The sequence below is a fragment of the Pistacia vera genome, unplaced genomic scaffold (genome assembly GCF_008641045.1).
Source record: "Pistacia vera cultivar Batoury unplaced genomic scaffold, PisVer_v2 Contig688, whole genome shotgun sequence".
In the NCBI taxonomy this organism is placed as follows: domain Eukaryota; kingdom Viridiplantae; phylum Streptophyta; class Magnoliopsida; order Sapindales; family Anacardiaceae; genus Pistacia; species Pistacia vera.
The window spans coordinates 276,381-420,559 of record NW_022196543.1 but is presented as its reverse complement, the minus strand read 5'-3'; the positions used below and the strand labels follow the sequence as shown (position 1 = coordinate 420,559).

The 144,179-nt window shown below is 35.5% G+C and overlaps 10 protein-coding genes and 1 long non-coding RNA gene across 12 annotated transcripts; 5 read left to right on the top strand and 6 right to left on the bottom strand.

Annotated features, from left to right (window-relative positions):
* The first annotated feature begins 13,839 nt into the window (after positions 1-13,839).
* On the top strand, positions 13,840-15,662 carry LOC116113692 (threonine synthase 1, chloroplastic). The gene is given in 2 exon segments (XM_031399851.1): positions 13,840-15,150; positions 15,153-15,662. Coding segments are annotated over 2 exon segments (1,593 nt in total). The 5' UTR covers positions 13,840-13,895; the 3' UTR covers positions 15,491-15,662.
* Positions 15,663-16,548: 886 nt separating this feature from the next.
* On the bottom strand, positions 16,549-19,425 carry LOC116113693 (WD repeat-containing protein VIP3). The gene is made up of 2 exons (XM_031399852.1): positions 19,011-19,425; positions 16,549-17,418 (listed from the first exon to the last, which is right to left on the bottom strand). Exons 1-2 carry the CDS (start codon positions 19,347-19,349, stop codon positions 16,792-16,794), a joined length of 966 nt encoding a protein of 321 aa, XP_031255712.1. The 5' UTR covers positions 19,350-19,425; the 3' UTR covers positions 16,549-16,791.
* A 667-nt stretch (positions 19,426-20,092) lies between these two features.
* Positions 20,093-22,481, bottom strand: LOC116113661 (serine/arginine repetitive matrix protein 1). The gene has a single exon (XM_031399819.1). It carries the CDS (start codon positions 22,372-22,374, stop codon positions 20,593-20,595), a length of 1,782 nt encoding a protein of 593 aa, XP_031255679.1. The 5' UTR covers positions 22,375-22,481; the 3' UTR covers positions 20,093-20,592.
* Positions 22,482-55,586: 33,105 nt separating this feature from the next.
* On the top strand, positions 55,587-59,722 carry LOC116113660 (UBP1-associated proteins 1C-like). The gene is made up of 6 exons (XM_031399818.1): positions 55,587-55,741; positions 55,895-55,969; positions 56,382-56,512; positions 58,439-58,949; positions 59,129-59,242; positions 59,388-59,722. The coding sequence occupies exons 1-6, from the start codon at positions 55,655-55,657 to the stop codon at positions 59,448-59,450; spliced, it is 981 nt and encodes a 326-aa protein (XP_031255678.1). The 5' UTR covers positions 55,587-55,654; the 3' UTR covers positions 59,451-59,722.
* Positions 59,723-60,947: 1,225 nt separating this feature from the next.
* Positions 60,948-64,734, bottom strand: LOC116113697. Its single transcript, XM_031399856.1, has 6 exons — positions 64,559-64,734; positions 63,562-63,636; positions 62,715-62,831; positions 61,920-62,046; positions 61,729-61,846; positions 60,948-61,498 (listed from the first exon to the last, which is right to left on the bottom strand). The coding sequence occupies exons 2-6, from the start codon at positions 63,569-63,571 to the stop codon at positions 61,445-61,447; spliced, it is 426 nt and encodes a 141-aa protein (XP_031255716.1). The 5' UTR covers positions 63,572-63,636; positions 64,559-64,734; the 3' UTR covers positions 60,948-61,444.
* Positions 64,735-66,254: 1,520 nt separating this feature from the next.
* On the top strand, positions 66,255-69,638 carry LOC116113690 (pre-mRNA cleavage factor Im 25 kDa subunit 1). Its single transcript, XM_031399849.1, has 7 exons — positions 66,255-66,591; positions 66,697-66,742; positions 67,903-67,996; positions 68,109-68,182; positions 68,263-68,349; positions 68,434-68,544; positions 69,244-69,638. Exons 1-7 carry the CDS (start codon positions 66,428-66,430, stop codon positions 69,313-69,315), a joined length of 648 nt encoding a protein of 215 aa, XP_031255709.1. The 5' UTR covers positions 66,255-66,427; the 3' UTR covers positions 69,316-69,638.
* A 3,289-nt stretch (positions 69,639-72,927) lies between these two features.
* On the top strand, positions 72,928-78,243 carry LOC116113689 (mitogen-activated protein kinase kinase 2). Of its 2 annotated transcripts, XR_004125460.1 has the most exons (9): positions 72,928-72,990; positions 73,155-73,311; positions 73,401-73,485; positions 73,924-74,058; positions 75,543-75,767; positions 75,863-76,045; positions 76,180-76,403; positions 76,996-77,269; positions 77,938-78,243. XR_004125460.1 is itself a non-coding variant. In XM_031399848.1 (8 exons), the coding sequence occupies exons 1-8, from the start codon at positions 73,226-73,228 to the stop codon at positions 77,257-77,259; spliced, it is 1,074 nt and encodes a 357-aa protein (XP_031255708.1). In that variant the 5' UTR covers positions 73,109-73,225; the 3' UTR covers positions 77,260-77,266. The 2 variants fall into 2 exon arrangements, 1 of the variants encoding a protein (XP_031255708.1); XM_031399848.1 differs by lacking the exons at positions 72,928-72,990; positions 77,938-78,243 and having other exon boundaries at positions 73,109-73,311; positions 76,996-77,041; positions 77,170-77,266.
* A 360-nt stretch (positions 78,244-78,603) lies between these two features.
* Positions 78,604-81,160, bottom strand: LOC116113688 (protein phosphatase 2C 77-like). Its single transcript, XM_031399846.1, has 4 exons — positions 79,664-81,160; positions 79,252-79,581; positions 79,064-79,169; positions 78,604-78,967 (listed from the first exon to the last, which is right to left on the bottom strand). The coding sequence occupies exons 1-4, from the start codon at positions 80,432-80,434 to the stop codon at positions 78,630-78,632; spliced, it is 1,545 nt and encodes a 514-aa protein (XP_031255706.1). The 5' UTR covers positions 80,435-81,160; the 3' UTR covers positions 78,604-78,629.
* A 32,054-nt stretch (positions 81,161-113,214) lies between these two features.
* Positions 113,215-142,556, bottom strand: LOC116113673. Its single transcript, XM_031399830.1, has 2 exons — positions 142,465-142,556; positions 113,215-113,883 (listed from the first exon to the last, which is right to left on the bottom strand). Exon 2 carries the CDS (start codon positions 113,876-113,878, stop codon positions 113,330-113,332), a length of 549 nt encoding a protein of 182 aa, XP_031255690.1. The 5' UTR covers positions 113,879-113,883; positions 142,465-142,556; the 3' UTR covers positions 113,215-113,329.
* LOC116113674 lies at positions 114,648-115,773 on the top strand. Its single transcript, XR_004125459.1, has 2 exons — positions 114,648-114,799; positions 115,468-115,773. It is a non-coding gene; the product is annotated as an uncharacterized LOC116113674 (long non-coding RNA).
* LOC116113672 (protein phosphatase 2C 77-like) lies at positions 116,134-118,690 on the bottom strand. The gene is made up of 4 exons (XM_031399829.1): positions 117,194-118,690; positions 116,782-117,111; positions 116,594-116,699; positions 116,134-116,497 (listed from the first exon to the last, which is right to left on the bottom strand). The coding sequence occupies exons 1-4, from the start codon at positions 117,962-117,964 to the stop codon at positions 116,160-116,162; spliced, it is 1,545 nt and encodes a 514-aa protein (XP_031255689.1). The 5' UTR covers positions 117,965-118,690; the 3' UTR covers positions 116,134-116,159.
* Positions 142,557-144,179: the final 1,623 nt, after the last annotated feature.

Genomic DNA, 144,179 nt, shown 5'->3' with positions numbered 1-144,179 from the left:
ACAAACGAAGCGGCCCAAGCTGCGATCGATGGGCTAATCAACCAACTCCTTGACCATATCAGCGTTGGGCCACAATGGCCAAGGATTACGTCATCCCGTGAACATTCGCGACCGTCAGGGACTCGTACCAGTAGTTTGCACCCCTTTTTCTTTTGCATGCTATTCTTGCTTCTTGTTGATTCTTCATCTTCTCTTTTTAGGTTTCCATGGTGAGCAGACTTCTGTACGAGGAATGCAATGACACTTTAGAGGCAAACCATCAGAAATGGCAGGCTACGGAGATGGTGAAGAAGGACTCTCTGGCTAGGGTCGTAGCTTGCAAAGAAGGAGAAAGAGGCCTGGCGTGCTAAGCTCGAGCAGCTCAGGGGGGAAGTCGCGACCTTCCAAGTCAAGGAAAGGGAATTCCTTGACAAGCTGAAAGCGAGCGAGGGTGCTCGGGCTAAGGCGAAAGCTAAGGCAGTAGAGGTCGCAAAGACTTTGGCACAACAATGGGGTGCCAACAATAAACTGAACTCTGAGCTATCCTCGGCTCAGAAGGCTGCACGAGTTGGGAGGCCAAGTCGAAACAATCTTTGCTCGACCTTGGCTAGGAGGTGGCGGGTCACCAAGAGGTCGAAGTTGAGGCTAAACAGCTCAAGCTTTAGATTGACGAGCTGAACGAGGCCATTATTACTCCGGTTTGGGAAACATCTGTCTTCGTTGTCCAAAAATTATGGGAAGCCCATCATTCAATCGAGTTCTCTTTCCTTCCCCAACCTTATCGGAAAGAAGTCAAAAGGATGAGGGTCAAAGCTCGGCGGGAGACCTATGTTTACTCAGATGAGTTCGAGGAAGAGGGTGAGGATCAAGGGGAGGTCAAAGGAGGCGAGAAGGAGGCCAAGCTCCAGCTCCGGGTCAAAGATCCAACTCCCTTGACCATAATTCCATCAACTGAGGTTCTTGACCTTGGAGAGGAAGTCACCATTCCTCCTGTTGACGAGCCATCTTTTCCTCTCAGTGACAACCTTCCTAGATAGGTTGAGGATGAAGCTCCTGCTCCCCCACCCACCTGAAGAGTCATTTTCTCTTTTTTTTTTGTTATTGCCTCTATAATTAAACTCAATCAATGAAAGAAACTTTTATCGTTTCCAAGTCGAGCAGTATTTATTATACTTCTACGAAGTTGATTTGTCATCCTAGTAGGACTTGTAACACTAAAATCTGAATTTGCTTAAAGTTACGCGTAGCTCGCTTCTTAGTAAGCTTTTTCGGATTTGTACGATGAAATCTTATGCGCCTTTCAACTTCGATTTCAGACTTTATTTCCCTTTTCAAGTTTTTTGGGAGCCATCTTACAACTAATTTCTTTCGACGTCTTTTTCCTTGAAAAAATAATTTCAAGTTTAACTTCATCAATTTGGGGATGTTTCACCCTCGAAGAATTAGATTTTGGCGTGGCTTGTTTGGGATAAGCTGCCTTTTCAAGACTCTTGACTCCGAGTTTTTTTTAAGAATATCATTACTTAGGTCGCAATTTAGTAAAATGCTAACAATCTTAAGATGTTAACAATGAATCATAGAAAATAATAAATAGTATCTTGTTTATTGATCAAGTATTTTGGCCGTGAATGGCCTTACAACAAACGCGAATGCAGAACTTAAAACAAGTGAAACCTGAGCTGCTTATTGGTAATACCTTCGCAAGTGTTCGGCGTTCCAAGCTTGTATTATTGCTTGAGGCGTTCTAGGTGAAAGGATCCTGGTGCGGCTTTTCAGGTATCCTAAAAAGACCCTCCCATTTGGGCCCAAGTGCCCCCAAGTTCGGGTTTTGAGTATCCTGGATGACCTTTCTGAAGACCAAATCGCCCATTCAAAGTCTCTGTTTTTGACCTTGGTATTAAAATATCACTTGGCTCGTTGTTGATACGAGGTGAGCCTTAGCTGAGATTTGGCCCGATGTTCTTCGATCGAGTCTAGCCTCAGGCGAAGAATGTCTTTGTTTGCTTCTTCGTTAAAGACTTCTCTTCGGAACGAATTGATTCATACTTCAACCAGAACCATCGTCTCACATCCATAAGATAAAGAAAATGGGGTTTTGCTTGTCGAGCTCTTGGCAGTCGTTCTGTAGGCAGTCGTTCTGTAGGACCATAAAGCTTCTGCCAACTCGTCAACCCACCTGTCTTTAAGGTCATTGAGCTTCATCTTTATGGTGTGCTTGATTACTTTGTTCACAGCCTCTACTTGTCCATTGACCTAAGGTCGATAGACGGTAGCGAAACTCTTCTTGAGGCCGAGTCGATCGTAGAATGTTTTAAAATCTTCGCTATCGAACTGCTTTCCATTGTTAGTTATTATTGTGTGAGGAATCCCAAACTGACAAATTATGTTCTTATAGACAAAATCCTTCAGCTTGCTTGACGTTATTATTGTCAGTGGTTTGGCTTCAGCCCACTTGGTGAAATAATCCATAGCAACTACCGCAAATTTAACGTCTCTTTTTCCCTACGGCAAGGGACCTATAAGGTCGATGCCCCAGATTGCGAATGGCCATGGGCTTGTCAGAGTGGTCAATTCTTGCGGTGAAGCTCGCAAAATATCTGTAAATCTCTAGCATCTGTCACATCTGCGGACATAGTCTGCTGTATCATCATAAACTGTTGGCCAATAATATCCCTGGCGGAGCACCTTATAAGCTAAAGATCTGCCCCCTACGTGGTTTTTGCAAATTCCCTCATGTATTTCTCACAAAACATAATTTGCATCCTTGTGGTCAATACATCGCAACAATGGTACATTGAACCCATGCTTGTACAATCTATCATTGATGAGCATATACCGAGCTGCCTTTGTGCGGAGTGTTCTAACTTCAGTTCTGTCCTTTGACAGTGTGTCGTTCTTAAAGTAGGTGGTGATTGCATCCATCCAACTGTACCTTTGACTTGTGGTTAACATTGGTTCTCGTAGAGTAGAGATGCTTGGTTTCGAGAGAAATTTAACTGGGATCAAATCAGCCTTCTCATTGTTCATTGCAGAGGCCAGGCGAGCCAATGCATCTGCCTACGAGTTTTTCTCCCTTGGGATCTAATGAATGGTAAAGGATCTAAACTATCCGAGCTTAGTCTCTATTTGCTGAAGATACAATGTCATCCTATCTTCCTTTGTCTGGTATTCCTCGGTAATTTGATGGATCACGAGCTGTAAGACACTATAGATCTTGATGGACTCTACCCCTATTTCCCTGGCGAAATGGATACCTGTGAGCAATGCTTCATATTCAGCTTCGATATTGGAGGCGTTGAACCCAAATCTTATTGCGGCTTTGATTGGGTCTCCTTTTGGACTTTCGAGCAAGAGGCCCACTCTTGCTCCATTTTCATTCAAGGAGCTATCTACATACAGAGCCCATAGCCATAAGTCATCACCCTTAGGTTTATGTTGCTCGATCTCTCCCAAGGTACCTGTCTCTGGCGGGCTTGACTCGGCCTCTAGTTGATATGAAAACTTAGATATCAAATCTACCACGACCTGACCTGACCTGACCTTTGACCGATGTCCTTGGGATATACTTAATGTTGTCCTGACTCATCTCCATTGTCCACTGGATCAGTCTACCTGATGCTTCGGACTTCTGCATTATCTTCTTCAAGGGGTAGTTCGTCAGCACATGGATGGAGTGTGCCCAAAAATAGGGTCTAGCTTCCTGGTAGCGACAACAAAGGTGTAGGCGAGCTTTTCCATCTCCGAGTACCTCGTCTCCGCGTCGAGCAGTCTCTTGCTCACATAGTACACTGGCCATTGCATTCCTTGCTCTTCGTGTACCAACGCCGCACTGACAGCGGACTTTGATACCGACAAATGTAGTAGTAATGACTCACCCTGGATAGGCCTTGATAGTAGGGGAGGTTGTCCGAGGTGTTTTTTCAGCTCCTAGAAGGCTCTTTTGTACTCTTCTATCTATTTGAAACCCTTCTTCCTCTTCAGGGTCTCAAAAAATGGTAAACACATGTCCGTAGCTCAGGAAACGAACCTACTGAGTGTGGCCACACGTCCAGTCAGACTTTGTACCTACTTTATACCAGTCAGGCTTTTCATGTTAAACAGGGCCTAAATTTTCTCTAGGTTAGCCTCTATACCTCGTTGGTTCACAAGGAAGCCTAGGAATTTTCCAGAGCTTACCCCGAAAGCACATTTCAGCAGATTGAGCTTCATTTGGTACTTTCTGAGGATGTTGAACATTTCCCCCAGGTGCTCAATGTGACTTTTGGCGACCTTTGACTTGATGAGCATGTCGTCGTTATACACTTCCATGGATCAACCGATTTGGTTGGCAATCATTTTGTTCACCAAGCGTTAGTAGGTCGCCCCAGCGTTCTTGAGGCCAAATGACATAACCCTGTAACAATAGATTTCACGGTTAATAATAAAAGAAGTATGTTCTTCATCTGGCTGGTACATCAAGATCTGGTTATATCTCGAGTATACATCCATAAAGCTAAGTAATGTGTTTCCCACTGTTGCATCTACTAGCTGGTCAATCCGTGGTAGTGAAAAACTGTCTTTTGGACAAGCCTTATTCAGATTTGTGAAGTCGACGCAAGTCTGCCACTTGCCATTCAACTTCTTGACTAGGACTGGATTGGTGAGCCAGTCGGGATACTTGACTTCCCTGATAAAGTTGATTTCCAAGAGTTTATCGACTTCATCCTTGAGCACTTGAGAGCGCTCTGCATTTATGGCCCTTTTTTCTGCCTAATGGGTCGAACCTGTGGGTCGAGGTTCAACCTGTGGCACATCACCTCGGGGTTGATCCCAACCATATCTGCGTGCACCCACGCGAATATATCGAGGTTCCTCTTCAGGAACCCGACCAGATTGTCGGCCATTTCTCTGGTCAAACTGTTGTCGATTTTCAGCACGAGAGTTGGATCTTCCTCGCTAACTCTTATTTCTAGCAGCTCTTCGGTTAGCCCCGCTGCGAGCTCTTCTTTGTAGATGCGAGGATCTATAGTGTTCTCTAGCGGCTCGGGGTTCGGCTTGGATTCTGCAATGATCATTGTCTTTGGGTGCAACCATTTTTGTGCGGCATTTATAACCCGATTATAACATTCTCGAGATTTTTTGGTACAGTTTCTGATCGTCGCGACTCCCTCGGAAGTAAAAAATCTCATCGCTTGGCAGTGCATTGATGTGACTGTGCTTAAATCATCTAGGATTGGCCTTCCAAGGATGATGATGTACGTGGTCGGGCAATCCACCACTAAGAATTCGGCCATCATTGTTCTGACCTTTGGTTCTGCCCTTAAAGTTATAGAAATGTCGATAGTACCTTTGGGAACTAGGTTGTCCCTGGTGAACTCATAGAGCGACGAGGGGAATGCTTGCAGGTTCCTTTCTGTGAATCATATTCCTCGGAAGGCTCTCAAGAATATGATGTTTGTCGCGCTCCCGTTGTCGACCATGACCTTTAACACTCTTGCATTGCTGATCTTGGCTGCGATTACAATCACGTCATGATTATGACGTGGGGATGTTTCGTACTTGTCAACTGTGAACCCCACTACCTCGTTTTCCTGTTTGGGCCGCTTGGGTGGCTTTCTCTCATAGCTCAATGTTCGAGGGACCGAGTCCATCCTCGCTTCCTGAGCATACTATTGGCGAGTCTTGAGCTCCCCGCTATGTCGGGCCCTTCATAGATTATGTTCACGAAGACTTTGTTGGGATTTGGTTGAGCTTGTTTAGCTAGAACCTGAACCTGTCCTGGGTAGGGATGTATACGAGCTACGCCGAGTATCTCGGTACTCGAGCTCAACTCGTGATGAGCAGTACCGAGCTCGAGAGTGTGAAGGGGTACTCGAGCTCGAGCTCGAGCTCAGTTAACCGAGCACAAACGAGCTCGAGACAGACTGCAACTGTAATCTCAAGATTTAAAATTATAGTACTTTTCACAAAATAAAAATATTTAATATAAATCAATATTTTATTTAATTTTTCTCTCTTCTCTCTCTTCTTTTTCATTATATAAATGTATATTTTATTAATTTTTTTCTCTCCTTTCTCTTATCTTTCATTCTCGTTCTTTTCAAAACTCTCTTTCTTCTCTTATTTCTCTTTGTTTTCTCCACTTCTCTCTTTTCTCCTCACTTCTCTTATTTTCTCTTCTCAAAACTTTGTTGACCACAGTTGGCCGCCGTGTGGGGACCTTGAGGCAACCAGATCTGGTTGCCGCAAGGCCCTCACATGGCAGCCAAGCAACAGATAGGAAGAAATGAGGAGACAAGATCTGCTTCACAACCCCAAATAAAGAGATCCACCCTGCCCACAAAAAAAAAAAAACCCCTCAAATCCAAACAAAACCGTAACAACCAATAAACAATTTATAAACCAAAACACCTAGAAACCATTTCCAAGATCTGCAACTAAACCCCAAATGGCCACACAAATCTGATGCCAAAAAAAAAAAATTTGAAATTGATGATAAAATTTGTACAAATGGAACCTTTTTTTAACATACCCCTGAAAATTCTTGAATGTTTGGTTGATTTACAGCAAATGGCAGCGAAGATTTAGGACTTAGGGTTAATGAAAAATCGCAAATGGGTTTTTTGTTTCAACTTTGATTGAAAAATTGAAATGGGTTCTGCACTTCTGCGTTTTTGTCTATATGGGTGCTATTTGCAATTTTAACAACCTTAAAATAAAAAAAGTTTTGAAATCTTGTAAATTGCCCCTTAAGCTCGTGAGCTTGACGAGCCGAGCTCAGCCCGAATCGAACTCGGCTCATCACTATTCACGAGCTGCTCGAGCTCGAGCTCGACTTAACTAATTTCGAGTCGAGCTCGAGCTTGGGACGAGCCGAACTAGAGTAGCTCGCGAGCTACTCGGCTCGCGGCTCATCGCTAGTCCTGGGGATAAGAGCTTGAATGTATATATTTTGTTAGTGATTTAATTGGATTATTTGTGGAATTGGAATTAATTATTTCATAAATACCTTTTACGGGATCACGGGTGTATTTTGAGTATTTTCAGGTTCAAACCAATATTTGAAGGAAAAATAATGATGTCGATGGAATTTGTGACAAGTAGGAACAAACGGTGCAAGAATCCGAGTTGAAACAAGAAAGTTGTGATGCATCAAAGATACAACGTAAAATCTGGAAATCCTTCAAGATGAGCATGCTTCAATGTTTAGATCATAACTTGAGCTGCAGAAATCAGAATTTGACGATTCTTATGGCGTTGGAAATATTATTTAGAGAGCTACAAAGTTTGTGTTGATGACTTTATCAAATTCTGAAGATCAAGGACTCGTGGGACAGAAAGAACGATCATTGCAGCGATCGTTTCTTATCGCCGCAACGATGGGTCATGGGCCTGTTTGGATTGTTGCATTCTCCTAGTCCAAATTTGAATGGGTTAAGGCATTTAATTCTTTCCTAAGTAACCTCCAAACCCTAGCACTATAAATAAGGGTCTTTAATTAGTTTTTAGGGAGAGAAAGAGAAAGGACGACTACTATTTTGGAGATCGAAATTCTTGCAGTTCTCGTTCGCCAATTGAGAAGTTTTTATATTTTTCTTTCTTGAACTCATGTTATTGAATATAATGATGGTTTTTATTATTGCAATTATGAACTAAATCCCTTTTCTAGGGCTAAAGATGTAGCCCAATTTATGAATATGTGTTGACTTTATTGTTGTTAATTCTCAATGAGCATTAATTCTAAGTTTTATTATTGTGTATAATGCTTTCGATTCTTAAGGATCTGAGAGTTGAATGATATCATGGGTTGGGTTGAGATTAAGAGATGAAACCTGATTTGTTTAAGGTAATAAAACCATAGATTGAGCGAACGCTAGAGATAAGTTACCGCAATCTATGAGGCTTTGGTAAATTTCATAGAACTTAATGATCTCTTAGCTCCTAAATCCAACTTAGAGATATTTTGGGTTGTTGCTTAAGGGTTAATTCGCTAATTATTCGAGAGAAAGTTAGTGGAATATCAGGGAGTTTGACCTTTAGAATAAGCTTAATTAGGTTAGCAATAATTGTCAATGTATAGCATTAAATTGGTGTGAAATCAGTGCCTTAGGTTTAGTCATATTGATCTGTTTACCAAAGTATTAATAAAATTCTGCTTTTGTTTAGTTTTTAGTTTGTTTTCTTTTTCATTAAATTCATTCTTAAAATTCTATTTCATCAAATAGCAATAAAATAGACTAGTTTGGTACTTGGTAGGTAGTTCTCTTGGGATTCAACATTCATTTACTCGAGATTTATTACTTGCACGATTTCGTACACTTGCGAATAGCGTGTCAGACTACTTTGTTCACCAAGGTTTTCACGAGCTGGTTTTGTCTTAACAAATTCTTTTAAGAGGCCTCTTCTTACCAAGTCTTCGATGACGTCTTTCAAGGCTCGACAATCATTCGTGTTATGCCTGACATCTTTGTGGTACCAATAATATTTCTGTCGGTCTCTTCTGCGTAGAGCCTCTCTCATCCTTTCTGGAGTGGGCAGTCTCTTCGCCTCTTGGGATACTTCGTAGATGTGGGCGATGTCTTGAGTGAGGAGGGGTATATTCTGCAGACCGCGTGAAAGGTTACATGTCATTGCGGTTATCTATTCTATGTTTCTTTTGGGACCTGTTGCGATCCCTGTCGTTGTGATCTTGAACCCCACGCTTATCTGAGGGCAATCTTATCTCCTGTCTGGGACCCTTCGCGTTAAGCTTTTGGCTAGCGCTACCAGCGAGCTCTCTACTCATTGGTATTTCGCAGCCATCTGGTAGAATTTAGCCAAGCTTACATGATCTTCACTTTAGAGCTCTTTCCACAGCTCCGTGTTAGGTCTGACCCCTACGATCAGCCAAGTTCGAGTGGATTCTTTGGGGACGTCAACGATTTTTACTTGCTTGTTCTGGAACCTCGTTAAATTCGAGGTCAGTTATTCATCTCGCTCTTGGCAAATGTTGCTCAAGTAGCTAAGCGACATCACGAATTTCCTGCTTGCCTGAAATTGTTGTAAGTACAGCAAGGGGAATTGTTGCTAGGAGTTGATGGAGTTCACCTTGAGTCTCTATACCACCTCTTTGCATCTCCGACTAATGTGATTGCAAAACACCAATATTTCGCTAAGTCACTAACCTGGTGTAGCTCCATCAAGTCATTGAAGTTGTCGAGGTGGTCTCTAGAGTCCTCTCGCCCATCAAACTTGTTTTTCGGCGCCTTGAACCCTTGTGGAAGCAGGGCCTGACGAAATTCCTCTGTAAAGGGAGAACTTATTACTTCCTCCATAATGCGTGGTTTCATAAACATGCAAATGTAGCAAGTATACTAGTCGCAAAAAGTAATAAAGTGATGAGTGAGTATCGTTCCCACGAAGATAGTGTTACTAAGTACCGATTTCTCTAGTTTAAGTCATAATTGAAGCAACAATCAATTGGATTGATGGAAAATTAACAAACTAAATACAAATTAACAAAATATAAATTAATGATAATGAAATTAAAGCAAAACCCAACAACTTAACTAATTAAACAATGCTAAAAATGCTAGGGTGTTGATTTCACCTAGATACGCTAACCCAATTCATAGAATCTATTACCCAAGTTCTAATTCTTTGATTGAAAATCGAATTCCCTAAGTTGTAAAACATACCTTCTCAGGCTACATTTCCCTACTTATCTCTATTAAGCTTTCACACCCAACAAAATGAAGATTAATAGTTCAAAGTCTTTTACGCTTTATGGAATTCTATCTAGATTTCATAGATTGCTAAACCTATCTCTAGCGTTTGCTTAATCTACGGTATTTATCCCAAGAGGCACAATCACAAATCACTTCTCAGTCTTGTTGTGAATAACACACATTTGAATAGTGATCAAGCATCCAAAAGTCATTAAGCAAAGAGATAAACACTCAATCATGAAATTAAAACTCAAAGTAAATCAATTCATATAAATTTGAATCATTGTATCAAGGTTACATCAAACCCTAGCTAAACAACTCAGTTCATACTCAAAAACGAAATAAAATAACAAAAACAAACTGAATCAAGATTCATCATTGAAAAACAAGCAAAAGATGGAGAAATCTTCTCTAATATTGAAGCCCAAATCTTCAATACTCTTCTCCTTCCAAGAGCTGCCTTCCAAATGACGAACCAAGACCCCTTTCCTCTTCCTTTTTGCTCTAATTTATACCTCTCTCACTTAAGGATGAAGCCCTAGCAGCCAAAACGCGTCGTTTTATTTTTACAGCTGATGCAGCTTTCGCCGCGGTGAAGCTTTTTCCTTGCCGCGGTGAGGAATTTCGGGCCAAATTTGAGCATGTTAAACATATTAATTGTATACCTTTCAATTATATTTCTACTAGTTCAAGAATCAGCACAATCAGAGGTCTAAAGCTCAAGTTATGGCAGAAATACTGAAGCACGTCCAAAGACGTTTTTTCTTTAGTTCCCAGCGTATTTTTCACGACTTCAAGCCAAGTTTTCACCCTTGTCCAGTCAGAATTAGGAAAAACCCAAAACATGAAAGTTGTAGCTATTCTTCTTGGCTTTCCAAAGCTTCTAAATTCAGGTCATTCCGAGTTTTCAAGCTCAAGTTACACAATTTACACTCAGAACTGTCATTTATGCTCAAAATCATCGTTTAGGCCTGTAAAGACAAATTATTAGAATTAGGTAGCAATTATTACCCAAAATGTATGAAAATTATCCTAAATCCTATCAAAATTCAATGCAAAATCATAGTGTAAAATATGATTATCACTCCACCAGGTTGTTCTGGCGAGCTCTTAGATCGTCAAGCATCCTCTGCATTTGATCTAAGTCTTCATTTTGGTTGCCCTGGCTGGTACTATTAAGCCTTACCTCGAGCAAATGAGTCTCCAAGTCTGTTTCTTGCAAAGCTCATCTGGCGTGCGCGTTGATGCGTGAGGTCGAGTCATGATGGTTGGGTTGATATGTGCTATCATACTCGTCAGTGCATTGCTTGCAACATTGGTCATAACCGAAACGTCAGTCATTGCCAGATTGATGCACATGACTCGCTTCGCGAGCCTATGAAGATCAATCTTGTCTTGGGCGTGGGTTAAAATCAGCACGCTAATGCTAGGGATATCGCCGAGCTACTCGGTGGTGTCCGTCGCCTTCGCTTTCCCTCAGCGGTTGCTTCCCCAACTGTCTCTCGAGGTTTGTTTGCCCGCGGGACTCACGCTCGTGCGTGGAGTGTTGCCTGCAAGATTGGAAGTGTTGATCGCCCCTTGGCGGTGGCGAAACAAACTGTCCACCTACAGAATTCATACCTGTTAGGATTGCATTGGCGAAATGCTGCTGGTCATGGTTCTAAGCAACTAGTTGTTGGTTCCTTAGCTTAGCCACGTTATGTTGCACCACCTGTGCAACCATTGTCCTGATCATCTCCATCAACTGGCCGTTCTCATGGTTTGGCGGGGCCCTCCTTCTAGCGCCAAAATGTTGGTACATAATTTTGCACCAACCAACGAGATCTGATCAACCTTGATGGGATTGGAACCGATGTGTGCATGATTAGTGATAATCAGCGATGAATATGAATGAAATGAACTAAAGACAAAGAGATTTTTAAAGTGATTCAGCCATGTTAACGGCCTACGTCCACTGTATTTTTGTATTTGTTGCGAGAGCTAACAATGCAATACTTATCTAAAATTCGTGACCCCCTTGAATTGTTCACGACTAGCTTAAATAATATTGGGTGCTCTAATTGCACAATGATCACCGTTGATCCAGTCATTCCTGCAATATCTGGGATCTGAATTAATCTAGGGATTGATTGAATGATTTCTTGAATTGTTCGCGACTAACTTATGCTAGGTCGAGCTATAGCTGGATGAGCTTATGCTGGATCGATCAATAGTAGTTGTCGAGCTCATTCTAGATCGAGCTATATCCTCAAGTTGGCCCAAGCTTGATGGAAAAACCACACATAACATTATGTTATTGTCTTTTATAACTATTACCATTAATCTGACCACAATTTTAATTATTAGAAACGTACAACCACCATCATAATTCACATATGGGACAGCTTCATTAGTTAAACCTACAAAGAATATAAAAAAAAAAAACGCATACATGAGTTAGAAAATCATATTAATATTATTTAATTTTTTTTTAATTTGATAATGAAAACCATTATTTATATATGATTTTATTCATTTGTAATTTTAATGCTAATGATTTAAATCTTGAATTTGTAACATTGTCAAAAGAAAATTGTTAGGCCGGCATAGGTAAATACCTTTGTCAAAATAGTATTGAGTTAGTAACATATTTATCCTACAAGTTTGATGTGGTATAACTTGGTGCTCATGTTTTAAAAAGCGACCTTTTTTTACCAAAACATTTCAAAATAATGACAATTGCACCTTCCATTAATTACTAAAATTAAACGAAACAATGTAAAAGACTAAAATGCCCTGATTCGACCCAAAACTAGATGAAATCACTCAACCCTCCTTTATATGGCAAAATAAGCAAACAAACAAAATTACATATAACCCATTTATCACCGCAAATTCAACCCCAAACGGAAGCCATAAATGATGGTGAGGGTGAGGTATCTTTGACCTTCAAATGTGATTTAACAATTTCGCCTTCCATCTTTTAGCTTTTTACGTGACGTTTGTTGGCTACTTGGCTTTGGGTGAATTAGTGAATTACTATGTTGAATATTTAGGAAGAAAACGGCACTTTTTAGAATTTGGGGGCCAAATTGATTTTACTAAACTTGAAGGGTAAAGTTTTTTTAAAACCAATCACTGCATCTCATATTTATCACAAACAGGGCAAAATGTAGCCACAATAGTTTTTTAAATAATTTATTATTATTTAAAGACAAGAATAAATATGACAAGTCTTTCATCAATAAAATGTACCTTTTAATTATATCTAAGATTCTTATTTCTCTAAAAAAAAAAAAAAAAAATAGTTTGCAATATGTTGATGTGTATTTCACTCTCTTCCTATTTCTTAATTGTTTTAATAAGAAAAACTTCTTGGGAGTGTATTACAAACTACAAAGAGGATTAAAGGAGAGGAAGTAGAAGTAAAACTATACTTCCCCAACAATCTGATCGACAGGGAGTATAGCCCAGTAAGGCCCTCAGCCCAGACTGGTTAAACCTTCCGATGATATTTTAGTCCAAGGCTAAGCCGCAGCCTCAACGCACCCGTTCATTCTAACTTTAAAGTTTTTCTTTTTCTTTTTTTTTTTTCACAAAAAAAAAAAAAGACTTTAAATTAAAAGAGAAAAAGTAAGGGTTTATTCCCTGGGGTAAAATATTGAATAGAATAATATCGATGTAAGATCTTATAAATACAATCGTTAAATTAAAAAAGGGAACAAAATATGCTAACAGATTTTCTCTTGGTCTTATGGAACCAAGAAACCAAACCACATTTGCTCATATGCCGCCTCACAAGAGAACCAAGCATTCATTCACCATCGTTTTTAAATAAACAAATTTTGGATTTGGATTATACAAATCCATGAAAATGTGTTTCTTCATCTTCTTTTTAAACAAATAAATGTATTATTATAAGATTTCCATAATCTTTTCACTCAAGACACATAGTAACAAATCTCTATATTTATAAATATATTATAATTTCTATTATTGATTCATATTTTACTGTAAATATATAAATCATTATCTTATATTTGAACGCCGTCTTAAAGTGGATTGCAAAGATAAAGACATATACTAAAAGTCAGCTTTTAAGCAGCACGTGCTGAAAATGCTAATTAAGACAAGTTTTCCAAAACGACTGCGTCTAAAGGCTGCAATAACTACTAAGCTGCCTTTAAGACCAGTATCACCGAACAAAGCTTCACCTGTTTCCTTGGTTTAGTAGAGCCTCTTTTTACAGACATGGCATCCTGTTCATTGTTCCATCCCAAGCCCAAAATCAGATCATTTCATCACAACAATCATCGCATCACACACCGTCCACCCACTCTAATCTCCTGCACCTCATCCACATCCAATCCCTCCTCCACTACTAACAGCTCCAACAACAACACCAACTCCCCTCCTTCGCCGGTGCTTTCCAAGACCCGTCGCCCCGCCGATGAGAACATCCGCGACGAGGCGCGCCGACACCGCTCCTCTTCGAAGAACACTTTCTCCGCCAAATACGTCCCGTTCAACGTGGGTCCCGACTCGCCCGAGTGCTACTCGCTCGACGAGATTGTGTACCGGAGCCGTTCGGGTGGCCTACTCGATGTCCTGCACGACATGGAAGCTTTAAAGAAGTACGACGGCGCCTACTGGAGAGACCTCTTCGATTCACGCGTGGGGAAGACCACGTGGCCTTACGGGTCGGGAGTGTGGAGCAAGAAAGAGTGGGTCCTACCCGAGATCGACCCGGATGACATCGTCTCGGCATTTGAAGGCAACTCCAACCTTTTCTGGGCAGAGCGTTTCGGAAAACAGTTTTTAGGCATGAACGACTTATGGGTAAAACATTGTGGAATTAGCCACACGGGCAGTTTCAAAGATTTGGGAATGACCGTTTTGGTCAGCCAAGTGAACAGACTACGGAAAATGAAACGACCCCTCGTCGGAGTGGGTTGCGCTTCCACGGGAGACACGTCAGCTGCTCTCTCCGCGTACTGTGCTTCGGCAGGTATTCCTTCGATTGTATTTTTACCTGCAAATAAGATTTCAATAGCGCAATTGGTTCAACCAATCGCAAATGGCGCGTTTGTGTTGAGTATTGATACTGATTTTGACGGGTGTATGAAATTGATTCGAGAAGTTACATCTGAATTGCCGATATATTTGGCGAATTCTTTGAATAGTTTAAGGCTTGAAGGTCAAAAAACTGCTGCAATAGAAATATTGCAGCAGTTTGATTGGCAGGTGCCTGATTGGGTAATTGTACCAGGTGGGAATTTAGGTAACATTTATGCCTTTTATAAAGGTTTCAAGATGTGCCATGAATTAGGACTTGTAGATAGAATGCCAAGGCTTGTTTGTGCACAGGCCGCCAATGCTAATCCGCTTTACTTGTATTACAAGTCGGGGTGGAAGGATTTTAAATCTGTGAAAGCTAATACCACATTTGCATCCGCTATTCAGATAGGTGATCCGGTGTCCATAGATAGAGCAGTTTATACATTGGAAATTGTAATGAGATTGTTGAGGAAGCCATTGAAGAGGAGTTGATGGATGCAATGGCTCAAGCTGATTCCACTGGGATGTTTATATGTCCTCATACTGGAGTGGCTTTGACAGCTTTGGTTAAGCTTAGGAATAGCGGGGTTATCAGCCCCACTGATCGGACGGTGGTGGTTAGTACAGCTCATGGGTTGAAGTTTACCCAGAGTAAGGTTGAGTATCATTCAAAGGAGATCAAGGATATGGCTTGAAGGTTTGCTAATCCACCTATGCAAGTGAAGGCAGATTTCGGGGCTGTAATGGATGTGTTGAAAAATTATTTGGGAAATCATGCTTCAAAGTAGTAGGTGGATATTTTAAGTCAAAATCTTTGTATTCTAACTTTATGTTTGGTTTAAATTTTGTTGATGCATGTTGTACCAGTTTGCTTTGTTTGTTTATTTAAGGATTGGGTGAGTAGAAATCATCTTTAAGGGACAAGGAGTTCTTTTGAATTATAAGTAGCCTTTTTCTAGATGGATGAATAGTCGTTGCAATCACCTATTCTTTATTGTTTATGAATAAAAGCTCACATATTTTGTTTGCTACAGCATTTTGGCAGTCAATGACCAGAAACTTAATGGATTTTTTATGATTTTGCCTGGCTTTAGTGAAAATACTCCCATTGGACTATTGGAGGGAGTTAACTGAAATAACACATTCTAATAATTCTTGTTAAAATATCACATATTGACTTATAAGGATCAAAATGTTCTTCTAAATTTACCAAAGACCACGCTGTCTATGGGTTTAGTGATGGAGAAAGATTTCCTAAAGTTCTGATCGTGCATGCAGTGGTCTAAATGGGCCTCCTAGCACTATTCTTATATATAAACCACTCCTAATATAGCATTTTTATTCTCTATTGCAACCCGTCAGTCTACCTTTTCCCCAAGCAAACAAAATAGTAGTACATCTGTTGGTGTTGGGGTTTCTACTTATTTTTAACATTCAAAATCAATACAAGTATAAAGGGACACAGGAGTGGCCTGCTTTAATGTCATCAAGATAACTAATTTTGGTGAGGGTGCGGGTGCATGGTTACTAAATATCATCTCATGCATCAGCTTCCCAACATGTATCGTCTACGCCATAGCTAGTTAGCCACCCAAGCTCGACGTTGAGGCCCCGAAAGGATGTTAAAATTATTGCTTTTGACCAACTTCGAAGGACATGATGTGTTTTTTATAGGAGAGGAATTTGCTGTGGTGACTGGCGTGCAAGTTCACTACCACAATTGTTTTACTACGACATTGCTGTGTAGTCTGCTTCTTCAAGGATTTTTCTCCGTTGATGGCCGTTGGGAAACAACAAATTGGTCAAATAGGACGATTAGGAAGAACTTTCAGTACTCTTGTACCCATTGAAATTGCAGATGTATTTAATCAAAAAATAGCTACAAAGTCTTACATGCATGATTGATTCTTACAGTATCAAGTTCCATTTTATAAATAACCTGTCTTGTCTAACCACAAATTAATTTAAACAGACGACCAGGAAAGGCCTAAAATTAAATTAATCTCATGAGACCAATGAGATTAAGAACAACAAGCATTAACATCTCTAACAGAAGCAAATTCCTAATACTCCAGAGATGCCATTATCTTCAGGAGTAACCATAGAGTGATATGCTTTTGTCATCTGACACACTAGCAAGCCGTCCTGCCCGAACACTAGTACCTCCCGGTGGTCTAAACGACACTCCCCAAACCTGGTCTGTATGGTTGCTCATTGTCTGCACAGCGGCTCTCATGCCAAGATCCCAAAGCCTTACAGTTCTATCACTTGATCCTGTCGCAATGGCTGCTCCATCTGGGCTTGCATCCACACTCAATACCCAACTAGCATGACCAGACATAGCCCCGACCAGACTTTTCCCCTCAGCATCATACATGTGCACATGAGCGTCATCTGATGCAGAGAAGAGAACACGTGGATCACTGGGAGAATATACAAGAGAACGAACTGGCATGAAATGGCCTTCCAGATGGTGCAGGAATTTAAAGCGGGCTACATCAAAAACAGAAATAGTGCCATCCATTGAACCACAAGCAAGTCTTCTGCCATCAGGACTCCATGCAACCGATAGAACAAACTTCTTGCTGCTGCTTTTATCTGAGGGCTTGGGTCCTTCTGGTCGAGGAATTGAAAGGGTGGCAACCAATTTCCATGTGGCAGTGTCCCAAAGCTTGATTGATGCACTACCCCCTCCAGCAACTGCAAGTGTGGTGCCCTGAATGGAGCTACAGTTAGCATGACTTGTTATAAAATGAAAACATAAGCTTTCCCCTCTCATCAACTGGTTTGCACAAGACAAAGAGCACCCCTTTTATTCAGTGATGTTTCTATGGCAGCATATGTTTTTGGCAAGTTCACAGAGCCAATCACTCTTTAACATATACACTTTGAGATAAGAACTCAATTTATACAGCATAGAAAGGACTGTGAGAGGTCTGTGCATATTGGACACTAGAAGTAGTTTTGACAGTCAAAATGACCTACATTTTTCAGTGAACAAACTGTTTTGAGCTTAACTCTTGCCTCATAGAGTCATAGTAATCATCAGAGTCAAGGCATCAATAGTTACAAAGGATGTCACAACAATGAAGATGGATCTGTCAATGCAGTAAACTGTGGACATAAGAAATTATTATAGTTGTAATGTTGGCAAACTGTACCAGTTGATCCTATGACATTCTGAAAATGAAAACATGAAATACTCATGCATTGTGGACAAGCCTAAATATTGTTTCCAAGCAAAAAAAAATATATATATATTAACATACAAGTTACAGTTTGTTCCCTATCAACCAAAAAAAAAATGCGACAACTAAATAAAACTGTGAATGGTTTTCAGGATATACTACCCTTAAACACTGAGTCCAAAACCATTAAATTTTCATTGTACACTCATACTCATGCACAGACACACAGCACAGGTTTCAAAAGAGAAAACATGCATACCATAAACAAAAGATACATCAGCCAGTGAGTGTGCCTTCCCGACTAATGAATCAAACACTCCAGTAATAGAATTCTGTTAAAATGCATCATATATTTAAGTCTGATATGTTCCACTGGAAGACTGAATCTGATGACAGGAAAATACTCATCCATAATAATAGTATTCTTAACATAAAATTTCCAGAAAACATTCCAATAGATAAATATTGCAACTCACAAGCAAAAAAATACAAAGATTTTGCTTCCAAGAAGCTATCTTCACAAGATTAATAATTTGCTAACAATACTGTAAAATGTATTTCCCCTCATTACTGAACAGATTAGTGCTACAGTGGGAAAATAAAAAACTAGAGAAGCCTCCTAGCCTAGCAAGCAACACTCATTTTTCCAGAAACTGTATGTGGATGAATAAGTTTTTCCGGAAAAATGAGATTTCTATGATAAACCAATAACAAGAAACATATATAGAACATTATGAATATAAACAGACATCCAAACATCAATGTCTAAACTACATCTCCATCAAGCCTCCTAATGCCATCAGCAACCAATTCATAAGTTATTTATTTCCCGCGCAAACACAAAACAAAGAACATCTTCCAGGTAAACTACATGGATATCCAGTAAATTTTTTATTCCTATTTTCTTTAAAATTGTTCGACAGTAATGGTAATTAGTGAAATGCTGTGAATTTAGTAACTTTGAATCGGGTTTTATAAAACCAACCTAGTGAATTTAGCGCTTCAATTGAATTAAAACCTACTAAAACAAAGACTTCAATAGCTCGATCACTTACCCGCATATAAATTAAACCAAAAATCTTAAAACAAAATATCCAAAACTTAGCACATTAGTGGTTACCTTGGGATCGAACTGCATTTGCCAAACTTCAGAGGGAGGAGCTTCGAGAGTAGCAATAGTGGCGTTGGTATCAACATCGAAGACACGAACGAAGCTGTCGAGAGAAGCTGAGGCAGCTATAACACCGGAAGGGTGTGCAGCCACTGAAACCACGCCTAAACAGTGGCCGGTGTTGGTCCGCTCCAGCTCCAGCTCGTCGGGCCGCCACAATTTGACGGACTCGTCTAAGGACCCGGTGAGCAAGAGAGCCGGTCGAGTTTCGGTGGCAGGCACCCATGTGGCCGCCCACACAGACTCGTCGTGTGCGTTCTCTACAGATTTTAGGCCTGCAAGTTTCATCGATTTGGTGTAGAAATTGAACCCTACAAGAATTTGGGGGTCTTTTTTTGGGAGATTCTTGGAGTGTTTAATGTTGGCTACAGAGTGAAACCGGGAGGTTTTGAAGTGGAGTTGAAATTTGGGCCTTTATTGGGCTTTTTAAAGTATGGGCCGTATGGCCCGTAGTTTAACAAAGTTTATAAGAACCAACCCTCTTTCTTTTATTTTTTATTTTTTTTTAATAATTAAGTAATTTCTTTAGATAAAATCAATCAAAATTATTCAAAATAAACTCGTATTTATAAAAATATATATATTTAAATTAAATATAAAAGAACACATGATTTTGAAAATTCCACAACTGTGTTAAATTGAGAAAGAATGATGGTTTATTCTACACATAATATCGGAAGTACTATTTCAGAAAAGTTTTGTAGTTTTTAATGATGAAGTGGCCTGGTTGAGGCTATTATTTATCTTAAGTTTGGAGGTTGGCTATGTTTAAGTAGAATGGTGCATCAAATCAATCCACATCGCTCTGAATACAAATAGGACCTGGAAAGAGATTCATTCTCATTTCTATATTTATGTTGAAATGAAGCTAGACATACTCAACTTCCTTTCTTTATTAATTTTCTCCTTGGAATCGTTTTGTCATTTTCGCTTGGATTAGGGTGTATGGTAGAAATACATGAAAAGGTCCAAATAACTTTTTATCATTAACATCAAACGATAAAATTGTTTTATTAAAATCCAAACTCTCATCTTCTAAAAGGAGCTCCAAGAGGAAATAAAAAAAAAAAAAAAACCACACTTGGAGACCCATGTCATTGTAGTGCATACCTATACATTGTCTATAATATAAAATGTAACAACAATCCTCACAATCTCAGCTAAAGGCTCCAATATATGAACAAAAAAAACCATCATTAGAGCCCAAATACAATCAAACAATTCAAATCTTACAAAGAGCTCCAATTGGTGAAAATAAAAAACCCACATTGAGAGCCCTTAATATTCTCTATAATATATTGCATGCAATATTAATCTTTGCCTGATTGGAACACTCATCAGCTAATCATTTATGGTCATTCCAATATGTGACCAAAATTATATTCCCCGTAAAATCTCGCTTAAGGAGAAAAACCCATGTAGTATATGTTAATTTTGTGTGTTTATACTAACCATATCAAATCAAACCATTACCCAAAGAAAAAAATTTGAGGAATTGTACGCAACTTCACTTTCCTTGAATTTGGGCTTCTCATATCTGTAACGGATCTGGGCTTGGTCCTGGGCCTGAGCCCATTTTCCGCTTCTCTCTCAACGAATTCATCTTCTCAAGTCTCCACCCATCCCTCAGCCTCGCAATGAAGGTGTCAGCCTTAATGTTAACATCAGGACTCGGACAGAACACTGACCCAAGTCCATCTTCACCGTCCATCACTTTGACTTTCTCATCCGTTGACTCCTTAGTTGACGAAACATCATTATCAACCTTCTCCAAGTCAGGAGAGCCGCACTGAGAGTTGCGACCACTATGTAAGCTAACGAAATCCCCGCGTACCACAAACCTACATTCCGGCATTTTAAACGGGAGTGGTGGCGGCGGCACCGGAATTAACGGGGATTGGTTCCTACTATTAGGATTCTCGCTGTACGAATTGTTTACTCTTGTCGGTAACGGTGGCTTGCCGCTTGTGGCCCCATTTCGCCTCCTCGGAGGCTGCGGTGGCAGTGTTTGTGGCGCTGGTGGAGGAGGCGGAGCCTGGCTCCTTCTCTTCGTTGAACGCGGTGGTGGAGGTGGCGGTGGAGCTGGTGGAGGGACTGAATGGACTTTTTTGCTCTTGCTGCTCTTTTTGAATAGGTTTTGAAAGACCAATGAAGGATGTGGAGGGACTGGAGGTGGCGGAGGCGGTCGGGATGGTGGCGGTACGCTTGAATATTGAGGTGGTTCAGGTGGCGAATGAACAGACTTACCGTACTCTTCTGTATTATTTGTCCTGTGTTTCTTCTTTATTCTTTTTCTTTGATTATACAATGAAGCGAAAACCATCTTAATCTCCTTTGTTGCATTACTTTTTCTGCGTTCAATTTTCACATACTTGTGCTCCGATCTATACCCCATTTGCACGGGTGGTGGAGGAGGAGGAGGTGCCCCCGGTAGCGGTGGCGGTGGGGGTGGTGGTGCAGCTGGAGGCGGCGATTTAACTTTGTTGGTATGAACATCACACTCGACGTTCCTTTCTTTAAGTCCTACAGTTTGATATGTTCTTCTAGGCCCGTGACGAACCACAGGTGGCGGAGGTGGTGGTGGTGGTGGTGGTGGTGGTGGTGGAGGCGGCGTGGGCGACTTTGGAGGTGACATGTGTGAAGAACGAATTACAAAGGTATCCAATGGTACTACCTTAACTTGAGAGTATTCTTCAAAATCACTTCTTGTTCTTCGCAGTACTTGTTGAGCAGAATTATTATCTAGTCCATCGACATGTGAACGATATCTGTTTTGTACATCGAAGTCATCAAAGAACCGGTACCGATCTTCGCCGGTTTCCCATAAGCCGTCTTGTCTCAGATCTGGGTACGAGCTACTGCTCCTCCTCAACCGGCTCGTGCCGGTTACCGGTGTGCTTATAGGGCGATCGTAAATTTTCGTATTCGAAAAGTGATCGCCAAACCATGGTTTCGAATGAGGCTGGCTGACGTTCTTGTCCAAACCATCCGGAATATTTGAAACATCGTTAACGTTGTTGTCGGTGTTTGATCCATCGTCGTTTCTTCTGGCGAAGATGCCACAGAGAATCGCGAACAAGACGAGGACAATATTGAGGGAGTCCCAGCCTTTCTTAACAGTACCATAAGGTCTAATAATTTGCGAAGTTATAGTTAGAAATGGAGGGAGAGCAAAAAAGAGGATAAGTAAAGCGATGATGGGTAAGAGTACGATGAGAATAGGAAGAGGGAGAAAAGGAGCCGATGAGCGGCGGCGAGGCATGGAGGTGATGGGTTGTGACCAGAATGGTGGTTGGTCCGTGTTTAAATCCATAACTTAAAGCTTTGAGTTTGAGTATGTGTGTTTGCTTTTAGGTTGTAGAGAAAGGGTTAGGGATAGGTTTTTTCAAAAGACGAAGTGTAAGTTAATAATTATCATTATTGTGCACATATAAAATGCTTAGTATTATTATTGTATTACACCTTTCCATTTAATGTGAACTTTTGTTATGGAACTACATTTTAGTTACGCAATATTGCAATACTCTTGCCAAACTGATCTTTTTTAACAATGTTACTTTTGTAACTGACTTATATAATCAATTCATACAAACAGATAAAAAATAAGGAATAGAGTTGTCATTTTATATAAATTTTGTAAAATTTTTATCTTATTATATAACTTACTTATAAACAAAACATTATTAGATCTTTTTATTATTACATAAAAGTTTTATATCTTAATTTTTATAATTACAGTATTAAACTTTACTTTATATAAATGTATTATTTTAATCATTTATATAAAGTGAAGGAAATATAACAATAGAAAGAAAAAAAATCACTTTACTGAAACGTTTTCATGCTTTATTATTTTTATTTATTTGGAAATGCATTAATAAGTGTTATGACATTTGAGGTAAAAAGGAATGATTTAAGAAAGACAAATACCTAAAAGAAGCCAGTGAAGTAGCAACTATTAAATCTCAAGGGTTGATTTGCGGTAAAAAAAACTTTTGCTCTTTTTATTAATTTTTTATAACATTAAGTTTATAGAGTGTTCAATGGGTTTCCAAGATTAGTTGAGGTATATATAAAGTGATTTAAAAACTCCAATGATAAAAAATAAAATAAAATTAGCAGTGTAATGATGAGATGGAGGTTATAATTTCACATGAGTTAGTTAATTTTGATGGATATTATAATTTACAAGTGCATTTAAATGAGGATATATAAGCAATAATAAAAAATAAAAATATATAAATGTTCATATATATAATTATATATGATAAAAGTGGTGGTCTAACAACTCTAAGACATGGTGGTTATGCATTTTAAAATATCTATTAATGTTGTATTTGCCTGTCTTCCAGGAATGGGATATTCAATCCATCCAAATCTTCAATATATATATTTTTTTTAAATAATATAACTTTATAATAATGTAACACGACAAAATACAAGTACACATACTTTCTCTACAAACCGCGAGATTCTTGTATATTGACAAACGTAAGTTGATTTGTAGAGACTTGAATGTCGAAGTGTTAGCTTAGCAAATTCGTATAAACAAAATGATCTTCATGTGATTTTATATAACGCTGAGTGACTAAAGATCAACGACTCTTTCAATAATTTTATAGGTATCTTTTTAGGATTTGGTAACACACATTTTTTTTGTTTTATGACTTAGATGTTCGGGTCAATTTACGCGTACATCAACTAATTCCTTAAAACTCTGAAACTATCAGTTGGGTAAGAACTCTAGTGGTCATTTCTATTAATAACTATGGGGACTCGAACTTGGAAGACTATGTTAGATCCTCCTCTTGTTTTTCTTTTTTACCTTTAAGGGGACTTGAATTTAGGAGATCATGTTATATATATATATTTTTTTTTTTTTTTTTTTCCATCAAGAGGATTCGAACTTGAGAGACTCTTGTACTCAGTGGTATTTCTTAAAATATTTTGTATTTCACTTTTATTACCTTTGGAAAATTATATTCTAAATTTTCAGGATCAAATTACCCTTTTTTTTTTAATTCAAAACCCAAATTGCTCAGTGATTGATAATTCATCTTGCCTTTCCAATTAAAATATATATATATATTTCCTTTATTTTTTCTAACGTCGGTCTTCTAAATTTAGCCATACTATTATTAATTTCAAAATTCAAATTCATTGTTTTTGGACCCTGAAATACATCTTCGACAAGTTCAATTACAAGCAATTTTAATGGTTTCTGTATGCCTGGGATGGCTTCTGTACTTGATTAAATTTTCATCCATTCATATTTATTATTTTAATTTAACGAAATAGAGACTTATTAAGTTGTCAACATTAAATATGTCTTTTTGATTTGTGATTTTAACTAAATATCTTTGTGTCACGATTTTAAAAATGGGATTTATATTTCTTAAGAGATAAAATAATTAAACACCTATTATTAACCTTTAATTCAATACAATCTAAAACTTAGAAGTTGATGACTCGACATGGGAGTAACATTTTTTTTTTTGAAAAGGAGTTAACGACTTTTACCCATCCAATTAATGACTTAATGTGCTTTTCTATCCATAGACTTTTAAAATATCATTTTATTATCTAAATTTATATTCCAACAGCAAACAAAGAACAAACTCGGTACAAGCTGTTGGGGCTTTTGATGATGAGAGATCGATGAGTGTTTTGGTTGTGAAAGATTGGGTTCTAGTGGTTGGGATTGATCTAAATTTGACTTGGGAAAAGCGATTTCACAAACCTTAATCTCTCGATTGTTGGCGATTGACGAGGTATGCGAAAATAGGATTTGAAGGGTTTTAGTGAGTGATAATCAAGAAAAAGAATAATGGTGTCGCAACGATGACAGAATTAAAAAAGTGATATTTTAAAAATTTGTAAGTGAAAAAGTGTCGTTAAGCCATTATTTGGGTGAGAAAAAAGCCATTAACTCATTTTTTTTTTTTTTAAATTACTCTTCCTAACTTAATCAATAGACAAAAACTTATATTTCAAATTAATTTTAAAATTTAATGACTGTAATTTTTTATTGTTGATCAATTGTTTTTAATATAAAAATTTGAAAAATAAAATAAATTATAATATATTTACAACAATGTTATCTTTGCATAATTGTTTAGCAGGTTGTGCCATTCAATATCCATAAATGTATTTATTATATTTTAAAGATGGCAAAATATGTCATGGGAAAGAAACAATAATACAAGTATAAATACAACGACAAAACAAGAAAATTAGGTATTTTTATTTCTTATACAAACAACAAAATTAAATTGAAGGTGGAAGATTTGCAGCAGAATACGTTGAAGTCTCTGCAAATCTGTACTTAATATAATTATGGGAATGGGCATACGACACACATAAGATTAGATAATGTAAGAATTAGGAAATTAAAACAATAAAAAAAATGAAGGTGTTAGTTTGTAAATGTATGATTGGAGCGTGGTTGTAATGATTTAAAACGCAAAATAAATTGCTTTTGGGTTTCACTTTTTTCCAAAAGAATTCAAAACACTCCTTTTACTTTTTTAACCTCCAATCCTACTGCTCCATCATCGCTAACATGTTACGTTCAGCTAATTTAACTCAGCCATTTCGAGGCTTTTTTATTTTATGATTGTGGTGCACATATATCTTAATTAATTTCTTATAATCTTAAATTTTTTTATTAAATAAGATTTTTAATAGCTATCTTTATTAACATCTAAAAAGAGACTTAAACCTATTAGTTTTTTTAAATACACATAAATTTTTTTATTGAACTATTAACCATTTAAACCTCTTTTCAAGTTGAATATAAAGTCAATTTTATGTATTTATATTTAAAATAGTAAAGAAATAAAAGAAAAGGTTAGAGTGGTGCACCCGAAACAACTTTTGACAATGCTTTCTACCGAGAATGCTATACAACTATTAACCATTATACAAGTCCAAAAACTCCCATTTTATGCCATTGCCAGACAAATCAAGCTTTTTAATTAATTGAAAGCGTGACAATTACTTGTCTTTCAAAATGATAGCAGCCCAACGACACCACCACCATTTCTCGGTAAAAGATATAACTTGAAGCGTAGAGCTTATCCTATTCCTGCCCCACGTTTCATATAAAAAAGACCATCAAAGTTCAAGGCCCCACCCACCGCTTGTTCGCAGTTTTGAAAAGCTACTTCATTCCTTATGCAAACAGCATAGCTTGTGTTTTAAACAACGGTGGGTGGTGGCGCGTGGAGCGAGTTTGAAAGGAGCTTCAAGTAGGGACTCTTAAGAGAAAAAAAGATACAGATATAGAATAGAGAGACAGGTTGGGAAAGGACATCCACAGCTACTAAGAAGGAAGTGTCCGGTGGACAGCCTGTTCATTTTTTTTTTTTTTTTTATATCCAATCACTTTCAACTTTAATTTCATTTGTTTAAGTGTAAATCTACACTAGTCAGTTTAATCTTCAATGATTGTTGTAAAATTTGATTTCATTATTTGTTATTAACTTCAATATAATATTGCACTTCTAAACTATGAATATGAATATGATTGCCATCTTCTCAACTTTGTATCTTATAAGATTACATGGATACTTTGTGCTCTTTCAATACTTTCTTCGAAGTTTCATAAGTTAAGTGCATCAATTAATCCTCTTTTTTTTTTTTTTGATGCGGTGTTTGGACCACTTTGTGCACACTTGAATTAATCTTTCGAAGTCTTAAAATTGATGACTAGGTAAACTCTTCAGTGGTCACGGATATGTAAAGACTTGAACTCAATAACTCATAAAATCTTGTTTTGTTCTTTTACCACTAAACTTTCTAGCTTTTCGGTTTAAACTTGAAACCATATAAGTACACCAAAGTTATAAATATATGTTCCTCATGTTGCTTGAATTTATGAACATGGGTAAATGTCATCATAGTGGCCAAACACTTCGAAGGGCGTAGCTTAAAACCTTTCCCCAAATCTACATCATCACGTAGACCTGCGTAGTGAGGCCCGCTTCAGCGCCTGCCAATTGGGCCAAGACAATGATCATTGGGCTAAACTATGTGTAAGAGCAACATGGAGGGAGAGGGACCACCTCAGCTACGTTGATCTTCCTCTAAAAAACAAAGAAAATGGGAAGATGAGAAAGAAGTCGTAATTTAAAGAAAAGGACTATTGGCATGACATAACATAAATATAAAAGCATCACTTAATTATCATTCAATTAACCTACTTACTGAATATTGTCTCAAAACCAAACCAAACATGAATAAAATGTAGGAACTTCCTGTATAAAAATCCTGATATTGAGGAAGATTGAACATCGCATTTGTAAATATTTCTCTGGCTAAACACTTTTAATTTCATCCTTGTTTTCCATAAGAGTCTGCAAGTATATCACTCCTCCTTCCATCATGTCGAGACCTAAAAAAGAAAGAAAGATATTTACAATTAGGTCGAAATAGAACAAAATCATTCTTCATTGCGGTTAATCCGGAGAGAATAATTCCCTATTAGGAGAGAAAATATTTAGATTGACTCAATTTGGAAGGAAGATATTTAGATTGAATCAAGTAAATGTTATATCAAACAGATTTGGGTCGAGATCTCATACTTGGACGCTAAACCCAAAACCTTGGCCTAAACTAAATCGTAAATCGTCCTATCGATGAAAATCTTACTTGTGTTCAAGTTTTTGATATTTAAGAGAAGGTTGTAATAAGTGAAGTATTAACAAATCGTCTTTTGAATGAGAGATTCTTAAAGGGAGATGAAATTAGTTTAACTAATAATTTTGAAGTTGTTGACGATGAGATTCTTCCTCTCAGTGATGTTTTATTATCATGGTTATGTGAAGGCACTACCATCCCGATATTTTCAAAGGCATAGTTCAGTCTAAAAGATTCTCAAAGACAAAAATCAAAAGAGATCTTTCAGATATTTCTCAAAGAAGATTTACAAGATGAAGAGTTATGTGATTCTAAATGAAACATGATGAATATAATCATGTTGAAAGCAATTGAGGCAGTTGAGAGCACACTTCTTGAAGAGATTGAGAAATAGGATAAAAGTATAGCAAAATCTTATTTCAGACTTTTGAAGAAGGGGGAAAAAAAACTTTAAGAGAATGGTGACACTCCTTGTATGATGGAGAAATCTTTAATTTCCAATATTATAAATGGTATTCTAAGTCAAGCACAAAAACTAGCAGGATTATCTAATAAAATGACTAAATCTGAAAGTTTGAGTGAAGAAGACGAATTGAAAATGCTTGAAGACTTGGAATTTGGTGAAAAACTGGTAAGATCAACATTATAAAGGAAGAGACTAAAGTCACTAGAAGATGTAAGTTTGCAAATTATATTGATTATGTTCCACATGTTCTAATTTATGATGCCTATATTTTTCTGTTACTTTACGTGCATAGCTTCATCATAAATTCCAAAATTTTGAAGTAATGAATTTCAAACGATTTGTTAAGCCAACTTGATTATAATAAAAATGAGGAAATTGTATTTTTTTTGTTTTTTGTCTCACCGTGTTCATTATTGCAGTTGGCCTTTGTGAGTGAAAGCCTTTAGATGCTGAATATTGGGTAACAAAAATTGTCAGTAAGATAAATTCAAGGTTTTTTAGTGCCTCTAATGGTGACATGTTTGATGAGCAGAGCTTAAATGAGAGTGTGCACGATTTGATTGGTAATAAAAGTAATAAGAATGAATCATCTAAGCATGCAATGACTCTTAAAAGTATTCATGGGATGTTTCACTTGTTTCTACTATATAATTGTCTTGTAAAAACATATCTTCATTAGGCAATACAACTTACAATTGAAAAATTTGAAGATCTAATTCCATTTTGAGCCGAAAGCCATTCAGATCATATGCCTTTTGGGAGTTATAGAGCTGAGATAAGTTTGTGAATTCCTCCAGAATATGACATTTTTTTTTTTTTTTTTTGGATAAGGTAAGAATTAAATAAAAGAGACGAAATTAATGTAAAAAAAAATGAGGGGCATACCCCAAGTGAAGACAAAAAGTCTTAATCAAAATATAGAAAAAATTACAAACGGCACAAAAAGAGCACGCAGGCTGCCTAGAAAAACTAATCAAGTAAATGCCATATCAAATAGAGTTGGATCGAGATCTCATACTTGGACGCTAAACCGAAGACCTTGACCTGAACTAAATCGTAGATCACCCCATCGATGAAAATCTTAGTTGTGTCAAGTGTTTGACATCAAAAAGAATATTGGAATAAGTGAAGTATTAACAAATCGCCTTTTGGGTGAGAGATTCTTAAGGGGAGATGAAATTAGTTTAACTAATGACTTTGAAGCTGTTGAAGATAAGATTCTTTCTCACAATAATGTTTTACTATCATGGTTTCGTGAAGGCATAACCATCCCGGTTATTTTAAAGGTATGGTTCGGTCTATTCAAAGACAAAAATCAAAAGAGATCTTTCAGATATTTCTCAAACAAGATTTACAAGATGAAGAGTTATGTGATTCTAAATTAAACATTATGAGTATAATCACGTTGAAAGCAATTGAGGCTGTTGAGAGCATACTTCCTAAAGAGATTGAGAAAGGGGATAAAAGTACAGCAAAGTCTTATTTTAGACTTTTGAAGGAGAGGCAAAAAAAAAAAATAAGAGAATGGTGACACTCCTTGTATGACGGAGAAATCTTTAATTTCCAATGTTATAGAGGGTATTCTAAGTCAAGCACAAAAACTAGCAGGATTATCTAATAAAAGGACTGAATCTGAAAGTTTGAGTGAAGAAGTTGAATTGAAAATGCTTGAAGACTTGGAATTTGGTGAAAAACTAGTAAGATCAACATGATAAAGGAAGAGACTAAAGTCACTAGAAGATGTAAGTTTGCAAATTATATTGATTATGCTCCACATGTTCTAATTTATGATGCCTATATTTTTCTATTACTTTATGTGCATAGCTTCATCATAAATTCCAAAATTTTGAAGTAATGAATTCCAAACGATTTGTTAAGCCAACTTGATTATAATAAAAATGAGGAAATTGTATTTTTTTTGTTTTTTGTCTCACCGTGTTCATTATTGCAGTTGGCCTTTGTGAGTGAAAGCCTTTAGATGCTGAATATTGGGTAACAAAAATTGTCAGTAAGATGAATTCAACGTCTTTTAGTGCCTCTATTGGTGACCTGTTTGAAGAGTAGAGCTTAAATGAAAATGTGCAAGATTTGATTGACAATAAAATTGATAAGAATGAATCATTTGAGCATGCAATTATTCTCAAGAGTATTTGTGGAATGTTTTGCTTGTTTCTACTACATAATTGTCTTGTAAAAACATATCTTCATTAGACAATACAACTTACAATTGAACAATTTGAGGATCTAATTCCATTTTCACAATGTCTTGGGTCAGAAGCCATTCAAATCATATGCCTTTTGGGAGTTGCAGAGCTAAGATAAGTCCGTGAATTCCTTTAGAATTTGACAGATTTTTTTTTTTAATAAGGTAAGAATTAAATAAATAAGACAAAATCAATGTAAAAAAAATATGAGGGGCATACCCCAAACGAAGACAAAAAGTCACAATCAAAATATGGAAAAACTCACAAAACCCAAAAAATGGCACAAAAAGAGCACGTAGACTGCCTAAAAAAAACTATCAAGTAAATGCCATATCAAACAGAGCTGGATCGAGATCTCATACTTGGACACTAAACCCAAGACATTGGCCTGAACTAAATCATAGATCGTCCTATAGATGAAAATCTTACTTGCGTTCAAGTGTTTGATGTCAAAGAGAAGGTTGGAATAAGTGAAGTATTAACAAGTCACATTTTGAATGAAAGATTCTTAAGGGGAGATGAAATTAGTTTAACTAATGATTTTGAAGCTGTTGAAGATGAGATTCTTTCTCACAGTGATGTTTTACTATCATGGTTATGTGAAGGCGCAACCATCCTGGTATTTTTAAAGGCATGGTTCGGTCTAAAAGATTCTCAAAGACAAAAATCAAAAGAGATCTTTCAGATATTTCTCAAAGAAGATTTACAAGATGAAGAGTTATGTGATTCTAAATTAAGCAATATGAGTATAATCACGTTGAAAGCAATTGAGGCAGTTGAAAGCATAGTTTCTGAAGAGATTGAGAAAGGGGATAAAAGTACAGCAAAGTCTTATTTAAGACTTTTGAAGGAGAGACAAAAAAAACTTTAAAAAATGGTGACACTCCTTGTATGATGGAGAAATCTTTAATTTCCAATTTTATAAAGGATATCTAAGTCAAGCACAAAAACTAGTAAGATTATCTAATAAAATGATTGAATCTGAAAGTTTGAGTGAAGAAAATGAATTGAAAATGCTTGAAGACTTGGAATTTGGCGAAAAATTGGTAAGGTCAACATTACAGAGGAAGAGGCTAAAGTCACTAAAAGATTTCAGTTTGCAAATTATATTAATTATGCTCCACATGTTCCAATTTATGATGCCAATTTTTTTCTGTTGCTTTACCTGCATAACTTCATCATAAATTCCAAACGATTTGTTAAGCCAACTTGATTCTGATAAAAATTAGGAAAATTTTACGTATTTGAATCTTATCTCAACTCTATCATATAAATGGGTGCTATATAAACCCATCATAACTTGTTTTCAAGGGGGCTGGGAAATTGTTCTAAGAAAATCTTCCTAGGAATTATATCTATTCTTTGTAAGCTCTCAAAAGCAATAAAAAAAAGTGGACGTAGGCTCAAGTTCGAACTTGCTGAATCACTTTAAACATTGTCTTGTGTTATTTTTTGTGACTTTTTCTTTTTTGTTCATTACTGATTTTCATTAAATGCACACATTCATTCTGGTTCCAGCAGAGTTAATCGAAATTCTTTGGTTGATGCAGATTTTCGTATCAACATTTTGGCGCTAGAAGGAGGGCTTGATTCACATCAGCTCTCCATGTTTTTCCAGCAAGTCTCAACCTCTTCAGCAAATCCCAGCTTCTTTTTTTGGAATCACGTTATCAAATGTAAAAATCTGAGCAGTATAAAGTCTGAATCTGGCTAAGTGGTAAACACAAGAATTGTAGCCCTTCGAGTTATCTTTCTGATGGTCTAAGAATCATCCAAACCCAAGGTCTACAGCTTAAGTTATCGTCAAAATATTGAAACCTCTTCCAAGTCAAGTTTCTCAGATTAGAAAGAGCTCTCAACTCCCAAGCTATCAAGCTCTTAAGCTAGCTCTCTAGCTCCTAATCTATCGAGCTCTCAAGCTAGCTTTATAGCTCTCAAGCTAACTCCCTAGCTCTCAAGCTATCGAGCTCTTAAGCTAGCTCTCTAGCTCCCAAAGCGCTCAAATCACGCGTTCAAGATCAATGAGATCACACATTCAAGATTGTTGAGATCACGCATTCAGATCATTCAAATCGCGCTTTTGAGCAACAGATCGTGCTTTTGAGCATGCAGATTGCTCTTTTGAGCGCTCAAATCGCTAACCCTGTGTTCTCAGATCAAGCTCCGCACTTTCTGATCAAATTTTTGTGTTCTCAGATCAAGTTTTGCGTTTTCTGATCGAACTTCTTGTGTTCTTAGATCAAGCTTTGCGCTTTTTGATTGAACTTCTTGTGTTCTCAGATCAAACTTTGCGCTTTTTGATCGAACTTCCTGTGTTCTCAGATCAAGCTCCGCTCTTTTTGATCGAACTCTTTGTGTTATATGTTTTCTGATCGAGCTATGCTCTCAGATCAAGCTCTCCATGCTTTCTGATCAAGAAATGCTCTCAGATCAAGCTCTCCATGCTTTCTGATCGAGCTACGCTCTCAGATCAAGCTCTTCATGCTTTCTGATTGAGCTACGCTCTCATATCAAGCTCTCTAGGCTTTTTGATCGAGCAATGCTCTCAAATCAAGCTCTCCATGCTTTTTGATCGAGTTATGCTCTCCGATCAAGCTCTCCATGCCCATTGCCAGAAAATCAAGCTTTTTAATTAATTGAAAGCGTGACAATTACTTGTCTTTCAAAATGATAGCACCCAACGACACCACCACCATTCTCGGTAAAGATATAATTTGAAGCGTAGCGCTATCCTACTCTGCCCCACGTTTCATATAAAAAAGACCATCAAAGTTCAAGGCCCCACCCACCGCTTGTTCGCTGTTTTGAAAAGCACTTCATTCCTTATGCAAACATCATAGCTTGTGTTTTAAACAACGGTGGGTGGTGGCGCGTGGAGTGAGTTTGAAAGGAGCTTCAAGTAGGGACTCTTAAGAGAAAAAAAGATACAGATATAGAAATGAGAGACAGGTTGGGAAAGGCATCCACAGCATACTGAAGGAAGTGTCCGGTGGACAGCCTGTTATTTTTTTTTTTTTTTTATATCCAACACTTCAACTTTATTTCATTGTTTTAGTGTAAATCTACACTAGTCAGTTTAATCTTCAATGATTGTTGTAAAATTTGATTTCATTATTTGTTATTAACTTCATATAATATTGCACTTCTAACTATGAATATGAATATGATTGCCATCTTCTCAACTTGTATCTTATAAGATTACATGGATACTTTGTGCTCTTCAATATTCTTCGAAGTTTCATAAGTTAAGTGCATCAATTAATCCTCTTTTTTTTTTTTGATGGCGGGTGTTGGACACTTTGTGCACACTGAATTAATCTTTCGAAGTCTTAAAATTGATGACTAGGTAAACTCTTCAGTGGTCACGGATATGTATAAGACTTGAACTCAATAACTCATAAATCTTGTTTGTTCTTTACCACTAAACTTTCTAGCTTTTCGGTTAAACTTGAAACATATAAGTTCACCAAAGTATAATATATGTTCCTCATGTTGCTTGAATTTATGAACATGGGTAAATGTCATCTAGTGGCCAAACACTTCGAAGGGCGTAGCTTAAAACCTTTCCCCAAACTACATCATCACGTAGACCTGCGTAGTGAGGCCCGCTTCAGCGCCTGCCAATTGGGCCAAGACAATGATATTGGGCTAAACTATGTGTAAGAGCAACTGGAGGGAGAGGGACCACTCAGCTACGTTGATTCCTCTAAAAAACAAAGAAAATGGGAAGATGAGAAGGTCGTAATTTAAAGAAAAGGACTATTGGCATGACATAACATAAATATAAAGCATCACTTAATTATCATTCAATTAACCTACTTACTGAATATTGTCTCAAAACCAAACCAAACATGAAAAAATGTAGGAAACTTCCTGTATAAAATATGATATTGAGGAAGATTGAACATCGATTTGTAAATATTTCTCTGGCTAACACTTTAATTTCACCTTGTTTTCCTAAGAGTCGCAAGTATATCACTCCTCCTTCCATCATGTCGAGACCTAAAAAGAAAGAAAGATATTACAATTAGGTCGAATAGAACAAATCATTCTTCATTGCGGTTAATCCGAGAGGAATAATTCCCTATTAGGAGGAAAATATTTAGATTGACTCAATTTGGAAGGAAGATATTTAGATTGAATCAAGTAAATGTTATATCAAACAGATTTGGGTCGAGATCTCATACTTGGACGCTAACCAAAACCTTGGCCTAAACTAAATCGTAAATCGTCCTATCGATGAAAATCTTACTTGTTTCAAGTTTTTGATATTTAAGGAAGGTTGTAATAAGTGAAGTATTAACAAATCGTCTTTTGAATGAGAGATTTTAAAGGGAGATGAAATTAGTTTAACTAATAATTTTGAAGTTGTTGACGAGAGATCTCCTCTCAGTGATGTTTTATATCATGTTATGTGAAGGCACTACCATCCGATATTTTCAAAGCATAGTTCGTCTAAAAGATCTCAAAGACAAAAATCAAAAGAGATCTTTCAGATATTCTCAAAGAAGATTTACAAGATGAAGAGTTATGTGTTCTAAATGAAACATGAGAATATAATCATGTTGAAAGCAATTGAGGCAGTTGAGAGCAACCTTCTGAAGGATTGAGAAATAGGATAAAAGTATAGCAAAATCTTATTTCAGACTTTTGAAGAGGGGAAAAAAAAACTTTAAGAGAATGGTGACACTCTTGTATGATGGAGAAATCTTTAATTTCCAATATTATAAATGGTATTCTAAGTCAAGCACAAAAACTAGCAGGATTATCTAATAAAATGACTAAATCTGAAAGTTGAGTGAAGAAGACGAATTGAAATGCTTGAAGACTTGGAATTTGGTGAAAAACTGGTAAGATAACATTATAAAGGAAGAGACTAAAGTCACTAGAAGATGTAAGTTTGCAAATTATATTGATTATGTTCCCACATGTTCAATTATGATGCCTATATTTTTGTTACTTTACGTGCATGCTTCATCATATTCCAAAATTTTGAAGTAATGAATTTCAACGATTGTAAGCCAACTTGATTATAATAAAAATGAGGAAATTGTATTTTTTTGTTTTTGTCTCACCGTGTTCATTATTGCAGTTGCCTTTGTGAGTGAAAGCCTTTAGATGCTGAATATGGGTAACAAAAATTGTCAGTAAGATAATCAAGGTTTTTTAGTGCCTTAATGGTGACATGTTTGATGAGCAGAGTTAAATGAGAGTGTGCACGATGATTGGTAATAAAAGTAAAGAATGAATCATTAAGCATGCAATGACTTAAAAGTATTCATGGGATGTTCACTTGTTTCTACTATATAATTGTCTTGTAAAAACTATCTTCATAGGCAATACAACTTACAATTGAAAATTTGAAGATCTAATTCCATTTGAGCCGAAAGCATTCAGATCAATGCCTTTTGGGAGTATAGAGTGAGATAAGTTTGTGAATCCTCCAGAATATGACATTTTTTTTTTTTTTTTGGATAAGGTAAGAATTAAATAAAAGAGAGAAATTATGTAAAAAAAATGAGGGGCATACCCCAAGTGAAGACAAAAAGTTAATCAAATATAGAAAAAAATTACAAACGGCACAAAAAGAGCACGCAGGCTGCCTAGAAAAACTAATCAAGTAAATGCCATATCAAATAGAGTTGGATCGAGATCTCATACTTGGACGCTAAACCGAAGACCTTGACTGAACTAATCGTAGATCACCCCATCGATGAAAATCTTAGTTGTGTCAAGTGGATCAAAAAGAATATGGAATAAGTGAAGTATTAAAAAATCGCCTTTTGGGTGAGAGATTCTTAAGGGAGATGAAATTAGTTTAACTAATGACTTTGAAGCTGTTGAAGTAAGATTCTTTCTCACAATAATGTTACTATCATGGTTTCGTGAAGGCATAACCATCCCGGTTATTTTAAAGGTATGGTTCGGTCTATTCAAAGACAAAAATCAAAAGAGATCTTTCAGATATTTCTCAAACAAGATTACAAGAGAAGAGTTATGTGATTCTAAATAAACATTATGAGTATAATCACGTTGAAAGCAATTGAGGCTGTTGAGAGCATACTTCCTAAAGAGATTGAGAAAGGGGATAAAAGTACAGCAAAGTCTTATTTTAGACTTTTGAAGGAAGGCAAAAAAAAAAAAAAAAAAAAAAAAAAAAAAACTTTAAGAGAATGGTGACACTCCTTGTAGACGGAGAAATCTTAATTTCCAATGTTATAGGGATTCTAAGTCAAGCACAAAAACTGCAGGTTATCTATAAAAAGGACGAATCTGAAAGTTTGAGTGAAGAAGTTGAATTGAAAATGTTGAAGACTGGAATTTGGTGAAAAACTAGTAAGATCAACATGATAAAGGAAGAGACTAAAGTCACTAGAAGAGTAAGTTTGCAAATATATGATTATGCTCCACATGTTCTAATTTATGATGCCTATTTTTCTATTACTATGTGCATAGCTTCATCTAAATTCCAAAATTTTGAAGTATGAATTCCAAACGATTTGTTAAGCCAACTTGATTATAATAAAAATGAGGAAATTGTATTTTTTTTTGTTTTTTGTCTCACCGTGTTCATTATTGCAGTTGGCCTTTGTGAGTGAAAGCCTTTAGATGCTGAATATTGGGTAACAAAAATTGTCAGTAAGATGAATCAACGTTTTAGTGGCTCTATTGGTGACCTGTTTGAAGAGTAGAGCTTAAATGAAATGTGCAAGATTGATTGACAATAAAATTGATAAGAATGAATCATTTGAGCATGCAATATTCTCAAGAGTATTGTGGAATGTTTTGCTTGTTTCTACTACTAATGTCTTGTAAAAACATATCTTCATTAGACAATACAACTTACAATTGAACAATTTAGGATCTAATTCCATTTTCACAATGTCTTGGGTCAGAAGCCATTCAAATATGCCTTTTGGGAGTTGCCAACATACAAGTACACATACTTTCTCTACAAACCGCGAGATTCTTGTATATTGACAAACGTAAGTTGATTTGTAGAGACTTGAATGTCGAAGTGTTAGCTTAGCAAATTCGTATAAACAAAATGATCTTCATGTGATTTTATATAACGCTGAGTGACTAAAGATCAACGACTCTTTCAATAATTTTATAGGTATCTTTTTAGGATTTGGTAACACACATTTTTTTTGTTTTATGACTTAGATGTTCGGGTCAATTTACGCGTACATCAACTAATTCCTTAAAACTCTGAAACTATCAGTTGGGTAAGAACTCTAGTGGTCATTTCTATTAATAACTATGGGGACTCGAACTTGGAAGACTATGTTAGATCCTCCTCTTGTTTTTCTTTTTTACCTTTAAGGGGACTTGAATTTAGGAGATCATGTTATATATATATATTTTTTTTTTTTTTTTTTACCATCAAGAGGATTCGAACTTGAGAGACTCTTGTACTCAGTGGTATTTCTTAAAATATTTTGTATTTCACTTTTATTACCTTTGGAAAATTATATTCTAAATTTTCAGGATCAAATTACCCTTTTTTTTTTAATTCAAAACCCAAATTGTTCAGTGATTGATAATTCATCTTGCCTTTTCAATTAAAAAATATATATATATTTCCTTTATTTTTTCTAATGTCGGTCTTCTAAATTTAGCCATACTATTATTAATTTCAAAATTCAAATTCATTGTTTTTGGACCCTGAAATACATCTTCGACAAGTTCAATTACAAGCAATTTTAATGGTTTCTGTATGCCTGGGATGGCTTCTGTACTTGATTAAATTTTCATCCATTCATATTTATTATTTTAATTTAACGAAATAGAGACTTATTAAGTTGTCAACATTAAATATGTCTTTTTGATTTGTGATTTTAACTAAATATCTTTGTGTCACGATTTTAAAAATGGGATTTATATTTCTTAAGAGATAAAATAATTAAACACCTATTATTAACCTTTAATTCAATACAATCTAAAACTTAGAAGTTGATGACTCGACATGGGAGTAACATTTTTTTTTTTGAAAAGGAGTTAACGACTTTTACCCATCCAATTAATGACTTAATGTGCTTTTCTATCCATAGACTTTTAAAATATCATTTTATTATCTAAATTTATATTCCAACAGCAAACAAAGAACAAACTCGGTACAAGCTGTTGGGGCTTTTGATGATGAGAGATCGATGAGTGTTTTGGTTGTGAAAGATTGGGTTCTAGTGGTTGGGATTGATCTAAATTTGACTTGGGAAAAGCGATTTCACAAACCTTAATCTCTCGATTGTTGGCGATTGACGAGGTATGCGAAAATAGGATTTGAAGGGTTTTAGTGAGTGATAATCAAGAAAAAGAATAATGGTGTCGCAACGATGACAGAATTAAAAAAGTGATATTTTAAAAATTTGTAAGTGAAAAAGTGTCGTTAAGCCATTATTTGGGTGAGAAAAAAGCCATTAACTCATTTTTTTTTTTTTTAAATTACTCTTCCTAACTTAATCAATAGACAAAAACTTATATTTCAAATTAATTTTAAAATTTAATGACTGTAATTTTTTATTGTTGATCAATTGTTTTTAATATAAAAATTTGAAAAATAAAATAAATTATAATATATTTACAACAATGTTATCTTTGCATAATTGTTTAGCAGGGTTGTGCCATTCAATATCCATAAATGTATTTATTATATTTTAAAGATGGCAAAATATGTCATGGGAAAGAAACAATAATACAAGTATAAATACAACGACAAAACAAGAAAATTAGGTATTCTTATTTCTTATACAAACAACAAAATTAAATTGAAGGTGGAAGATTTGCAGCAGAATACGTTGAAGTCTCTGCAAATCTGTATTTAATATAATTATGGGAATGGGCATACGACACACACGTGTGGTGCATAAGATTAGATAATGTAAGAATTAGGAAATAAAAACAATTAAAAAAAAAATGAAGGTGCTAGTTTGTAAATGTTTGATTGGAGCGTGGGTGTAATGATTCAAAACGCAAAATCATATTGCTTTTGGGTTTCACTTTTTTTCCAAAAGAATTCAAAACACTCCTTTTACTTTTTTAACCTCCAATCCTACTGCTCCATCATCACTAACAGGTTAAGTTCAGCTAATGCCTAATCTAATTTACCTCAGTCCAGGCTTTTTTATTTTATGATTGAAAACATTTAATTAATTTTTTGAGACCTTAAAATTATTTATTGAATAAAATTTTTAATAACTATCCTTATTAGCATCTACACCTAAGACTTTTTATTGAACTATTAACCATTTAAAGCCTTTTTTTTTTTAAGTTGAATATAAAGTCAATTTTATGTATTTATATTTATAATAGTAAAGAAATAAAAGAAAAGGTTAGAGTGGTGCACCCGCAACAACTTTTGACAATGCTTTCTACCGAGAATGCTATACAACTATTAACCATTATACAAGTCCAAAAACTCCCATTTTATGCCATTGCCAGACAAATCAAGCTTTTTAATTAATTGAAAGCGTGACAATTACTTGTCTTTCAAAATGATAGCAGCCCAACGACACCACCACCATTTCTCGGTAAAAGATATAACTTGAAGCGTAGAGCTTATCCTATTCCTGCCCCACGTTTCATATAAAAAAGACCATCAAAGTTCAAGGCCCCACCCACCGCTTGTTCGCAGTTTTGAAAAGCTACTTCATTCCTTATGCAAACAGCATAGCTTGTGTTTTAAACAACGGTGGGTGGTGGCGCGTGGAGCGAGTTTGAAAGGAGCTTCAAGTAGGGACTCTTAAGAATAAAAAAGATACAGATATAGAATAGAGAGAAAGGTTGGGAAAGGACATCCACAGCTACTAAGAAGGAAGTGTCCGGTGGACAGCCTGTTCATTTTTTTTTTTTTTTTTATATCCAATCACTTTCAACTTTAATTTCATTTGTTTATGTGTATATCGACACTAGTCAGTATGGTTTAATCTCAATGATTGTTGTAAAATTTGATTTCATTATTTGTTATTAACTTCAATATAATATTGCACTTCTGAACCATGCATATGAATATGATTGCCATCTTCTCAACTTTGTATCTTATAAGATTACATGGATACTTGGTGCTCTTTCAATACTTTCTTCAAAGTTTCATTAGTTGTGCATTAATTAATCCTTTTTTTTTTTTTTTTTTTTGTTGGTGACGGGATGTTCGGGTTAGTTTATACACATTTTAATTAATCTTTCAAAGTCTTAAAATTAATAACCATATAAGCCTTTCAGTGCCCACTGACATGTGAGTACTTGAATTCAATACTCATGAAATCACGTTTTGTTCTTTTACCACTAAACTTTCTAGCTTTTCGGTTTAAACTTGAAACCATACAAGTACACCAAAGTTATAAATATTTGTTCCTCATGTTGCTTGAATTTATGAACATGGGCAAATGTCATCATAGTGGCCAAACACTTCGAAGGGCGTAGCTTAAAACCTTTCCCCAAATCTACATCATCACGTAGACCTGTGTAGCGAGGCCCGCGTCAGCGCCTGGCAATTGGGCCAAGACAATGATCATTGGGCCAGTCTAACCTGTGTGTAAGAGCAACATGGAGGGAGAGGGACCACGTCAGCTGCGTTGATCTTCCTCTACAAAAAACGAAGAAAATGGGAAGATGAGAAAGAAATCGTAATTGAAAGAAAAGGACGATTGGCATGACATAACATAAATATAAAAGCATCACTTAATTATCATTCAATTAACCTACTTACTGAATATTGTCTCAAAACCAAACAAAACATGAATAAAATGTAGGAACTTCCTGTATAAAAATCCTGATATTGAGGAAGATTGAACATCGCATTTGTAAATATTTCTCTGGCTAAACACTTTTAATTTCATCCTTGTTTTTCATAGGAGTCTGCAAGTATATCACTCCTCCTTCCATCATTTCGAAACCTAAAAAAGAAAGAAAGATATTTACAATTAGGTCGAAATATAATAAAATCATTCTTCATTATTGTGCGGTCAATCCGGAGAGGATAATTTCCTATTAAGAGAGAAAATATTTAGATTGACTCAATTTGGAAGGAAGATATTCAGATTGAATCAAGTAAATGTCATATCAAACAGAGCTAGATCGAGATCTCATACTTGGACGCTAAACCCAAGAACTTGGCCTAAACTAAATCGTAATCGCCCTATCGATGAAAATCTTACTTGTGTTCAAGTGTTTGATATTAAAGAGAATGTTGTAATAAGTGAAGTATTAACAAGTCGTCTTTTGAATGAGAGATTCTTAAAGGGAGATGAAATTAGTTTAACTAATAATTTTGAAGCTGTTGAAGATGAGATTCTTCCTCACAGTGATGTTTTATTATCATGGTTATGTGAAGGCGCTACCATCCCGATATTTTTAAAGGCATAGTTCGATCTAAAATATTCTCAAAGACAAAAATAAAAAGAGATCTTTAAGATATTTCTCAAAGAAGATTTACAAGATGAAGAGTTATGTGATCTAAATTAAGCATGATGAGTACAATCATGTTGAAAACAATTGAGGCAATTGAGAACATACTTCCTAAAGAGATTGAGAAATGAGATAAAAGTACAGCAAAATCTTATTTCAGACTTTTAAAGAAGGGGCTAAAAAACTTTAAGAGAATGGTGACACTCCTTGTATGATGGAGAAATCTTTAATTTCCAATATTATAAATGGTATTCTAAGTCAAGCACAAAAACTAGCAGGATTATCTAATAAAATGATTGAATCTGAAAGTTTGAGTAAGAAGATGAATTGAAAATGCTTGAAGACTTGGAATTTGGTGAAAAACTGGTAAGATCAACATTATAAAGGAAGAGACTAAAGTCACTGGTAGATGTAAGTTTGCAAATTATATTAATTATGCTCCACATGTTCTAATTTATGATGCCTATTTTTTTCTGTTGCTTTACCGATATAGCTTCATCATAAATTCCAAAATTTTGAAGTAATGAATTCCATTAAGCCAACCTGATTCTATTAAAAATGAGGAAATTGTATTTGTTTGCTTTTTGTCTCACTGTCTTCATTATTGCAGTTGACCTTTGTGAGTGAAAGCCTTTAGATGCTAAATATTGGGTAACAAAAATTGTCAGTAAGATGAATTCAACGTTTTTTAGTGCCTCTAATGGTGACATGTTTGATGAGCAGAGCTTAAATGAGAGTGTGCAAGATTTGATTGGTAATAAAAGTGATAAGAATGAATCATTTGAGCATGCAATGATTCTCAAAAGTATTCATGGGATGTTTCACTTGTTTCTAATGTATAATTGTCTTGTAAAAACACATCTTCATTAGGCAATACAACTTACTTGAACAATTTGAAGATCTAATTCCGTTTTGGGCTAGAAGTCATTCAGATCATATACCTTTTGGGAGTTGTAGAGCTGAGATAGGTTTGTGAATTCCTCCAGAATTTGACATATTTTTTTTTTTTTTTTTTTTTGGATAAGGTAAGAATTAAATAAATGAGACAAAATTAATGTAAAAAAAATGAGGGGCATACCCTAAGCGAAGACAAAAACTCTTAATCAAAACATAGAAAAACCATAAATGGCACAAAAAAAGCACGCAGGCTACCCAGAAAAACTAATCAAGTAAATGTCATATCAAACAGAGCTGGATCGAGATCTCATTCTTGGACGCGAAACCCAAGACCTTGACCTGAACTAAATCATAGATCGCCCTATCGATGAAAATCATAGTTGTGTCAAGTGTTTGATATCAAAGAGAATGTTGGAATAAGTGAAGTATTAACAAGTCGCCTTTTGGGTGAGAGATTCTTAAGTGGAAATAAAATTAGTTTAACTAATGATTTTGAAGTTGTTGAAGATAAGATTCTTTCTCACAGTAATGTTTTACTGTCATGGTTACATGAAGGCGCAACCATCCCGGTTATTTTAAAGGGATGGTTCGGTCTACTCAAAGACAAATATCGAAAGAGATCTTTTAGATATTTCTCAAAGAAGATTTATAAGATGAAGAGTTATGTGATTCTAAATTAAACATAATGAGTATAATCAGACTTTTGATGAGTATAAAAGATCTTTCAGTTGAGAGCATACTTCCTAAAGAGATTAAGAAATGAGATAAAAGTACAGCAAAATCACTCCTTGTATGATGGAGAAATCTTTAATTTCTAATGATATAAATGGTATTCTAAGTCAAACACAAAAACTAGCAGGATTATCTAATAAAATGACTGAATTTGAAAGTTTGAGTAAAGAAGATGAATTAAAAATGCTTGAAGACTTGGAATTTGGTTAAAAACTGGTAAGATCAACATTATAAAGGAAGAGACTAAAGTCACTAGTAGATGTAAGTTTGCAAATTATATTAATTATGCTCCACATGTTCTAATTTATGATGCCTATATTTTTCTGTTGCTTTACCGCCATAACTTCATCATAAATTCCAAAATTATGAAGTAATGAATTCCAAACGATTTGTTAAGCCAACCCGATTCTATTAAAAATGAGGAAATTATATTTGTTTGCTTTTTGTCTCACTGTGTTCATTAGTGTAGTTGACCTTTGTGAGTGAAAGCCTTTAGATGCTGAATATTGGGTAACAAAAATTGTCAGTAAGATGAATTCAACGTCTTTTAGTGCCCCTAATGGTGACCTGTTTGAAGAGTAGAGCTTAAATGAGAATGTGTAAGATTTGATTGATAATAAAATTGATAAGAATGAATCATTTGAGCATACAATTATTCTCAAGAGTATTTGTGGGATGTTTTGCTTGTTTCTACTGCATAATTGTCTTGTAAAAACATATCTTCATTAGACAGTACAACTTACAATTGAACAATTTGAGGATCTAATTCCATTTTTACAGTGTCTTAGGTCAGAAGCCATTCAGATCATATGCCTTTTGGGAGTTGCAGAGCTAAGATAGGTTTATGAATTCCTCTAGAATTTAATAGATTTTTTTTTTTTGAATAGGGTAAGAATTAAATAAATGAGACAAAATCAATGTAAAAAAATATGAGGAGCATACCTTAAACGAAGACAAAAAGTCTTAATCAAAATATGGAAAAAAACCACAAAACCCAAAAAGGGCACAAAAAGAGCACGTACGCTGCCTAGAAAAACTATCAAGTAAATATCATATCAAACAGAGCTGGATCAAGATCTCATACTTGGACGCTAAACCCAAGACATTGACTTAAACTAAATCATAGATCACCCTATAGATGAAAATTTTACTTGCATTCAAGTGTTTGATATCAAAGAGAAGGTTGGAATAAGTGAAGTATTAACAAGTCACCTTTTGAATGAGAGATTCTTAAGAGGAGATGAAATTAGTTTAACTAATGATTTTGAAGCTGTTGAAGATGAAATTCTTCCTCACAGTGATGTTTTACTATCATGGTCACGTGAAGACGTAACCATCCCGGTATTTTTAAAGGCATGATTCGGTCTAAAAGATTCCCAAAGACAAAAATCAAAAGAGATCTTTAAGATATTTCTCAAAGAATATTTACAAGATGAAGAGTTATGTGATTATAAATTCAGCATTATGAGTATAATCATGTTGAAAGCAATTGAGGTAGTTGAGAGCATAGTTTCTGAAGAGATTGAGAAATGGGATAAAAGTACAACAAAGTCTTATTTTAAGACTTTTGAAGGAGAGACAAAAAAAACTTTAAAAAATGGTGACACTCTTGTATGATGGAAAAATCTTTAATTTCCAATGTTATAAATGATATTCTAAGTCAAGCACAAAAACTAGCAGGATTATCTAATAAAATGATTGAATCTGAAAGTTTAAGTGAAGAAGATGAATTGAAAATGCTTGAAGACTTGGAATTTGGCAAAAAATTGGTAAGATCAACATTACAGAGGAAGAGACTAAAGTCACTAAAAGATTTTAGTTTGCAAATTATATTAATTATGCTCTACATGTTCTAATTTATGATGGCTATTTTTTTATGATGCCAAAACTAAATCACTCAAATAAGAATCACAGACAATTAAATCAGAATAACATAAACAATTCTAATAAAAATGAGATTGAGAACAACATTACTGAGTTTAAGTTACACTAATGACATGAAATTAGGCTTCAAAATCCCCTTGAACTGAAGAAGGAAATTAGCCGCACATCTTGATCTAGGAAGCAAAAACTCTAAAAAATAAAACTCTACTGTCCTCCCCCCATTTAACCTAAAAACTTCTAATTAAATAACATGTGTTTTCCTTAATTCTTCCCCAAGAATCACGGAATTTCTTTCCTAGACGTTTCCTAGAAGACAGACTTCCAGATTTGATAAAATCTGATCAGATATGGATTCCATAATTTGTCTCCAGCTTGCACCAGGATTCTCGCAATGTAAAAGATCTTTTCTGGGCTCCATAACTTCATAAAAATTGTAGTCCAGGATGTGTAGATGAATCTGGGCTTTTGAATCACCCGTTTTTGATATCTGACGCTCCAGTTAGGCCCATTCGAAGATTCAATACTCAGCTAAGGAATCCTTCCGCGACTAGAATTCCAGGTCCGGTTTTGCAACAACTACTGAGAACCCAAACGAACTCGGATTCTTTCCCATAATACCTTCCTGAAAAGCTTGATTCGTCTACTTTAATTTCTCTGAAGAACACTTTTGCAATCGAGGAATTTAGCTCCCTGAAAAACCTGAAAAACATAGCACTGGTCAGAATAACGAAAAATCTGGAAAATCTGGAATTTCCTAATCTTTTCTCAATTATTTCCTAAAGTCTATCCAAATATGCCAAACTTACAAAATAAGCTCTAATAAGCTCAACTAGGCATAAAACATAACAAAAAACATAATATGGAAGGAATAAAAATATATAAATTACACTCTTATCACTTTACCTGCATAGCTTTATCATAAATTCCAAACGATTTGTTAAGCCAACTTGATTCTAATAAAAATGAGGAAAATTCTACGTATTTGAATCTTATCTCAACTCTATCATGTAAATGGGTGCTATATAAATCCATCATAACTTGTTTTCAAGGGGGTTGGGAAATTGTTCTAAGAAAATCCTCCAAAGAATTATACCTATTCTTTGTAAGCTCTCAAAAGCAATAAAAAAAAGGCGACGTAGGCTCAAGTTCTAACTTGCCGAATCACTTTAAAAATTGTCTTGTGTTCTTATTTGTGACTTTGTTTTTTTGTTCATTACTGATTTTCATTAAATGCATATATTCATTTTGGTTCCAGCAGGGTTAATCGAAATTCTCTTGTTGATGCAGATTTTCGTATCAACATTTTGGTGCTAGAAGGAGGGCCTGATTCACATCAGCTCTCCATGTTTTTCCAGCAAGTCTCAACTTCTTCAGCAAATCCCAGTTTCTTTTTCTGGAATCACGTCAAATGTAAAAATCTGAACAGTATAAAGTCTGAATCTGGCTAAGTAGTAAACACAAGAATTGTAGCCTTTTGAGTTATCTTTCTGATGGTTTAAGAATCATCCAAATCCGAGGTCTAAAACTCAAGTTATCATCAAAATACTGAAGCCTGTTCCAAGTCAAATCTCTCATAATAGAAAGAGCTCTCAAGCTAGCCTTATAACTCTCAAGCTATCAAGCTCTTAAGCTAGCTCTCTAGCTCCCAAGCTATCAAGCTAGCTCTCTAACTCCCAAGCTATCGAGCTATCGAGCTCTTAAGCTAGCTCTCAAGCTCCCAAGCTATCAAGTTAGCTCTCTAGCTCCCAGAGCGCTCAAATCACGCGTTCGAGATTGTTGAGATCACGTGTTCAAGATCAATGAGATCACACGTTCAAGATCATTGAGATCACGCGTTCAGATAATTCAGATTGCGCTTTCGAGCGACAGATCATGCTTTCAAGCATGCAGATCGCTCTTCTGAGCGCTCAGATCACTAACCTTGTGTTCTTAGATCAAGCTTTGTGCTTTCTGATCGAACTTCTTGTGTTCTCAGATCAAGCTTCGCGCTCCATGCTTTTTGATCGAGCAATGCTCTCAGATCAAGCTCTCCACGCTTTCTGATCGAGTTGTGCTCTCAGATCAAGCTCTCCACGCTTTCTGATCGAGCTGTGCTCTCAGATCAAGCTCTCCACGCTTTCTGATCGAGCTACGCTCTCAAATAAAGCTCTTCATGCTTTCTGATCGAGCTACGCTCTCAGACCAAGCTCTTCATGCTTTTTGATCGAGCTACGCTCTCAGACCAAGCTCTTTATACTTTTTGATCGAGCTATGCTCTCAGATGAAGCTCTCCATGCTTTCTGATCAAGCTACGCTCTTAGATGAAGCTCTCCATGCTTTCTGATCGAGCTACGCTCTCAGATGAAGCTCTCCATGCTTTCTGATCGAGAAATGCTCTCAGATCAAGCTCTCCATGCTTTCTGATCGAGTTATGCTCTCTGATCAAGCTCTCCACGCTTTCTGATCGAGCTATGATTTCAGATTAAGCTCTCCACGCTTTCTGATCAAGTTATGCTCTCAGATCAAGTTCTCCATGCTTTCTGATCAAGTTATGCTCTCAAATCAAGCTTTTCGCGCTTTCTAATTGAACTCCTTGCACTCTTAAATCGAGCTCTTTATGCTCTCTGATCGAGCTCTTTATGTTCTAAGATCGAGCTCTTTATGCTCCCTGATTAAGCTCATAAGCTCGCTCATTTGCTTGAGATCATGTGTTCAAGATCTCTCAGATCTCTTAGATCGCGCTAGGCATAACTCAAGTTCTTCAATTTGAGACTGCAGCCTATAGTGCGACAACCATCCAGATCAAAGACATGAGTTTTTGAAGCGCGATTACGCACTCCAAAAACTAGGGGGCTATTGTTGTGTGGTCAATTCGGAAAGGATAATTCTCTATTAGGAGAGAAGATATTTAGATTGGCTCAATTTGGAAGGAAGATATTCAGATTGACTTAGACTCTAACTAAGGTAATAGAAGATCATGCAACTTCCTAATTATATTTATTTGAACCTTACCTCAACTCTATTTGGGGCTGCAAATGAACCAAGCTATTCGTGAACAGCTCGATGTTCGTTTGATAATTGTTTGACTCGACTCAATAAGAAACTGTTCATGAACATTTCGATGTTCGTTCGATAATATGTTCAATTTGAGTTCGAACATAGGATGTTCGTTCGATTATGTTTGCGAACATAATACGTTCGACTAACTGATGCATCCGTTCGCGATCAATCTGTTCGCTTATTCGTTCGTTTATGTTCGAAAAACATAGTATACATTATTATATATATTTATATTTTTTCTTTTTTATATTATGCTTAGTTTGATTTGGATGAATTTTTTTTAATGGTAATCAATAATAAAATATTATGACGTTTTTGTTTTTCTTATATATATAATATGTTTGGATTTTTTTTTTCAAATGTCATCAATAATTAAATATACAACTATATCACATTTTAATTAAAAAATAATAAATTATTATGATACATAGCATGACAAATTTAATACTCTATCTGTTTCAATATAAATGACTTTTTAAGTTTGTACACAACTTTTAATGAAAAAATTTAAACTCTCTTCCACCTGATTTTTTCCTCTGATTTTGCAGGTGGGAAAAGCTGTGCTCTGATTTTGCAGGTGGGAAAAACTTTCTCGCTGCACACATTGAATTATTTAAATAATTTAATATATATATATATATATTGTCATTTTCTCTCTCCTATTATTGACTTACTTGCATTTGTTTTATTATGTTCGTCTTCCTCACTTACTTTTCTTTTACTTTGTTAGTCTCTCATTTCCATTTCTTTTATTCTGTCTTCCCTCACCATGACTATCTCTTTTTATTGACTTTCATCTCTTTGATTCTGTTCGGTCAGTCACCATGGTCGAACAATGTAATAGTAGAGGTGTGCCTGGGGAAATTGATTTAAATGTTCTTCCAACATTAGAAGCTACGAATGAAGTTGATGACATAACCGAGAAAGTTAATACACATGTGAGTAAAAAAAACCTCATAAATGAACAAAGGCAACCAATTTTTGAATCTCTATTGAAGCGAAGTGTTAATGGACAATTGAAGAAAGACACTACATATGAGGTGGTTCAATTATTTTCAGTTAGTATGCATATAGTCGAACGCATTTGGCAACGGGGAAAAGAAAATGAAGTTTTGGATTCTAACACTAATGTATCTAGCAGAAAGACACTCAATTGCAGGCGCAAGTGTCTTCAAATTGACGTCAATCAATTTTGAAATATTCCATTGCGAAGAAGGACGACATTGAGGTCTTTATTTGCTGCCACAAATTTGTCAATGACAACATTGTTTAGGTGGTTAAAAAAGGGCTCCATACGTCGTCATTCAAATGTTATAAAACCTTTATTAAACATGGAAAACATGAAAGCTAGAATACGCTTTTGTTTATCGATGATTGAACATGGCAACAACCCCAGTTTTTTTAGGTTTGTAACCATGGAAAATATTATTCATGTTGATGAGAAGTGGTTCTACATGACAAAGCAGTCAGAGAAGTATTACCTCCTTCCTGATGAAGACGAGCCTTTACGCACATGTAAGAGTAAGACTTTTATTGCTAAAGTCATGTTTCTGGCTGTAGTGACACGCCCAAGGTTTGATGAATCAGGGAATGAATTATTTCTAGAAAAACCAGGATATTTCCTTTCATAAATAAAGAACCTGCAAGGAGAAGTAGTAAAAATCGTTCTGCCAGAACCACGGAGACTAAAACAATCAATTCTATCAATAAGGAAATTTATCAATCTTACATAGTTGAGAAACTCTTGCTGGCTATCTGAGATAAGTGGCCAAGAATTGATGTAGGAAGTCCAATATTTATCCAACAAGACAATGCGAAAACTCATATTGGTTTGGATGATGAGTATTTTCAAAGTAATGCTACTAAGGATGGCTTCGACATACGTTTGATCTATCAACCACCGAATTCTCCAGATATTAATGTTCTAAACCTTCGTTTTTTTAATGCGATACAGGGACTACAATACCAACAAGTGCCCAACTCTGTAGATGTGCTCATAGAGGCTGTTCAGAAGTCATTTGATGAATATTTTGCCAACAAAATTGAATCATACGTTTTTAACTTTACAGTCATGTATGATTTCAATTTTGAAAGCCAGAGGTTCAAACAAATATAAGGTTTCGCACATGAAAAAACATAGGTTGGAGAGACAAAATTGCCTTCCTAGACAGTTAGATGTTGACCCCGCGTTAATTGGAGAAGCAATTGCTCAATGTCAATAAGTGTTACAATTGACCTATCTAGTATTGTAGACTATTTTTGTTTTGTCTATGATGTTCATATGGGTTCTGATAAGATATTGTCTTTTAGGAGTAGTTTGTGTTTCATTTTGATTTCTGTGTTTTTTTGCTGTAAAGAAATTCTACTCCAACATACAAGAAAACAACTTGTTCTATTTTGTAATATAAGCTTTTATTATGGTAATATATAAGAATGAGTCCCAACCAAAAGACCCCACAAAGTCACGGTCCTTGGACAAGCCCAAGAAACCAAAAAAAAAAAAAAAAAAAAAAAAAAAAAAAAAAAAAAAAAAGGATTAAAGTCCTAACAAAACATGTAGTTAGTCTAAGAAATACTAGACAAAAAAGGCCAGCAATAAAAAAAGCAAGCCATCTAGGCACAAATCAAACTGCACAGTTTGTACATAAAGGTCTGCAGCAAAAAAGTCTCAAAAGGCCAGCCACCTTCAAGGAAATCCAACAAAAGCTTCAATCCCCAACTAGCTGAAAAACCAAGACTCACCACAACAAAACTCCTGCAAACCACACACCCAAGGACATGAGAAAATAAGCAGCACCTCCTGGCAATAATAGAAACTCCACAAAGAAGGTTTGTAACCAAATCCATGACCTACAACTTGGGTTAGCCACATGCCATTCTTAACACCAAAGGCCTCGCAGCATAGGCTAAAACATAACATAGGCAAAAGTCTCAAAAATTGAGCCAAAACCGAAATAAAAAGTAGAAACCGATTGAGAAAAACTGAAACACCTGAAACACCCAACAATCACTCTCACCAAGGAGTACCAGGCTCGATCATCTCCTGGCGGCCATGCAAGCCGTAACATCAGCAAACATATCCATACTAACAGGCACTTTATAGACTTCGACATATGTAAAGGAATCAAGCAAATCACCCAATACACATTTTTGTTCATCATTCCTATTAAGGCTGTCAATTAGTTCTTGAGAGTAGGACAAACATTGGACTTCTTTAACACCATTTTCACGAGCAACACACAGTCCATGATATAAGGCAAGATATTCTGCATGTAGTGTGTTAGAAGCTAGCACATACTGTTCTAGTAAAGTCAAATTTCCACAGCGTGTATCATGCATTACAATGCCCACTGCTGATTTTTCTTGGTTATTCCAATCTCCAGAAATTTCAATTTTGACAATCTGTCTTGATGCACATTCTACATTGTTTTTTGCAACATGTACTGTATAAGAGAAAATATTGTAACTAATTAACTGACTTGATGAAAGCAAAAAAAAGTGTATTGACATCAACCAAAGAAAAAATCAAATAAAGCCTCCATTATTGATATCCACCATTCCAGATTGATTTACAATGCTTGCACTGCCTTCAGTGTTAATTAATTTGGCCTCATTGTTGATGCTATGATTCTCTTCAAAACCTAATCATTCATAAATTAAAGAGTCAAATGAGTCATGCAACAATGTACCATTATCACTTTTAAGAATAAATAACCGTAAGAAAACACAAAAAAGCCACTTACATGATAAAGGCACCCATATCCTCATTTGTTCTAATTCTTCATTCGAAACTTTACAACTCATAATCTCCACTATGTTTACAATCTGATGTATTTACAGAACCTCAATTTGCAGAACACAATAATGCAACAACATCAACCATAACATTTTTTTTCTTTGTCATACAAATTTGACTTCATAAACAAACAAAGCACAAAACAGTGGTGACAATGCAATTAAATGCTATCAAAGCAAGGAAGAAATACTTGCCACTCAACCGTCTTCCGGACTGCTAGATTGAGTAATGTCAGAGTCGCAGCATCAAGGTCTGACTAAATTGAGCAAGGGCAACCACTTCACGTTTCAGAATCTCAATAACCTAAACAAAAATGCAACTTTATCTTAAAAAAAAAAAAAAAAAAAAAGGAGAGGTTACAAAGTACACAAGAGATCATAGCATACATGCTTTTAATTGAAAGGTGCTTTCTTCCTTTTTGCAAGTTCTACAACCTTAGTAGATAAAGAGAGAAAGAAGATGAGGGGCGAAATAGAGAAAGAGAGAAAGGGGACGTCGGTGATAGAAAATGTGGAAGAGAGGAGATAGGGAAGAGATAGCGAAAAAGAGAGAGGAGATGTGGGCCATAGAAAAAAGTGGAGAGAGAAGATGGAGGCAGAGACGCAGAGTAGAGAAAGAAGAAGTGGGCGATGGAAAATGTAGAAGAGAAAAGATAAGGGGAAGAGATAAAATAAAGAGAGAGAGAGAGAGAGGAGATGTGGGCCATGGCAAAAAGTGGAGAATGGAGATATCACAAACAAGACAAGCGACATTTAATTTGAAAAAAAATTACACCCTCAAAACGACATTTAAAAAAAAAAACAGAGGGAGTAACATAATAGATTATATAATAAAGTGATATATAACATAGTAAATCTAATAACATAATAGCTTCATATTTTTTTCTAAATGTAATCAATAATTAAATATTATGAGATAACATTTCAATTAATAAATAATAAATATAGTATGGTAAATTGATGAATATAACATATTGTATAATCAAATGATGTATAGCATGACAAATTTGATAACATAATAGCTTAATTAAACACAGTATGGTAAATTAATGAATATAACATATTGTATAATTAAGTGATATATAACATGACCATTTTAATAATATAATAGCTTAATTAGATATAATATGACAAATTTATGAACATAACATATTGTATAATCAAGTGATATATAACATGACAAATTTAATAAGATAATAGCTTAATTAAACCTAAATTAATCACACATTTGTATTGATCATATATTACAATAGACTCTCATAGTACTATGAATTTATGGGTATTGATACAAAATATATATGTAGACAGTAATGATAATATATATATGATAACCTATAATTTTAATAATTTAATAACATATTAAATATATTTAATATATGATTAATATACGTATGATAATAATTTTGTATACACACAATTACACGTTATATATATATATATATATATATATATATATATATATATAAAACAAATTAATCACATATATGTGTTAAATTTATAGGTGTTGATATAAAATATATGTAAATAGTTATAATAATATATATATGATAACATATAATTTTGATAATTTAATAACATATTAAATATATTTAATCTATGTATAATAATAATTTTGTATATACATAATTACACACACACACACACACACACATATATATATGATAACCTATAATTTTGTAAAGTCTAAAAGTAATGACTAAACGGTGAGTTTTGTATTTGTCTATAAAAGAACAAATTGTTCTGTTTTTGTACATTTATTCATTCAATACAGAAAATTCAGTTCTAGTTATCTTCAGCTTGAGTTTCATTTTCTTCAAATGTTGAATTAAATAGGTGTATATTTATTTTTTTAGAGCATGAATTGGAAAGTTGGTGTATATTTTTTATTTGAACAGGTATTCGAATGAGTTATTCGAACAGATATTTATGAGTTAATCGAACGATCACGAACATGTCCTTTTGCTAATCGAACGAACTCGAACAACCATTCTGTGTTCATTCGATTTCGAACACCCCTTGGTGCTTATCGAACGAGTTTCTAACGGGGGTGTTCGGTTCGTTTGCAAGCCTAACTCTGTTATGTAAATGAGTGCTATACAAACCCATCATAACTTGTTTCCAAGGGGGCTGGAAAATAGTTCTAAGAAAATCTTCCTATAAATTATACATATTTTTTGTAAGCTCTCAAAAGCAATAAGATAACAGTGAACGTAGGTTTAAGTTCTAATTTGTCAAACCACTTTAAAAATTGTTCTGTGTTCTTATTTGTGACTCTTTCTTTTTTGTTCATTATTGATTTTTATTAAATCATGTACACATCTATTCCGATTTTGACAAGGTCAATCGAAATTCCCTTATTGGTATATATTTCCGTATCAACATTCATCATTTACAAGTTTCGTCTATACTTTTGATGAGCCTGCAAATCGAAGTATGTAAGTATCATATCATATGGTGCATATATAATGATTGCAGGTCCGATTATGACTTATGAGACTTGAGTTTATTTATGAAGAAAGAAGGAGATGTTTTTATTTTTCAGTTTTCTTATACAACACCAAATCCTAAAGAGTTGGATTGTTAGTAAAATTTAAGTTTAAGAGTATCTCCAAATGACTCTTTATATGACCATAACTTTTTATTATAAAGAGTTTATCCATAAAAACAAGAGTTCAATAGACTCTTTATCTTTAAAATATAAATTAGAGAGTTTGTTTGGCCCTCCACATTTAGAGAGTCAAATTTCACTCTCTATCATAATTTTAATTAATAAACTACAAGTTTCTATGCATTTTATTTATTAATTATTTCTTCCATGAAATCTCTTTCTTAAAAATAAAGATCATCTTCATTAAATTTAAAAAGTCCATTGGATTTGAATAAAAATTGTATTCTTTATATTTTAAAATTAATGAAAATATTTTTTATTTATATGAAAAATAATCTTCAAAATAAAGAGCACCATTGGAGATGCTCTTAGACCATCTCTAAATGATTTTTTATATGATTGAAACTCTTTATTATAAAGAGTTTTTCCATAAAAATAAGAGTCCAATAGACTCTTTATTTTTTAAATATAAATTAAAGAGTGAGTTTGACTCTTTACAGAGTTAAATTTGACTCTCTATCTCCATTTTATTTAATAAATTACAAGTTTCTATGTATTTTATTATTAATTCTCTTTTTTATTTATTAAATTTAATTTAAAGAGTTTATTAGATTTGAATACAATTTTTATTCTTTATATAATAAGAAATTAACGAAGATATTTTTTATTTATGCGATATATGTTCTTTAAAATAAAGAAGGCTATTGGAGAGACTCTTATTAAATTATATATTTATATAAAATTATAAATGAGGTTAAAACACTCTGTAAAAAAGCCAAAACGATGCGTTTGGCTCCCCTTTTTTTTATTAATTTTTCATTGAAGTCTGGAGCCTTCTAAACCCCATGCCCAATTAGAGAGAAAACCCTAGATGTGTTAAAACCTCAATACCCTACTTTTGACTTGCTTCGCTGAAGAACAAATGGTGTGGTTTCAGTGCGAAGACTGTGGTGAGAACCTCAAGAAGCCAAAGCTTCCCAATCACTTCAGGATTTGCTCTGCCTCCAAGGTCTCTTTTTCCTTTTTCTTTTATTAAAAAACACACCTCTGTTTGGTAGCTAAGAAAATTTGGATTATAAATTTTCGTCAATCGTTTTTTATTATATGTTAATAATGATTTTTATTGGATTATTTGATTTTTTTTTTTTTTTCTATTACTTAGCTATCTTGCATCGATTGCGGAGAGATATTCGGGCAGCAAAGTGTTCAGAGCCACACGCAGTGCATTACTGAAGCAGTGCGTTTTCTTTCCCTCTTTTCTAATGCTTCTTATATATTACTAATCAAATTGAGCTTAATCATGTTTACTCTTTGTTTAAAATTTTCTTGTGGTTTGTTTGGCTCATTAGATCATTAAGAGTCCTTTGTTACTTATGGTATTAATGAGTTTGTTCAACCATTTCTTTTAGTATTAAAAACTATTTTCCCGAGCTTTAATTAGAAATTGCTTAAACGTGTAATGTGATTGTGGACCTCAAACTTGATCCGCAGTTTCTCTGTATTGGTAGTTCCAGATGAATGGATCTTACATAATTTTGGTCAGGCTTCCAGGATTTTTTAGGGAGCTATATTTTATAATGAGAGTGAAGTTTATGATCTCTAGCTGGAAAATGACATCCGCCTATTTTTCTGGAAAATTTTATTTTCAGGAGAAATATGGTCCTAAGGGCCAAAATAAAGTGTCAAATGGTACCACTCCTAAGTCTAACAAGGACTCAAAGCAAAAACCTGAACTTGATATAAATGTGGGGTTATCTGAACAACCCCCATGGTTTTGTAGGTATGTATTGTTTGTCTAATTTATTTTGTTTCAGTTCTTAGATAAGGTCCCTTACTTAAGTTTAGTTACTAGGATATTGTTAAAGAACTGAAGTATTTACATTTAAGCTCCATTGTGTGAAGGCATATTTGAAAGCAGCTGGTGTTTTTTTCTTCTGAAATGCATTTGTTAGGTCTGATTTAACAATCTATTATTATGTTTAGCATTGTTGATATTGTTTAGCATCTTGTTTGTAAATTTCAGGACTACTCTGTCCAGTAGGTTTTACGTCAATTTTTCGGGGTTTAATATTTAATCATTTACACTTTGTTTGGTGGGAGGAAGGAAGCAGTAAACAAGGGAAGTGATAGAGGGGAAAGGAAATGTGATTTGGAAGGAAGGGAAGGAGGGCCAAACCTCACAATTTTAGTTCTTTCATATATGAGAGGAAAAGGGAGGGAAGAATGAAACTCGTTCAAATATATTTTTACTCTTTTCCTACCTAGAAATTACTGACAAAATATCACACAACACAAGCCCACATAAGACTATTCCGTTATTGATGCACCAAGATCTTGAAAGATCTGGACCTTAAATTGTGACAGTTGAATTTGATTAATGGTTCAATTTTTCAAGTATGTACTTATTTAATAAGATAAAGTTTGTTTGATGTTAGACAATGTAGATGAAAAGAAGGGGACAAAGTCAGAGTCATGTGGGATTAAAAGAGAAACCCCTCTGCCTCTTAACGGCCACACGCCTCTCCTCTTATTCAGAAGAAGCTCTGTAGTTGAAGAACAAAATCCAATTTTGGAAGCTCTGCAACTTACGAATGTAACAAATCTAAACAAAAACAAAATTAAATGAATCTAAAAACTCTTTTCAAGACCTGTCATCTCTCGCTCTCCTCACAGCTCTTTCCCTAATCCTCTCTAACTCGACCACAAAACTCTAAGGCGGGATTGCAGAGGATGAATTTGGCATTCATAGCAATTGAAATTTAACAGATGGGTTCTTGTTAGAAATAATGTCCAGGAATGATAACCATTCAAACAAGTAGTAACTTGATGTATCTAAAGCATAAATCAACTTTTTTGATAGGTACCTAGATAAGTTTTAGCGGGATCATCATCAACAAATTATCACTGCTTGTTCACCTATGGTTAGGCAAAACTTTTTAATAGTTACTTTGCAGTATTAACCTTTTTATTATTTCTTTAAATACTCTTATGTTTTCAATCGTTGGATATGAAACGAGTGGAAGCACCTGGTTTGGATATAGCCAATATAGACCTCAACTAGTCCATTATAACGGGGAAGGATCATGGAACCATATGCACTTTGGACAGTTGAATTAAACTTAGCATGTACAATTAATGCACCTTAGAAATAATAGTCTCAACCGTTCAAAGTGATTTGCTCTAACGATTGAGGAATTATAAAGAAAAACTGGTGTCATTGACTCTAGCCCTATCCACGCTCAACTCACTTATGGATACTGAATTTTGGGAAGTGAAAACCATCTTTTTCTCTCATTTCAAACCTATTAACCTGGATGGAAGGAAGGATGGGTCCCTTCCTATCCCCTCCCCATCTTTCGTATCCTGTTTTTCTCTGTATTTGGTTCCTTTTCTTCTCCTTTCCTTTTAACAGGCATTTTTTTATGCCGTAGCAAATTTTAAAGGCAATTGTCTAGTGCAAAATTGAAGTTATTCCCTTTTCACCCATGATTTTGGATCATACCATTATAGGTGGCTGTAAAAGTAATAGATGGGCCATCTGGTGTTATGTCCAATATAGAATACTGAGAAGTAGCTTTTCTCTCTTTTACTGAGTTTGTGTGATTTGAATACATAAAACTCAGTTTGTAAATTTGTATTTGTAACTATATCTCTTCTTGGGTTTAGGATCTGAACCACTACTTTCTACTTTTTTTTTTTTGGGTAGCCTTTGTAACACTAAAGCTACCAGTAGGCAGACCTTGCTTCTTCACGCTGATGGAAAGAAGCATAGGGCAAAGGCCCGAGCTCACCATGCTGCTAATCAACCCAAACAGTCGGAAGAAGCTCCAGATATGAAGCTTTCAATGGAAAACACTGCAAAGGGTGAAGTGTCCAACAATAAACATGTAGAAGAACCAAAAGTGCAAGACTTTCATAAAGATGAAACCATGCATATAAATACGGAAACAGTGGATGTAAACTTGCCATCTAGTAAAAAGAGAAAACATCATGCATCTGAAAATGATGGTACCAGGAAAAAGGCTGGGAGTGAGGCTTCAGCTGAAGCTGGCAATGGGGAAGTGATCCAGGCAGAAGAAGCAGAGAGGTCATTAAAGAAAGTAAAAAACAACGTGCTTAAAGAAGACAAGTTGGCTGAATGTATATCTACCAATATCAGTGAAAACTGTAAAACACAAATAAAGTGGAAGAAGCTGATCAAGTCAGCCCTGAAAACTGTATGTATTATTTATAATATCTTAGACTCCTGCATTTCAATCATATTTCAATATGGTAATTGGTCATGGTTGTATGAGGACTTGATCTTCACATCTGATGCTACTGAGATAAACTTCTTGTCATCGCATAGTTGTCCCCAAACCTGCATTTACCTTTTGTTTTGGCTTTTGTGAAGCAGCATTCGGATGGAGTTGTGAAGTTGAAAAAACTGAAAAAGCTTGTCCTGAAGTCTCTCCAGGAATCTGGCGTCCAGGGAGATAAAACACAACTCAATAATATGCTTGAGCAGAAGGTTAGTCTATTGAAAGGGGAGTGTCTTTGTTTTCTTTTTCTGTCATTATTATATTGTGTTATGTTTTATATTAAGAATTAATAATTTATCAGCAACCCTGTTATTGTTTTATGATTTTCGTGTTTCATTTTGGGGGTTTGCGCAGATCAATTCAAGCTCCAGGTTCACAGTTGATGGCAAATATGTCCGTCTAGTGGCCAAAGATTGAAAGTGTTTAGGGAATTGCTAGTTGATAATAGCATCAATTGGAGTAATTTTTTTAATTCTATTGATTACACCATTGGTTAAGAATATACGTTTAGGCGGTCCTTGTTTTTGCGTTTGGGCTAAGATATCTGTTACTCGATGGAGCCTATGCTTTGTACTCCTCTTTGTCCTTTATTACGAAAAAAAAAAAATTGTTATTTATAATGTAATGATATTATAGATGACAGTTTGGGTGCGAGTTTAATTAAATTTTGAAGAGGAAATTGATTGGTATTCTCGTATTGCTAGCACTTTTTGGTATATTGTATATTTCTCCATGCTAGCCATCGTAATAGACATATTAACACCATGCTGTTAAACAATGGAAAAATATTATATATGGTGGACTAATAGTCTCCTGATCTATGTTCGTAATTTATCCCTGAGGTACTACCATTGTTTTAAAACCCGGACCGGAGGGCAAATCGTTTTGTTGTTTGGGTCACGGTTCAATCGGTCCAATCGGTTGGACCGATGACGTCAGCAATATTTTATTTTTTAAAAATTACTAATTAACCCCTTAAATTTTAATATATTACAAAAATTTCCCTAAAAAAGTTTAAAGTGGTCCCTAAAATTTTTATTTATTCCAAAAATGCCCCAATAAAATTACCAATTAATCTCTAAACTTTTGATATATCTTCAAAATACCCTTATAAAATTACAAAGTAACCCTCATAATTTTAAAATATTTCAAAAACCCCCTTGAGACCTAAACCGGACCGGAGAAGCTACCCGTTCCTGGTCCAACCGGCCGGTCCGGTCCGGTTTTTAAAACAGAGGGTACTACAGAATAATTTTCTCTAGTATTTGGGATAATAATTCGCATATATAATTTACACTATAATTACACTATTTCATTGTAGTTTTTGTGATCTAATTAACATATTTCATGCAATCTAAGGAAGAATACCTCAATGAAAAATTGGATTGAACTTCTTAGTTGATTGTGTTTGCAGAGAACTTTTGACACAAATTGGAACAGCTGAAATGTCTTAACAGCCAACAAAGTATTTGCATTCAATTGATATACTAATTTTATTTTCCCTTATAAGTTAACCATGAAAACAGAATCGCCCCATTAATTGACTTGTTAATGAGCTTTTACTGAATCACAACTGGACGGCATAATAATAATAAAAGTCAAAAAAAAGTTTTATAAGCTTTTTTAAAAGAGCAAAGCTAGTTTTACAAAGATAAATATAAAGAAGACATACAAAGACAATTACAATTCTTGATTTTTATGATTTCTCTCTTTTTCTCTCTTTTTCCGTTTTTTCTTTTCGCTAACCCTCTTTGTATGGGTCATTTTTCTTTCCCAAATAATGAAATAATAATAGGAGTGACCATTAAAATTCTTACCCAAATGATAATTTCAAGGTCTTAAAAAGATTAATTGAAATACATACAAAAACATCCCTCGTAATCAAAGGAAAAAAAAAAAAAAAAAAAACCACCGACTTCTACTTTAGCTCTAACAATTTAACAAATGGTAAAATTTATGACCTTAACAAGTAAAAATGGGTTATATGATACTCATCAAATTTGCTCTTGCAACCGAATTCTACAATAAATGGCATCCTCGCATTACATATCAACAAATAACAACGTATTCCATAAACCATCTCATCAAATTTGCTCATAGAGAAATGACTATTCAAATTTCACTTGCTTATGAAGTGCTACCATATATTCTCTCCCGTAATTCTCTGCAAACTGAAACGTTTTCTCTAGTATACATGAATCCCAAAGGAAGCTCAACTTATGTGACTGAAAGTTCCATGAATAAATAGCCATCACAAATGCCGGGAAAAGTCTTGTAACACCCAACTTTCTGCTCCTGATCCAACATTCTTATCTACATATGGTGGCACTTTCTGGCTGTTCAGCTTTGTGTTTTTGTGTTAACATGTATAGTATAAAGGTGTTACGAGCACAGTTGGAATTTGAACCAGACTACATCAGTCGAAAAGCCACTATGACTAACAACACAACAGAACATCCCATTGCCTGCAGCAACAATAACATACAAAAAACCATTTTAATCTGTCTCTAGATGACAAACAAACGGAACTGGATAAACTGAAAAAATTAGAGATGCAAGTATTTCATCAGAATGAGACAAAAGAATAATATGATCTGATGGTCATACACTGAGAATAGTTGTGACTATTAGTCTTGCTTATATATGAGAGAGAGAGAGAGAGAGAAAGAGAGAGAGAGAGAGAGAGAGCTCTTACAGCGATTGCAGAAGCAGCAAGGCCTGCTCGCTCCCTAGGATCTTTGCGATAGTAATTTCCAAAATAAAGGAATGTCGCATAGTACCACATCAAGGGAAAAAGGAATCCTAGAAGAAAACTGTAACAAAAGATATGACTATGAGATTAAGAAAACAAGGTTTCAGGAAGGAGGAAAAATGAAAAATACTCACGAAAACCATCCAATCCCACAGCCAAAGCATGGAAGAGGTTTGTCGTAGATCCCTATCTGGAAGTCCTCTGGATCTCTAATGAGGGTATATTTGCCTTTTTCCCGATCAGTAGCATCTGGCGTTTGCCCTACCACCACCAACATGCCTCTTAGCAAACTGGATAAACATTTATTTATTTATTTTTGCCAGAAAAAACATCTGATACAAAGAACAATTTGCTTTGAAGAAGTGTCAAATCAAGAAAAAGTAAGGTCTGACAATGGACCAATTGTGTACACTTATTTCTAAGTCGTCCTTCTGCACTGGCATTATAAACTTGAAATGACAAAGAAGCAATTCAAAAAGAAAAAAAAAAATGATGCAATTGAAAGAGGAACATAGAAAAATGTCATGTGCTGATTTAATTACATTGCATGTAGCAAAGGGTTAAACTGTAGATTATATTGAAATTAAGATTAATCATTGAATATTGAAGTCTTGTATTTCATAGCCCATGTGATCGCAACTTAAGAATAAGACACTGGACTGTAGACAATATCCCACATATAAAACTCAAGCACCAATTCATAGAATTTTAAGAATATCCCACATCACCAGTTCATAGAATTTAACTTCAGCAGCAGACAAGAATGGATAACAAATGCATATAAGACACAAATAATTTAAAAATGAACCAAGAAAATAAACATGAAACATAATCCACTACAGACATGGAGAGAAACATTTACATTTGCTGCAGGATAAGTGTCAAAAAATTAATATGGAATATGCTTCAGGTCCTTGCAGGATCACTACCTTTAAATACAGAATAATATCGTGCAGATGGCCTCAAAAGATCAAGATGCTTATCAGAGACTGATTTCACCAACTCAAGGCCATTTTTCAAACCTTCTGTGTCCTCCATAGTAGTTTCTGCAATAACATGAAGTGATGCTTTATAGTTAGGAAGTATGTAACTCCATCTATCTTTTCATGTAATCATTCTGTTCCTTCTACTTCTTCAAAAATCTTTCCCATGATATTTTGTCTATGGGCATAAAAACTACCCATTATCTTTAATTACCATCTAGAAGTTGCGTGAACCAAAATATGCTCACTTATTCTTTAGCCTTAGCAAATATATATGATCTAGAAATATATTCATCAAAGATATTTGAGAACCCATTTCATACACATAAATTGGGAAATAGACATGGTAACAGATATTTATGTTATTATTTAATCATAGCATCCAGCACTTGGTAGCTAGCTAACTAGAAAACTTTTTGAACAAAATAAAAATCTTTTTAACATTAGCATCATAAAAGATCTTACAAGGAAATGTATTCAGCTCTTCAACTACACTACTGATGAATGTTATATCAGCTAAAATGGAATTCCAAATTTTATTATATTAGTTTTCATTTTAATCATCCTATGCACAGCATAGTGCCTCACACCAGCTTATATGAGCAGTATCATCAAGTTCTCTACTGTGGTAAAGGAATGTGAGAACTTATCTCAAAGTCATTTTGGAAGAAAAAATAATACACCAAAAGTGTTATATTGCAGCAATTCTGCTTCCATCTTAATCATTCAAATGGCATGCACCCATTTACAAAAGAAGTGAAACAAATACAGAGAGACAATAAAGGTCAAGTACTTTGGTCCATGTGTACTGAAGCAGATATATCTGGCCAGATGAAGCGCACAGTTATTTTTTCACACAAAAAGGTTCCTGCTTCAAAACGTAAAGGAGCGTTTGAGTTTTCACTTTTCAGATTATGCCATGATATCCCAAAAACTTTGCATTCTTCATCTAATGTACACAACCATTCTCTAAAAAATTGAAAGAAGGCAAAGGAAAATGTACAAGAAGTAAACTAATAGCCAAGTCTTCACCAATTCTCTAACTTAACAGTTACACCGAGATTAACAATCAATAATAACAATACCCTCTTTTCTTTTTCTTTTTCTTTTTCTTTTTAACTTAAAGCTATACAATATAAGGAAATATCACTACATCAAATTAAACATCAATATATAACACAAAATGCCACAAAATACCCCCTTTGACATTGAACGAAAAGGCACATAACTCATATAATTAGGCTCCAGACAGCCAAAGAAAATATATGTACAACTCAATATTTCTTTACCAGCCTATATACCGATACAAAAAATGTCAGTACCCCACTACGAGAAGAATTCTCTAATCCCAATTGCTTGACCTATACTGTTTATTGTTTTCCTCATCGATTAAAATTCACCCACAATTATTAACGACAGGGGATCGATGCATGTCCTATTCCCACAAAATTACACTGGGCAGAAAACAAAAAGTAAGAGGCAAATTTTCTTTCTTTCTTTCTTTCTTTCCCTGGTTTAGTTAGTTTTTGTTAATTTCTTTACACATATAACATAACCAAATAGCTTACAACATCAATCAGGTTAGTAAAAAGAAAATTTAGAGAAATTCCTGAATACCCATCTAAAACTAAGCAAAGACTTATCTTAAAAAAAACAAGAAAATCAACAAAACAGAAACACTTACCTCCTATACAACATTTATTAATCTCATAAAAGAAACAAGCACAAACAAAGCCATCAAAAAATAGAAATTAAAAAAAAAAAAAGGGAGAGAAAGAGAAGATGCTTGCCTGAAGAGAGATAAAGCTGAGAAGTGAAAAGTTGGGTTGATTTTGTTAATATTTGGAAGAGTAACGGAAGGAAAGAAAGGTCGTCGTTGTCGTAAGTAAGTTTTTTAAATGACAAGCAATTTGCATTTGCTTCCTTCTTCAGTATTAATCGGTTGAGACCCGTCGTTTTGTGCTCTTCTTTGGACTATTTTTATTTTATTTTTAGGCGAGTAGTTGTTTTCACTTTCATTATTATTTTCTTTATTTTATACTTTTTTTTTTTTTTTAAAGAAGATAAACACTATTCATCTTTTAAAGGATTCAATTTAATTTAAAATCATTCTATTTAAATTCTAAATTTATACCTAATTAACAAATGCTAGATATTTGTTTATTTAAATAAATATATAAAATAAATCTCTTTCTAAAAATAATTGTGTTTTTCATTTTCATTCACTTATATCCATCCAACCGTTGTTTTAATTTATTCCCCGTCTCAAGGAGGTTTTTAATAATTATAAAAATGAGTTCAATAATTTTAAAAAACTTTGGGTAGATGAAATAAAGCTTTGAAGCTATTGCACAATTTTAGAGTTTGAAAGTTAATTGAAATCGTGTAAATTGACTCAATCCCGATGATTAAAAAAAAAAAAAAAAAAAAGGTCTTAAACGATTGTTGCCGGCAATGATTGGTAAACATCATGCCCTTGTCTTACCCTTTTCTTTTTCACAATTTATTCTATGCTGCTATGCAGTTTGTTAAGTAAAATGCACCTCCTTTACTACCACTTTTCTATCAATCATGTACATTATATTTATGACTAGGAATGAGTAGTGATTGTACATAATACCGAGGTTTGGTGTACTTAAATACTTAAAAAAACAAACAAATTGATGCTTTTGGTACTGGGGGATGATGATTTGAATTATCTATCTGACTTTGGAAGTTCCTAATTACACTTTACCCTCGAAATGAGTTACGGAAATACTTCAAATTTCTTGTATTATCTTCTCTCTAAAACAAAAAGATTTTGAATGCAAAATTAGAAGATCTTTACCCGAGAGTTTTAAGGTATGATGTGCGTAAATTGACTTGAACATCTCTCATAACAAAAAAAAAAAAAAATTAATAATATTAAATCCCCAGGCTCCAGCAACTCAACCAAAAAGTCTCAAGTCAATTAAAGACAACAACACCAGTCTTTTTAACTTTTAAGAAATAGGAATTGTCAAGTTGAAGGTGGTTAGGACTTTGAAGTGAGACCCAGCAAAGGGTTGCTGCTTGCGTGGGAATTGAAGAAACAAATAAACTGGAAACTAAAGGAATCAAACAGGATTAAATTAAGGTTTAAGTTATGTTAATTGTTAAGGCGTGATTGAAGGATAGGTATGAAACTAACTAATTGGTGGAGTCAGAGTCAGAGTCAGTCATCAACTGCCATTCCAATGGGCTGCTTTTTTAGGTTTATTAAATTAAAATCATGAATGGGCTCATCTTTATCTTTCCTTGTTCAATTAACTAGAGATTATCCTATTTATACCTGTAAAGACCTTACACCATCCACCCGAGCTTTATTTACTTCTTTCTCAATGAAACGAGCCCAGATCCAGCAACAACCAAACAAAAGAGTGAAAGCCCACACAAGAACGTCAACCGGGCCCCTCGTTTCACCATCTTTTTTTTTTGTTTCTCCACCCATCGAACTCCCAAGCTACCCAGCCATACTGTGCTCCGTGTCCAGCTCTTTCTGGAGCGCCACGTTCCAGACCTTCCGCACTGTTTACAGAGGACACGTTATACTTTCACTACTTTTATTCTCTATTTAAATACAATACTCTATTTTCATTTCTCTCTGAAAATTCCCGAGCATCAGCGCAATTGAAGAGAAGATGTCAGTCGTAGCCAACGGTGATAGCCATGAAACCGAAAACACCAGTGATCAGAGTTATGTTTTAGACATATACCCTCTTAGTAGCTACTACTTTGGATCCAAAGAACCCATTCCTTTTAAAGACCAGACTTTAGATGATCGTATTCAAAGGATGAAATCCAAGTAATTTTTTTATTTATTATCATTTTCTTTCTTCATGTTAACTGTCTTTATTTACTCTGGTTGAACTGTTTATCGATTTTTTCCCCTTTTTTGTTGTTCTTTTAGCTATGCTGCACATGGCTTGAGGACTTGCGTGGAAGCAGTTATTCTGGTTACTTCCCTTCTCTCTTTCATCGCAATTTTTTTTCTTGTCATATTATTATTTTTAATTTTTTTTTTTTTTAAGTGATAATCTTTTGTTTTGTTTCGATAAATTGTTATTGTTGTTTCTGATTGGTGATTGCTAGTTTATAAGTATATGCTCGTATGCTAATATGTATAGCATTGTCAGTTCCAAGTTATTGGGATGCTACTGAGAGATATGATCTTGTTTTAGTCTAGGTAGTATTGCTAGAGCAAGTGATTATGACGTCTATTGTGCTTTGTACCTGTAACAATTTTGTTAGGTGACTAATTTTGTCGAACCATTTATCTCATTTGAGTACAGATGAAAAAATGTAATAATAAATGCACTCAAGATGCTTTCATTATGGAGAATGTTGAAAGGTCACTTATGATGCTTTTCGAATTTTCAATAACTTGAATACATAGAGATTAACACCATAGTATAGGTTAACTCAACATATGAGGTCAAGGCACCAGGATTTGCAAATCTTACTTAGCTTTGTCTCGATATAGGGGCTGGGCTCCAGTTTTACTTCAAAATTAATTTGCCACCTTGAATGGGCAACTTTTATGTCTATTTTCTGACATGAGACTTGTACAGGGTGATTTCTCCAATAAGTAAAACTGGGTCGGCGGGGTTGAGGGTTGAGTGGGGGTTTTGCTAATTTATCAAGGACAGGTGGACAAATTGATTTTATAGCTTTCTGCTTTACTTAGGTGAAGTGAGGTAGATGTGGTTGTAGAATTTGCAAGGGTATAACGTAGATCTCCTAACTATGAAATTTTTTTGGTGTTGACTGTTAGCTTGATTTCTTTTTCCTCCTTTCCATTCCCTTACCATTTTCTTGTTATTTTCCAAGTAGTTTTTATTTATTTATTTATTGGTTTTAATTTTTGTTATATAACTTTCATTGCCCCCGAAAAGTGGAGGGCACAGATGGACAACTTGCTTTGTAAGATATTTTTAAGGATATATTTTTTCTAGATTATTGTTTTTGTATTATTATCATCAATATATTATTGGTAAGAATTTGCACCATTTTCCCCCATTGAATAAGATATTATTGGATACATCCTATTCCTACAGAAAAATTAAATTGATTGGATATACTACTTTATTGAAAGGATACAACTTTGTTAAATCAGGTTGAGTTGTTCAAACACCCCCATCTGTTGCTGCTGCAAGTAAGAAATTCCATCTTCAAGCTTCCTGGCGGTCGCTTAAGACCAGGTGAATCAGGTAAATAATCATTTAGATGTTTGTGTCAAGTTATCCTACATCCTTGAAAATTTTAAGGCTGAGGATTTTTTTTTCTGAAGTCTTTACTGAACTAGGAGTTTGGACTTTTCAGACATTGATGGATTGAAACGTAAACTGAAGAGGAAGCTTTCTCTCAATGAAGATGGTAATGAAATAGATTGGGAGGTATAACTAATATCTTTTACGTGCCTATATTGCTTCATTCTCAATGCTTCATGTGAAGATTAAATTGCTGTATTCTTTAGGTGGGGGAATGCCTTGGTATGTGGTGGAAGCCGGATTTTGAAACATTGCTGTTTCCATACTTGCCTCCTAATGTAAAACGGCCAAAGGTAGGTCATACACAGAGAAGCTATACATTGTGGGATTGTGGTGGCATATTTTCCTAAGTTCTTGTTTGTCTCTTTTTTTCTTAGGAGTGCACAAAGCTCTTTCTTGTGAAGCTACCAGTGAGCCAAAAGTTCATTGTACCAAACAACATGAAATTGCTTGCAGTGCCATTGTGCCAGATTCATGACAATCAGAAGGTAGATATCCTTTTTATGATAGGTGATTTTGATGGATATGTGGGCATCCTGTTGAGATAAAATAAGACGAATGTGTTTAACTGAGTAAGATCTGAGGTCTATTAAAAGTATTTTTCTATAGGTAGTTATTAGAATAACAAAACCAACAAAAGAGGGAATGGTATTTATTCATAATTGCTCTCATTTAAGTCCATTCATTAATAAAATATTTGAAATCAGGGGATTTGGTCATTTGATTTCTTCATATTTGTGTATTTAAAATATATTATCAGAGTTAGACTTTTTTCTTATTTGGGCTTTAGTTTCAAAGGAATTTAAAGACTCTTCTTTTTATCTTTATACATGTTAAATTGGAGGGATTTTGGGCTAATTTTTTATAGTTTGTTTTACCTTGGGTCAAGAAAGCTAATATTATCTTTGACACAGTTTTTGTGGCTGTCTTGTAGATTTGTTCCCCTCTGCCTTTTTGATTTCTTGATGGATTTCTGGTCCACTCATGTACCTATTCCATTTTTTCTCAGAATAGTTTAACAGTTTCTTATAAATTTTTTATTTTAAAAAGAGAAGAAGAAAAATCTGTTTTCAAATGCCGACTATGATGCTCTGAAGTATTGGATCTCCTTGGACATCCAATTATATGATTTTCTAAAGATACTTTTGCTGGCGAATTTTATATTTTTACACTTTTGTATGTTGTAGACATATGGACCAGTAATATCAGGAGTTCCGCAGCTGCTATCGAAATTCTCATTCAACATTATCGACTCTTAAAACAGGTCTGTTCATGGTAATGATCTGGCCAAGGAAACTTACAGAGAATAGTAAGGATGATGTGTATTTGGAAAAGTTGGCTAAGGCTTCTAATTTTTTATGAAGTTATGAGAGACCCTTATATATAGTATAGTGTTTTACAGGTGATACAATTGTCATGTTATACGCAACAATAAGTTTGTTTTTGGGCGTGTGAATCTTTTGTATAAATATTTGAATGCCTTGATCCTGAGAGTCCAGTGAGAAGCTATAACAAATATTCACCATTTTTGTTTTAGTTGCCAGTGAATAAAGTATGTATGATACATCTGATATTTTATTTAGCTGTGTGTAAATGCTTTAGAAAATGGTAAAGACTTCTTACAGTTGCAGAGGAAACAAATTCGCAATTCTTTACCAGTTGAGTTTTCCCCACCGTTGGAAGCATAGTGATTTCTGAGGGATATGGGAGATAAAATCTTTTGTATTAAGCAATTTAAGATTGTCTTCTTCTCTCTACCATGTTAGCTTAGGATGGTAGATTTACTAGCCTTATGAAGCTTATTGGTTGCTGGTAGTTTATAGGTTTAGCGTGTACACATTTTTTATAATTAATTTCCTCAGTATTATTTTATGAACTTTGATGTTTTCAAGTGAAAAGAACCCCTATTGACTTGCTTGAATGCTGCCTTTTCGCATAAACTATTGTGAATCTTTCTTTAAGACTTTTAAGTCTTTAACTACTAGGTAATGGTTCACATTTATAATGATTGTGAATCTTTAACAGCTAGGTAACGGCTCAAACCTCTTTTTGTATTGAGATGTTGCTATCTGAGGAATGTTACGGCAAAGGGGTAAAAATATCACCTTTAATTACCATCGGAATTGGTTTGCCTTCCTTACATGATTGGGAGCCAACCCAATGGTAATTTCTGGGAGTAATGTTATCCCAAGTAAGTTAACAGTCTTTTGCATCACATATATTTTGGCCGTCTCTTTAAATGTCAAAAAGCTGAGCAATTGCTGCATATTCTTCCTAGTTACAGACTGCAGGTGTGTTATTCTGCAGTGGGCACACTGAAGATGTTTCCCAAAAGTAAGCCTAACTTGGTGGTATGATGAACTTACATAGAATTATACCTCAAGGAATTGACTTGACGGTCAAGGGGGCTTGCCTCCTTCCTTGAGTTTCTGGATTTAAATTTTAAAGCTACTTACTACGATAGCATTGTAGTTTATTTGATCATTTAAACTTGTAGGATGTTTAATGGACATTGAGAATTAATTGAGGTATATACAAGCTGACTTAGACATCCCGATTACCAAAAAAAAAAAAAAAAACTTTCATAGAATTATTCAAATCATAATATTTATTGGTGTTTCTTCTAATTTTTGGTTGACCTCTTCTTCATCCATAGTTAGTACTTGTCGCATTTCCCTTGTATCTTCCAAACTAGGGTTATTGCTTCATTATTTGCGCAGGCAGCCATTGATTCATTGTTGACATATATAGCTCAAATGAGCTCATTGTTCTGCCAAATTCTAGCATTGCCATTACCAATTATCTGATATTTTACATCTTTTACGTATCGAAATCAATCCGTTAATGGGGTTAGACAAAAATTGCCAATTTAATTCCTGGCAACAATAAAAACAGGAAGCGAGTTTTGGATTATTGGCTGCTTCTAAACAGCGTGTAAACATTTGGTGGGGATGACCCACTTGGTGGCCGCCAAAGAGACAGTGAAGATATTATTAGAAAAATATTCCATTGATTGACTGACTTTCCTATCTTTCTTGACTGGCCAACCCCAATCCTTTTGCCCACCAGAAAATGAGAAAATAAGAAAATACATTAAAACGACCAACAGCAACTGTGAAAACGAAACACGTTATTTGACCTCCTTGCAGACTTTAAAATATAATTAAGGTTACTATGAATGAAGAAAGAGTAACAACATTTGTTTATTGACTTTGGGATGTCAACAAGTCTTGAAGTTCATAAATTAATAAACCATATTAAACGTTGAAGCTATATGCATTAATTGGTTGAATAATTCATTATATTATCATTTGAAACTCAAATTAGACCCATAACTCTCATCCAATTTTTCATACATCTATTTATTATGCTATATTTCTTCTATATAATTATATGAAAAAGAGACCATCCTTGAAGTACAATCATAATTGTTTTATTAAATCCTTTCTCAAGATTAAAAAAATAAACTTATTAAATAAATTTAAGTTTTGTTTTATATTTTGAAAATAATTTCATAGAGGTAGTTAAATTAGTTCAAAAAAGTCTTGTAAGTTGTCAGAATATTAAATTAATAGACATTTTTCAAATAGAAAATAATATTAGATTTCATAAAGGATACTTGGAGCTCTGAGTTTTAAATGTAAAAGACCTGGGCAAGTCACAATTGCATTCAAGAAAAATGGCCCTCAAGTTAAGGGAATTAACAGGGCTATGAAGAAAAATGACCCTTCAATTTAAGGAAATTAACAAGGCAATGAAGAAAAATGACCCTTCAAGTTAGGGAAATTAACAGGGCGACGAATAAAAATAACCCTTTTTAAGTTAAGGGGATTAATATTTAATAGAGTAAACAACATATTCCCACCCAAGGTTTGACGAAATCTTATGTTGGTACCACAGGTTCCATTTATTCCAGATTCACACCCTTACTGTTAACATTTTTTAGGATAGTGAGGGTGCAATTACCATAATGCCCTTCAACCCTAAATTAATAAATTAATTTTAACCCCGAAATTACTAAAATTATAAAATTAACCATCTTATTTTGAAATTACATCAATTACACCCTCAGTGATTGTGCACCGTCTCGGTTTTCACCGGATCTGGGCTATTTCTGATGCCAGCGAAACCCCTGGTCACCTCCATCACCTTCCCCATCATCCATCGTCCAAAACCCCTCTAGTTTCTGACTCATTGGGCCCTCCGATCGCCGGTGCCGTCAACCTTAGGTTTTCGTCGTTCTTCATTGGATTCTGGTGACGAAAATCTAATTCGACGTCACCACTGCAACCAGCATCTCCTAATCTACAAAACCCCTATGTCCCAACAACCGTTTAGTGGCCATTCGCCGGTGCACCGACGAAAACCAGTCGCATGTGGCGGCTGTCGTGGCTGGAGATCGACGAGTGATGAGGGGTTGTCAAGCGTATGGTTTTGTAGAGGGGGGGATGAGGGTTCAAATGGTGGTGACAAGGGTGATTTTGGGTGGAAGAATCGTCGAAAAAGAGCGAAAAACAATGACGGTGATGTTGCTAACATGCGCCGGATTTTTGTTAAGGGCGGCGATTTGCTAATGTGTGCCTCCTCTGTGAAATGACCAATTTACCCCTGAGCCGTTATATTTAACCATTTCCAGTTACTTTAAGGGTGTGAATCTGGAATAAATGGAACCTGTGATACCAACTTGGGATTTCGTCAAACCTTGGGTGGGAATATGTCGTTTACTCTATTTAATAGGATTGTTATTATACAGGAGCATTTTAGGCCATGTTAGGTTATGTTAATGTATGTATGTTATTGATTTGGAAAGCTTATTTGAGTATATTGATCAGAAACTCAAAAAGTCAAAAAGTTAACCACAACATTTGGTTCAGAGGTAAAAAATATAAAGGAAAGAAGGGAGGATCAAAGTGGCGCGGGTAAACTAGCGAAAGGTAAACGAAAAGTCTCATCTTCTTCCTGGTATCAGTCATGGTGTGACTGGTCTTCAGTCTTCGCCAACCAAAAACAACATACTTGTTTTAGTCTAACCACATTTATTAATCTCACATTTACACTTCACATTTTGTTTCTAATTTATCCCTTTCTATAACCCTAGACTCTTTTTATTTTTGGGTCCAACACCGGCGCGGCTCTGCTTCAATAAAACGGCCGGGAGAAAGCAAAAACATGAAGAAAGGAGGAGGCTTAAACGCTAATTTCAAGCTCAAGCTTGCTGTTCCTGCTTCTGATGAAGTCTCCTTTGCTACCTTCCTGTATATAGCTTTATCTCTATTTGCATAAACGTTTTTTTAATTAATAATTTATGTGTTCCGCTGATTTCATTCATGAATTTCTTTTATAGAACGAGAAGCGGTACGTTTATGGACGGAGATCTGCTCGTTAACAGAGACGGAGTTCGAATTGTCTCTCAAAGTCGAAGTGAAGCTGTACGATATTTCTAATTAATTTCATAATTATGTTTAAGTTCTTTCAATATGCTTAATTAAACTATCATTTATTAAAAGAAACAAATTCTTTTGTTCTATTATGGAGCCTTGATTTAATCCTTCCCTTTGCGTGGTTACAATCGTGATATTCGGTGTGTATTTACTGATGGTGTGTGGCGACTAATATGTTAGCATTGGTTGATCTGTTTCTTGATAGAGTGGTTTCACTTTCAACGATCATCAGTTCTTGCTTTTATCGAGTTTTGCTATTTCATGCCCTGCTACTTATTATTTATTTGTTTATCTAGATTCCAGTTCTCTATTTCAACTCTTAATTTTGCATATGCGATTCTGTGATATATGTCTAAAGATGAGTTTACTTTATGCTTACTGTAATTTGTTGCCTCACTACTAATATGTGTGCGCCTCTTTGTTCAGCCACCACCTATTAAAGCATCTGACAACCAGTTAAATTTGGAAGATATAGACTATATTAAAGTCGTTGGAAAGGGAAATGGTGGAATTGTGCAATTGGTGCAACACAAATGGACTGGCCAGTTTTTTGCATTAAAGGTATTATTTCATCTGCACTTGCTGTTCTTGTGCATTATTCATCAACTAGTTTTCAATTCAAATATTTCTGCATTGGTTTTGTCCTTTAATGAATATGAACATTATCTTCTTTATAGTCTTATATACAGCTTATTAAGCATTGTTATTTAGCAAAACATTTATTAGTTTATCATTTATATCATTTGCAATGGTTTAGAATTGAACTTCCAAAGTAATTGAGGCTCTAATTATTTTAATGAAAATCTTTCTTGTGAAAAGGTGGTTTTGGTGGAGAACATTTTCAACTAATATTTTAGTATTTGCCATATCTAGAAATTTTAATGGGGAAATATTGCTGCTGATTGACAATAGTGGTTGATAATCATTGGTGGATCATTAATTGACAACAACCAGTGATGGTTATCAAATAGAAAAAAAAAATTTGACAGCACTGTTAATGATCATTTTTGGTGATTGGCCACATTTGTGGTTGATGTTTAACAATGCTCATCATGACATTAATGATTGTTGGGAACCAACAATGGTTTCAAATGATGGATTTGGGTGGGATGGTTACTTATGATGAATGTGAGACCTACTTATGTTTTTGGTTTCTGTCAAATGGGTGGTTGTCGGTAGTGGTTTCAGATGAGTGCCAGTAGCTGCAATGACTATCGATGTTCATCTGGTAAAATGAAAGCTTTCCACAAATATCGGAATTTAACTACAAACTTGAAAAGCTTTAAGTCGGTTTATGAAATTTAAACAGGATTTTTGATCAATTGTATTAATCAAACTTTCGTTGTTTATCCTAATGAATATGATGATTGAATGGAGATTTGTTGAGATAAAGATCACATCATGGTTTTTGGCCTCAACCAGTTTTCTCTACATGGCTCCTGTCATTGCCGTGTGAGATATCGTGTATTATGGCAGTTTATTTTTTTTCAAATGTCATATTTGCTTGCAGTAGGCTAGAAATTCTAAATTGTGCAGAGTCCTGCATTCCCTTGTAAGAGGGGTAAGGTGGATACCTCTTTCTAGGCCTCTTGGGTGCTTCACACTGCCCATATGCTTTTATCTGTTCGGATTTTACAGGGTTCAGTGCCGAAGTATGCACTAGAATATTGAAAAATGTTGTCAAACTGATATTATTTCATTGAATGCATGATCTTATTGTGGTCGTTTTGTGTGAATATAGGGTGTAAGATGTATCTCAACTCTCAAGAACTATTCAATCTACCCTCGCAATTTTAACTGATAAACCTATCAACATTATATATATCTCATGCCTTAGTTTCTTAAAATTTTATGTGGCTTTTCTGGTCAGCCTTCCTTTAGACCTGCTTGGTAGGCTACTTGCATCTGTTTATAGGACCATCTTCAAATTGATTCTTGAACCTATAATGAGTATTTATTTGAATTCAAATTTACATGCCATGATATCACTGAAAGCTATATTGTTTGTACTCAATCTTAAGTTCTGAAATATTCTCCCTCTTTAGGTTATTCAAATGAATATTGAGGAGTCCGCACGGAAACAGATTGCACAGGAATTGAAAATTAATCAATCTTCACAGTGTCCATATGTTGTGGTGTGTTACCAATCTTTCTACATTAATGGTGCCATTTCAATCATTTTGGAGTATATGGATGGTGGATCTTTAGCGGATTTTCTGAAAAGTGTTAAATCGATCCCAGAACCGTATTTAGCTGCCATCTGTAAGCAGGTGGAAAACTCATGAATTTTGTTGATTACAGGTGTATACCCCAGTTGCTTTGGTGTGAAATATTTACCCCTTTTCCTTTTTTCTGATCGACGCAGGTGCTTAGGGGTTTGTTGTATCTTCATCATGAAAAACACATCATCCACAGGGATTTAAAGCCTTCTAATTTGTTGATAAACCATAGAGGGGAAGTCAAGATTACTGATTTTGGTGTGAGTGCAATAATGGCAAGCACCTCCGGACAGGCAAATACTTTTGTTGGCACATACAACTATATGTCTGTGAGTAAATAGTGACATGTTTTTGGCTTGTTGATGAATGTTTTTTACTTCCTTTTGGCTGCTATGGCACACCTCTATTCCTCTTGTGATTGGAAATTCATTAGTTGTTACTTTTCACTTGTGTTTCCTTATAGCCTGAGAGGATTAGTGGGGGCAGATATGGGTATAAAAGTGACATTTGGAGCTTGGGATTAGTATTGCTTGAGTGTGCAACTGGTCAGTTCCCATACTCCCCACAAGAGCAAGAGGAAGGATGGACTAGTTTTTACGAGCTTATGGAAGCAATTGTTGACCAACCACCACCTTGTGCACCTTCTGATCAGTTTTCTTCAGAGTTTTGCTCATTTATTTCTGCATGGTAATAATTTTACTGGTCACAACACCCTTAGAGTTACTGCTTATGACTATTTCCCATATTATTATCAATATTGAGTAACCGATCTGAAACTTTTGAAGACTACAGGAAAAGTTTCTGTGATAATAGTACGTTTACTCTAATATGTCCATCCATGTGTATGGATGAATTTATTATCACCTAAACAAGGAAATATATATGTCGTCTTTTTGCATAAGTGGTTACAGATGCACAAAAATATTGTTAACTTTTTGTTAATAGCAAGATTTTTTCAAGGATTTGAACATATAACCTATTTGGTCTAATAGGCATTGATATAACGTTGGGTGATTTTTTATAAAAAAAAATTGTAAGAAATACCCCAATAATAGTATTTAAACTCTTGGAACGACTAATTAATTCCTGGTTCATCAAGTTTTCATCAAAAGCAATTTCATTCAAAACCTTGTCAAGCCTTAAATTCCTTCTAATTTTTAAATTCTGTTACTTTCAGAGTTGTATTTCGTTAATTGGTGTATATTATTTGCCTGTATATCATGTAACTTTTTTGACATTATGGTGTTACTAATTCCTGACCTGGGGTTGTCTATTTCAGTGTACAAAAAGAACCAAGAGACAGACCGTCAGCACAGGAACTTTTGGTATGTAAATCCTGTCTTCCTTTGTCCCTTTACTGTCTTGAGTACACAACTTTTATGTGGAATATGTGCTGAACTGATGTTTTTAAATTTTATTCTGCTTTTCTTTTTTCTCTTAATGTGAAACCCAGGAACATCCTTTCATGAGCATGTATGATGACTTGAATGTAGATCTGTCCGCTTACTTCACCAATGCAGGATCTCCACTTGCAACCCTTTGAAACTTGAGTGGTACGTCGAATGTTTGGATACAGTACCTATATGCAAAAGAAATTTCTATGTTTCTATTGAGTTCTTTTGAGAATACTCTATAACATTCAGTTTGGACTTTTTCAGTTACAAGTGCATGCTTTGAAATGTCATCAGTTGTATGGTCTTGTTGTGTATCTGTTTTACTTGTATAATGAGTTAATATTTTTCTCCCTAAGTTCATGCTTTTTAATGAAGAATAACATCTATTTTCCACATGGACATCCAGATTTTCTTTTTGGTTTTTGTAAATTTGAACCTCAATCCTTTATGTAAACTTCCAACAAGTTTTACAAATTTTTTAAAGCACTTCTATCAATAATTGTCTGATCTTATTCCTGAGCTGTATTGGATGCAATCAATAAGATGCAATTCTTTCAGTTTAGATAAGATTTTGAGACAGTATTGCTAGTTATATGATCAAATTCTTGATGAGGACTGGTGGCTTGAAGCATCCAAGTTAAGTACCACCTTATGATGTGGGGCTCAGTATTATAAAAAATTGGAATGATTCAAATGTGTCCATAGTTGTTTCTGTTTTAAGCTGTATTCCGTTCACAGTGCTGCATCTGCTGAGCTGATATGCTCGGGCAACATCTACTTTCCACCTTATAATTTACTAGCCTGTTGCCATCTGAACTTTGTTGCAGGATTTAATTGTTGAAGGAGTTCACATTTCGCAAACTAGCTTGAGACCCAAACGTGTGGGGAATTTAGTAACAGAGATTTTAGAAACCTGGTGAAAGAATCCTAGATGTCTTTGCGGTTGAATTCTAATAATAGTCTGTACCTCAGAGAACCTTAGTACCAGAAGCCTTGAAGCAAAGTTTCAGCTAACCAGGATAACCAGGTTTTATGATTGCATTGTTTGCCATGATGTCAACTACTATAATTAATTGTATGAACTCAGATAGAGATGTACCGTTTTATAAAATGAACTAAATTTTATTTGTTTATTTTCCTGCCGGAGTTGCTAATGCATAGGCAACTGTTTGAAAAATGACAATTTATCTCTTTTTTACAATCCTGCTTTTGACACCAAAACGCAGGTATTGAAGATATGTATCATTTTGGTCAGCCTTAAAGTTGTTGGTGCTGCTACTATTCCGGAATAACTTAGCCATGATGAAGAATTAAATGTTATACTAGTGATTGAAGATACAGTAGAGCATTTTTGTTAAAATAATACTGAATTTACTAAATACCAGAATTATTCATACAAAGCTGTTATGGTGCCATTGCCCATTTTAAAAATTGATGGGCTGTGCATCATGTTACTCAATAGTAATATTAAGAATTTGCTTTACCGGTTTCTGAAAGGGAACAACTATTATGATTATCCCTAGGTTTTTCTCTTGAACTTCCTTTGAGCTTTCAAGTCCACTACAATTACAGTGATGTTGTCTTTGCTTCCCTTGTGGATGGCAAGCCTTGCGAGATAATCTGCTGCAGCTTGAGCTGCAGGATCGACTCCTTCGCCACATTCTGCAGACAAGCCATCACTGTGCTTTTTGTGCCAAAGAAGGATTCGCCTTCGGGCAACATCACAGGCTTCCTCATTTGTCATCACATCCCATAAGCCATCGCTAGCTAAAATAAGGCAATCATCTTCTTTTGCTCGAGGAACAAGCATCACATCATCTGGGTCTGGAATTATCCATGGTTTCAAGTATCTATCACCTGATCACACAGTACATTATGCAACGGATTTAGATTTAGAAATCATATAAATGCCAAACCAAGTATTAGGATTTATAAACACAAACACATACATACCTATGGACCTTGACATAGCAAGAACACCAAAAACACGCGACCCATTCCACTGTATGACCTTGCCTCCTGCAGCTTCTATTCTTGCCAATTCATCCTCTCTATCTGGCTATTAACACAAAAATATTAAAAATATGAATATTTCTGAGAATGGCTAATGCCAAAAACTAGGAAAAACAATAAACCCATACTTTGTGGTCTACTGACAACGGCATGGGCACTTTTCCACGACAAAGAACTGCTCTTGAATCACCACAATTTGCCACTATTACGTGGGTTGGTGATATTATGGCAACCACAGCAGTAGAACCAACAGTTTCAGGGGCAACTGGTTCTGCACAACCCTTCGATGCATTAGCTCCTGCAATCTCAGCATCAACTTTCAAAAAACAATTAGTGAAGGCTTTCTTCCAAAGCTCCTCATAGTTGCCCCCAAAAGTTCCTTCACTCAATCTTGCCTTTTCAGTTTCTATCTCCTCCGCCAACGCCATATGGATGCGTTCGCGGCAGTAATTAGCAACCTGTATGTAAACAACACTCGATATTTATATATCCTTTGAATCTAGCAAGAACGTGAAGACTACACAAGAATCAGAAAAATACCTGAAACCCTCCATGCCCATCATAGACGCCAAAGAAATGGCCTGTTAAATGACCTGGAAGAATCGGATTCGTGCCATCATTCATAAGCATTTGAGTTGGAATTTGTAAAAATCCTGGTACAACTGCTACAGAATCTTCCATTTCTGGTCTTTTACCACAGATAGATGTATACCCCCAACGGGATACGTTCTCCAGTTGAAATGATACTCCCTGGCTTCCTGCTCTGCATATTTTCTTTTCCTGTTGCACTTCAGGACCCGATTCTCCAGAGTTATTCCCATCAACAGAAATTTGCTCAGCCTTGACCTCAACATTTGGTTCATCAGACTTGACTTTAACTTCACTATTGTCATCAATTTGCCTCCTATCTAGTGTTATTGGTAAGTCAGTCACAGAACTAGAATCCAAAGCTAAAAACTCCTCCCTAGAGATGCTAATTGGATCACTAACTACAGACGGAGAACCTGAATCATCAAACAAACGGTTACCACCTAGAGACATGGAATCATCTTTCCGATCATCGGATTCAGTGGAATTCTGACTACTTTCTTTTTCATTTAACGTTTTTGACATTCCACTATGATTATTTCTCCTGTTATATCCATTATTTCCACAAGATAACAAGCTTGAAGTGTCTGCTAAAAACTTTAGCCCAGAAATTTCCATTGCTGACTCGTTGGAGACTATGTTACTAAGCCTAAATGGAACAGCTACCGCCGTTGATATATCCTTCATTGGTTCTCTTCTACCTCCAAAACCGTCCAAAATCATCTTCACTACTATTCTTGAGCTCTCTTTTTTCCTCTTTACACAATTTAATTGGTCTGAAACGATAAAAAAAATTTGTCGATAACCCAGAAAAGAACTGATCACTAGTAGGCTTACGTAATTAACAGATTGCAAAAGACATTCAAATGACAGTAACACAAGTGATCTTCTATATAATCTTTGTGGCGATCAAAGAATATAGATATAGACTAATCAAGAAAACTAATACACGTTAGAAATGGATGCATCTAGACTCTAGAGAAACTTCTATATTAAATCCAATGTAACAGAGAAAAAGAAAGATCGATGAGACAAAATCTTCTTTTTCAACCATTAAACCATCAAGCGTTTGATGAGACGGATAGGAAAATTAAATGTCGTATCTTCACCATACCAAGAACCAAGGGAGATAAAAAGACAAATATAAGTTCATGAAAGAGGAGTTGAAACCAAAATAGAAAACCCCAGAAAAATATAACCAAATCGAATTCCCTGGATTTGAAGCAACATATCTCAACCTCTTGAAATATAGGTTCTTTCTCTTTCTTCAATTACTCACAACTAACCAAAGTGAAAAAATTAAAAAAGAAAAAGACACTGAGTCATCAACTAGCACCTACTCTTCCATTTTCATAAGCTCTAGAGATATCTTTCTTCAGACTTGTAAAAACATTTTCAAAACACAAACTACTTCAGAAACGAATTAAAAAAAAAAAAAAAGAAAAACACATGCAAGAATTCCTGAAAATAACGGAAGCAGAAACAAGTAATAAGATACGTTACTAAATATTATTAGAGAAGATGATGGGAAGAGTGAAATGGGTTTTAGGAAAACACACACGTGTCCATGAAAATAAGAAAAGTAGAATAAAAAATGAGAAAGGAGTGGGACCAAAGTGTCACGTAAAGGTAGAGGTCGGTGACCAAATAAAAAGATGACGTGTAAGGAAGACGAAGATAGAGTTAAAGGAGTTTAGACAAGGGAGATGGATGAAGGTTTGGGAAATATGCATTGCACTTGAAACTCTCTTTTTATTTTATTTAATCGTAAGAACAACAAGCTGACACCATTCTCAACTCTCAACACTCAACTCTCAACTCTAACCGTACAACTTCTCCCTTCTTCTTTCGACACTTACCTTTTACTTTTCTCATCCATTTCTTTTTAATATCTTCCTTGTATTTTTTTACATTCAAACGCTCTTGTTAGTATGAATCGGAATTAAAGAATCATTTTGTAGTTCAACCAAACACACTAACTAATTTTAAAATATTATTAATGGTCTTAATGTAATAATTAAGGACACGTATTCATGTATTAAATTTTGATAAAAATTTAATATCTTTATGTTTTTAATACAGTATATGCTTTAAAAACATGTATACATTATTCTTATAAGAGTAGACAACATATTCCCACTCAAAGTTTGACGAAATTCTAAGTTGATATCCCTAGTTGCATTTATTTCAGATTATCACCCTTAAAATAATACTGTTAGTGATTGTTAGAGTTTGCCAGAAATGATGAGTCAGGTCAACAAATGAAGGTATGAGTTTTATAGAAAAGGTTGTGGGGAGTCCAATAGTGGTCTCGAAAGTGATTTTGGATTTTAGAATCAGTAGAAAAAGCCAAAACCATCGGCTTGAATGTTGCTAACGTGAGCTACTTTTTAACTAACATAAGCCTGTCTTGGGCCGAAGAAAGCGTTAGCGCACTTTAGGGTACTAACGTGCACCATCATATAGTAAAAAGTTGGGAATCTGTTAAAATAAAGGAAACGACGTTACTTTAAAGGTGAGAATTTAGAATAAATGCAACCAGGGGTATCAACTTTGGATTTCGCTAAACCTCGGGTGGGAATATGTCGTTTGCTCATCTTATAAAGATAAAGAAAAGAGTTTTATAGTTTCATAATTTATAGATTCTCATTTTCATCCTAAACTACCTCTGTTGCCTTGTTTTGTGAATTGGGGTTAAACTTTCAAGCGAAGAAGATTATATTTTTATCAATGGAAAATGTTAGATATTTAATTAGATGTTAAATTGAATTACTAATCCGTTTCATAATAAATTGGTAAAATTATGAAATTTTCTTTAGACCCAAACACGCTATTTTATGTAAGAAATTTTAAATAACATTGTTATGCCTGAAAAAGTAGGGCTGACGCGGAGTCTTGTCAGTATGGGATGGTCAGAACTCGGGAAGGTCCTACGACCGTTCAGACGCACCCATGTCTCATAATGACGTAAGTGGCATGCCCCTGTCAGTGTAGTGGGTGAGTACCAGGTTAGCGGATGGTTGGAAATCGTCCACGTGTCCAATCCCTGCATAAGTCGAGGAAAATCACTCAGGCAAGTGAGCATTGGGACGCAGAGAAGGACTTGCACGGTATCCACCCACTTGCAGATTTAGTAATCATGACCTTGGTTTATCCCACTATAAATAGAGGTCTTCTCTCTCATTTGCGGGACTAGCTAGTTTCACTCTAGAATAGCTCTCTCTCTCTTTCTCTCTCTTGTATTCTCTAAGCTATAACTCAGCTCGCTGAACGCAACCTGACCTTACTCTCATTAATACAATATCAATAGACGTAGGATTCGCTTTTGAGCATCCAAACCACTTTAAACATTACTTTTCACTCTTTATTTAACTAAATATTCTCATATCGCGTGTGACTTCTAAGTTCGCTTAACATTTCTCACGTGCGGATAGTTGGTGTCAAAATCCAGCATCAATAAACACATATAATAATAAATCATAATTAAGCTAACACAACACAAGAGAGAGGAAGAAAACTAGTCGAAAAATTATTCTTCTCTCACATATAAATTGACAAACACACTCCCTTATATTGAAGCTAAACTCTAATTTTAATCAAAGTAGGAATCCTAACATTACACAATTAAATTAAATACTAACACTATCCATCTATCTAGATAACTCCTATCTAGATTAGAATAGACTAACAACAATACAACATAAGACTATTAATAAAAGTGATATGCTTGATTTAATTTCCTACCATGCCTCCCTTAAATCAAGCTCTAAGACTTAACAAGCATGGACTCACCCACCAAACTTTCAATTTTCTTAGTGCTTGATCTATCACCTATTGACTTAATATGGTTCCCGAAATCTGTTACTTTTTCACACAATTTTATCATCTAAACGCCTTTCAAGCCGCTTTGTTAGATGATGTTTCATCAAATGAATCTCCTACCTTTTTAGCCCTAATCGTCATAGATTTTTCTCTTGAGCCTTTATTTTTTATTTATTTATTTTTTATTTATTTTTTTTTTAATAGAAAGGAGAAAAAAATGTAAAAGAGGCCTAAAAAAGGGCCAACCCACCTCAGGACAAGCCCTAGGTTAAGAGCAAAAGAATGATACTATTTAAGACTATCCCTAATCTTCTCTTTTTTCCATTCCCCTTGTCAAAGAAATAGAACCAAGCGGAGATTAAAGAATACAAAGAAGCCAACCTACCATAGGACATGCCTGGGCAAGGTTCAAAAGTATCCTAAAACAAGAACCATATGCATAAGCATTTACAAAAAGAAGTCCATGAACATTGACATTAGCAAGATTGAGCCCATTAACAACAGAAAGACAAAGTACAAAATCAATACCTCAAATCTTCCAATTGCCGAAGTAACCTCTTTTAGCATAGCGAAAAGCCGGGATGTCACATAACCAAATCACCTTACACCACCGGAAACCCATCATAACACATCTTACCATAACATCAGCTCCTATAGGAAATTTTAAATATGGACATGGGGAGACCTTATTTCTCGGCAAGTCTTCTATTGTGGGTGTTCTTTATGACCTTGCTAAGGTCCATAGCTCTTTCCCTCACCACATTCTTGATGAAGTTGTGGACTGTATTAGTATCCTTGCATTCCCCACCAAAAAACCAGCCATTCTTTTCTCTCCAAATAGAACAAATTGTGGCTCCCAAACATAACTTCCCGATAGAGTACTTGAGCTTATTCTTTCTCCATCTACTTGTAGTGTGCTCATCATAATCATTCCAAGGTTGGGTAACATACCCAAGAGAAGAGGGCTCAAGATTTCGGTTCAAATCCTTTGAGTGAAAGGGCAAGCAAAAAAAGGATGATCCATGGTTTCTTACCCATGGTTACAAAAACAACTCACATTACTAGAATCTGTGTAATACCTCATAAGTTTGTCCCTTGTTTGAAGTCGGTCCTTACACGCCATCCAAGTGATGATGGAATGTCATGGAATAGCTTTGGGAAACCATAAAAGGTGGTGCCATTCTATTTGGTTTTTATGCACTTGAGTAACCTCCCAAGCTGATTTGATAGAGAACTTTCTGGATGCATTAGGCTTCCAAACAACCATGTCCTCCTCGCTCCCCTTTGGATCAAAGTCAATGGAATCCTTCATATCCATCAAGGCCAAAGAGTTTTCCATTGGCTATCTCCACCTTTTTCCATCCCAAATCTCACAACCTTTGCAAGATGATGTAATCCCGAATCATACACAATGCGACTGCCATATCCATCCTTGAGAGGGCCTCTTGGATGCCAATTATCATGTCATACATAAGTTGCTTGACCATTGCCGATGATGGATTTGATATGCTCTCTAGCTTCACCTCTAAGCTTCAAAATGCTCCTCTAAGCCCAAGAAGCATCCATTGGGATATGAATCTCCCAAAAACTCTTCCTTACCAAGAATGTTGCTTTGATCCACTCAACCCAACTGGAGCTACTATGCATTTGATTAAGGTTCCAAACATGTCTCATCATGGTTACTTTATTCCAATCTTTAGCTCTCAAAATACTCAACGTGCATTCTTCAATAGGAACACAAACCTCTTCCTATTCAACTTTAGCCTTTGAACATTCCATGTTAATCCCGGACCAAGGGAAAACCGTTCACTTAGCATCAATGTCTTTGAGAATCTTTGAAGGGAGCATGAAAGTAGATGACCAATAAACTTGAATACTAAAAAGGATAGCTTTAATAAGTATTACCCGACCATCATAGGAGAGGAATTTACTCTGCCAAGATTAGATCTGGACCAAAATTTTGTCCACCAAAGGTTTGCAATCGGTAAGGGAAAGCTTTTTGGTTATGAGAGGAACTCCCAAATACTTCATCGAAAGCTTTCCTTCTTGAAACCCAAGAATTGACAAGAGCCCTTGTTTACTCTCTTCACTAACCTCGGAGAAGAAATTGTTGCTTTTGGAGGGGTTGGCTTCTAAACCAACCCAATAAGTAAAACGATCCAAGGCTCTCTTCACAAGACTAAGGGGAGCTTCCATCCGCATGGCAAAAAATCATTAAATCATCTGCAAAACAAAGATAGGTTAGATTTAAATCTATGCACCTCCAATTGTGCTTGAAAGAAGGTTTAGCCGCTACCCTACTTAGAAGTCTTGAAAGCACCACCATAACAATAACAAAGAGATAGGAAGAGATTGGATTTCCTTGCCTAAGCCCTTTAGATCCCCTAAAGAAACTGTTTAACTCTCCATTAACGGCAATAAAGTATTTAGAAGTTTTGATGCACTCTTCCACCCTCTCAATAAATTTCAAAGGAAAACCAAAAAAATCCAAAACTTTAATAACAAACTCTCATCCCACCAAATCATAGGCTTTCATAAGGTCTACCTTCATAGCACATCTAGCACCCTTGGCCAACTTCCAATCATAGTGGTGAAGTAGTTCTTGGCTTAAAAGAATATTATTCACGATTTTCCTCCCCCCACAAAGGCACCTTGGGCTTTGTTAATGAACTTAAGCTAAGATTTTAAAACCCGATCTGGGGAGTGACTTGATCAGGTCACCGAGTCACCTGACTAAGTCACTAGGTTGGTTGGTCAAATCGGTTCAACCACCGAGTTGAACTGTGATGTCATCATGTTGGTGTTAGTGTGATGATGTCATTCTAACGTTAGCATGTCATATAAAAAAATAATAAAAATGTCGTTCGACCGCTGGGTTGAACTAGTTGGACTGGCAATTCGCAACAAAAAATCCTGTCCAATCGCTGTTTAAACTGAGTCATTTAATATTTTCGATTTTTTAGTCAAATAGACCCGACTCGATTTCCTTGTTCAATCGGTTGAAATGGCTAGGATCGGGCCAGGTTTTAAAACCATGACTTAAGCAACACATTTTTAACTCTATTGGCCATTATTTTGGAGATGCACTTGTAGATAGTGTTATAACATGAAATCGACCTAAACTCACTACAAGAGGAGGGGTTTTCATTCTTTGGGACCAAAGCGATGATAATACAATTCACCTCTCTAAGCAACTTCCCAGACTTGAAAGAAATTTTGGATAGCTTTAACGACATCATAACCCACAATATCCCAATATTTTTTTTTAAAAAAAAGAGCTATATACTGTAATTAGAATGAATGAAATGAGAATAAATTATCTATGTATTTCTTGACTGAATTGTACAAGAATTGGGGTTAATTTATAGTACACAATGAGAATGAAAAGGGAACAAATATCTTCTAAATTAAGCTAACAATCTCCTAAATTAAGAGCTGAAATATCTCCTATCCTAAATTAATAGTTGAAAAAAATTCTCCTAAAAGTATACCATAATCCCAAAATAATTACACCAGATTTCACAAGATTTCAACACTCCCCCTCAAGTTGGATCGTAAATATTGATCATATCCAACTTGAAAATGAAATCATCAAATTTTGCCAAGAAAGCCCTTCAGTGAAGGTATTTGTAGTTTGCTCTTTTGTAGGAACATAGGTCATACAAATGATTCGCTCTTCAACTTTTTCCTTAATGAAATGTTTGTCTACTTCTATATGCTTGGTCCTATCATGTTGAATCGGATTGAGAGAAATGTTGATGGCTACTTTGTTATCATAGTAGAGTTTGACTGGAGATTTTATTATGACCTGAAGTTCTTCCAAGAGTTTCCTTAGCCACAAAACTTCACATATCCCTTGTGCAACTGCTCGAAACTCAACTTTAGCACTGCTTTTAGCCAATATATTTTGTTTCATGCTTCTCCAAGTTACTAAGTTTCCAAATACGAAGGTGCAATACCTAATGGTAGATCTTCTATCTTTTGTCAAACCAACTCAAACCGCGTCAATAAAGACTTCTACTTCCTTGCTTTTATTCTTCTTAAAGAATAATCCTTTGCTCGGGGAGCCCTTAAGGTATCTAAGAATCTCGTACACAACTTCTAAGTGAGCTTCCTTTGGTGAATGCATATGTTGACTTACCACACTGACTGCAAATGTAATGTTAGGTCTAGCGTGGGATAGGTATATACGCTTCCCAACTAGCCTTTGATATCTGTCTCTTTCCATTGGTTTTTTGACATCCTCTGTTCTTTTTCCTGTTTCAATCAGTGTCACTTGGTATGCACCCAAGCATGTCGGTCTTAGAAGAAGATCAATGACATATTTTCGTTGAGAAACACAATTCCTACGAAGTATCGTATTTGTCCCAAGTCTTTTACTTCAAACTCAGTGGCTAGAGTTTTCTTTAGTCTCTCCATTTCTACTATATTATCCCTAATTAGGATTATGTCATCGACATAGATAATTAAGATTGTCTTATTCCCATCTCCAGTATGCTGGAAAAACATAGTATGATTTGATTGCCCCTACTGATATCCTTGATTCTTTATCACCTTTGCAAATCTATTGAACCATGCTCTTGGTGATTTTTTGAGATCGTAAAAGGACTTCTTGAGCTTACACACCTGATTTTCTTCACCCATTTTAGAAAAACTTGGTGGTATTGTCATAAAGACTTCTTCTTCTAATTTTTCATTTAGAAATACATTTTTTATGTCAAGTTGCTGAAGAGGCCAATCCAAATTTGCTGATAAAGACAAGAGAACCCAAACTGTATTCAACTTTGCCATAGGTGCAAACGTCTCCGTGTAATCAATTCCATAGGTTTGTGTAAATCCCTTTGCAACCAAGCGACCTTTATAATGTTCTATCGTCCCATCAGGCTTGTATTTAACAATAAACACCCACTTGCAGCCAACCGATTTCTTCCCTCTTGGTAAATCAGTCACATCCAAAGTTTCATTTTTTTGCAATGCTCGCATTTCTTCCATTACTACCTCTCTCCATTTGGGAATTTCCAAGGCCTCCTGAATATTCTTTGGAATCTCTGTACTATCAAGCTTAGAGGTAAAAGCATGAAACTAGTAGACAGAGTATTATATGATACGAATCTTGAAATAGGATGGAGAGTACATGATCGAGGTTGTTTTTTTAGGGCAATAGGTAAATAGGGAGACTCAAAATTACCTGGTCTAAGAGGAGACTCATGAGTATTTGGATCTATCACCGGTTCTGACTCTCTTGGTGATTCATGTGTGAGATTCTCCCTGTTCCTCAAGTTTGACCTTCTTGAATAAACAATTGGCTCATTGTCATTTTGTTTTCCTACACCTCCCTCAGAGTTCAAGTTTTCTTCTGTAGATGGTATATTAGAATGAGATGGTGTGACAGGCTCAGGCTTAATGTTTAGGTTAGGCTCAGTGTTTGGGTTAGGCTTGGAAAGAGAGAGATCAAAGTCCAAAAAACAATCTTCACTCAAATTCTCCCTCTAAAGATAGGGCTTTTGGAAGTAAGGAGTCTTTTAAAAAAAATGTAACATCGAGGCTAACAAATTCCTTTTTGGTAGATGGATCATAGCACTTGTAGCCTTTTTTAGTAGGGGAATAACCAATGAAAACACACTTAGTAGCTCTACGATCTAACTTGGTACGATGTTGAAAGTGAACATGAACAAAAGTAACACAACCAAACACTTTGAAGATAGATTAGAGCTAAGGCGAGAGGTAGGAAAAAATGTCTAGAGTTTCTAAAGGGGCATCTCAAAAGAACAAAGATGGTTAGACATTCTATTGATGAGATAGGTAGATGTCAAAATAGCATCCCCTTAGAACATTTTTGGCATGTTTGTAGTAAACATCAAGGCCTGAGAAACTTCAAGGAGATGTTTATTTTTGCATTTGGCAACCCCAATTTGTTGAGGAGTATCGACACATGGACTTTGGTGGATTATCCCATGTTTTTTAAGATAATTTCCTAAAATAGTGTTGAAATATTATGTGCCATTATCAATATGAAGGTTTGGATTTGTGTTTAAAATTTAAGGGTGAGGGATTCAAGGTACCCTACAATTTTTGGGGGAACCAAAACCGGAATCAGAACTGATCGATTCTTAGGAAAGGGAACCAGAATTGGAATTGGAACTGACCAGTTTTGGTTCTTTGATTCTTGGAATCGAAACCTGCGAACCAAAACCTAAAATGCAGGTTTCGATTGCTAACCCGAGTACCTTATAAAAAATCTATTACCCCCTATTAGTTTAAAAAATGACAAACACACCTTAAAATTTTACAAATACAACCCTGACAAATTAAGAAAACTTGCATTTAGGAGTTTTCAACTTTTCATTACTCATTCATTTGTGTCCAATGTGACTCACCGATCCTCAAATCTCTACTTAACACTTGCATTCAATCAATTCATCACAATTTACATTAAATTTCTCAATCAAAACCAAAACACAAACGATTATTGAAATAAGAAAAAGAAGATTGAGAGAACAACTAAAGCAAACAAGCAAGCAGCAGATTTAACACTATCTCAAAATGATCAACTTCAAAATAACCAAGAAATGACAACTACCCACATCACAATTTCAAAAGACAAACAATACCCACAACCAGAAACATCAAATAACTTCACTAAACTCATTCAAACAAACAACAATATAGAAACTGCAATGTCACCAACTTCTTTGATTCTCCCACTAATTTCAGTCATGACAATTATAAAAATACAAAACAACCTAAAAAGCATAACATGACTCATGTCTAATGCTCCAAATTAGGCATGGATGTTCTTTGTCAAGTGATTGAAGTCCAATCATTTCTACAAAATAAACACAAGAAAGCAATTAGTAGCTTAAAAAGGTAAAAACATTGAATAAATTTATTTACCAATAAATTAAAATAAATTTAAGAGATAAAAATATAATAAATAGTTAGATACTATACTCGCTTCATAAGCCTCTACATCATCCAAGTCATCTTCAATCGGAGTTGGTGTACATTTCAACAAACTGCTTATACAAATCAATGCTTCAACAACTGGCCAAGATAAAGAACTTCAAAATTTATCAAGTACACGAGCCGATGTACTAAAAGTTGACTCGGAAGCAATTGTAGACACCGAGATTGCAAAGATATCTTTGGCCATGCGTGACAGAACCGTATGCTTTAATGCATTTACGTTCCACCATTCCAATACATTCAAGTCAAACATTATGGATTCACATTTATCATTAAGGTACCAATCTAATTTTGACTTGGCAGCATCATGTACCTCTACCTCCATCTCCTCCACATATGCCGACCTCAGAGGGTTAGGGGCAATACCAACACTCTCACTACTACTAACGGGTAAAGATTGATCATCTTCCATTATACCTCCATCCTGTTGGTCGCCTCTGTTCGACGTTCCAGTTCCATTATACCTGCTCTGATATAAAGAAAAAAAGGTTTTCCAATTTTTGCTTAAAGTTAATGAAATAATACATATAATCATGTCCTAAATGTTGGTCTATCTCAGTAACTATACAATTAATTACGTGTAATTTAAATCTAGAATCTACAACAAGGCCTAATCCATATAAGAATGGAATATCTAACCAATATTTCTCGTATTTTTTTTTCCATCTTTGAAACAATTTCCATTAAGATGTCATTATAATAAATATCTAGCACTAAATTAGTAGTAGGATAATAAATACCACTTAATGTATCGGTGGATTCATAAAAAACTTTAAGAAATGAATAAAAAACTTCGCAAACCGTCCAATCATCATAGTTGACAACTTCCAGTTGATGAAATCTGTAATTTGTGTTGTGTTTGGCAAAGCTTTTTCCAACATCAAGTAGGTGGAGTTCCAATGGATATGCATGTTCGTATATAACTTCAAAGGTCGAACCAGTGAATCCTCTTGCTTACAATATTTGACATACTCCTTCCATCTTTTGTTGCTACTGCTGACGATGAATTCGATAGCTGCACACACCCTTTCAATCTTCGAATTTATAGCTTCTAAACTTGCTTTAACAATCAAATTGATGATGTGGTAAGCACATCTCTGGTGAAAAAATTTTCCTTCACCAAGCGGATCCAATCTCTTTTCAAATAAAGAAATAGCCGCGATATTAGCAGTTGTATTATCTAGCGTTAGCGCTACAACTCTATCAGTTAATACATATTCTTGCAAAAATTCAAGTATTGTAAAATAAATAGTGTCAACATTATGTTCAGTATATAATGGTCTAAAACCTATCAATTTTTTTTGTAAACCCCAACCATGATCTAAGTAATGTATTGTGACAGTTAAAAATCTGTTTTTGATCTACAAGCCCATATATTTGAAGCAAGTGTAATAGATATATTCCTAAAGTTTTGAAATTCATTTTTAAGTTGAATATTTATTTGGTTATAAATTTTTAGTATTCCTCTTCTACTTGTACTTCTACTAACAGGGGTATATGCTGGATAAAATGCAGTTTTAATCAAGTGAATAAAAAAAAGATTTTCAGATAAAGAAAGGGAAGAGTCCGTAGCAACTATGTATTTTGCTATTTCCTCTCGTGCTTGGAGTGCATTGTATTGCCATGTTGACAAAGTTGAGGATTATGGATTAAAATTAAGTTGAGTTTGAATTTGTCTACCTGGTCTGGTTGAAGATGAACTGGATAACTGCATTATTTGGGGGTGCTTTTTCTTCAAATGTCATCGCATTGTCAAAGTCCCATTCTTAACGCTGATAACGGTTCCACATAAATTACATAGCCCACACGATTCTTCCCCCTCCCCATTTGCCTTTACCCATTTTGATTTGGTGAAGTGTTATCATATATCGGACACGACCCTCTTTGACGATCGGGGGGGTTGGGTTGTGGAGTCTCAGCTCACTTGTGTTTGGCTGCACCCCGTCCCGGCTGAATGTGGTTGTTGTTGTTGAATTGCAGCTGTTGTTTCTAGAAAGGGTGAAAATTGATCGAACCCTTCCATTTCTTCGGTTGATGGAATGTAGTACTCATTTGGCCCTTCCATTATGAATTTATGATAAAATAATAAATAATTAAAATTAAAAAAATTAAATAATAATATGAATAAGAGATTATATTGAAAAATAGAAAAAATTAAATAATATAAAATATAAATAAATTATATGAATAAATTATAAATATAAATATAAATTGAATTGAAGAAAATATGAATAAGAATTGGATTGGAGTAGAGAGATTTAGAGAATGAGAGATTGGGTGTTGGTGTGAAAAAAATTGGAAGTGTGAGGGATTATTTATAGTGTAGGATTAGGGGAAAATGAAAAAAAAAAAAATCCAAGCCGCCCCCCACCCCCCCCCCCCCCCCCAAAAAAAAGCACATGACCGTTGGTTGTTTATTTGTATTATTTTTTTTTGTAAATTATCAATTTAACCCTTAATATTTTTGTCGATTTCAAAATTATTAAAGGGTTTTTGGATATTTTACAAAGGACTGTTTCAAATTTTTTTAAATAGGTTTGGGCCTAGGCCTAGGCCTAGGACCGGTCCCAGGCTCGGGCCTTGGAGGAGGGCTAGATCAAGGGACAGGTCCGTCCTCTCATAGGTCTAGTCTAGTTTGGGACCAAGCCCTCATAGGACCAGGCCTTACAAGGATCGGTTCTAGGACCAGTCCTAGGACTAGTCCTTTGGACCCGGTTTTTGGGACTAGTCCCAAATGCCTAGGTCTAGTGTGACCGGTAGGCTTCTCATCATATCGGTAGTGAGTAGTCTCGCGATTGACACTAATCAATCATCTCATTAAACACAAACCAAGATTGACCCCTAGCAAGACATCATGGCCACCCGATAGATTCAAATTCAGCGAAATAACTACCTATCAACGATATGATTATCGTGCAATCAAATCTTTTCATCATACGTTATCTCATCGAGGCTAAGGTACAAAATAGTGCCAACCTTAGTTATTCCCTATATCTTTGTATTCAATTACTGGACAATGACCAAAAAAATAAATTGGATTGAGCAACAACTCAATCCCATTGTGGCCACAGATTTAGTGTTATTGTCATTTACTGAATTGTACAGTGAGATAACCTGTAAAACCCCTCCCTAGCCGGGTATTTCCTACGTATCCCTTGGCCATTGAGAACTTAGAAAACGCACGCCTAGGAAAGAAGTTTAGTTTTAAAATCCTATTTAAAGAATAAACTTGTAGTTTAAAACATATATATAGATATATGTGTTTAATTTTTTTTTCTTAACTATAATAAGTTCATTGTATAATCAAAAAATATAATTTCCTTTCTTGGAGTAAATTATGAAATCCTTAGTAATACTTACTAGAACATACACACTTTTATAAAATTTACTAGCAATTTGATTTCCTTTATTAATACAACATATTTACTCCATTATAGAACATGGACATAATTACTACATTATGATAGATTAATAATTACTACACTAAATATAGCAAAACCATTCAATAGTCATCATTAAAGCATCCCCTCATGCTCATAGCGTCCCTTGGAATCCTCTCCCAGCTCATGCCTTAATCTATACCTGCAAAACATTTTAAAACATTTCGTGGGTGAGGCTAATCGCTCATAAGGAATAGGCCATTTATAAACTATTAAGGTTCATTATACAATAAATTCCTTAGACTTTACCTACAACACTGACCTTCATTCTTTGACATAACAAGTTCATAAACATATCATACATTTTGGGACTTTTCTCATAAACATAAGTCAACATAACCATACATAATATAACATAGAACATAAATGACTTATGAAATATTCATGTACATGGCATGCTTATTTGTTTTGTCTATATACTTGACGATTTCATTAGTCTTTGTTATCCGATCGGATTCATTTGAACCATTACCTTGTTCTTGGTCGTCACCTCAAAGGACTCATGGTTCCATAAGAATTCCATTCCTCTGATCTTGTTTATACCTCAGAGACTCATGGAATTCATTCATTAACATTTCATAATTTTTCTTCATAAACAACTAAATAAGCTAATGCATTACCATTATGAATGCAAACATATGACTACATCTCCCATGCTCAATCATGCTATATTCTCCTACTAAACTTCTTAACTTAATTCTTTAATTTCTCAACAATTAGAATTTTGGTATTAAGTTTATTCAGGGGTTATTAGAATTAGAAACAAATGGGAATTTCCATTAAAGTTGATGCCATATAGTTCATCACTTTTCAAGCAATTTTCCTTATCTTCCAATTCGAACTGGTTCTTTCCTAAAACACAAAAGTTTTAGGTCTGTTTCTCAAATTTTTAACACTTCAAGAATCAACTCAATCGGCCTCTATAACTTCAGTTATGACTGATTCAGTGAAGCATGTACATATAAGTCTTAAAACAGCCAAATCCGAATTCTATTCATTTTAACCATGTCACCTTCATTTGCACATTCATATTATTGCCATATCATTCTAAGTATAAAAGCGCATAAAAACCTCCCTTTTTACAGAACCAAAAAGTGCCAAACATCGTCCAACTACAAATCTCTTAATTGGCATAATCATCCTCCCATGCACACATACACCAATCAACACACCCATTTAAACAACTAACCAAACAAACATAGCATCACACTCATATTACATAAATAATGTAAGTTTCATAAACCCTAGGTGTTATCAATTGTAGTCATAGGGAGATTTTTTTCCTTACCTTAGTATTCAAAGCACAAGGGACTCCTCCTTGGCTCCAAAGTTTCACCTTTCTACCTTACACACTAACAACTTATGATTTCTCTTTTAACTAAAAAATTCAAAAACTAGGGTTTTGAAACTCACCTTACCCTGAAATTGAAGTTCTTTAAGGGTGGATGGTGTCTCCTTTAAAATCAACTTGAAATCCTAAGAAAATTTGAGAATAAAAGCTTGGATTAGTGGCTTTTTGGTGGATTTGAGAGATGAAGAAGAAGATGATATATTTGGGGTCTCCAAGGCCGACTACTCTCTCTTTAAACTTTGTAAATCATTCCATGATACTCAAATGTGATTGGTCAATAAAAGTTAGATATAAAGGTCATTTGGTATAAATTTTTCATATAAGGCGTTTTGGTCATTCTACCTCAACATAAGAAAGTACTCATTTAATGCCATTTGACTTCTTTAAAACACTTAACCATTAAGTTTCTACTAGGTAAGGACTAATTTACCCTTGGTGCACTTTTATGGACACTTAAATCATATGGTTTTTGTATGAAAGACCATTATACCCTTGGTTACCGTTTATGCCATTTACCTTATCATCAACTTTATAACCATTCTACCCTCATTTCTCTTCAATGACATCATCCTTTACACTTTATAATGGCCACATCTCGAAATACATGTAATTGACCATTTTACCCTTCCATTCAAAAAAGAAAATTACTTAAAAAGGTAAATTTCATACCTTAGGGCATCGGAATGATAACGTGGGGTTTACATAACCTCTCCCATATCCGGGAGTGATGAATCTTTGTTGATCCACCGTAGTCTTGATACACCACTTGGTGTAGCCAATTACTACCATATTAATAGCTCTAAATAGAACTACTTAGGCTACTGTCAAACTACACCATCGGTGCACAAGGCGCTTTGGTGATCTCAATTCTAAGGATCACATGCACCACTAGGATTTGTTCCGTAGACACTGGGGTTACCATCCATATGGAATCCTCTGGTGGTCTGTCCAGTAAACTTGCCTATAGCAAGCACCCATGCATTGCACCATGTTGTTGACAAACACCTTGACAAGTGAGATCAGTCACTGTCTTTCGACAGGGTCGTTCAACACTATAATAGTTTTATTGTATTATCTGAGTCCTGGTCAGAATAATACTAGGGCTACGAACATTTCTAGAATGACCATCATTGTGATCATAGGGTTCTTACTATTAACATTTGAAACACTTGATATCCTCATCATGGTCCTACCATCCTAAGGACATATATCAATACATACAGATATGATTTACACAGTATAAATAAAATGTTTTTTATTGATTAATAAACATTATTACATAAGTCAATTCTACAACAATTGATTGGCTCTAAGCACTTACTCTAACATCTACTAGGAGAACTCTTTACATACTTAATCGAATTACGAATTCGGCTAACACAATCCTTGATCTCGATAAGACATCATTCACAATGAAATTCAAATATAGCTGTGCATCTCATATGAAAATGTTCACCATTTAGAATCAGAGCATTCCTATCCACCAATCTCTCCCTCAAATAAGTCATTGCTAGATCATTAACAGTTGCATTATCCATCGTTTAATGGACACTTTTTTCATCAATTCCCTAGTCCAGAATACATTTCTCCACCCCCTCCCCCATCTCCCTACCCTTGTGACTACTAACTCTCACAAAACTTAGAATTTTCTTTTATAGAACCCATTTCTCATCAATGAAATGACCATGAGACTAAAATAGCTGTAATTTTGAATAGAAGTTCATATGTGGTTGTTGTTTACAAACAGAGACTGATTGTATTTTCTTATTATTGCATTGACAAATTATACATCAATATATAGGAAAATAAAGAACTAATCTAGGAAATAAATAATCTAATCTAGGAAATAAAAAATCTAACTTCCTATTTTACAGATTTGTTCCATTATGTATGGATTACAATCCTAATATCCTATTATAGATTTATTTACTTAATCATGCAATATCTTAAGATTTTGCATGATTATCTACAACAATCTACAACACTCCCCCTCAAGATGAAGCATAGATGTTAATCATACCCAGCTTTTACAAATATAATCAATCCGAACCCCATTCAAAGCTTTAGTGAAAACATCTCCTAGTTGCTCTCCAGTCTTCACATATCCTGTAGAAATTAAACCTTGCTGTATTTTCTCACGAATGAAATGACAGTCAATTTCAATGTCTTAGTTCGTTCATGAAATACGGATTAGAAGCAATATGCAGAGTGGCTTGGTTATCACACCACAATTTTGCTGGCAAAGAGGCCATAAGACCAACTTCAGTCAAAAACTGATATTCCATATTACTTCACACACAGACTGGGCCTGGCCCTTATTCTGATTCTGCACTAGATCGGGCACAACGTTTGCTTCTTACTTTTCCATGAGACCAAATTTCCACTAATAAAAACACAGTAGCCCGTAGTGGATCTCCTATCAATCTTGGAACCCGCCCAATCTGCATCAGAGAACACTCATATTATTATGTCCATGATTTTCATACAAAATACCACGTCCTAGAGCTCCTTTCAGATAACACAAGCTATTCTAACGCTGCCCAATGTCAACAGTAGGACAAGACATGAATTGACTTACTACACTAACAGTACGCAATATCAGGACGAGTGACTGTTAGATAGTTCAACTTTCCAACCGTCTTCTATCCTCTCAGGATCTTCAAATAGTTCACCATCTTTGGTAAGTTGCAAATTAGGAAACATTGGCGTACTACATGGCTTAGCACTCAATTTTCCCGTCTCAGTTATAAGTCAAGTACATATTTCCTCTGAGAGAGGAAGTGCCTTTCTTGCTCCTTGTTACCTCAACCCCTAAGAAATACTTCAACACCCTAAATCTTTTGTATGAAACTGAGTGTGAAGAAATGACTTAAGTAATGCAATCCCTGTAATGTCACTCCAGTGATGATAATGTCATCAACATATACAACAAGAAGAATAATGCCAACTGCCGATTGTTTGTAAAAGACTGAGTGATCAGACTTGCTCTTTGTCATTCCGAACTTTGCAACTACCTCACTGAACTTTCCAAACCAAGCACGTGGACTCTGTTTCAAACCATCAAACGATTTGCGAAGATGACAAACTTTCCCATACTCCCCCTGAGCAACAAATCCAGGTGGTTGCTCCCTATAGACTTCTCCTGAAGGTCCCCATGTAAAGGCATTTTTTATTGTCCAACTGATGTAATGGCCAAATGAGTAGCCGCCATAGAGATAAATAAGCGAACAGAAGTCAATTTAGCCACAGGGGAAAGTGTCAGAATAATCCTCCATAAGTTTGAGCATAGCCTTTAGCTACAAGACGAGCTTTAAGTCGAGCCACTGACCCATCAGGATTTACTTTAACAGCAAACACCCTTTGCATCCAATAGGCTCTTTCCAGTAGGTAAGTCAACCAAGTTCCAAGTACCATTAACATCTAAGCAGTCATCTCTTCTATCATAGCATCACCCAACTAGGATGAGATAAGGCTTCATGAACAGTTGCAGGAAGGGAGACGAGTCTATTGATGCCACAAAGAACAAGAAGAAGATGACAGGTGATCATAAGAAACAAATGAAATATAGATAGTACACTGACGTTTACCTTTCCGAAGAGCAATAGGAAGATCAAGATCACTCAGGTTGGATCCAAAGACGAAGAGTCGTGGTAGGACATGAAGTCTGAGTGTCTTCTTGACGAGGAACCCAGGTATCCGGATCACTGGGGACTGGGTCTAACGACGAAGGGACTGGTACGGAGGTTCCTGTCGATGAGAATAGACAATGCGATTGGAGGTAATGGACGGACAAGTGGTGGTGCCGGAGGAGGAACAGTATGTGGAAGACTTAGGTGTGGACGAGACAGTATAGATTAGTAAGTCATCGTCCTCCCCCTGACGTGTAGGTAGATGAAGTGGGAAAAAAGGGTTGTTTTCTAAGAAAGTAACATCAGGTGACACCAGATATCTATTAAGACCAGGACAATAACATCGATACCCCTTCTGAAGACGAGAGTACCTAGAAAAACACATTTAAGAGATTTGGGATCTAACTTGGTTACTTGGGGTTGACATCACGAACAAAACAAGTACTACCAAATCTTTGGGCAATAGGAACAAAGACTTAGATGGGAGAGAACACTGTAAGGAGTGGAACCATTCAAAATAGAGGAAGGCATGCGGTTACTAGAAAACAGGCCGTGGAAACTGCATCGACCCAAAACTGTTTAGGAACTTGCATTTGAAATAATAGGGCTCGATGGTTTCAAGAAGGTGCCTATTTTTCCTCTCGGCTACTCCATTTTGGGATGGTGTGTCAACACAAAGGATTGATGAAGAATGCCATGCTGGCGCATATAAGACTGAAAAGAACTCGAGAAATACTCTTTGGCATTATCGCTTCTTAATGTCTGGACAAAGTATTAAATTGAGTTTTACTTCAGCACAAAAGCACAAAAATGGAAAACAACTCAGACACGATTCTTCATTAAATAAAGCCAAGTTACACGAGAGTTGTCATCAACAAAGGTAACAAAATATTAAATCCAGGTTTAACACAATAGAACATGGCCCCCAAACATCCGATGAACTAATTCAAAAGGGACACTAGCCCGTTTATTGACTCTTGGACTTGAAGAAAGACGGCGGTGTTTGGCAAATTGACATGACTCAACATCTAACGAAGAATTTTATAAACTGAGGACATAGTTTCTTTAACAATGGTAAGAAGGTTGTCCTAACCGACATGCTCCTCAAAAGGGGTCGAAATACTGGAACATGCAATGGTTCTGGGCACCTGTGTGTCAAGGATGTAAAGCCCTCCAGATTCATGTCCTTACCAATAATCTGCCTCGTCGTAAGATCCTGAAACAGGCAATGATCAGGGAAAAATGAGATGCAACATTTAAGAGCGTGAGTGAGTTTACTCACAAAATTAAATTAAAAGCGAACTGTGGTAGACTCAATACAGAGGATAGGGAAATTAACGGAGTAGGGTAACAGACCCAGACCCAAGACACACAGAAGTTGACCCATCAGCTAAAGTAACATTAGACGAGGAATTATGTGACTGATATGATGAAAAGAGACTAAGATTACCTGTCATATGATCTGTGGCACCAGAATCAATGACCCATTTGGAGGATGAAAATAAGACATGTGTTTGGTTTACCTGACTCGGCGAGAGCAGTGATGGAAGTAGATGAGGACTTCAATGATTCTTGATACTGAGAAAACTTGGCAAACTCATCAACTGAAATCATAACCTTCTTCTCAGAAGTATCAGTAGCGGCAACATGAGCTGACTGAGGTTTCTGGTCTTATTTTGCAACTTTCTACACGTGCGCTTTGTATGACCGGTTCATGACAATAGTAGCACACAATCCCTCCTGACTCCTGCCTCCGATTCTCACGATAATTCAAACCCCCTCCTCTATTATTGCTCCTGTTATATGAACGCCCAGTGTCATGATTCTGACTTACAAGAGCACTACTCGATTGAACAAATGAGTGCTTTCTGTACGAAGAACCCTAGTAAATATGTCTTGGAGGAGGTGATCTCAGAACTAGCAAGAACCTGAGATTTAGCAGATTCAAGCTCAGAAGGGAGTCCAGCTAGGAAACTCATAATCGCCATTTTCTCTCGTTGAGCTTGTTGACTTTCCCATCAGCACTCACCGGTAGAAGAATGTTAAGTTCTTCATATGTCTTTTTAAAATCCATAAAATAAGCCGTAAGAGACCTATCTTGTTTCTCAGCTCGATAAAAAGCTTTGCATACATCAAAAATACGAGAAACATTCCCTTTCCCAGAATACAAAAATCTAGATAGTCCCTCAATTCCTTCACATATTCACAATGATATTAAACCAGTACCTCACTATTGATGGAGTTCCGTATCTGCAAGAACACCCGGGCATCCCTCTAACCATGTTTGTTTTGAATCGTCTTCAGATGAATCTTTGGTGAATGATCATTTTTACCAATGCTTCGCAGATAAAGACGAATTGTCTTACTCCACAAATAGTTATCAGACCCATTAAGCTTAGTTCCGTAATTTTTGACATTACGGAACCATATCAATTATAGACTTATCAGTCATGGTAAGAAGACAGAAATAGCCAACAAAAACTCTTCAACGAACGAACTCTATATCAACAAGAAACAAACTGTTATCAACGAAATCAACAAAACTTTTCTGACCTGCTGAGAAACTGAGGAACTAATCACACACTGTCGGAAATAACAAGACGAAGCCGGAAGGTGATCGGAGCACTTCCTCCGTCACACCGCCCACACGCGCCGACGCATGGATCGACGTAGATGAAAAAAGGTGGCGCGTGAGACTCACGCGCTACTCTTCCTCCGGTGACCGGACTTCAGGGAATGGTCGATCGACAGACAAGGCTTCTTCCTAGGTAGGCGTGAAAAAAAATGGCCACTCTCCAGGGTGACTCACGAAAAATGCTCCACTTGGGCAGAAGAGAAAAAAAAAAAAAAACAAACTGAAAAAAATAAAACAACCTAAATTGCTTGTATTGCTCTGATACCATGTTACAAACAGAGAACTGATTGTAATTTTCTTATGTATTGCATTCAAAATTATACATCAATATATAGGAAAATAAAGAACTAATTAGGAAATAAATAATCTAATCTAAGAAATAAAAATCTAACTTCCTATTTTACAGATTTGTTCCTATTATGTATTGATTACAATCCTAATATCCTATTATAAATTTATTTACTTAATCATGCAATATCTGTAAGATTTTGCATGATTATCTACAACAGTTGTCAAGGCAGTTTTGGACTTCAACCACAACTTGTTCTTGAGTGAAAACTTCTCCACAATTGTAGCTTTGAAAAACCCTTGCCATTGTGAAACGGAAGCATTCTTCCATACGTATTGCACCCAGAATTTTTTAAACATAGATACTCAACCTTTGTGAAAGGATCTTCATAGTGATTAACATTTCAGCAAGCAACTGCCTACACTCCTCTTGATTAAATCTCCAAGTTTTAACCTCACTTCTTTGCTCTCCATCCTTTTGTGTGTCTTGAAAGACGAGAAGTATCTGCAAACTGTCCACATTGTAAGGAAACTTCTTGCAACTTGTGAGATGCTTGTGTGTCGAAGAAGTGCCATTAGCCACATTATACAACAGATCTTACACAATACACGCACTTTTCCGCTCAATCTTGTTGGTTCTCTTGCTAACAATGTTCTCAAAATGTTGCCACATCTCGGACTTAACATTTGGCCTAGGCTGTGGAGGCCTATTTGAAGTTGACTTTGCAGCAATAGGCTGCATCTTGAAGCTCAATGTTTTTCTCTAGTTGATGACATTGTTCCTGCAAAGATTACATATATAAGAATTATTTATAAACAATAGAGAATAAATTATTGTTTTAGAATCCACTAATTTTCCAAATTGTCCGTCAAAGATCCAATGTCCAATTGATTTTATAAGTGTAAAAGCAGCAATTCAAGTTTGCAGTATTAGCAAGCTGTTGCTGCAAATTGCAGCAGTATAAACAACACCTTTTAGCATCAATTTAGAAATGGTCCTATTGAAGAGTGAAATACTAGACATCCCAAGTAGCATCCCGAAACTCCCTATTCAAAGAAATGTGTTATCCTTGTGATATGTGTACGATGAGTTGATAGGGTAAGTGACATCATAATACCACATAGGGTTGATATATCACTAAGATAAAAATTTATTGAAAACTAATCGGAATGTAATACATTATGATGAAAAGAATATTAGACTTTATGGTGTATTCCAAGTTCCCATTCTTCTCTTCCTCAGCAAACAAAACATTAGCATTTCAAGTGCAATACTTGTTTTTCCTTCAGCAATAATTCAATTCATCATATAGAAATATTTGGTCATATTTTTACTTTTCCATCACTCCCAAGGTATTGCCAAGATAAAAAACCTATCACACACAAAATACTAGAGGCACCGTCATTCCAATATAGAAAATTACAAAAGTTATTATCTCCCAACGATGACACACAACACTAGGATTAGTAAGATATCAAAGCTAATGTTTTCAGTGGGTCACCTAAAAATCTAACAAACTAGATGAGGATGTACAATTGAACTAATAATCTAGAATCTCCTTTAGGCAGGAATTTGCATTCATCTGTTTCCAAAATGACATGACTTTATAAGCTATTATGTGGACTGATCCATGTTTAGTTAAATCTTTTCAGTGAAGCGAAAAAAACAAACCATAAATCATCACCAATATATTGGTAGTTACCAGGAGATTGCAGCATGCTTCTAAGGAGCCAATTTAATTTATATATAACAGCCTTGTGTAATTTGGAGAGAAAAAAAGAAACCATCAGATACATTACTGTCAATTGCATTTAGGTTTTGGTCAAAAGAAAATATCGATAATTTTTGGTAAATCACTCATTTGTTTTGGAAAAAAAAGTTTCAATAGTCAAAACATGTATCACGTGATAAAAAACACAATCATGATAATGGAAATAGTGGTACAATATGCGAGGGGGAGGCATCATTAAGAACTTTAAACACCATTCATCATAGAAACTAGGAAATTTACATTAATTCTATAAGTCATCCATAACCAGGACTCTGAAGAGGAAGAAAATTAAACTCCAATGTGAGTAGAATAAATCACGCACCTTCAATGGCAAGTATCCCTCGGAGAAGCAGCAATTGAAGTTCTAGCAACTCTGCTCGGTCCTCGCTATTACCTTCGCCGAAGAAGAAGATGATATATTTGACTACGAACGACAGGATAGGAGAGGAGACAGAAGAGATAATACCCAATTCCATTTTCCCCAAATGTTGATCGAATTGGGTATTTTGATTTGTAAATGTAAATTTACGTAATACCCCCATTATTTTATACATTTAATTTTAAATGTGGCATGAACAAGGGTCTATTTAATATTGTATTTCAAATGTTTTTGCAACTATTATATATATTATTAAATTTTACATCAAACTGATCAAAGTATAGTTGTGGAATTAATTTTGGGAGTTAAATTTTAGTTAACTTTATTATCCATAAATACAAATATTATAATTACTAGAGTGAAAATGAAGTTTTTGAATTTGCCCCTAAGTTAAATTAACATTAATTATGAATTTGTGACAAAAGAATAAAATTAAATATTAATATTAATATGATTTATTAAATAATTAGTATGACTCTAACTCTAAGTTTATTTAATGAATTCTTAATATACCATGACTTATGAGGCATGAGTTGTCATATTATAATAAAATATTATAATTAATTAAATTTCTAATCATTTAATTAAGTAATGTACTAATGTTTATCAATTTATCATATATAATTAATTAATTATTAATTTACTATAGATATATTTAGAACTTGATAATTGAAGTAAATAACTAAATATTATTCAATAAAATATACTATTTCATTCAAAATCAATTATTTTTAATAACATTAAAACATTTTAATTGGATCCTAATTCCAATTATACACTTAATTTATCAAATAATTAATGAATCTAATTTATTTTAATTTTATTAAGTTTTAATCACATACCCTCAAAACTTTAACATTATAATATCTTTTTTTTAATAGAGAAATAAAATATAATTACTAATAATTAAATTATTTCGAAAAAAGTATCATACACAATTAGTAGGTGATTCTGATTTTTGCATTTTAATAAATTAACGACTAATCATTTATCTTTTTGACTTTGATACTCATTGAACCTCGATTCATACTTAATTACTTATAAATAGATAAAAATAATTTATATAATATCATAATTACTAGAGTGAAAATGAAGTTTTTGAATTTGCCTATAAGTTAAATTAACATTAATTGTGAATTTGTGACAAAAAAAATAAAATAAAATATTAATATGATTTATGAATCTTTAATTAAATAATTAGTATGAGTTTGTTTTATGTCATTAATTTAAGTTTGATTACAAAACAATTACCTTTCTTAATATGCCATGACTCATGTGGCATGAATTGTCATTCTATAATGGGATCGCTTGGATCGGGTTAATATTAGATAACTGGGATAATATTTTTTAAATTGAGCAAATGACGATGTTCTCTCCCCCTCAAGATGAAGCATAGATGTTAATCATACCCAGCTGTTACAAATATAATCAATCCGAACCCCATTCAAAGCTTTAGTGAAAACATCTCCTAGTTGCTCTCCAGTCTTCACATATCCTGTGAAAATTAACCTTGCTGTATTTTCTCACGAATGAAATGACAGTCAATTTCAATGTGCTTAGTTCGTTCATGAAATACGGGATTAGAAGCAATATGCAGAGTGGCTTGGTTATCACACCACAATTTTGCTGGCAAGAGGCCATCCCAACTTCAGTCAAAAACTGATATATCCATATTACTTCACACACGACTGGGCCATGGCCCTATATTCTGATTCTGCACAGATCGGCACAACATTTTGCTTCTTACTTTTCCATGAGACCAAATTTCCACTAATAAAAACACAGTAGCCCGTAGTGGATCTCCTATCAATCTTGGAACCCGCCCAATCTGCATCAGAGAAGCACTCAATATATTATGTCCATGATTTTCTTACAAAATACCACGTCCTAGAGCTCCTTTCAGATAACACAAATCTATTCTAACGCTGCCCAATGATCACACAGTAGACAAGACATGAATTGACTTACTACACTAACAGAGTACGCAATATCAGGACGAGTGACTGTTAGATAGTTCAACTTTCCAACCAGTCTTCTATACCTCTCAGGATCTTCAAATGTTCACCATCTTTGGTAAGTTGCAAATTAGGAACATGGTGACTACTGGCTTAGCACTCAATTTTCCCGTCTCATTTAATAAGTCAAGTACATATTTCCTCTGAGAGAGGAAGATGCCTTTTCTTGCTCCTTGTTACCTCAACCCCTAAGAAATACTTCAAACACCTAAATCTTTTGTATGAAACTGAGTGTGAAGAAATGACTTAAGTAATGCAATCCCTGTAATGTCACTCCCGTATGATAATGTCATCAACATATACAACAAGAAGAATATGCCAACTGCCGATTGTTTAAAAGACTGAGTGATCAGACTTGCTCTTTGTCATTCCGAACTTTGCAACTACCTCACTGAACTTTCCAAACCAAGCACGTGGACTCTGTTTCAAACCATACAACGATTTGCGAAGATGACAAACTTTCCCATACTCCCCCTGAGCACAATCCAGGTTTGCTCCATATAGACTTCTTCCTGAAGGTCACCATGTAAAAAGGCATTTTTTATGTCCAACTGTGTAATGGCCAAGAATGAGTACCGCCATAGAGATAAATAAGCGAAGAAGTCAATTTAGCCACAGGGGAAAAAGTGTCAGAATAATCCACTCCATAAGTTTGAGCATAGCCTTTACTACAAACGAGCTTTAAGTCGAGCCACTGACCCATCAGATTTACTTTAACAGCACACCATTTGCATCCATAGGCTTCTTTCCAGTAGTAAGTCAACCAAGTTCCAAGTACCATTAACATCTAAAGCAGTCATCTCTTCTATCATAGCATCACGCCAACTAGGATGAGATAAGGCTTCATGAACAGTTGCAGGAAGGGAGACAGAGTCTAGTGATGCCACAAAAGAACAAGAAGAAGATGACAGGTGATCATAAAAACAATGAAATATAGGATAAGTACACTGACGTTTACCTTTCCGAAGACAATAGGAAGATCAAGATCACTCAAGGTTGATCCAAAGACGAAGAGTCTTGGGTAGGACATGAAGTCTGAGTGTCTTCTTGACGAGGACACAGGTATCCGGATCACTGGGGACTGGGTCAACGACGAAGGGACTGGTACAGGAGGTTCCTGTCGATGAGAATAGACTGCGATTGGAGGTAATGGACGGACAGTGGGTGGTGCCGGAGGAGGAACATTATGTGGGAGACTTAGGTGTGGACGAGACAGTATAGATTAGTAAGTCATCGTCCTCCCCTGACGTGTATAGGTAGATGAAGTGGGAAAAAAAGGGTTGTTTTCTAGAAAGTAACATCAGGTGACCCCAGATATCATTAAGACCAGGACAATAACATCGATATCCCTTCTGAGACGAGAGTAACCAGAAAAACACATTTAAGAGATTTGGGATCTAACTTGGTTACTTGGGGTTGAACATCACGAACAAAACAATATACTACCAAATATCTTTGGGGCAATAGGAAACAAAGACTTAATGGGAAAGAAACACTGTAAGGAGTGGAACCATTCAAATAGGGAATGCGTTTACTTAGAAACAGGCCGTGGAAACTGCATCGACCCAAAACTTTTAGGAACTTGCATTTGAAATAAGGGCTCGAGTGTTTCAAGTGCCTATTTTTCCTCTCGGCTACTCCATTTTGGATGTTGTGTCAACACAAGAGGATTGATGAAGAATGCCATGCTGGCGCATATAACTGAAAAGAACTCAGAAATACTCTTTGGCATTATCGCTTCTTAATGTCTGGACAGAAGTATTAAATTGAGTTTTAACTTCAGCACAAAAGGCACAAAAATGAGAAAACAACTCAGAACGATTCTTCATTAAATAAAGCCATTTACACGAGAGTTGTCATCAACGGTAACAAAATATTTAAATCCAGGTTTAGACACAATAGAACATGGACCCCAAACATCCGAATGAACTAATTCAAAAGGGACACTAGCCCGTTTATTGACTCTTGGACTTGAAGAAGACGGCGGTGTTTGGCAAATTTGACTCACAATCTAACGAAGATAATTTATTAAACTGAGGACTAGTTTTCTTTAACAATGGTAAAGAAGGTTGTCCTAACCGACATGCTCCTCAAAAGGGGTCGAAAATACTGGAACATGCAATGGTTCTGGGCACCTGTGTGTCAGGATGTAAAGCCTCCCAGATTCATGTCCTTTACCAATAATCTGCCTCGTCGTAAGATCCTGAAACAGGCAATGATCAGGAAAAATGAGATGCAACATTTAAGAGCTGTAGTGAGTTTACTCACAGAAATTAAATTAAAAGCGAACTGTGGTAGACTCAATACAGAGGATAGGGAAATTAACGGAGTAGGGGTAACAGACCCAACCCAAGAACACAAGAAGTTGACCCATCAGCTAAGTAACATTAGACGAGGAATTATGTGACTGATATGATGAAAAGACTAAGATTACCTGTCATGATCTGTGGCACCAGAATCAATGACCCATTTGGAGGATGAGGAAATAAGACATGTTTTTGGTTTACCTGACTCGGCGAGAGCAGTGATGGAAGTAGATGAGGACTTCAATGATTCTGATACTGAGAAAACTTGGCAAACTCATCAACTGAAATCATAACCTTTTTCAGAAGTATCAGTAGCGGCAACATGAGCTGACTGAGTTTCTGGGTCTTATTTTGCAACTTTCTACACGTGCGCTTTGTATGACCGGGTTCATGACAATAGTAGCACACAATCCCTCCTGACTCCTGACTCCGATTCTCACTAATTCAACCCCCTCCTCTATTATTGCTCCTGTTATATGAACGCCCAGTGTCATGATTCTGACTTACAAGAGCACTACTCGATTGAACAAATGGAGTGCTTTCTGTACGAAGAACCCTAGTAAATATGTCTTGGAGGGAGGTGATCTCAGAACTAGCAAGAACCTAGATTTAGCAATTCAAGCTCAAAGGGAGTCCAGCTAGGAAACTCATAATCGCCATTTTCTCTCGTTGAGCTTGTTGAACTTTCACATCAGCACTCACCGGTGAAGAATGTTAAGTTCTTCATATGTCTTTTTAAAATCCTAAAATAAGCCGTAAGAGACCTATCTGTTTCTCAGCTCGATAAAAAGCTTTGCATACATCAAAATACAGAAACATTCCCTTTCCCAGAATACAAAAATCTAGATAGTCCCTCAATTCCTTCACATATTCACAATGATTATTAAACCAAGTACCTCACTATTGATGGAGTTCCGTATCTGCAAGAACAACCGGGCATCCTCTCTCAACCATGTTTGTTTTGAATCGTCTTCAGATGAATCTTTGGTGAAATGATCATTTTTACCAATGCTTCGCAGATAAAGACAATTGTCTTACTCCAATCAAAATAGTTATCAGACCCATTAAGCTTATGTTCCGTAATTTTTGACATTACAGGAACCATATCAATTATAACTTATCTTCATGGTAAGAACGAAAATAGCCAACAAAAACTCTTCAACGAACGAACTCTATATCACAGAAACAAAACTGTTATCAACAGAAATCAACAAAACTGTTCTGACCTGGCTGAGAACTGAGGAACTAATCACACAGACTTGTCGGAAATAACAAGACGAAGCCGGAAGGGTGATCGGAGCACTTTCCTCCGTCACACGCGCCCACACGCGCCGACGCATGGATCGACGTAGATGAAAAAAGGTGGCGCGTGAGACTCACGCGCTACCTTCTTCCGTGACCGGACTTCAGGGAATGGTCGATCGACAGACAAGGCTTTCTTCCTAGGTGGGTGAGAAAAAATGGCCACTCTCCGGGTGACTCACGAAAAGGCCACTTGGGCAGAAGAGAAAAAAAAAAAAAACAACTGAAAAAATAAAAACAACCTAAAATTGCTTGTATTGCTCTGATACCATGTTACAACAGAGACTGATTGTAATTTTCTTATGTATTGCATTGACAAATTATACATCAATATATAGAAATAAAGAACAATCTAAAATAAATAATCTAATCTAAGAAATAAAAAATCTAACTTCCTATTTTACAGATTTGTTCCTATTATGTATTGATTACAATCCTAATATCCTATTATAATTTATTTACTTAATCATGCAATATTGTAAGATTTTGCATGATTATCTACAACAGTTGTCAAGGCAGTTTTGGACTTCAAATACACAACTTGTTCTTGAGTGAAACTTTCCCACAATTGTAGATCTTTGAAAAATCCCTCCCATTGTGAAACGGAAGCATTCTTCCATAACGTATTGCACCCAGAATTTTTTAAACGATAGATACTCAACCTTTGTGAAAGGATCTTCTATGTGATTAACATTTCAGCAAGCAACTGCCTACCACTCCTCTTGATTAATCTCCAAGTATAACCTCACTTCTTTGCTCTCCATCCTTTGTGTGGTCTTGAAAACGAGAAGTATCTGCAAACTGTCCACATTGTAAGGAAACTTCTTGCAACTTGTGAGATGCTTGTGTGTCGAAGAAGTGCCATTAGCCACATTATACAACAGATCTTATCACAATACACGCACTTTTCCGCTCAATCTTGTTGGTTCTCTTGCTAACAATGTTCTCAAAATGTTGCCACATCTCGACTTAACATTTGGCCTAGGCTGTGGAGGCCTATTTGAGTTGACTTTGCAGCAATAGTGGCTGCATCTTGAAGCTCAATGTTTCTCTAGTTGATGACATTGTTCTTGCAAAGATTACTATATAAAGAATTATTTAAAACAATAGAGAATAAATTATTGGTTGTAGAATCCACGTAATTTTCCAAATTGTCCGTCAAAGATCCAATGTCCACAATTGATTTTATAGTGTAAAAGCAGCAATTCAAGTTGCAGTAGTAGCAAGCGTGTTGCTGCAATTGCAGCAGTATAAACACACCATTTAGCATCAATTTAGAAAATGGTCCTTTGAAGAGTGAATACTAGCACACCCAAGTAGCATCCCGAAACTCCTATTCAAGAAATGTGTTATCCTTGTGATATGTGTACGATGTTGATAGGGTAAGTGACATCATAATACCACATAGGGTTGATATATCACTTAGATAAAATTTATTGAAAACTAATCGGAATGTAATACATTATGATGAAGAAGATATTAACTTTTATGGTGTATTCCAAGTTCCCATTCTTCTCTTCTCAGCAAACAAAACATTAGCATTTCAAGTGCAATACTTGTTTTTCCTTCGCAATAAATTCAATTCATCATATAGAAATATTTGGTCATATTTTTACTTTTCCATCACTCCCAGGATGGGCAAGATAAAAAACCTATCACACACAAATACTAGAGGCACCGTCATTCCAATATAGAAAATTACAAAAGTTATTATCTCCCAACGATGACACACAACACTAGGTAGTAAGATATCAAAGCTAAGTTTTCAGTGGGTCACCTAAAAATCTAAACAAACTAGATGAGGATGTACAATTGAACTATAATCTAGAATCTCCTTTAGGCAGGATTTGCATTCATCTGTTTCCAAAATGACATGACTTTATAAGCTATTATGTGGACTGATCCATGTTTAGTTAAATCTTTTCAAGTGAAGCGAAAAAACAAACCATAAATCATCACAATATATTGGTAGTTACCAGGAGATTGCAGCATGCTTCTAAGGAGCCATTTTAATTTATATATAACAGCCTTGTGTAATTTGGAGAGAAAAAAAGAAACCATCAGATACATTACTGTCAATTGCATTTAGGTTTTGGTCAAAGAAAATATCGATAATTTTTTGGTAAATCACTCATTTGTTTTTGGAAAAAAAATTTCAATAGTCAAACATGTATCACGGTGTAAAAAATCACAATCATGATAATGGAAATATGGGTACAATATGCAGAGGGGGAGGCATCAATTAAGAACTTTAAACACCATTCATCATAGAAACCTTTATAATGGCCACATCTCGAAATACATGTAAATTGACCATTTTACCCTTCCATTCAAAAAAGAAAATTACTTAAAAAGGTAAATTTCATACCTTAGGGCATCGGAATGATAACGTGGGGTTTACATAACCTCTCCCATATCCGGGAGTGATGAATCTTTTGTTGATCCACCGTAGTCTTGATACACCACTTGGTGTAGCCAATTACTACCATATTAATAGCTCTGAATAGAACTACGTTAGGCTACTGTCAAACTACACCAATCGGTGCACAAGGCGCTTTGGTGATCTCAATTCTAAGGATCACATGCACCACTAGGATTTGTTCCGTAGACACTGGGGTTACCATCCATATGGAATCCTCTGGTGGGTCTGTCCAGTAAACTTGCCTATAGCAAGCACCCATGCATTGCACCATGTTGTTGACAAACAACCTTGACAAGTGAGATCAGTCACTGTCTTTCGACAGGGTCGTTCAACACTATAATAGTTTTATTGTATTATCTGAGTCCTTGGTCAGAATAATACTAGGGCTACGAACATTTCTAGAATGACCATCATATGTGATCATAGGGTTCTTACTATTAACATTTGAAACACTTGATATCCTCATCATGGTCCTACCATCCTAAGGACATATATCAATACATACAGATATGATTTACACGATATAAAATAAAATGTTTTTTATTGATTAATAAACATTATTACATAGAGTCAATTCTACAACAATTGATTGGCTCTAAGGCACTTACTCTAACATCTACTAGGAGAACTCTTTACATACTTAATCGAATTACGAATTCGGCTAACACAATCCTTGATCTCGATAAGACCATCATTCACAATGAAATTCAAAATATGAGCTGTGCATCTCATATGAAAATGTTCACCATTTAGAATCAGAGCATTCCTATCCACCAATCTCTCCCTCAAATAAGTCATTGCTAGATCATTAACAGTTGCATTATCCATCGTTATAATGGACACTTTATTTTCAATTCCCTAGTCCAGAATACATTTCTCCACCACCTTCCCAATCTCCCTACCCTTGTGACTACTAACTCTCACAAAACTTAGAATTTTCTTTTATAGAACCCATTTCTCATCAATGAAATGACCAGTGAGACATAAATAGCTGTAATTTTGAATAGAAGTTCATATGTGGTTGTTGTTACAAACAGAGAACTGATTGTAATTTTCTTATGTATTGCATTGACAAATTATACATCAATATATAGGAAAATAAAGAACTAATCTAGGAAATAAATAATCTAATCTAGGAAATAAAAAATCTAACTTCCTATTTTACAGATTTGTTCCTATTATGTATTGATTACAATCCTAATATCCTATTATAAATTTATTTACTTAATCATGCAATATCTGTAAGATTTTGCATGATTATCTACAACAGTTGTCAAGGCAGTTTTGGACTTCAAATACCACAACTTGTTCTTGAGTGAAACTTTCTCACAATTGTAGATCTTTGAAAAATCCCTTGCCATTGTGAAACGGGAAGCATTCTTCCATAACGTATTGCACCCAGAAATTTTTTAAACGATAGATACTCAACCTTTGTGAAAGGATCTTCTATAGTGATTAACATTTCAGCAAGCAACTGCCTACACTCCTCTTGATTAAATCTCCAAGTATTAACCTCACTTCTTTGCTCTCCATCCTTTTGTGTGGTCTTGAAAGACGAGAAGTATCTGCAAACTGTCCACATTGTAAGGAAACTTCTTGCAACTTGTGAGATGCTTGTGTGTCGAAGAAGTGCCATTAGCCACATTATACAACAAGATCTTATCACAATACACGCACTTTTCCGCTCAATCTTGTTGGTTCTCTTGCTAACAATGTTCTCAAAATGTTGCCACATCTCGGACTTAACATTTGGCCTAGGCTGTGGAGGCCTATTTGAAGTTGACTTTGCAGCAATAGTGGCTGCATCTTGAAGCTCAATGTTTTCTCTAGTTGATGACATTGTTCCTGCAAAGATTACATATATAAAGAATTATTTATAAACAATAGAGAATAAATTATTGGTTGTAGAATCCACGTAATTTTCCAAATTGTCCGTCAAAGATCCAATGTCACAATTGATTTTATAAGTGTAAAAGCAGCAATTCAAGTTTGCAGTAGTAGCAAGCTGTTGCTGCAAATTGCAGCAGTATAAACAACACCATTTAGCATCAATTTAGAAAATGGNAATAGTGGATTTGTTCCTTTATATATACAGCAGAAAAAGCATAAGTGGTTACAGATGCACAAAAATATTGTTAACTTTTTGTTAATAGCAAGATTTTTTCAAGGATTTGAACATATAACCTATTTGGTCTAATAGGCATTGATATAACGTTGGGTGATTTTTTATAAAAAAAAATTGTAAGAAATACCCCAATAATAGTATTTAAACTCTTGGAACGACTAATTAATTCCTGGTTCATCAAGTTTTCATCAAAAGCAATTTCATTCAAAACCTTGTCAAGCCTTAAATTCCTTCTAATTTTTAAATTCTGTTACTTTCAGAGTTGTATTTCGTTAATTGGTGTATATTATTTGCCTGTATATCATGTAACTTTTTTGACATTATGGTGTTACTAATTCCTGACCTGGGGTTGTCTATTTCAGTGTACAAAAAGAACCAAGAGACAGACCGTCAGCACAGGAACTTTTGGTATGTAAATCCTGTCTTCCTTTGTCCCTTTACTGTCTTGAGTACACAACTTTTATGTGGAATATGTGCTGAACTGATGTTTTTAAATTTTATTCTGCTTTTCTTTTTTCTCTTAATGTGAAACCCAGGAACATCCTTTCATGAGCATGTATGATGACTTGAATGTAGATCTGTCCGCTTACTTCACCAATGCAGGATCTCCACTTGCAACCCTTTGAAACTTGAGTGGTACGTCGAATGTTTGGATACAGTACCTATATGCAAAAGAAATTTCTATGTTTCTATTGAGTTCTTTTGAGAATACTCTATAACATTCAGTTTGGACTTTTTCAGTTACAAGTGCATGCTTTGAAATGTCATCAGTTGTATGGTCTTGTTGTGTATCTGTTTTACTTGTATAATGAGTTAATATTTTTCTCCCTAAGTTCATGCTTTTTAATGAAGAATAACATCTATTTTCCACATGGACATCCAGATTTTCTTTTTGGTTTTTGTAAATTTGAACCTCAATCCTTTATGTAAACTTCCAACAAGTTTTACAAATTTTTTAAAGCACTTCTATCAATAATTGTCTGATCTTATTCCTGAGCTGTATTGGATGCAATCAATAAGATGCAATTCTTTCAGTTTAGATAAGATTTTGAGACAGTATTGCTAGTTATATGATCAAATTCTTGATGAGGACTGGTGGCTTGAAGCATCCAAGTTAAGTACCACCTTATGATGTGGGGCTCAGTATTATAAAAAATTGGAATGATTCAAATGTGTCCATAGTTGTTTCTGTTTTAAGCTGTATTCCGTTCACAGTGCTGCATCTGCTGAGCTGATATGCTCGGGCAACATCTACTTTCCACCTTATAATTTACTAGCCTGTTGCCATCTGAACTTTGTTGCAGGATTTAATTGTTGAAGGAGTTCACATTTCGCAAACTAGCTTGAGACCCAAACGTGTGGGGAATTTAGTAACAGAGATTTTAGAAACCTGGTGAAAGAATCCTAGATGTCTTTGCGGTTGAATTCTAATAATAGTCTGTACCTCAGAGAACCTTAGTACCAGAAGCCTTGAAGCAAAGTTTCAGCTAACCAGGATAACCAGGTTTTATGATTGCATTGTTTGCCATGATGTCAACTACTATAATTAATTGTATGAACTCAGATAGAGATGTACCGTTTTATAAAATGAACTAAATTTTATTTGTTTATTTTCCTGCCGGAGTTGCTAATGCATAGGCAACTGTTTGAAAAATGACAATTTATCTCTTTTTTACAATCCTGCTTTTGACACCAAAACGCAGGTATTGAAGATATGTATCATTTTGGTCAGCCTTAAAGTTGTTGGTGCTGCTACTATTCCGGAATAACTTAGCCATGATGAAGAATTAAATGTTATACTAGTGATTGAAGATACAGTAGAGCATTTTTGTTAAAATAATACTGAATTTACTAAATACCAGAATTATTCATACAAAGCTGTTATGGTGCCATTGCCCATTTTAAAAATTGATGGGCTGTGCATCATGTTACTCAATAGTAATATTAAGAATTTGCTTTACCGGTTTCTGAAAGGGAACAACTATTATGATTATCCCTAGGTTTTTCTCTTGAACTTCCTTTGAGCTTTCAAGTCCACTACAATTACAGTGATGTTGTCTTTGCTTCCCTTGTGGATGGCAAGCCTTGCGAGATAATCTGCTGCAGCTTGAGCTGCAGGATCGACTCCTTCGCCACATTCTGCAGACAAGCCATCACTGTGCTTTTTGTGCCAAAGAAGGATTCGCCTTCGGGCAACATCACAGGCTTCCTCATTTGTCATCACATCCCATAAGCCATCGCTAGCTAAAATAAGGCAATCATCTTCTTTTGCTCGAGGAACAAGCATCACATCATCTGGGTCTGGAATTATCCATGGTTTCAAGTATCTATCACCTGATCACACAGTACATTATGCAACGGATTTAGATTTAGAAATCATATAAATGCCAAACCAAGTATTAGGATTTATAAACACAAACACATACATACCTATGGACCTTGACATAGCAAGAACACCAAAAACACGCGACCCATTCCACTGTATGACCTTGCCTCCTGCAGCTTCTATTCTTGCCAATTCATCCTCTCTATCTGGCTATTAACACAAAAATATTAAAAATATGAATATTTCTGAGAATGGCTAATGCCAAAAACTAGGAAAAACAATAAACCCATACTTTGTGGTCTACTGACAACGGCATGGGCACTTTTCCACGACAAAGAACTGCTCTTGAATCACCACAATTTGCCACTATTACGTGGGTTGGTGATATTATGGCAACCACAGCAGTAGAACCAACAGTTTCAGGGGCAACTGGTTCTGCACAACCCTTCGATGCATTAGCTCCTGCAATCTCAGCATCAACTTTCAAAAAACAATTAGTGAAGGCTTTCTTCCAAAGCTCCTCATAGTTGCCCCCAAAAGTTCCTTCACTCAATCTTGCCTTTTCAGTTTCTATCTCCTCCGCCAACGCCATATGGATGCGTTCGCGGCAGTAATTAGCAACCTGTATGTAAACAACACTCGATATTTATATATCCTTTGAATCTAGCAAGAACGTGAAGACTACACAAGAATCAGAAAAATACCTGAAACCCTCCATGCCCATCATAGACGCCAAAGAAATGGCCTGTTAAATGACCTGGAAGAATCGGATTCGTGCCATCATTCATAAGCATTTGAGTTGGAATTTGTAAAAATCCTGGTACAACTGCTACAGAATCTTCCATTTCTGGTCTTTTACCACAGATAGATGTATACCCCCAACGGGATACGTTCTCCAGTTGAAATGATACTCCCTGGCTTCCTGCTCTGCATATTTTCTTTTCCTGTTGCACTTCAGGACCCGATTCTCCAGAGTTATTCCCATCAACAGAAATTTGCTCAGCCTTGACCTCAACATTTGGTTCATCAGACTTGACTTTAACTTCACTATTGTCATCAATTTGCCTCCTATCTAGTGTTATTGGTAAGTCAGTCACAGAACTAGAATCCAAAGCTAAAAACTCCTCCCTAGAGATGCTAATTGGATCACTAACTACAGACGGAGAACCTGAATCATCAAACAAACGGTTACCACCTAGAGACATGGAATCATCTTTCCGATCATCGGATTCAGTGGAATTCTGACTACTTTCTTTTTCATTTAACGTTTTTGACATTCCACTATGATTATTTCTCCTGTTATATCCATTATTTCCACAAGATAACAAGCTTGAAGTGTCTGCTAAAAACTTTAGCCCAGAAATTTCCATTGCTGACTCGTTGGAGACTATGTTACTAAGCCTAAATGGAACAGCTACCGCCGTTGATATATCCTTCATTGGTTCTCTTCTACCTCCAAAACCGTCCAAAATCATCTTCACTACTATTCTTGAGCTCTCTTTTTTCCTCTTTACACAATTTAATTGGTCTGAAACGATAAAAAAAATTTGTCGATAACCCAGAAAAGAACTGATCACTAGTAGGCTTACGTAATTAACAGATTGCAAAAGACATTCAAATGACAGTAACACAAGTGATCTTCTATATAATCTTTGTGGCGATCAAAGAATATAGATATAGACTAATCAAGAAAACTAATACACGTTAGAAATGGATGCATCTAGACTCTAGAGAAACTTCTATATTAAATCCAATGTAACAGAGAAAAAGAAAGATCGATGAGACAAAATCTTCTTTTTCAACCATTAAACCATCAAGCGTTTGATGAGACGGATAGGAAAATTAAATGTCGTATCTTCACCATACCAAGAACCAAGGGAGATAAAAAGACAAATATAAGTTCATGAAAGAGGAGTTGAAACCAAAATAGAAAACCCCAGAAAAATATAACCAAATCGAATTCCCTGGATTTGAAGCAACATATCTCAACCTCTTGAAATATAGGTTCTTTCTCTTTCTTCAATTACTCACAACTAACCAAAGTGAAAAAATTAAAAAAGAAAAAGACACTGAGTCATCAACTAGCACCTACTCTTCCATTTTCATAAGCTCTAGAGATATCTTTCTTCAGACTTGTAAAAACATTTTCAAAACACAAACTACTTCAGAAACGAATTAAAAAAAAAAAAAAAGAAAAACACATGCAAGAATTCCTGAAAATAACGGAAGCAGAAACAAGTAATAAGATACGTTACTAAATATTATTAGAGAAGATGATGGGAAGAGTGAAATGGGTTTTAGGAAAACACACACGTGTCCATGAAAATAAGAAAAGTAGAATAAAAAATGAGAAAGGAGTGGGACCAAAGTGTCACGTAAAGGTAGAGGTCGGTGACCAAATAAAAAGATGACGTGTAAGGAAGACGAAGATAGAGTTAAAGGAGTTTAGACAAGGGAGATGGATGAAGGTTTGGGAAATATGCATTGCACTTGAAACTCTCTTTTTATTTTATTTAATCGTAAGAACAACAAGCTGACACCATTCTCAACTCTCAACACTCAACTCTCAACTCTAACCGTACAACTTCTCCCTTCTTCTTTCGACACTTGCCTTTTACTTTTCTCATCCATTTCTTTTTAATATCTTCCTTGTATTTTTTTACATTCAACCTCTCTTGCTAATGTGAATCGGAATAAAAGAATCATTTTGTAGTTCAACCAAACACACTAACTAATTTTAAAATATTATTAATGTAATAATTAAGGACACGTATTCATGTATTAAATTTTGATAAAAATTTAATATCTATATGTTTTAAAAACATGTATACATTATTCTTATAAGAGTAAACAACATATTCCCACTCAAAGTTTAACGAAATCCTAAATTGATATCTCTAGTTGTGTTTATTTTAGATTCTCACCCTGAAATTAACACTATTAGTGATTGTTAGAGTTGGTCAGAAATGATGAGTGAGGTCAACAAATAAAGGTATGAGTTTTATAGAAGAGGTTATGGGGAGTCCAATGGTGGTCTCAAAAGTGATTTTGGACTTTAGAATCAGTCGAAAAAAGCCAAAAATCGTTGGCTTGAATGCTGCTAACGTGAGCCACTTTTTAACTAACATGAGCTTGTCTTCGACCGAAGAAAGCGTCAGCGCACTTTAGGGTGCTAACGTGCACCATGCTATAGTGAAAAGTTGAAAATTTGTTAAAATAAAAAAAACGATGTTACTTTAAAGATGAGAATCTGGAATAAATACTATCAGCTTGGGATTTCGCTAAAGCTCGGATGATTTTCTGTCGTTTGCCATCTTATAAAGATAAAGAAAAGAGTTTTATAGTTTCATAATTTATAGATTCTCATTTTCATCCTAAACTACTTCTGTTGCCTTGTTTTGTGAATTGGGGTTAAACTTTCAAGCGAAGAAGATTATATTTTTATCAATGGAAAATGTTAGATATTTAATTAGATGTTAAATTGAATTACTAATCCGTTTCGTAATATATTGGTAAAACTATGAAATTTTCTTTAGACCCAAACACGCTATTTTATGTAAGAAATTTTAAATAACACATATAATAATAAATCATAATTAAGCTAACACAACACAAGAGAGAGGAAGAAAACTAGTCGAAAAATTGTTCTTCTCTCACATATAAATTGACAAATACACTCCCTTATATAGGAGCTAAACTCTAATTTTAATCAAACTAGGAATCCTAACATTACACAATTAAATTAGATACTAACACTATCCATCTATCTAGATTAGAATAGACTAACAACATAAGACTATTAATAAAAGAGATATGCTTGATTTAATTTCCTACCATGCCTCCCTTAAATCAAGCTCTAAGACTTAACGAGCGTGGACTCACCTACCAAACTTTCAATTTTCTTAGTGCTTGATCTATCACCTATTGACTTAATATGGTTCCCGAAATCTGTTACTTTTTCACACAATTTTATCATCTAAACGGCTTTCAAGCCGCTTTGTTAGATGATGTTTCGTCAAATGAAACATCATCTAACATGTTTTAGCATGTATGTCAACACATCTCTTGGTAGTTTTAAATGTGTCGATGAAGGTTTTCAGTCGACTAAACTCTTTGCTGTCGACATTTTTCTGGGGTGATTTGAATGGGAAACCAAGAATGAAATGGTGTGCTTGGGATAGGATATGCAAACCGTACAAGGAAGGGGGACTTGGCATCCGAAATTTCCATGAAGTGCAGAGGTCACTACACATGAAATTTGCTTGGAGATTGGTAACTGTTGATAATCTTTGGACCAAGTTTTTCCGCGCGAAATATGTGAAACACGGCCACATTTTCTTTGCTGAGACTAGAAGAAATGCTTCCCGTTTCTAGAAGTCTATTATGAATGTGCTTCCTGATATGGCCGAAAATGTGATTGTAAAGGTGAGAGAGGGCAGCTCTTCCTTTTGGTTTGATCGGTGGTTGGCGAGTGGGCCTTTATGTGCCAGTAGAGATTCAGGGCATTCTCAGATCACAATTAAAGATGTATGGGTTGATGGTTCCTGGGATGAGAATTACTTGGTGGAACTGGTCGATTTAGACAAAACAGAGGAGATTATGAACGGTGTGGTGGCTGGTAAGGTGGGAACTGATATTACCATTTGGAAACAAGATATTAAGGGAGATTTTACATCGGCTTCTGCGTGGGATCTAATCCGAGTGAAAGGCACTGAACATCTGGGCATGGACTGGATTTGGCATCACCTTCTACCGAAGAAATTTTCTGTGTGTATGTGGAAAGCCCATTTTAATGGGTTGGCGTTGGATTCTCGAGTGCAATAGCTGGGAATCCCGTTGGCATCTCGGTGTAATTTCTGCACTCATGGCCACACAGAAAGCTTAAATCATGTGCTTTGTAATGGGAGTATTGCTACGAAGGTATGGAAGACTGCAGCTATCACGCTGGGTATTACTCATGTCTATGGTCTTTCTTGGTGGTCGACTGTGATGCAGTGGTTAAATGTTTTCAAGAAGTCGAGTCACAGAGGGTTCTTCTCGATCTCATCCCGTCTATCATTACCTGGCATCTCTGGATGCGTCATTGCAAGGCTTGCATGGAGAACTCAGCTGAATCGGTGGCTAATGTTTGGTTGGTAGTGAAAGTATGGATACGTAAGATTTCCTCTCTTATGGTAAAACAGTGGCCTATCTCTGCTAGGGATGAGGTTATTCTTCGGGCTCTTGAAGTGCCTTATATTGATAGAGCAAGGGCTATTCCGAAACTGGTTTATTGGAGGAAACCGGCTGAAGGGTGGATTAAATTGAATGTAGATGGATGTTGCCGGGGCAACCTGGGCAGCTGTGGGGGAGGAGGTGTCATTCGAGATGTGCAAGGTATTTTCAAAGGGGCTTTCTCTTCTTCTTTCGGGCATGGCACAAATAATGAGGCTGAATTGAGGGCATTACTAGCTGGTATTTCTTTGTGTAAAGAGCTAGGTTTTAATTAGATAAATATTGAGAGCGACTCCACTTTGATTGTATCTTGGTTGAGTAGTCGAAAGTGCACGGCTTGGTACTTATGGGACTATTGGGTTGATCTTTTGATACTGTTAATAGACGTACATTTCACCATTAATCATCAATTACGCGAAGGGAATAACGCAGTGGATTTCCTCGCTAGACGGGGCGAGGAGGATAATAATAATACTTTTTTGGATTTTAATTCTTTGCCTCGTAAGTTGAAAGGCATTCTTCGGTTGGATAAGGTGGGTTTGCCTCAGTTTAGATGGTAACTTGACTTTTTGGGTTTTTCTTTGGTTTAGGCTTGTTTGTTTTGTTTTGTTTTGTTTTTTCTTTATAATTTTGATATCTAGGATGGTTTTTATTGAATTTCTGTCAATCCCAGGTATCCTGCTTGTTACCACGGTTTTCCTCCGCCACAAGTGAGGCCTATTAATAAAATTGGGAGGAAGTCACTCATGGACAAGTGACTTCGTCTCTTCTCTTAAAAAAAAAAAAAAAAAAAAAAAAAAAAACTCTTATCTTTTTAGCCCTAATCGTCATAGATTTTTTTCTTGAGCTCTTTTTTTATTTATTATTATTATTTTATATAGAAAGGAGAAAAAAATGTAAAAGAGGCCTAAAAAACGGCCAACCCACCTCAGGACAAGCTCTAGGTTAAGAGCAAAAGAATGATACCATCTAAGAATATCCTTAATCTTCTCTTTTTTCCATTCCCATTGTCAAAGAAATGAAACCAAGTGGAGATTAAAGAATACAAAGAAGCCAACCTACCATAGGACATGCCTGGGTAAGGTTCAAAAGTTTCCCAAAACAAGAACCATATGCATAAGCATTTACAAAAAGAAGTCCATGAACATGGACATTAGCAAGATTGAGCCCATTAACAACAAAAAGACAAAGTACAAAATCAATACCTCAAATCTTCCAATTGTCGAAGTAACCTCTTTTAGCACAGCCAAAAGTCGGGATGTCACATAACCAAATCACCTTACAACATCGGAAACCCATCATAACACATCTTACCATAATATCAGCTCCTATGGGAAATTTTAAATATGGACATGGGAAGACCTTATTTCTCGGCAAGTCTTCTATTGTGGGTGTTCTTTATGACCTTGCTAAGGTCCATAGCCCTTTCCCTCACCATATTCTTGATGGAGTTGTGGAGTGTATTAGCATCCTTGCATTGCCACCAAAAAACCAGCTATTCTTTTCTCTCCAAATAGAAAAAACTGTGGCTCCCAAACATAACTTCCCGATAGAGTATTTTAGCTTATTCTTTCTCCATCTACTTGCAATGTGCTCAACATAATCATTCCAAGGCCGGGTAACATACCTAAGAGAAGAGGGCTCAAGATTTCGGTTCAAATCCTTTGAGTGAAAGGGCAAGCAAAAAAAGGATGATCCATAGTTTCTTACCCATGATTACAAAAACAACTCACATTACTAGAAGTTGTGTTATACCTCATAAGTTTGTCCGTTGTTTGAAGTTGGTCCTTACACGCCATCCAAGTGATGATGGAATGTCGTGGAATAGCTTTGGGAAACCATAAAAGGTGGTGCCATTCCATTTGGTTTTTATGCACTTGAGTAACCTCCCAAGCTGATTTGATAGTAAACTTTCCAGATGCATTAGGCTTCCAAACAACCATGTCCTCCTCGCTCCCCTTTGGATCAAAGTCAATGGAATCCTTCATATCCATCAAGGCCAAAGAGTTTTCCATTGGCCATCTCCACCTTGTTCCATCTCAAATCTCACAAACCTTTACAAGATGATGTAATCTTGAATCATACACAATGCGACTGCCATATCCATCCTTGAGAGGGCCTCTTGGATGCCAATTATCATGTCATACATAAGTTGCTTGACCATTGCCAACGATGGATTTGATATGCTCTCTAGCTTCACCTTTAAGCCTCAAAATGGTCTTCTAAGCCTAAGAAGCATCTGTTGGGATAGCGATCTCCCAAAAACTCTTCCTTACTAAGAATGTTGCTTTGATCCACTCAACCCAACTAGAGCTACTATGCATTTGATTAAGGTTCCAAACATGTCTCATCATGGTTGCTTTATTCCAATCTTTAGCTCTCAAAATACCCAACCTGCATTCTTCAATAGGAACATAAACCTCTTCCCATTCAACTTTAGCCTTTGAACTTTTCATGTCAATCCCGGACCAAGGGAAAGCCCTTCACTTAGCATTAATGTCTTTGAGAATCTTTGAAAGGAGCATGAAAGTAGATGACCAATAACTTGAATACTAAAAATGATAGCTTTAATAAGTATTACCCGACCAACATAGGAGAGGAATTTACTCTGCCAAGATTGGATCCGGACCAAAATTTTGTCCACCTAAGGTTTGCAATCGGCAAGGGAAAACTTTTTGGTTATGAGAGGAACTCCCAAATACTTCATTGAAAGAGCCTTGTTTACTCTCTTCACTAACCCCGGAGAAGAAATTGTTGCTTTTGGAGGGGTTGGCTTCTAAACCAACCCAATAAGTAAAACGATCCAAGGCTTTCTTCACAAGACCAAGGGAGTTTCCATCCACATGGTAAAAAATCATTAAATCATCTGCAAAACAAAGATGTGTTAGATTTAAATCTTTGCACCTCCAATGGTGCTTGAAAGAAGGTTTAGCCGCTACCTTACTTAGAAGTCTTGAAAGCACCACCATAATAATAACAAAGAGATAGGGAGAGATTGGATTTCCTTGCCTAAGCCCTTTAGATCCCCTAAAGAAACCGTTTAACTCCCCATTAACAGCAATAAAGTATTTAGGAGTTTTGATGCACTCTTCCATCCTCTCAATAAACTTCAAAGGAAAACCAAAAAGATCCAAAACTTTAATAACAAACTCTCATCTCACCGAATCGTAGGCTTTCATAAGGTCTACCTTCATAGCACAACTAGCACCCTTGGCCAACTTCCGATCATAGTGGTGAAGTAGTTCTTGGCTTACAAGAATATTATTCAAAATTTTCCTCCCCTCACAAAGGCACCTTGGGCTTTGTTAATGAACTCAAGCCAAAATTTTAAAACCCGACCTGGGGAGTGACTTGATCAGGTCACCAGACTAAGTCACTGGGTTGGTCGGTCAAACCGGTTCAACTGTCGAGTTGAACCGTGATGTCATCATGCTGGTGTTAGTGTGATGATGTCATTCTGACATCATTCTGACATATAAAAAAAAAAAATGCCATTCAACCGCTGGGTTGAACCGATTGGATCGACAATTCGCAACAAAAAATCCGGTCCAATCACTGTTCAAACTGGGTTATTTAATATTTTTGGTTTTTTAGTCAAATCGACTCGGCTCGATCACCGATTCCTTGTTCAATCGGTTGAACCGGCTAGGACCGGGCTAGGTTTTAAAACCATGACTTAAGCAACACATTTTTAACTCTATTGGCCATTATTTTGGAGATGCACTTGTAGATAGTGTTATAACATGAAATCGACCTAAACTCACTACAAGAGAAGGGGTTTTCATTCTTTGGGACCAAAGCGATGATAACACAATTCACCTCTCTAAGCAATTTCCTAGACTTGAAGAAATTTTGGATAGCTTTAACGACATCATAACCCACAATATCCCAATATTTTTTTTAAAAAAAAGAGCTCTATACTGTAATTAGAATGAATGAAATGAGAATAAATTATCTATGTATTTCTTGACTGAATTGTACAAGAATTAGGGTTAATTTATAGTACACAATAAGAATGAAAAAGGAACAAATATTTTCTAAATTAAGCTAACAATCTCCTAAATTAAGAGCTGAAATATCTCCTATCCTAAATTAATAGTTGAAAAAAAATCTCCTAAAAGTATACCGTAATCCCAAGATAATTACACCAGATTTCACAGGATTTCAACACTCCCTCTCAAGTTGGATCGTAAATATTGATCATATCCAACTTGCAAATGAAATCATCAAATTTTGCCAAGAAAGCCCTTTAGTGAAGGTATCTGTAGTTTGCTCCTTTGTAGGAACATAGGTCATACAAATGATTCGATCTTCAACTTTTTCTTAATGAAATGTTTGTCTACTTCTACATGCTTGGTCCTATCATGTTGAACCAGATTGAGAGAAATGTTGATGGCTACTTTGTTGTCACAGTAAAGTTTGATTAGAGATTTTATTATGACCTGAAGTTCTTTTAAGAGTTTGCTTAGCCTCAAAACTTCACATATCCCTTGTGCGACTGCTCGAAACTCAGCTTTAGCACTGCTTCTAGCCACTATATTATGTTTCATGCTTCTCCAAGTTACTAAGTTTCCAAATACAAAGGTGCAATACTTGATGGTAGATCTTCTATCTTCTGTCGAACCAACCTAAGTAGCGTCAGTAAAGAGTTCTACTTCCTTGCTTTTATTCTTCTTAAAAAATAATCCTTTGCCTGGGGAGCCCTTAAGGTATCTGAGAATCTTGTACACAACTTCTAAGTGAGCTTCCTTTGGTGAATGCATATGTTGACTTACCACACTGACTGCAAATGCAATGATAGGTCTAGTATGGGATAGGTATATACGTTACCAAACTAGCCTTTGATATCTGTCTCTTTCCACTGGTTTCTTGACATCCTCTATTCTTTTTCCTATTTCAATCGGTGTCACTCGGTATGCACCCAAACATGCCAGTCTCAGAAGAAGATCAAGGACATATTTTCGTTGAGAAACACTAATACCTCTTTTTGATCCAGCAACCTCCATTCCTAAGAAGTATCGTATTTGTCCCAAATCTTTTACTTAAAACTCAATGGCTAGAGTTTTCTTTAATCTCTCCATTTCTACTATATTATCCCTAATTAGGATTATGTTATCGACATAGACAATTAAGATTGTCTTATTCCCATCTCCAGTATGCTGGAAAAACATAGTATGATTTGATTGCGCCTACTCATATCCTTGATTCTTTATCACCTTTGCGAATCTATTGAACCATGCTCTTAGTGATTGTTTGAGATCGTAAAAGGACTTCTTGAGCTTACACACCTGATTTTCTTCACCCCTTTTAGAAAAAAATGGTGGTATTGTCATAAAGACTTCTTCTTTTAATTTTTCATTCAGAAATACATTTTCTATGTCAAGTTGCTGAAGAGGCCAATCCAAATTTACTGATAAAGACAAGAGAACCCAAACTGTATTCAACTTTGCCACAGGTGCAAATGTCTCCGTGTAATCAATTCCATAGGTTTGTGTAAATCTCTTTGCAACCAGGCGAGCTTTATAACGTTCTATCGTCCCATCAGGCTTGTATTTAACAATAAACACCCACTTGCAGCCAACCGGTTTCTTCCCTCTTGGTAAATCAGTCACATCCAAAGTTTCATTTTTTTTTTTCAATGCTCGCATTTCTTCCATTACTACCTCTCTCCATTTGGGAATTTCCAAGGCCTCCTAAATATTATTTGGAATCTCTGTACTATCAAGGTTAGAGGTAAAAGCATGAAACTAGTAGACAGAGTATTATATGATACGAATCTTGAAATAGGATGGAGAGCACATGATCGAGGTTGTTTTTTGAGGGCAATAGGTAAATAGGGAGACTTAGAATTACCTGGTCTAAGAGAAGACTCATGAGTATTTGGATCTATCACCGATTCTGACTCTCTTGGTGATTCATGTGTGAGAATCTCTCTATTCCTCAAGTTTGACCTTCTTGAATAAACAATTGGCTCATTGTCATTTTGTTTTCCTACACCTCCCTTAGAGTTCAAGTTTTCTTTTGTAGATAGTATATTAGAATGAGATGGCGTGACAGGCTCAGGCTCAATGTTTAGGTTAGGCTCAGTGTTTGGGTTAGGCTTGGAAAGAGAGAGATCAAAGTCCAAAAGACAATCTTCACTCAAATTCTCCTCCTGAAGAGAGGGCTTTTGGAATTAAGGAGTGTTCTAAAAAAATGTAACATCGAGGCTAACAAATACCTTTTTGGTAGATGGATCATAGCACTTGTAGCCTTTTTGAGTAGGGGCATAACCAATGAAAACACACTTAGTAGCTATAGGATCTAACTTGGTACGATGTTGAAAGTGAACATGAACAAAAGTAACACAACCAAACACTTTGAAAATAGATTAGAGCTAAGGCGAGAGGTAGGAAAAAATGTCTAGAATTTCTAAAGGGGTATCTCAAAAGAACAAAGACGGTTAGGCATTCTATTGATGAGATAGGTAGATGTCAAAATAGCATCCCCTTAAAACATTTTTGGCATGTTTGTAGTAAACATCAAGGCCTGAGAAACTTCAAGGAGATGTTTATTTTTGCATTTGGCAACCCCATTTTGTTGAGGAGTGTCGACAAATGGACTTTGGTGGATTATCCCATGTTTGCTAAGATAATTTCCTAAAATAGTGTTGAAATATTCTGTGCCATTATCAGTACGAAGGTTTGGATTTGTATTTGGAATTATGTTTAAAATTTAAGGGTGAGGGGTTCAAGGTACCCTGCAATTTTTGGGGGAACCGAAATCAGAACCGACTGGTTTTGGTTATTTGATTCTTGGAACCAAAACCTAAAATGCAGGTTTTGATTCCTAACCTGAGTACCTTGTAAAAAATCAATTACCCCCTATTAGTTTAAAAAATGACAAACACACCTTAAAATTTTACAAATACACCCCTGACAAATTAAGAAAACTTTTATTAGAAGTTTTCAACTTTTCATTACTCATTCATTTGTGTCCAATGTGACTCACTGATCCTCTAATCTCTACTTAACACTTGAATTCAATCAATTCATCATAATTTACATAAAATTTCTCAATCAAAACCAAAACACAAACGATTATTGAAATAAGAAAAAAAAGAATGAGAGAACAACTAAAGCAAACAAGCAAGCAATAGATTTAACACTATCTCAAAATGATCAACTTCAAAATAACCAAGAAATGACAACTACCCACATCACAATTTCAAAAGACAAACAATACCCACAATCAGAAACATCAAATAACTTCACCAAAATCATTCAAACAAACAACAATATAGAAACTACAATGTCACCAACTTCTTTGATTCTCCCACTAGTTTCAGTCATTACAATTATAAAAATACAAAACAACCCAAAAAGCATAACATGACTCATGTCTAATGCTCCAAATTAGGCGTGGATGTTCCTTCGTCAAGTGATTGAAGTCCCATCATTTCTACAAAATAAACACAAGAAAGCAATTAGTAGCTTAAAAAGGTAAAAACATTGAATAAATTTATTTACCAATAAATTAAAATAAATTTAAGAGATAAAAGTATAATAAATAGTTAGATACTATACCCGCTTCATAAGCCTCTGCATCGTCCAAGTCATCTTCAATCGGAGTTGGTGTACATCTTAACCAATTGCTTATACAAATCAACGCTTCAACAACCGGCCAAGATAAAGAACTTCAAAATTTATCAAGTACACGAGCCGATGTACTAAAAGTTGTCTCGGAAGCAATTGTAGACACCGAGATTGCAAAGATATCTTTGGCCATGCGTGAGAGAACCGTATGCTTTAATGTATTTACTTTCCACCATTCCAATACATTCAAGTCAGACATTATGGATTCACATTTATCATTAAGGTACCAATCTAACTTTGACTTGGCAGCATCATGTACCTCTACCTCCATCTCCTCCACATATGCCAACCTCAGAGGGTCAGGGGCAATACCAACACTTTCACTACTACTAACATGTAAAGACTGATCATTTTCGATTGGTGGATAGGAACTAGAAGCTTGACTTTCATCTAAATTTGATGGAAGTCCTTTATAAAATTCATACAATTCTTGTAACACATGTCTCATGATTCTGGACATCCTGTCAGGCTTTTCGTAGCACCAACTCACATATTTCATTTTATTTCTAGGATCTAACACCGCTGCAATCAACACCATCACATTCATTTTGTCAAGACTCCCAAAATACTTGTTAAATTTTTTCCCTCATTTTCTTTGACATAGTGCGAAAACAAGGATTAAAATCTTTCACCCAATCATTTAAAGTAGTGACAATGCCTACAATTTCATGAAAATAATTGTTAGAAGTCACATAGTTGGACCTTGACATCCGGGTTGTAGCTTCATAAAATTTCCTTAGGAACTTGGCCAACACAATTGCTTTTTCCTAATCTTCATCAAAATGAGCGTTTCAATAATGGAGTTGGGGTCCTCCTCTTCCAACCTTTTAAAAGCTTTTTTGAATTTGATTGCCGATTCTAACATGACGTAAGTCGATTTCCATCGAGTAGTAATATCAAGACACACCTTACCTTTACAATTGATAAGAGTGTAATTTACATTTTTTTATTCCTTCCATATTATGTTTTTTGTTATGTTTTATGCCTTGAGTTGATTAGAGTTTATTTTGTGAGTTTGGCATAGTTGGATGGACTTTAGGAAATAAGTGATAAAAGATTAGGAAATTCCAGAATTTTTGTTATTCTGACCAGTGCTGCGTTTTTCAGGTTTTTCATGGAGTTAGATTTCTCGATTGCAAAAGAGTTCTTCAGAGAAATTAAAGTAAACGAATCAAGATTTCCAGGAAGGTATTATGGGCGAGAATCCGAGTTCGTTTGGGTCTTCATTAGTTGTTGCAAAACCGGACCTGGAATCTAGTCGCGGAAGGATTTCCTGGCTGAGTATTGAATCTTCGAACGGCCCTAACTGGAGCGTCAGATATCGAAAGCTGGTGATTCAAAAGCCCAGATTCATCTATGCATCCTGGAATACAATTTTTATGAAGTGACCGAGCCCAGAAAAGATCTTTTACATTGCGAGAATCCTGGTGCAAGCTGGAGACGAATTCTGTTTTCCATATCTGATAAGATTTTGACAAATCTGGAAGTCTATCTTCTTGGAAACGTCTAGGAAAGAAATTCCGTGATTCTTGGGGTAGAATTAAGGAAAACACATGTTATTTATTGATGAGTTGTTAGGTTAAAAAGGGGGGGGAGAAGAGACAGCAGTAGTTTTTAGTTTTTTTCGATTTTCTTTTACTTTCGACGTCAAGATGTGAGGCTGATCTTTCTTCTTCAGTTCAAGGGGATTTTGAAGCCTAAATTCATGTCATTGGTGTAACCTAACTTCAGTAACATTGTTCTTAATCTCGTTTTTATTGGAATTGTTTATGTTATTCTGTTTTAATTGTTTATAATTTTCTGTTTGAGTGATTTAGTAATGGCCTGCTGAATTATTTTATCGGAATTTTATCTGTTAGAATTAGGAATTGTGATCCGTAATTGTCCTTTTTCTATTCAATGGGTAACACATGATGATAGATGATTATGGACAAGTTTTCATTCTGTCATCTTGAATAACATAACCTAAGTTAAATAATCCGAGCTTGTGTGATTGTTGCTTAGATTGATCTATTTTCCTAATTCTTAAGGCTGCCATTGAATTAAACTTAGAGAGCTTATTCTAGGTTGTTCGAGGGTTAGGATCTACTTGAAGAGCTTATTTCAGTAGTGACGATTAAGGGAGAATTCGGGTAACAGAGCTTGTTGTTTCCTAGGGTCAGTAGTTCCATAATAACGAGATAGAATAGTGTTACGGTTAGTTCATGTCCAATGCATGTTTAGGTGGATCTTGAACCGAGAACTGATTGTTTGTAATCTGATTTTTTCTTCCATTAGAGACTTCTTTGTTTTACTTTAGTTTGCCTTGATTACAAACCCCTTTCATTACTCTGTTGTGTTGTCCTGTTCACTGTTTAGGGTTTTATTGTGTTGTTTTCATTGTGGCTATTGGCATAGAATATAGGATTTAATCGAATCATTCCCTGTGGGATTGACCCTTGCTCACCCTATATACAATTTAGTAGTTAGGTTAGTAAGGTTAATTAATTTGGTGCATTCGGCACCCTAACAACAATCTAGCATTTCTTCTTTGACATATCTCTCAAAGACTTGGGCTCTATTGTTAGTGATTGATCTCCAGAAGGTAGCGGAAAAATTAAAATTAAATAAAAAATCAACCACCTTTTTACGCCAAGATCCAGGTATCGATTAAATTGCTTACATGTTATTACAAAATTCCGTATAATGTAAATTAATCCAATCAAGGATTAAAAAACTTACGTACGTTTGGAGGCTCCTTCAAGGCTTTGATTACGCTTATCGATTCAAGAACGGAATCGCACGAACGTTGATCTACACGAAGACAGGATTACTCACAATGATTTAATTTGCTAGATTAAATCAATGCTCTAAGTATAATGATGTGCAGAATTTCTGCAAGAAAAATTCTCACTTTTCTCTCTAGTGAAAACGTGAGGGAGGCTAGGGTTTTGGTTAAGTGAAAAATAATTATTATGTTTTAATTTTTAAGTTGCACTTATATAGTACAATTTAATTAAAACCTTATTCCACTAAGAAATAGTCATGGGTTCCAACCCTAATCCACCATTGCAACCAAACACCCTTTCATTGGTATTTTAAATTTTAATTAATTATTATTACAATTAAAAAAATCAAATAATAATAATAATAATATATTAACATTTAATTAATAATAATAATCCATTTAAATATATGCGCACATATATTTAAATATAATCTCACTAATTTTAATTTTAATATTAAAATTAAATATAGGCCACAACCTCAGCAAATTTAATTGCACTGTGAGATTACCAAAATACCCTTTCAACCTAAAAGATGAAAATACCCCTTTCACACATTAATCTTTAGACTGTCTCCTTATGTGTGTGACCTAGACCTGGGCAGGGACTGGTCCCAACCGGGCCCGGGTCTGGGCCTGATTGAGACTAGTCGCTCGTGGGCCTGGGACCCATGAGAGATTTCATAACTCAGACCGGTCCTATGGGCCTAAAAAATTATTTTTCACCCCCCAATTTTTTTTTTTATATTTAGGGGCAAAAAAAAATTACGTAGCGGGGTTTATGTAATTTTTAGGGACTTGGAAAATTTATTTCCATCCCAAGAGATTAGTAAGTTTTTAATTAATTTTAAAAAATAATAAAATAATAAATAAATTAATGGTTAATTATAATTAATAATAATTAATAAATATGAGGATTTAAGTTTAAAATTTAAAGAGATAATTTAATTAATTAATTTTAACGTAAATGTAATATTCACACAATCATACATTCACACTTCACAAATAAACAATTAAATAAATTTATTTTTATTAAATTATTCATCATCAACAGTATTTACATTGTTCAAGTCTGTGTTCCTGAAGAATTCGAGTAGGTCAGGATCTTCAGTGTGCTGTTGTGGTCTTCTCTCTATATGAGTCAAATCCTGTAAACACGTTATCACTTCAATTATCTCATTGGTTAAAGAGCATCTTCTGTTTTCAACAATCCGGCCACTTGTTGAGAATGCTGAGTCAAATGCAATTGTAGAAACCGGCACAGATAAAATGTCACGTGTGATTTTGGCTACAATGGGGAATCGACTTTCATGTTGTTTCCACCATTGAAGCACATCCATCTCACCATTCTTCTTCTTCGTCATGTAGGACTTGTCCATTTGTAGGTAGCGATTCAACTCATTTGGTCCATGTATGTACGCACTAGAGCTACTACTTCTGCCGCCATGTTCCATATACATCGACATGCTCGATTCTTGATAGTTGTCTTCATTAGGGTTGACACGACCCCTCCCGACCCTCCTTATCCCATAGGCTCCGAGCGCACCCATGAGACTCGGGTGATCGAGACGTGCCATGTGAGAAAACTATAAAACCCATTTATAAATAAAACATCATAAAAATGTAACGTCATTTACATATAAACAACTATAATTAAAATTTTCACAAAATGAAATGTATGGTATCAGATTTTTTTTTTCCATATCTTTAATAATCCAGAACAAGAAATAAATACATGATGAAGAAAACATAAACTTTACAACGGAAAACAAAATATAACTATAGAATCTATGATGAAATGAAGTCGTGTGGCCCAACCTTTAGTGGAATTCACTCCTCTGCACGATCACCTTCTAGACCTGGTGGAGGGAAAGAAAAACATTTGAAAACGAGGGGTGAGCTAGAAATGTGATGAAATGAAGTCGTGTGGCCCAACCTTGAGTGGAATTCACTCCTCTGCACGATCACCTTCTAGACCTGGTGGAGGGAAAGAAAAACATTTGAAAACGAAGGGTGAGCTAGAAATGCTCAGTGAGTGAGGAATGGGTTAGTATGTAATAAAACATTTCAATATACAATAAAACACTCATGCTTATAAAATTTCATTTCCGTAAACACATTTTATAATATAAGCCATCTTTCATAACGCATGTTGAAATCTCTCATGGCAAGACTTCTTTCTGAACACTATTATGGTAAATGAATAAATACTCATGTTTCTCTAAAAACATCATTTCTAAGAAACAGTTCATATACAGATAACATTTACATTTATAAGTTCCCATTTTCAAATAAATGATATACATATATGTATATATCCAAATCATCTCTCAATCACATGTGAAAACTCTCACCCAACTAGTACCCAGGGGTAAATTCGTCCAACCCGGCAAGATCTAACATCGCGCGAGCTGAACCAATAAATCCATCCTGCCAGGCGGAATCGATCACCGCTCAAGCCTTCGACCCAGTGAGTCCAAGCATCACTCGAGCCGGCAACATCATATCCCATGTAGCGATATCTGCCTCGCTCAGGCCTTCGACCCACTTAGGTCAGCAAATCAAATCATGTGTAGCAATATCTATCTTGCTCGGGCCTTCGACCCACTTGGGCTGGCAATATCAATCATATGAAGCGATGTTTGCCTCGCTCGGGCCTTCGACCTACTTAGGCTGGCAATATCAAATCATACGCATGCGTAGAATCAAATCAATATCATGAGGGGGATGGGTACTACGTAGGGTGGTTTGAAACCCACTATCATCTCATACTTATTCTCAAAATATTTTTCTCATGAGCATATAATAATTGCACAACTTAAAAATATAAATGCAGGTTCTCAAATATTTGCAAATCTAACAATTTCAACCCATTTTCATTTCTTTTCAAAACTATTGCCCAAAAGCATCAAAATTTCATCTTTCTCATGTCTATCAACAATTTCAAACAATAACATTGCAATAAAGCTCATTTATATAAAGAAATCAAACATATTAGGCAATTTAAAATAATAATCAAGTATAAATAAGCATTTAAAGATAACTTGTTAAAATGAAAGTTAAGGGTTTAGATTTTTCCACTCACTATTTGAAGCTCGACCCTTAAGCCGAAAATGATTGAAATCTTCCAATAATGCCGCCGCTTGCCTCCCTATATACAAAATTCAACAAATCCTCCATACATAAGTCCCCATAAGGTTACTAACTTGAAAAATTCATAACAATTCAGCCCTTAATCCAAACCTCACGAAACTCTCCATAATTAAACTAGACACATATAGGATTCACCAGAATTTAAAATCACTCAATTTGGATAAGAATAGATGCATCAAATCATTTTCCAAAAATACATGTTCTGCAGAAAACGAAAATTCCAGAATTCACAAGGCAACTTCAAAAATCCATATAAAATTCAATCTTTCAAGTTTTTAAGTGAAATAAATTTTTAAACACTCCTCAAGAAGTCTACAACAACATATCCAAAATTCAGGTTCAAACTAAAACCCAAAACATACTAATAATTTTCGGAATTCGAGATGGTCAGATTTTTGTACAATGAGCCTTTATATCAAAATCACGTCTTTAACCAAATTTTGTTTAGGAAAAACATGTATATTCTACCTACACCAATTTATTGAAATCAATCTCCTTATTTTAGTTTTGTTTTCATGAATTTATACCAAATCATAAGCTAAAAAATCCAAAGAGAGTTCTTTAAACCAATTGAATCATAAATCACAAAAAAGGGGAAATATCAAGCTTTACTCACCTCCCATTTGCTCAATCTCCCTTTGCTCTTTCCGATCACCGGAATTTGCTCGCCGGCGGTCACTTTTTCAGTCACTTTCGTCGTTCTCTTCTCTTCTCTCTCACTTTTATTGGTTCCATCTTCCTCTCCCTTCTTTCTTTTCTTCTTCCTTCCCCTCTCTTCTTCTTTTTTCTCTTCTTTCTCTCCTTTTTCTTCTCTCTTTTCCTCTCTTTTTCTTTTCCTTCCGGTCAGCTGAACTGGATATAAGTCGGTTGAGTGGAAAATATCAATTTGCCCCCTAAATTTTCACGTTATTTTCAAAAAACCCCCCAACACAACAGTATTTTTATTACAAAAAGACCCCTATATTATCGCTATATTTATAAGGTCCCAAACTATTGAATATTTTCTCTTACACCCCCAAGATAACAAAGAAACTTTCAAAACTGACAATTTAGTCCAAATTCCAGAATGTACCATGCCTCGGCACTATGTTGCGGCACCAAAATATGCAAAATATCCATATAGTCCCAATGTATTAAATCCTTTCACTTGAACCCAAAAAAATTCTAAAACTTGTAGTTCACCCCCTTTTTCACACATTCCCAACAACATTTCACTCAACTCAAATTACCAACATGGAAAAGTCATCCCTTTCCAAACCAACCACCAATTATCACAAGACACATCAAACATAAATTTTATACCTCAAGTGATTGAATTGACAAATCAAGAGTAAACATTCTACACAAACCATTTCACATTCTAAGTTAATCAAAACACTTTTATTTATCACTCAAACAAACCAATCTCACCAAATTAGCTGGATTTCTCTTTTTCAACTCAAATAAGGAAATCACAACCAACCAAAAAAATCTTTTCATTCGTCCAAAATAAAAATTAAAAAAAAAATGAGAACACATGCAAGAGTCATACCAATGCATAATTATATACAACATACGTGAACACAAAGCAGTGTGGGGGTTACAAGGGTCCTGTTGGTCGTCTCTGCTCGACGTTCCAGTTCCATTGTACTTGCTCTGATATAAAGAAAAAACGCTTTCCAATTTTTGCTTAAAGTTAATCAAATAATACGTATAATCATGTCCTAAATGCTGGTCTATCTCAGTAACTATACAATTAACTACGTGTAATTTAAATCTAGGATCTACAACAAGGCCTAATCCATATAAGAATGGAATATCTAACCAATATTTCTTATATTTATTTTCCATCTTTGAAACAATTTCCATTAAGACGTCATTATATCTATATTTAGCAAAAGTTTTAGAAATTTGAAGTAAAATATCTAATGCTAAATTAGTAGTAGGATAATAAATACCACTTAATGTATTAGTGGATTCATAAAAAAACTTTAAGAAATTAATAAAAAAGTTCGCAAACCGTCCAATAATCATAGTTGACAACTTCCTGCAGATTCTTCTGGTTGACGAAATCTGTAATTTGTGTTGCGTTTGACAAAACTTTTTCCAACATCAAGTAGGTGGATTTCCAACGGATAGACATGTCCGTGCATAACTTCAAAGGTCGAACCAATGGATCCTCTTGCTTACAATATTTGACATACTCTTATCATCTTTTGTTGCTACTGGCGACGATGAATCTGATAGCTGTGCGCACCCTTTCAATCTTCGAATTTATAGCTTCTAAACTTGCTTTAACAATCAAATTGATGATGTGGCAAGCACATCTCTGGTGAAAAAATTTGCCTTCACTAAGCGGATCCAATCTCTTTTCAAATAAAGAGATAGTCGCGGTGTTAGCAGTTGTATTATCTAGCGTTAGCACTACAACTCTATCAGTTAATACATATTCTTGCAAAACTTCAAGTATTGTAAAATAAATAGTGTCAGCATTATGTGCAGTATATAATGGTCTAAAACCTATCAATTTTTGTTGTAAACCCCAACCATGATCTAAGTAATGTATTGTGACAGTTAAAAAATCTGTTTTTGATCTACAAGCCCATATATCTGAAGCAAGTGCAATAGATATATTCCTAAAATTTTGAAATTCATTTTTAAGTTGAATATTTATTTGGTTATAAAGTTTTAGTATGTCTCTTCTACTTGTATTTCTACTAATAGGGGTATATGCTAGACAAAATGCAATTTTAATCAAGTGAATAAAAAAAGGATTTTCAGATAAAGAAAAGGGAGAGTCCGTAGCAACTATATATTTTGCTATTTTCTCTCGTGCTTGGAGTGCATTGTATTGCCATGTTGACAAAGTTGAGGATTGTGGATTAAAATTAAGTTGAGTTTGAATTTGCCTACTTGGTCCAGTTGAAGATGAACCAGATAGCTGCATTATTTGAGGGTGTTTTTTCTCCAAATGTCGTCGCATCGTCGAAGTCCCCTTCTCAGTGCCGATAACGGTTCCACATAAATTACATAGCCCACACGATTCTTTCCCCTCCCCATTTGCCTTTGCCCATTTTGATTTGGTGAAGTATCGCCATACATCGGACACGACCCTCTTTGACGGTCGGGGGGTTGGGTCATGGAGTTGTAGCTTGCTTGTGTTTGGTTGCACCCCGTCCCGGCTGAATGTAGTTGTTGTTGTTGAATTGCAGCTGCTGCTTCTAGAAAGGGTGAAAATGGATCGAACCCTTCCATTTCTTCGGTTAATAGAATGTAGTACTCATTTGGCCCTTCCATTATGAATTTATGATAAAATAATAAATAATTAAAATTAAAAAAAATTAAATAATAATATGAGTAAGAGATGATATTGAAAAACAGAAAAAATTGAATAATATAAATAAATTATAAATATAAATATAAATTGAATTGAAGAAAATATGAATAAGAATTGGATTGGAGTAGAGAGATTTGGAGAATGAGAGATTGAGTGTTGGTGTGAAAAAAAATGGAAGTGTGAGGGATTATTTATAGTGTAGGATTAGGGGGAAAATGAAAAAAAAAAAATGCCCCCCATCCCCCCCCCCCCCCCCCCCCCCCAAAAGAGCACATGACCGTTGGCAGTTTATTTGTATTAATTTTTTATAAAATATCAATTTAACCCTTAATATTTTTTGTCAATTTCAATATTATCAAGGGGTTTTTGGATATTTTACAAAAGACTGTTTCAAAATTTTTTAAATAGGTTTGGACCTAGGCCTATGACCGGTCCCAGGCTTGGGCCTTTGAGGAGGGCCCGATCAAGGGACAGGTCGCTCCTCCCATAGGTTTGGTCCGGTTTGGGACCAAGCCCTCCTAGGACCATGCCTTATAAGGACCAGTCTTAGGACCAGTCTCTTGGGCCGGGTTTTTGGGACCAGTCCCAAATGCCCAAGTCTAGTGTGACCTGTAAGCTCCTCATCATATCGGTAGTGAATAGTCTCGCGATTGACACTAATCAATCGTCTCACTAAACACATACCAAGATTGACACTTATAGGGCATCATGGCCACTCGATAGATTCAAATTAACGATATGGTTATCGTGCAATCAAATTCTTTCATCATACGTTATCTTATCGAGGCTGAGGTACAAAAATAGTATCAACCTTAGTTATTCTCTATATCTTTGTATTCAATTATTGGACAATGACCGGATAAATAAATTGGATTAAGCAACAACTCAATCCCATTGTGGCCACAGATTTAGTGTCATTGTCATTTACTGAATTGTGTAGTGAGATAACTTCTCCCGTACCCAGGAGTGATGAATCTTTTGTCGATACATCATAATCTTGATACACCCCTTGGTGTAGCCAATCACTACCGTATGAATAGCTCTGAATAGAACTACATTGGGCTAGTGTCAAACTACATCAATCGGTGCACAAGGCACTCTGATGATATCAAGTCTAAGGATCACATGCGCCACTATTCGTTAGAGGATTTGTTCCATAGACATTGGGGTTATCATCCATATGGAATCCTCTGGTGGGCTTGTCTAGTGAACTTGCCTATAACAAGCACTCATGCATTACACTAGGTTGTTGGCAAACAACCTTGACAAGTGAGATCAGTCACTGTCTTTCGACAGAGTTGTTCAACACTATGATAGCCTCACCGTATTATCTGAGTCCTTGGTCAGAATAATACTGGGGCTACGGACATTTCTAGAATGACTACCATATGTGATAATAAGGTTCTCACTATTAAGATTTGAAACACTTGATACCCTAGTGACAGTTTTACCATCTTAAAGACATATATCAATACATACAGATATGATTTACATGATATAAAATAAAATGCCTTTTATTGATTAATAAATATTATTACAAAAAGTCAATTCTACAACAATTGATTGACTCTAGAGCACTTACTCTAACATCTACTAGGAGAACTCTTTACATAATTGAATTACGAATTCGGCTAACACAATCCTTGATCTCGCTAAGACCATCATTCACAATGAAATTCAAAATATGAGCTGTACATCTCATATGAAAATGTTCACCATTTAGAATCAGAGTATTCCTATCCACATATCTCTCCCTCAAGTAAGTCATTACCAGATCATTAACAGTTGCATTATCCACCGTTATAATGGACACTTTATTTTCAATTCCCTAGTCAAGAATACACTTCTCTACCACCTTCCCGATCTCCCTACCCTTATGACTACTAACTCTCACAAAACTCAGAATTTTCTTCTACAGAACCCATTTATCATCAGTGAAATGACCAATGAGACATAAATAGCTGTAATTTTGAATAGAAGTCCATATGTCGGTTGTCAAGGCAGTTTTAGACTTCAAATGCCACAACTTGTTCTTGAGTGAAACTTTCTCACAATTGTAGATCTTTGAACAATCCCTTGCCATTGTGAAACGGGAAAATTCTTCCATAACGCATTACACCCAAAAATTTTTTAAACGATAGAAGCTCAAACTTTGTGAAAGGATCTTCCATAGTGATTAACATTTCAGCAAGCAACTGCTACACTCCTCTTGATTAAATCTCCAAGTATCAATCTCACTTCTTTGCTCTCCATCTTTTTGTGTGGTCTTGAAAGACAAGAGAAGTGTCTGCAAACTGTCCACATTGTAAGGAAACTTCTTGCAACTTGTAAGATGCTTGTGCGTCGAAGAAGTGCCATTAGCCACACTATACAACAAGATCTTATCACAATACACGCACTTTTCCACTCAATCTTGTTGGTTCTCTTGTTAACAATGTTCTCAAAATGTTGCCACACCTCGGACTTAACATTTGGCCTAGGTTGTGGAGGCCTATTTGAAGTTGACTTTGCAGCAATAGTGGTTGCATCTTGAAGCTCAATGTTTTCTCTAGTTAATGACACTGTTCCTGCAAAGATTACATATATAAAGAATTATTTATAAACAATAGAGAATAAATTATTGGTTGTGGAATCCACGTAATTTTCCAAATTGTCTGTCAAAGATCCAATGTCACAATTGATTTTATAAGTGTAAAAGCAGCAATTCAAGTTTGAAGTAGTAGCAAGCTGTTGCTGCAAATTGCAGTAGTATAAACAACACCATTTAGCATCAATTTAGAAAACGGTCCTATTGAAGAGTGAAATACTAGACATCCCAAGTAGCATCCCGAAACTCCTATTCAAAGAAATGTGTTATCCTTGTGATATGTGTACGATGAGTTGATAGGGTAAGTGACATCATAATACCACATAGGGTTGATATATCACTTAAGATAAAAATTTATTGAAAACTAATCGGAATGTAATACATTATGATGAAGAAGAATATTAGACTTTTATGGTGTATTCCAAGTTCCCATTCTTCTCTTCTCAGCAAACAAAACATTAGCATTTCAAGTGCAATACTTGTTTTTCCTTCAGCAATAAATTCAATTCATAACACAGAAATATTTGGTCATATTTTTACTTTTCCATCACTCCCAAGGTATTGGCAAGATAAAAAACCTATCACACACAAAATACTAGAGGCACCGTCATTCCAATATAGAAAATTACAAAAGTTATTATCTCCCAACGATGACACACAACACTAGGATTAGTAAGATATCAAATCTAAGGCTTTCAGTGGGTCACCTAAAAATCTAAACAAACTAGATGAGGATGTACAATTGAACTAATAATCTGGAATCTCCTTTGGGCAGGAATTTGCATTCATCTGTTTCCAAAATGACATGACTTTATAAGCTATTATGTGGACTGATCCATGTTTAGTTAAATCTTTTAAGTAAAGCCAAAAAAACAAACCACAAATCATCACCAATATATTGGTCGTTACCAGGGGATTGCAACATGCTTCTAAGGAGCCAATTTAATTTATATATAACAGCCTTGTGTAATTTGGAGGGAAAAAAGAAACTATCAGATACATTACTGTCAATTGCCTTTAGGTTTTAGTCAAAAGAAAATATCGATAATTTTTTGGTAAATCACTCATTCGTTTTTGGAAAAAAAAAGTTTCAATAGTCAAAACATGTATCACGGTGATAAAAAATCACAATCATGATAATGGAAATAGTGGTACAATATGCAGAGGGGAGAGGCATCAGTTAAGAACCTTAAACACCATTCATCATAGAAACTAGGGAAATTACATTAGTTCCATAAGTCATCCATAACTAGGACTCTGAAGAGGAAGAAAATTAAACTCCAATATGAGCAGAATAAATCACGCACCTTCAATGGCAAGTATCCCTCGGAGAAGCAGCAGTTGAAGTTCTAGCAACTCTGCTCTGTCCTCGCTATTACCTTCGCCGGAGAAGAAGATGATATATTTGACTACGAACGACAGGATAGGAGCGGAGACAGAAGAGATAATACCCAATTCCATTTTCCCCAAATGCTAATCGAACTGGGTATTTTGATTTGTAAATGTAAATTAAATGTGGCATGAACAAGGGTCTATTTGATATTGTATTTCAAATGTTTTTGCAAATATTATATAGGGGGAACGACTTATACATACCCAATGTTTGCCGAAACGACAAGTTGGTACTCAAAAGGTTTTGAAACGACAAATGGGTACCTTCCGTCATGTTCTGTTAGTGATTTTCGTTTGATAATAGTAAAAAGACTAAAATGCCCTTGAAAGTTTAATTTTTAGTTTTTTATAAATTTAAAAATTTCTAAAAACCCCCTAAGTTTGCTAATTTGACTAAATGCCCAATATATAAAAATTTTATAAAATAACAAAAACACCCCCGCCACCCACAGTGCCAGATTCCGGCCACCGCCGCCGGAATCTGGCCGGAAAATTGTGTTACGACACAGAACCGTCGGATCTGTGTCGTAACACGCCGATCTGGCATTTTCCGGCCAGATCCGCCACGGATCTGGCCGGAAAAGGCCAGATCTACGTCTGGCCTTTTTCGGCCTCGACGGCCAGATCTGGCCTTTTCCGGCCAGATCCTCCACGGATCTGGCCGGAAAATGCCAGATCGAGGTGTTACGACACAGATCCGATGGGTCTGTGTCGTAACACAATTTTCCGGCAAGTTCCCGGTCTCGACGGCCGTAGATCTGGCCTTTTCCGTCCAGATCAGCCACGGATCTTGCCGGAAAATGAAAGATCTACGCGTTACGACACAGATCCGATGGGTCTGTGTCGTAATGCAATTTTCCGGCCAGGTTCCGGCGGCGGTGGCCGGAATCTGGCACTGTGGGTGGCGGGGGTGTATTTGTTATTTTATAAACTTTTTATATATTGGGGTATTTAGTCAAATTAGCAAACCTGGGGGTTTTTTAGAAATTTTTAAATTTATAAAAAAACTAAAATATTAAACTTTTAAGGGCATTTTAGTCTTTTCACTATTATCAAATGAAAATCACTAACAGAACATGACGGAAGGTACCTGTTTGTCGTTTCAAAACCTTTTAGGTACCAACTGTCGTTTTGACAAACCTTGGGTATCAATACGTCGTTCGCCCATATTATATATTATTAAATTTTACATCAAAGTATAGTTGTGGAATTAATTTTGGGAATTAAATTTGAGTGAACTTTATTATCCATAAATACAAATATTATAAGGGAGAACGACATTTTCCCACCCGGGGTTTGGCAAAACAATACTTTCCCACCTTTCAAGTTTCAAAATGACATTTTCCCACCTTTCGTTAGGTTCTGTTATATTTTTCGTTAATATTTTATTGAAAAGACGAAAATACCCTTAAATAGTTGATTTTATAAATTTTTTATTTGGTAAAAAAGTCAAATATTAAAAAGTCAAAAAAGAAAAAATAGTTAACCCCTACCTTAAAAGCTTGGATTAATGCTATGCAATTGTTTAAAGTTAAATAATTTTAATATTTATTTATTTATAATGTCATAAATATCTCATCATTATTATTCAATAATCTATTAAATTTATAATGTTTTTCATTTTTACTAA

What these genes read in the sequence shown, in the direction of transcription:
- LOC116113693 (XM_031399852.1), bottom strand. Translation starts at nt 19,349, where the DNA reads ATGAAACTTGCAGGCCTAAAATCTGTAGAGAACGCACACGACGAGTCT. An exon ending in AAATGCAGTTCGATCCCAAG is followed by an intron (nt 17,419 to 19,010) that starts GTAACCACTAAT and finishes AGCTCCATTCAG; the next exon opens with GGCACCACACTTGCAGTTGC.
- LOC116113661 (XM_031399819.1), bottom strand. Translation starts at nt 22,374, where the DNA reads ATGGATTTAAACACGGACCAACCACCATTCTGGTCACAACCCATCACC.
- LOC116113660 (XM_031399818.1), top strand. Translation starts at nt 55,655, where the DNA reads ATGGTGTGGTTTCAGTGCGAAGACTGTGGTGAGAACCTCAAGAAGCCA. An exon ending in CGCAGTGCATTACTGAAGCA is followed by an intron (nt 55,970 to 56,381) that starts GTGCGTTTTCTT and finishes TTTTATTTTCAG; the next exon opens with GAGAAATATGGTCCTAAGGG. An exon ending in ATAATATGCTTGAGCAGAAG is followed by an intron (nt 59,243 to 59,387) that starts GTTAGTCTATTG and finishes GGGTTTGCGCAG; the next exon opens with ATCAATTCAAGCTCCAGGTT.
- LOC116113697 (XM_031399856.1), bottom strand. An exon ending in ATATTATTCTGTATTTAAAG is followed by an intron (nt 62,047 to 62,714) that starts GTAGTGATCCTG and finishes TGGTGGTGGTAG; the next exon opens with GGCAAACGCCAGATGCTACT. An exon ending in TGTGGGATTGGATGGTTTTC is followed by an intron (nt 61,847 to 61,919) that starts GTGAGTATTTTT and finishes CTTTTGTTACAG; the next exon opens with TTTTCTTCTAGGATTCCTTT.
- LOC116113690 (XM_031399849.1), top strand. Translation starts at nt 66,428, where the DNA reads ATGTCAGTCGTAGCCAACGGTGATAGCCATGAAACCGAAAACACCAGT. An exon ending in GCGTGGAAGCAGTTATTCTG is followed by an intron (nt 66,743 to 67,902) that starts GTTACTTCCCTT and finishes TTGTTAAATCAG; the next exon opens with GTTGAGTTGTTCAAACACCC. An exon ending in GTAATGAAATAGATTGGGAG is followed by an intron (nt 68,183 to 68,262) that starts GTATAACTAATA and finishes TGTATTCTTTAG; the next exon opens with GTGGGGGAATGCCTTGGTAT.
- LOC116113689 (XM_031399848.1), top strand. Translation starts at nt 73,226, where the DNA reads ATGAAGAAAGGAGGAGGCTTAAACGCTAATTTCAAGCTCAAGCTTGCT. An exon ending in CTCAAAGTCGAAGTGAAGCT is followed by an intron (nt 73,486 to 73,923) that starts GTACGATATTTC and finishes CTCTTTGTTCAG; the next exon opens with CCACCACCTATTAAAGCATC. An exon ending in TAGCTGCCATCTGTAAGCAG is followed by an intron (nt 75,768 to 75,862) that starts GTGGAAAACTCA and finishes TGATCGACGCAG; the next exon opens with GTGCTTAGGGGTTTGTTGTA.
- LOC116113688 (XM_031399846.1), bottom strand. Translation starts at nt 80,434, where the DNA reads ATGATTTTGGACGGTTTTGGAGGTAGAAGAGAACCAATGAAGGATATA. An exon ending in ATGGGCATGGAGGGTTTCAG is followed by an intron (nt 79,582 to 79,663) that starts GTATTTTTCTGA and finishes GTTTACATACAG; the next exon opens with GTTGCTAATTACTGCCGCGA. An exon ending in TGCTATGTCAAGGTCCATAG is followed by an intron (nt 78,968 to 79,063) that starts GTATGTATGTGT and finishes CTGTGTGATCAG; the next exon opens with GTGATAGATACTTGAAACCA.
- LOC116113673 (XM_031399830.1), bottom strand. Translation starts at nt 113,878, where the DNA reads ATGTCATCAACTAGAGAAAACATTGAGCTTCAAGATGCAGCCACTATT.
- LOC116113672 (XM_031399829.1), bottom strand. Translation starts at nt 117,964, where the DNA reads ATGATTTTGGACGGTTTTGGAGGTAGAAGAGAACCAATGAAGGATATA. An exon ending in CGTTGTCAGTAGACCACAAA is followed by an intron (nt 116,700 to 116,781) that starts GTATGGGTTTAT and finishes TTGTGTTAATAG; the next exon opens with CCAGATAGAGAGGATGAATT. An exon ending in TGCTATGTCAAGGTCCATAG is followed by an intron (nt 116,498 to 116,593) that starts GTATGTATGTGT and finishes CTGTGTGATCAG; the next exon opens with GTGATAGATACTTGAAACCA.